The sequence below is a fragment of the Amblyomma mixtum genome, chromosome 1 (genome assembly GCF_055824585.1).
Source record: "Amblyomma mixtum isolate Tamu chromosome 1, ASM5582458v1, whole genome shotgun sequence".
Lineage (NCBI taxonomy): Eukaryota > Metazoa > Arthropoda > Arachnida > Ixodida > Ixodidae > Amblyomma > Amblyomma mixtum.
Window position 1 is genome coordinate 195,549,830 of NC_143012.1, and position 144,179 is coordinate 195,694,008.

The following is a 144,179-nucleotide window of genomic DNA, read 5'->3' on the forward strand; positions in this document are numbered from 1 at the left end:
GCAATGCTTCAGCTGGAAAGCGTGATGTCATGACTTGAATAACACCATGAATCATGGGCGTCCGGAGGGGGGGGCAAGGGGGGGCGGCTGCACCCCCCTGGAAAATCACTCACTCGAACCGTGAGTGATGGCCGCACGCCAGGGGCGGTGGTGCGCTCAGCCAAAAGGGTAAAAGCAGCCCCGACATCTGCGAAATGCCGCGTCCGGGCACGCGTCGTTCCGCCGTTTTCAAACCACGCCATCGTTAGCTCTACTAAAGGGCGACCTGTTGCACACATACAGCGGCACCGGCGAGCATGTGTTTCGAGCCGTCTTGAGATGGGTGTCTGTTTCTTTGATCTCTAGAGAGATAGCGACACGGAGGCAGACAGTGCATAGGGCATCTTGTTTTCGCCTTCATACGCTGGCCACCGATGAATTCTTCAGGAGGGAAGGACAAATCAGCCGTGTCCACCCCCGCTTTGTCGGGGTGCTCAGTGGCAAGCGGGCGATCAGCCGGTGCCGCCGCCGCTCGCTGTCTCCTCCGATCCTCGGGAGAGCGCAGTTCGGTAGAAGCGCCGCTTTCAGAATCTTCGGCAAAGGGGATTAGCTGCTTTTGTTCACGGCGACGCAGTCTCCAGAGGCGCCCCACACCAGCGTTCCTTAAGTCTTCTCCGAAAACCAGCGCCTTTGGTCAACTCAGCCCGATGGCGCCTGCCTGGCTCGCCTGTCCCCTTTGGCTGGGCCTCAAATCACAACAGCGCCCATGTACTGTGCGATGTCAGTGCGTGGTAAAACGACCCAGGTGGTCGACATTATCCGGAACTCTGTACTACTCCGTCCCTCATAGCTGGGGCTCTGAACCCCATAAAAACACAAAAACAAATTTTCCGACCGGAGTGGCGAGTCACGAGTGTCCCTTCCCCTCGGAAGTCGCGCGGCGTTCCTTTCACCCCCAGAGTGCGCATTCGGGGATATTGCGGCAAGTAAGTCCTTGCACGTGTGCGCGCCTCTGTGTTTGTGCTTCGGTGTTTTTAGTGGCCGGTTGTCAACGAAGCTGAGAACAACCAAGACAGCGGACGAGAAAACGACGAGCGGCGAGCAGTGTGTGTGCGGTTGCTCGGCTGTGCGGATGCGCGAGCAAGATGGAGCGAGGTGTATGAAGCTGCGAGCGTGCATTTATCTTGTAAATAAGTTTTCGTTGTATATATAGTCATCTTTTGTTTTCGACGTACGCGTTCAACCGTTTTTCCAATCAATATGTATGATGAGTGTGCACCGAGAGCGTGTAATGAAGCACTGAAATGAATTTATCACCCGCGTAATTACGCATTTCGCCCAGAAAACTCCGAGGCGCCTACAGTTGCTGTTCAAGGAAGACTGACTGAGTGAGTGAGTGACTGTAGTTGCGTGTTTGTGAACATATTGTGCTGTGTGCTGGTCATCAATCCGGGTGAGTCGAGAACCCGTATGCAGCAAGGCTGAGCACACTTCTCCACGAAGTGATAGTATCTTTTTGCATTTTTTTATTAGTTTTAATGGTTTCTTCGTTGATAAGCTCCAATGTATCTCTCCTAGCCGCGCTTTAATTTGCTGTTTGTAATTTTTCTTTCATGTGTGTATTTTACTTATTTTTTATATATATATATAAATAAATAAATTCACTCCGCAAATAGTGCCTTTTTGCTACGAATATACCCCCCCCCCCCCCTCCGGCGCCAACAACCAATGGGGCCCCCCCCTGCAAAAAATTCTGCGGACGCCCTTGTCATGAATGAACGGTCCTGCAAGAGCAATCTTACAATGAGATGCATGTACAGCTAAGAACCATTCAAAGTGTTACGTTAATACAAGATTTAGGTAAACAACAAAGTGGCAGTGGTTTAATCATGGTTCAACCGAGATAGATGAGCGATAGCTCGGTTTTGCGTGGTTTATCATTTGTTTTATGATTCTACTCGTTGAGACCTTTTAAACGATATGAGTTGCCGCTGTATCGCGAATTTGTTTTAGTCATAATTAACTAACGGAACTTAATTAGGACCTGCAATTAGCGTACTCGAAATAAGCTATCCATCGATATATGTCTTGAAACTGCAGCATGAAGTTCAATATCGAATCACAAGTAACTTTTTATTGGCAGCTAATTAAGACTTAAATTTACCAAATGAAATGATACTCAACCGAAGCTATCCGACATATATTGGTGCGGCAAACAACGATGCTTTTGGCGAGCCCGGATAGCCGGTGCGACAGCCTGGCGAAAAACAGTGGGAATCAGTTCTTCTTATCGCCATAGCTCCGTCAAATTTCCTTTCATTGGTGCAACAAAGTTCCTGCTCACTGCTATCACTACTTAACAGCAAGATACGAACGCTGAAGTGAAATTATCTGCGTAACAGCGCGCGCCCAAAGCGAGCTAAACCACACACCGCATTGCCATGTCCTGCTAACGCGCGCGCCGGAGGCTAGGAAAAGGCGCAGCAGCGCCCCTGCCGGCCGTCAGTGTCAATTCGCTTCACCCGAGCTGGCCCCAGCAGCCGCCGGTCGCGCCACTAGAAAGTATTCTAGTTCACTATAGTTTGGTGCCTTGGTGCACTTTTCCGCGCGAATGTTTGCACGATTTCTTTTTGCAGTTTATTAAGGCGAAAGCCTTTAATGTCTCATCGTTGTAAGCAGCAGTTGTCGACAGAGAATGTCACGCTTTTCAGTTGGTCGAAACGGTCGTGACGTCACAGTGCGCCAATTTCAAACGGGGCCAATTGTACTTTGGCTAGTAACCATGCAACCAATTGAAGGGACCATATAGTGATGCTCCAAGTAAGTGGGACTGAGCTTAGTTAATTGCTTAATTACCCAATTAGCCAAATTAACTTCTCTAGTCAGGCCATATAAATAAATAAAACCTAGTAAGAAATTGGTCGAGCTCGGGAATCGAACCCCGGTCTTCGGAGTGCGAGAAGAGCATGCTATCCACTCCGCCACGCCAGCTCGATGGTTTGGAATGAACAAAGGCACGTCTAGTGAATACGGTGTCTTCGCTCACTGCCATCCTCCTCCCTTCCCTTCCATCGAGGTTTAGGTGTCCACCGAGATATGAGAGAGAAATACATTTCCTTTCCTCAAAAACCAATTTACCGACGAGCAAGGCGTAGAACCGAATGGGCGATGGCGTTCTATGGACTCCCTGGCAGCGTTGTAAGACGCTCTCGCGTTCCACTCTTAGAGGCGAAGCTTAACATCTTAACCACACATCAGTGACCACACTTTAGGTCAAAAAAGTGCACCCCCCCCCCCCCCCCGAATTTTGACGGGAGTCCACCGAGATATGTGAGAGTTACTGCGTAATTTTCTTTCCTTAAATTCAATTTGCATTTTCTTCATTACGGGCCATCTTCGTCTTTCTTCTTTCACTCCCACTTCCTCCGTTCCTCTACGGTGCGGTTCAGGTGTCCACCGACATGACAGAGATTTACTGCGCCCTTTCCTTTCCTCAAAAACCGTTGCGTTGAAACGACAAGGCATCGCGCCGAACGGGTGGTGGCGTTCCGTGGACTCCCTGGCAGCGCTACAACACGCTGTCGCGTTCCACTCCTAAAGGCGAAACTTAAGCTTAATTAGCAGTTAATTAGTATTCAGGCATTAATCAGTAATTAAGCATTAATTAGTGATTTGTCATCACTTAGTAATTAGTACTCAATTACATGTGACGCCACTAGTGCCACAGAAGCACTGAAAGTGGTGCGGAAAACGCTTTCGCCTCTACGCACTTTAGACAGTCAAAGTGCCCCCTGAATTTTTTCCACTGCCCAGACCTATGTGCCCCGACACACTTATGCGCTTCGCTTTGCGCGATAGTGATGCATCGCACATTTCTCTAGCTCTGGTTCTGACGTTAGTTTCAGGGTTAACCACGTGACTGACTTTACTAGGGTCATTTTGCCGGCGACGCTGGCGCTTCCGATGGTGGAAACCCGTTTTCGCGCGTTTGCCCTTTCTCTCTTTTCGGCGGCGCCTGTCTTTCTTATGCCTGCCTTTCATCTTTCGGCGGCACCACTCTTTCTTTTGCCTACCTTTCATCGTCTTTCGGTGACAGCTCTCTCTTGCCTTTACTGTCCTTTCGACGGCAGCACTGTTTCTCTTGTTTCGCTATCACCTTGTGGCGATAGCTCACGTTCCTGAACTGGCGGTGCCTTTCCTTCCGGTTGCAGCTTTTTATCGTGAGCTTTCCTTTCACTTTCGCCTGTGAAAGCACATTCTGCTTCCGTCGCCTAAGTTTCTGCTCTCTGACAACGTCGCTTTGATTGTCAGCTGATTCATATGTGCTACCTAGATCAGGCCTGTCTTTAGCGCCTTTACTAGCCTCCTCCAAACTGCGTTCTTCCTTGTCAGCGTCTCTGAGTGCGCATTCGTCCTCATCTTTCTCGGACGGGCTGACGTCTACCGCCCCTATGTCGTCTGGAACGTTCTGTTCTCCACTGTCGTCCAGCACCTTAGTTTCTCCAGGCGTAGACGAACCAGTGTTTTCTACTGACATTACTGCTGACACGCAGCTCTCGTCATGCTCCTGACGCGTTTCAGCCGATTGCGGATGAGGGTCGGCTCTGCACTCAGTCGCGGTGTTCCCGCTACTGCAGCTGCTTTCTGGAAAGTCGCAAAGCTCAGAGCAGTGCGAAAGCACGGGACTCGTTTCGCATTCCTCGCCAGAGACACTAACGCACAACTCAGCGTCCGCAAACTCTCCATGCGCCTGCTTCCGTTGATCGTAAGTGTCGGGTTTCTGCATCTCTGCCGAACGCGCTGCACAACACGGTGTGCCGACCTCATCTACTTTGCTTGCGTCGGCGCAAGCGTTTTCATTAATGTCCAGATGGACGCCCTCTCTGCCCTGTTCGGCAACTTCTCCTGCTTTCGACACGCTAGGAGATCCGCTTTCCGGTAACTCCGCCACAATTTCAATGGGCGAGACCTCTGTAAGTGCATCGTCCGATGCTCTGACTACCTTATCCGATGGTATAGAGGCTTTCTCAGTTGGTGAATGCGGGGCAATTCCCACTGTTACAGCAGCAGTTACATCTGCCACGTACGGACTACGTTCCTCTGTGCCGCACTGGCAGGGCTGCTCTACAGCGACGCATTCTACCTCTGTGTCACGATCATCCGACCCTTCAGCATTTTCGAGCCACTCTAAAATGTCGGCTTTAAACTGGTACGGAAAATCGTTAAACGATGGGGTGCTATTCTCTCGCAGGTACCTTTGGCGAAGGTCTAGCGGTGACACGTTATATCTCGCCAGTAAGAAGCTTTTCAGCTCATCGTAGTCCGCCAAGCCGTCGTCCAACAGGCGCTTGACAACATCATACGCTTCGCTGGAAAGCAGGGCCACCAACTTCTGTGCCCAACCATTCCGCTCAACGCGCTTTCTCTCGCAGACGCGCTCGAACTCCGCCAAATATTTCGCCATATCTTCGGCGATCACGAAGGGCTGCGGCCTGTCTCTCAGCTGCTGACCGTTGGTCTCATGCAGAGCGGACAATGTTCTATGTCTCTCGAAATCGATCTCATGCGCTTCAAGTTCCAGGTCCATCAGTTTCTTTGCGCGAGCACGCCGTTTTTCTGCCTCTTCGCGCTCACGGCGTCTTTTGGCCTCCTCGCGTTCACGGCGTTCTTTGATCTCATCCAAGGCCTCATTGGCTTCCTCAGCCGTTACTTCCTCTGCCCGCATGATCTCAAGAATCGCATGCTTTCGTTTTGCGGGGCCCAAATCAATGCCCAACTCTTCACAAATTTCGATGAGTTCCTTCACTTTGAAGTTCTCCATCGCACACAAAAGCCTCTTGTAGCTTGCCCTTTTAGAATTCCCTTGCGGTTCACTACTATAGCGCTACTAGCATGACCCGCGCAAGTAATTCTTTCCAAAAACGCCTCGTTAACTCCCTCTGCACCAGCTTTCGTTTCAAAGCGCTCCGACTTGGTTCGAAACAGCAAAGCTCTCTCCAGTGCAACACACAGCCCTACTCTAAACTACAATCACGTGTGCTAGAGCAGTCTGGCGAATTGAGGGGAAAACATCAGGCACTCACCGCGCCGAGGTAGTTGACGCCGGTCGATCCCGCAGCTGCCATCCACTGTTGGGACTGGGTGTCCGAGCCAGGAAACGGTTGAGGCGACGGTGAGTAAAATGACTTTTATGTACAGTATGTACAAGGGCTTTTACATGATACAAGGGCCAAGAGCACCACGGGCTAGCACAAAGAAGAAGAGCGGCCCCGGCGGCGAGCGTAGCTCCGGCGTGATGGCTCTTCTGCTGCCCGTCTGCTGCTCGGGTTGTTGTTGTTGTTGTTGTTGTTGTGACTGAGAGAAGGATGAAAAGGAAATTGCACGGGCCTGCTACTGGCTCTAGACAAGCCACCACCGCTGCAGCGCGGCTCCGTTTTTATAGCCGCTGGTAACGGCTACGGCAGCCAGCCGTTCAAACCCTCCAATCACTGGCCACCGTTCAAATTAGACCAATGGTCGAGAGCCGGCGAGCGTCGGAGGAATTCGCACCGACGGAGAGGAGGAGAGGAGGAAGGGTCCGTGCCGGCGCTGCGGCGTCGGGGTGAGTCACGCTGCATGTCGCGACTTGTCCGAGAAAGTCTGGGCCTGCTTTGAGCGTCGGCGAGCGCGCAGCGCTTGTTTCCAGGGGGGCCAGCCAGCGAAATGGGAGCTCCGGCACTACACTGCCCTGTGTGGCCGATTTCCCTAATTAAATCGAATTAACGTCCGGCTCCCGCCTTTATTTTTTGAATTCTGCCTCGTACGGTGGGCGGAGTCGACCAACGCGTGAAGTGCCTTTCAGCCAGCTCCGTGGAGGCTTTGCTTTCGCTTTATTTTTTTTTAGGTTTCCATGAATAAATAGTTTCATTCGCAGATAATATAGCCGCAAAATAAGCCCGCAGAAATAAAAATCGGCGCGGACTATTTCCTACTACGGACTACTACGTATTACTCCGCCGATGGTAGAGCGGCAAGCCGCCACGGGACTGGGTGAAAGGCGCTCCACGCGTCGGTCGACTCCGCCCACCGTACGAGGCAGAACTAAAAAAAAAGGCGGGAGCCGGACGTTAATTCGATTTAATTAGGAAAATCGGCCACAGAGGGCAATAAATCGCGGTTTCTAAGAAAGCTCGGAACGTGTAGATCGAGTTCCCGCGGCAAAAAGACAAGTTCAGATTCCTCTTCAGTGCACCTTTAAGGCTTTCGCGTCACCGCACATTAGGTCAACAAAGTGCCCCCCTCAATTTGTGTGTGCGTGCGTGCGTGCGTGTGTGCGGTGTGTGTGTGCGTGTGTGTGCGTGTGTGCGTGTGCGTGTGCGTGTGTGCGTGCGTGCGTGTGTGTGTGTGTGTGTGTGTGTGTGTGTGTGTGTGTGTGTGTGTGTGTGTGTGTGTGTGTGTGTGTGTGTGTGTGTGTGTGTGTGTGTGTGTGTGTGTGTGTGTGTGTGTGTGTGTGTGTGTGTGTGTGCGTGTGTGTGTGTGGTCGTTTTCTTCGAGGTTTTGAATCATCTCGTTCGCTGCGAGGAGTGAACGGAGCGCGTGACGACCTATCCTGTCATGCATGTCATTCCGGCCGACTATTTTGAGGATCCATGAATATAGTTAGCGAACGCCCTGTTCTATAGCCACCCGCCACCGCTAGAGCAACGGCTACTTTCTCAGCCTCTGGCGCAGCGCAGTCTCGCATAGACGCGCTGGTCATTTCGCGTAGAGATGCATCGACCACCGCGGCCAGTGCGATTTTGACGTATCCTGCTCTATTCCAGAGCTTTGGTCAGGGCGGTAAAGTAGAAGGTTGTTGGCGCCCCGAAGAAGGTTCGTAAGTGGTGCGATGATAGAGGCAAATTTTCGGACGAAACGTCGGAAATAAGAACAGAGGCGGTGAAAGCTGCGAAGTTCCTTCTGAGTCGACGGCTTAGGGAACTCAGCGACGGCACGAAGTTTGGCTGGGTCAGGAAGCGCGCCATCCTGAGAGACGACGTGACCTAAAATTGTCAGTTGGCGGGCGCCAAAGCGACACTTTTTGAGATTAAGTTGGAGCCCCGCGGCACTTAAACATGCCAACACGTGCTCGAAGCTGTGAAGGTGCGTCTCAAAATCAGGCGCGAAGACGACAATGTCGTCTAAGTAGCACAGGCACGTGGTCCACTTCAGGCCGCGTAAAATGGAGTCCATCATTCGCTCGAAAGTCGCTGGGGCATTACAAAGGCCGAAAGGCATGACGGTAAATTCGTGCAGGCCTTCTGGTGTAACAAAAGCCGTCTTGGCACGGTCAGCCTCCGCCACAGGGACCTGCCAATACCCCGAACGCAGGTATAAAGAAGAAGAACTCCGCGCCTTGGAGGCAGTCAAGGGCGTCATCGATTCGCGGCAGCGGATAAACGTCTTTGCGGGTGATCTTGTTAAGCCACTGATAATCGACGCAAAACCGTATTGTGCCATCTTTTTTCTTCACTAGAACGACAGGAGAGGCCCATGGACTACTGGATGGTTGAATGACGCTTCGCTGAAGCATGTCGTCCACCTGAGTGTTGATAATCTGGCGTTCGGCTGCCGAAACTCGGTACGGGCGCTGACGAAGCGGTAAGTGGGCTCCGGTGTCGATCTCATGGGTCACGGTAGACGTGCGGCCGAGTCGGTTTTGAGCCACGTCGAAAGAAGAGCGAAACTGGTTCAGTGCGTGAAGAAGTCGGGCGCGTTGCGGTGTGGCAAGACTAGCGTCGACGGAATCGGCAAAGGCATCGTCTGTGGCCACAACGGGAGATGCGGGCAAAGTAAGAGAACTAGTAGCAAGAGAACATGATTCGGCGCACCGTTCGGGATCGAGCAAAGAGTCGACGGGCTGAATTTGGCCAAGGCATTCGCCACGGATAAATGTGCAGGGGCTCAAAAAAGGGTTCGAGATCGGGATGAGGCTGCAGCCGTCTTGAACAGTGAGCACAGCAAATGGCAAAGGCAGACCGTGTCGAGAGATGAAGACGTCGGATGGTTTAAAGACGATGGCGCCGTCAGATGCGGTGAGGCAGGAGACAGTGACAGGAACAGATGAGCACGGAGGAATCTCAATGTCGTCAGCCACAGACAGTTTGCCCCACGAAGATGACGTATCAGGCGGGGTAGCACTGCACGGACGAAGTTCGAGCTCGGCACGAGAGCAGTCTATGAGGGCCTCATGTTGGGAAAGGAAGTCCCAACCTAAAATAATGTCATGCGAGCACGATGTGAGAACGACGAATTCAACAGTATATAAAGAACCGTGAATGATGACCCTGGCAGTGCAGGCGGCTAAAGGCGAGATTCGCTGCGCATTAGCTGTATGAAGCGAAAATCCGGATAACGGCGTCGTCACTTTGCGAAGTTTGCGGCACATTTTCTCATTCATCCCAGAAACAGCAGTGCCAGTATCGACAAGCGCCGAGGCAGTGTGGCCCTCCACAGAAACGTCGAGCACATTCGCTGGGGACAAACGAGGCCTTGAACTTGTCGCCGAATACGCAGTTCTTGCCTCGGGAACTGCGGCAACTAGTTTTCCTGGTGCATAGGGGAATGAGGACGCAGTGGCGAAACAGAACGGCGCCGCGGGGATGGCGAACGGCGGCGAGAATACGGGCGGCGATCGGAGGCATCAAGCTGTTCGGCAGCCGACGGACGTGGCGGGGGCTGTAGTGCCGCGTAGACGTAGACGTCGTAGGCGTAGACGTCGGCACAGGCGTGCAACGTGACCAGGGACACCACATGCATAGCAAATGGGAAGGTTGTCACTGGTGCGCCAAGGGCTGATACGAGCAGGTGGAGGTCGGGTTGGAAAGGCAGGCGGCGGCGTCGGAGGATAGAACGGGACGAACGGCTCGGCTCTTGGTTTTCGGACGGCGTCGGCGTATGTGAGCGGCGCTGCAGCAAGAACCGGCGGACGAACAGCTGGTAGCGCTTCGGTCACTTGCTCGCGAATCACAGTTTGTAGGGTCGGATCCAGGTTGGAGGGAGGCCCCTGCACACCGTGAAGAAGTGACAGCTGTCGAGCCACCTCCTCACGTACAAAGTCTTTTATCTGGTCAAGCAGCGAGCTGTGAGAGGTTGTCACAGCGAGGCTGGAAAGCGAGTCAGGCTGCACGGAAGGTGGTGGCACCAGAATGCGCTGCTTGCGGAGCTCATCGTAGCTCTGACACAGGTTGAATACTTCGGCAACGGTGGTATGGATCCGGGCGATAAGCATCTGAAATGCTTCAGTTTCGATGCCTTTTAGGACATGCTTAATCCGGTCCGCCTCGGACATAGACGAGTCTACCCTTGAACAGAGGTTGATGACATCCTCGATATAACTCGTGAACGATTCTCCCTGCAGCTGGGCTCTCACTCGCAGGCGCTGTTCAGAGCGCAGCTTGCGTACTGATGGGCGCCCAAAGATGTCAGAAAAGGCTCTTTTGAAGGCAGACCAGGTGGTAAAGTCTGCTTCATGGTTCCTGTGCCATAGGCTGGTCACGTCCTAGAGGCAAAAAACCACGTTGTTCAATTTCATGGCGTCGTCCGACCGGTTGTGGCCGCTTACCCGCTCGTAGGAGACAAGCCAATCCTCCATGTCGTGATCATCGGACCCGCTAAAAATGGCTGGGTCCCGCTGTCGGAGAGCGCCAGGGCAAACGACGGGCGTAGGCGAAAGGGAAGATGACTGGCTTGCGTCGGTGGACATAGCTGAAGCGATGGTTCTGCTGCGAAGCTCCAGGATGTTGACCAAAGGCTGTACCCCGCACCTCCACCAAATTGTAGCAGGATTTCCGGGGAAATAACTTAACGACAGCTAGCCAAAACGCCGGTCCTAGCTTCGGTCATCCAGCCAGCGATCTCGCGCCGCGCGCTAGCGGAGCGGCGGCCGCCGCTGCTCATCTTCCTCTTTACAGGTTAAAAATTCTCACATGAATTTCCAAAAAAATTGCAGCCCGAAAATGCGGTGGTGGTGAAAATATTTTAATGAAATAGTTTAGGAGGTTGTAGCGGAGGTTGGAGCTCTCAGTCCGGAACCCCATTGGCGTAGGCTGCTGTCCGGGATCTTTCGATGAGTTGCTTTTGACTCGTTTCGTTTCCTCCCACCCCTCCTGCGTTTGCTGGTTATTTAACAGTGATTGCCTGATTTCGTTGGCAGGCCCATACCATACTGTACAGGTCCGCCTTCTCCCCGCAGAATTTGCACTGTGAGTCAAATGACTCCGGTTCTATGGCGTGTAGTCTTCGTGGGTTGTTGTAAGTGTTGGTCTGTAGCTTTCGGAGGTGTTGTTCCTCCCCTTTGTCTAGTGTCTTGGCCGGTGGAGGGTAGACCCGACGGGATAATCTTAAGTGCTGAAGTATGTCGTTGTAAGTTAGTAGTGGGATAGGAGGTTCCACGGCATCCGTACTGGGTGCCCGGGGGAGAAATGCTCGGGCAGAGGCATGAGCGCTCTCGTTCCCTGGGATGCCCTGATAACCTGGTACCCATATTAAGTGTTTTTGTTTGGGTTGGTAGCCACGGGTGCAGCTATCTTGCAGGATTTTAGATGCTAGCGGAGCGACCCTGCCCCTGAGGTAATTGCGATACGCTGTCTGTGAATCTGTAAGAATGTGTATTGAGCTAGTGTGTGTTGCAGCTAGAGCAATCGCCACTTCTTCCGCAGCCAGTATGTCCTGGCTAGCCAGTACTAGTCCGTCGACAGTTGTATTCTGGTGCACTACCGCGACGGCCGTCATTCCCTGCTCGGGACCCGCAGCATCGACATAGAACACGCCCTCGCGCCCGCCGTAGTGTCTTTTCATGGCTTCGGCTCGTGCTTGTCTTCTTGACTGGTGAAAATCGGGGCGCATATTCCTGGGTAGTGGAGCTGCCATGAGTTCGAGATTTCCTCTATAGTTCAGGGAAGAACAAGTCGTAATAGAAGTTCTTTTCCAGGTATGGATTATTTTCTTATTTTACTAAACCACTGCTCCTCTCTCAGTCACGAGGTAGGAATGAAATGCTCTAAGCTGTCGTTGCAATACTGCCGCTTTTCCGAAAAGGTATAACAAATGCAAGCATCAGAGATAGAGATAGATAGAGAGAGTGGGAAAGGCAGGGATGTTAACCAGAAAGGATTCCGGTTGGCTACCCTGCACAGGGGAAGGGAATGAAGGGAATTAAAGAGGAGAGAAGGAATGGGAAATAATCACAGTCTGTCAATCAAGGCAGTCTCTCTCAAAAAACAAAAGAGTGAAGGGCATGAGATGTAGCGGTAATTCACGAAACTTGCGCTCAAGCGTTGACGAAAGAATGCAAAAAATTACTACATTTCTTTAAAATTTCAGTGCACTTTTAACCGTTCTCTATTGTAGCACCGCATAGTCGCCCGGACTGTCGCTCTCCTATGCGCAGTCAGACGGCGCATGTCTCATGGAAAGGATGAAAATGAAATTGCCGGGCATGCCCACTGCCTCAAGCAGAGTAGAAAGATGTGGGAGAAAGGATGGAAAGAGCAGACGCGTGTCGCGACAACCGCGGCTGTCGAAGTGACGACGCCGGCTGTGAGATATACTCTCTATCCACATATTTTAAAGCGAAAGCCTTTAATGGCTAATACTGGCGGTGCCCGTCCGTGCGTTAGAATCGTGCCAACTGCCACGTGGTCACGTCACGGTCACGTGGTGGGTACACTAATAATGGCAAGGTTTCGGGTTCGGTTCAGCTACGGTTTCGGGTGAAAATTCGGGTTCTGTTCCTGTTTCGGGTTCAGGTTCGGTTCCGGTTCGACACCATGCTTTAGACAGTCAAAGTGCCCCTGATTTTTTTGCTGCTCTTTTCGCCAAAGGTAGCTTCATATTCGCTACTGAGAGCGTAACTAGCATTTGATTCGAAGAAATTTTTCTACTGCTAATTGCAACGAAACAGTTAGCGGCAACAAGCGCGGCACATAAGAGAGCGCGAAGACCGAAAGAACATCTGGCTTTCATGCTCATTGATGGCGAAATCACCGAGGTCCTTATCTGTGGGAGTGAATGAACACCGTCCTGACGTACTTCCATCCCTTGAGGACACAGATGGAGCACCTTGGTTACTCTACTGTTGACTCCGTAAATGCATCCCTCAGTCAGACCGCTATCTCATATGCGGATCTGTCACGCAAATAATGTCACAACTTCGGCTCCAGTGCCCATGGGGATTCTAGAGCACGTCAGAATTAAGTGCTCACCGTCAAAAACGTGACCGCTTTCCACAAACCAGCGCTAATTTCACCGCAAGCCAGGAACAGCAATACATTTTCAAAGCTGCCAGTCATATGCATGGACACATCCACAGACCACGTACGGACCTTTGCAAATACGTTATCTTGCCCAGTGTAGCAATATATTTATGATGATGATCACGTCTACGTTCGCGCCCCTTTTCAACGGGCTGTCACGTTGTTGTGAGCTGTCAGACATCACAGTGCCCGCTGACGCTGAGTTTGCTCGCGAATAAAGGGCAGCGCGAGATGAGCGAAGAGGACAGCAGTTCCTAGAATTTTCCTGCCCTCGGTGTGTTGTCGCGCTCGGCACATCACTCACGTGGCCTTTTCGTCCGTGCTCTGGTCCGCCGTGGGGACAGTGACGTTCTAGAAGACCGTGGTTACCCCTCCAAACAGTACACATCTCGGAGATACGGTCACGTGGTGGGTACACCAATAGTGGCAAGGTTTCACCGTTCTCAGGTGTTTTTCAATGCCAAATCAAAATTATATATTTCTGTTTCCTCCGATATCGCACTGCTCCATTCTTACATTATAGTACTTTCTTTTCGAGTATAATCTCATGACACGTGTTTCAGTCAGTAATTAATATACTGTCCCTTTAATGAGCGCAGACCTCGATGTTTCATAAAAGCTGCACTTACCTCCCAGTAACCAGCGACCTTGCACCAAGCACCCATTGCCAGTAACCCTGCGTTCATCCCAACACTGCTTCGTTATCAGATATGGCACCTGGTGACTCAGTTCCAGTTGCTCTGGGAATGGGTATACTAGCCAATATCGACGAGCAGTGCCAGAAAGAAGACAAATGCAAAACAAAACTGTTCATATTGACGAAAATGGTAGAGCAAATCCTGACACCGTGCAAAAGGCACATTCACACAAAGCGCAACGCTGACACAGTGCAAATGGTGAGAACTTTGTAGCCCTGCGATCGCCGTGGGTTAGACATGAAGGCAGGCTGATGTACTGCTGCATCCCAGTCTCCATGGGTCACACATGAAGTATTGCTGATGTCCTGCTCCATATGGTCGGTGGTCATGTCTTGATGCAGATGATGTTAAATTAGTCGCGAAACCTATGCTTGGTGTTCTATCAGTGACCTCCCCACGTTGCGTACCTTGAGAGCCATCCCTAAGCTTATGCCCATGACATTTATCAGGTAGTCCTCAGTAAGCAAAACAAACCTTCCCTGTCAGTTAGCTGTGCAGTGAATTCTTCGACACATCCTGTGCAGCTTCGAATTTCCGCGATATAGGGAATAACCTCCGGGACCATCCAGCCACGAGGGCTCTCAGCAGCCAGCAACGCCAGATGCTCCAGCAGGTTTTCCACTTTCTCCTCGTCAACCATGTTCCACTGAGGATCATAGTCAGCAGTCGTATTCTCCGGGATCCAGGCAGCAGGCGGGGTAGGGGTCCTGAAGCCAGTGTACTCCTGCGTAGAGTAAATATGCCGACTCTAGATCGAGAGCTCCACATTCTTGGAACAGCTGTGGCAGCCTTTATGGCAACACATCTTAGTAGCCAAATTTTAGTGGCAATGTATTCTAGATGTTAGCGCTCTGCCCAGACTGCCGGCGCGCGTCCCGCTCGGCTCGCCCAGAACGCCGGCGCGCGTCCCACTCGGCTGGCCGAGAACGTAACAGCACGAAGCGACGAATGCTTCGAGCGAGGCCCAGGAGAGGACCGAGAGACGCCGACGAAACGAGACGCGTCGGAAAAGCCCTCCCAACTCCGCAGATCCGCCGAACCTCCTACGTATCAAGGACCGTTATCTTAGTGTAGTATCCGTAACCTCTTGTATTCTTATATCCTTAAATAAACCAGTTTGCTTTATTCGAGAAGAATCCGACCACTTCCTGCTAACATGGCGCAGCCGACAGGATCTGCAGAGGAACTTTTCGTGCACGAAGAAAGAGTGGACATCGCTGAGCGTAGCAGAACGCTGTCGGTGAGCTCTGAGTCCACATTCATCGGGTCTCCTGCGAAATCGACTGACCGCCACGTTCTCAATTCCTTACGGGTTCTCAATGCCGACGGTAGTGCTCAACGAAACGCAAAGACTTGGATCTCGCACGTGGAGCGCGTTGCTGCGTTGGCCCACTGGTCCCCATCACTGACGCTCGCGACGGCGGCAACTCGGCTGCAAGGAGCTGTGAAGGACTGGCACATATCTTACGGTATGACTTGCGAAACGTGGGACTCCTGGAAGCATACCTTCGCCACGCATTTCGATCGGAGGCTCACAATGCAAGAGTTTCTGGACTTGCAGGCTGCTCGAAGACTGCGCAGTTCGGAGACCGTCGTCGAGTATATGTACTCCAAAAATTCTCTTCTTGACAAGTCCCCCTACCCGCTTGTGAGTGAAGAAAGAATTCCGCTGATGCTCAGCGGAATCAACGAGGACACCTGGGCTAATCCCCTCGCTGCACATCCTGCAGCAGCGGCATCGAACTGATCGACCGCGCATGCGCTGCTCGACACCAGGCGGCGTAAGACAGTAACGGCGCAATTCCGACAAACTGCACTGGGGCAGCGGAACCAGGGGAGGAGCAGCGACGAGTCCAGAGCGGCGGCGCACGACGGACGCAGTGATCCAGGCGAGCAGTCAAGGCGGCGGGACCAACGAGAACCAGGTAGAGCCATGCGAGCACGAGCCTGCTTCAACTGCGGCAACATTGGGCACCTGTCAAGAGATTGCACAAGGCCGAAAACAGTAGTCACGATCCGTGCAGAACGACGCCGAGGATCCATAACTAACGAAGCACTCAATATCGGGCCGACAAACAGGCAAGCGAACTGTTTCCCGCAATCGACAGGCGGCACCTTACCTATCGTGAAAGGCTTCATCGAAAACCGACCGGTGAGAGACTGCATAGACAGCGGTTCGAACGTGTCCGTCCTCAACGAGAGCTCCGTTGGATCCGACGTTCGACCCCGACCCTGGACGTCTCCCGAAAAGATAGAAGTGCTTGACCAATGCATCAGTCCAGCGCGCGTGGCCACCTTGGAAGTGACCGTCGGATCATCGACCGTGCGTCTCGAAGAGGTCGTGATCGCTCCCTTGCCAAGTGCCATAGACCTGATTCTGGGTTCGGATTGGCGCCGTGCAGCGAACGTCGACATCACGTTCCACCCCTCGAACGACGTCACCCTGGTCCCCGTACAGCCATCGGTGAGTGAGTCACCATTTCACGCGCCAGGTGCACACGATACGAGTGACAGCACGGAGCAGCAGCCACTGTCGACATGGGCCGGCAACGAAACGGGCTCCCAACGACACGACGGACCCCGCGCCCCTGCCACGGACACTACGGTGCAGCAGCCGGTGTCTCCGAGAGCGAGCCACGAAATGGGCTCAAAACTACACTATGTACCCCGCGTCCATTCCACGGACACTGCGGTGCAGAGACCGCTGCCAACACGAGCTGGTCCATCCATGAAGGCAACGCCGCGACGAAAGCGCTGCAGGATGCGGAACGATCCAACTAGCCCGACGCCCTGGACCAAGAAACGTTACGAACGAGACAAACACGGCAGTGCGCATAAGTCGTATGAGGTCCCCACGTGGATACGACGACGCAGTCGTATCGGTGAGCATCACGGTGCAAGCCCGACGCGCTGGACCAAGAAACGAAACGAACGAGACAAACACGGCGCTTCGCACAAGTCCCATCGTCTCCCTAGATGGGAGCGAAGGCGTATTCGAACGAGCTGAACGCAAGCCACAAGGTACGCGGCGAAGAACGCCCAGCACGGCAAAGAATTGCTGTCTACAACGTGCGCCTGAGGACAGGCGCAATTTTTGGAAGGGCCGTGTTAGCGCTCTGCCCAGAACGCTGGCGCGCGTCCCGCTCGGCTCGCCCAGAACGTAACAGCACGGAGCGACGAATGCTTCGAGCGAGGCCCAGGAGAGGACCGAGAGACGCCGACGAAACGAGACGCGTCCGCAAAACCCTCCAAACTCCGCAGATCCGCCGAACCTCCTACGTATCAAGGACCGTTATCTTAGTGTAGTATCCGTAACCTCTTGTATTCTTGTATCCTTAAATAAACCAGTTTGCTTTATTCTAGAAGAATCCGGCCACTTCCTGCTAACATAGACACAATGCCCAAATATTACTATGCAGACCAAATACAGGGCGTACTCAATAGTGTTCTCCAAATTATAGTGCCAGTATAATGTAAGCACTATGAACACATTTTACTGCACACAAAATGCTGAGCGTACTCAGCAGCGTCCTGCCCCACCACGGTGGCTCCGTGGTTATGGCGCTAGGCTGCTGGCCCGAATGACGCCGGTTCGATCCCGGCCGCGGGGGCTGAATTTCGGTGGAGGCGAAATTCTAGAGGCCCGTGTACTGTGCGATGTCAGTGCACGTTAAAGAACCCCAGGTGGTCGAATTTTTCGGAGCCCTTCACTACGGCATCCCACATAGCCTGAGTCGCTTTGGGACGTTAAACCCCCATAAACCAAACCATAAACCAATCAGCAGCGTCCTGCTCCGTTGACATGATCACGTTATCTAACTATTTCGCGTAATTCGGAGGTCGCGTAATTCGGAGGTCGTGTAATTCGCGTAATTCGGAGGTCGTGGGTTCGGATCCCACCGGCGGCATGTGGTTGTTTTTCTTCTGCTTTTCTAATCAATTAGCATTAAGCGATAACATATTCAGTAATGTTCTAAATTGATCAACACCACAAATTAAATAAATAATTTAAAAAAAATCCCCTGTGCCCCTTGGTTTCTGTGGCTGTTGGCTTCTGTCATATTTATAACGAGCCCCTCATTCCCCTTCCCTTGTTTGCTTAATTTCTGTGATAGCAGGACTACGACGCTTTTGAGTCCTCAAATGGGTAAAAAATATTCTCCGTAGGGAACGGGGGCAGATAATGTTTTACTGGGGAGGCGCGGAGAATTAATTTTTGCGCAGGCATGGTGCCTGCGTGACTATATTTGCCGCTGCCCGCCGCGTACCCTTGACGCCGTCACTGATATTAAACGCTTGTTGAGCCTCGTTTTGAGCAAGCATCGCAGGAGTTAACTAACACAACTTCCCCTCAGCGCTTTGCCACCCTTCTTCCTGGAGCACACTGGGAGCGACCGTAACGCCCCCCCCCCCCCCCCCCCCCCCCCCGTCCAAAAGTACCGACTCCAGTGTAGAGCTCACCGGCCCGGTCTGCGCCCATGGAGCAGCTGCTTCAAAATTGGGAGGATGGGAAACGTAGTCTGGGTCTTGAACTGCATAAGTAGTGTCAGAAAATTCCACGGTATCCAGGCTCTCCACTTCGAGGCGAGGATCCCCTCGGAAGCTTGAGGAATGCGCTTCTGAGCCTTCTGGGGTTGTGTGCCCGTCGAGAACAGACACCGCAACTCGAGATGGGACCTGCTGATCGGGTAGTTCAAGAAAAAATGCGTACAAATCAGATGTCTCTTGTTGCTGCTGATCGTCCTGTGCAGTGTCCTCGACAGTTCGATCCGCGTCCATGGCACGGTGATGTACAGTCTTTGTCAAAAGTAACCAGGCTGCATGGTTTTGCTTCTCAGTGACATATTTAAACTACTATGCCAGCCCTCAAGCTCTAAATCTCTGTATGGTAAGGAGAACCCCTGTGCTCACCTTCAAAGAACTTTTGGTCCTTAGGGAAAGCCGTAAAGGCTCTACTATACAAGTGAGAAGCAAACCATGCAGCCTGGTTACTTTTGACAAAAATTGTACCGTTCTGTTGCTACTCGCCAGCGCTGCCCTTGATAGTGACCTCTTGGATCACTGGTAGGATAGCATGATGTTTGACTGGCAACCGTTCACGATCGGCCCTTAAAGCGGAACGAATTAAACCGTCACCAGGGTACGTGTCTACTGCATGGCATGCGCAATGTGTGCAGTTTTCGTCTTCCTCTTCGTAGCCAGGGCCAAACGTTCTGTTAACAACAATGACACAGATATGACAGCTCATCGCAATAAATCCGATGATGAACCTGTCATCGTTTCTTCAGTAGGTACGGCGAATCCAAGCAATCGGACCAAATCAGACATCACAACTGGGTCAGAAGTGTCCTTTTAGCACTTTAGGTGCAGGTGCTTAGCGGTAGTCTTTCCACGCTACTGGTAAACGAAGCGGCGTCAAAAACAGCTGTACTTTCCCACTCTTCAACGTGTTGCCAAGTTCGTCTGCAATTAGAATTGTGTTTGCGTCGTGTAGCTGGTGCATCAAAAGACTACAATTTATACTTTTTTTTGTTCGCACTACAAGTGATGACTGTGTTGAAAAAAAATTTACCAGTAATTTTTACCAGTATGAGACCTTTGACATGATTGGTTATCAGGAAATGATAGGCGCGGCAAGCGTATCACTTCATGGTGGACACCTCAACCGCGCCGTAAGCGAAGGATGGAAGGTGAGCGTGAAAGAAGAGGGAAAGAGGTGCCATAATGCAGGGCTCCGGAATAATTTTGACCACCTGGAATCTTCAACATGCACTGACACCGCACAGCACACGGGCGCCTTTTGCATTTTACCTCCATCGAAACGCGGGAGCCGTGGCTAGCTTCGAACCCGGGTACTCCGGCTCGGTTGTCGAGATTAACGTGCAGTGCCACTGCACACAATCCACCAACCCTTGCGTTTCACCTGCATTGAAACGCGGCTGGGATCGAACCCGCGCCCCCGAGATCCGTAGCCGCGCGATATAAGCACAGGTTCACTGCATGCGGATAATTCTTCTACGCCAAGACTCACAAACAACTTCACTGAAGCTCTAATTTCATTGTCGGAAAATTTCCCAGAAGCATCGTCTGAACTGGATGGAGTCCGGAGTTGGCATCTTTGGATAAAACGCGACCTCCCCGTCATTTGCTTCCGAGAGATGGTGGCAGTGAAATCTTATTACCAGCGCTTTTCTGAACATGTACAGCCCACCGAGACAAGTAAAAGCCAAATTCTTCGAACCGTTTCATGGAGTGCAGAAGCTGGGCAAAGAAAATGCACTCATCATGGCAGGAGATTTCAACGACATGGACAGGAGTTAGGGATACCAGAAACAAGACATCAAGGGACGAATGTTAGCGCAGGTAGCGGAATACTTTGGCTGCAGTCTAATCACAGAACCCGTAACCCCCCCCCCCACAGAGAATCGCCAATAGTGTAAACACGGACACTTGCCCGAACCTCACCTTCCTAAGGAAGAGCAAGGAGTCACAGTGAGAAAATATGATGGACAACCTAGGCAGCGACCACTTTACCCTGCGGACGCGAATAGAATCGGACAGGGTAATACGTCAGATTGGACAAGCGAAAATGACAGACTGAAACGTGTTTCGCGTTGCTTGCAACGAATCTGAAGGGGCAATCAATCGCTCGACGTATAGAGTGGCATGGTGAGAGAAACGCGAGAAATATGAACGAAAATATAAGGACAAGAATGACAATGCCGGAAGTAGACGGCCACCTCCTCAGACTAAGGGAAGCCAGACGCAGTCTCTCCTTAAGATGGGAGCAGCAAAAACACAACAGGAAACTAAAAATAAATATAGCGGAAATTACGACAAAAGCTGAAGAACACGCGACGCAGCTTGTGAAACAAAAAAAATTGAGAACATCTCAGCGACTGGCCTAGGGCAACTCTAGGCACGGCCAGAACCTGGAATCTCCTAAGAGCACTAATCGGTCCGACCAAAATCAAATCAGAAAACAATAAAATTGCCAGTGGTTTAGCTCTGGTTAAACCTGGAGGGTTGCGAAAGCAAAGAGGAGAGAGAGAGAGAGAGGCGATGGAGAGCGTGCGGCAGCGGCGGCAGCCCCGGCACGCTAGCTATGCGCCGCTACTACGCATGCGCAACTGGCGAGCGCGGCGGCGGCACCTCTGAGTCACCCGCGCAGCGACGGCGGCGGCGCGCCAGCTGTTCGCTGTTCTCGCGCATGCGCAGTATGGTCTGCTGACCCGAAAGAAGCGGGTTCAATCCCGGCCGCAGCGGTCGAATTTCGATGGAGGCGGAATGTAGAGGCCCGTGTCCTCTACATTATCCGGAGCCCTGCCCTGCGGTGTGCCTCAGAGCCCGAGTCGCTTCGGGACATTAAATCCCACAAAGCAAACTGAATCTTAAGATGGCATGATGCAGAACGATGCTAAAATGCACTTTACCGCAGTGAATGAAAAGCAGATGTTGTTAAGAAAGGGAAACCGCAGTAAATTTCTCACTGCTTGGTGAACGCTCCAACCACATCGTGAGGGAAGGGTTTCAATTGAGAGTTAAACATGGAAGGCATACAGAGGGCTGCAGTGGAGGGCTTAGGAATAATCTCAACCACCTGGAGATGTTTAACACGCCCTGACATCACGCAACCCACTGGCATCACTACGAATTGACGAAACCAGTGCTGCAAGAGATGGTATTTCGTGGCAGCTCTGTCGTACTGCGAAACATCAGCTCCCCGGATACGGATAGCAGCGGTATTTGGTAAGATTTGTCGTTGTGTAAAAAGTTACGAAGCATAAAATTGTCGGGACTTGCTGCGTTCCACAGAAGAAAAGGCAATAATTCTCTTATTCTTCGCAATTCTCGAATGAGCGGATATACGTCAGTTTTGAAACGGCCGGTTCTTTAGCGGCGACCACTGTGTGAGTGATAAACAAGCAGGTTGCTACGAAAATGCGAGGAGGATAATGCTGGTTTCTCTCACGGACATGTAAAAAATATGCTGGCCGCTAATGCGACATCTCAATGACCACCCAAATAAAGATGCCTTATAAGCAAAGTCGCAAGTAGCATATAACACGAAACAGTGGGAAGGTGCGCGCTATCGCGCCTCGCCACCTAAGTGGCCATGTCAGCGCTGAATTAATATAAAGCGAAAAAGAAATAAATGAGAAGAAATGTGCACATTTGTAAACAAATAGGTAACACAGGGGGTTTTTTCGCACTTGTACCGTATCTCACCGTTTTCGCACTCTTTGTAACGTGAACCAAGCTGACAACCTTCCACTGATTCTTGATGTTTTCGCATATATAAATTGCAATTTTAAACCTATATCATAATCCGAGCCTCTCCGTCAATTGTCCTTCGTGACGCTAATAGAGCTATCACATACGCCATTTTTACAGCAGAGCTCACCGGGTTCAAGGACTCAGATGACTCAGATGCACAACAATAGCTCGCGCATACAGCCAACGCTGTAAAAATAACAGTATTTCAAATTTCTCCGAAGTTCATTACAAGGCCCATCAAGATTAAGGAGATAAGTAGGCTCCCTGAAAGCATGCAAATCTTTCCCGTGCCGTCATAAATTCTACATCTGATATAAACAAAAGAACTCCTGTGAAATACAAAAACTTGCTGAGTTTGTTTCAGAATCAAGTTCGGAGGGTACAAGCTGATGTTATTCGTTTTATTCCCTGAAACGGTAAGAATATCGTACAACAATCGACAGTCCCCTCGTGCATGCTATTGGCTTTCTACGGCAGTCTTATCTACTCGGTGCTAGCGCAGGATCAACTTTGAGAGAAATATTTTGATACGCATCGGAATCTTGGACTATTTTTTCACTAATATGTTCATAAAAATATCTTACAATATTCCAGAGTAGCTTCGCAATCAAAAGTGTTGCTCACCGCTTCGATGGCTCAGTGGTTGTGGCGCTCTGCTGCTGACCCGAAATACGCGGGTTCGATCCCGGGCGCGGCGGCCAAATTTCGATGAAGGCGAAATTCTAGGGGCCCGTGTGCTGCATGTTGCCAGGGCACGGTTAAGAACCCCAGGTGGTCGAAATTCCCGGAGCCCTTCCCTCATAGCCGGAGTCGCTCTGTGAAGTTAAACCCGCATAAACCAAAATTAAAAATTTTTAACTACTTTGTATGGGAAGGGTTTTTACTGTTATGCATTATTCCTATTTTCTGCAACTCGCTTTGAACTTTATACCGAATGAAGCCTAAATAAATACTGATTGCGACGCACACAACTTTGTAGTGTTCGCGACGCCTTTTACGGTAATTTTCATTACGAACCTCATGCCGAAAGTGAGAAGTGCTGAGAATTTCTTTTGAAAAGTTTCATACTCAGTCAACAACGTTCGTTTTCACATTTATCTCGTTTGGTCCGTGCAAAACAAGAACATCATCACAACGAGAATATCTGCACAATTTTCATAACACATTTCTTACGAATACAACGAGTTGCTCCTTTAGGTATACTGGCTGGTGTTTGGTATCGGAAGGAAATTTACCTTTGAGGAATGTTCAAAGATATCTTCTACACTCCTAACACAGTTATCTGTAAGGTCAATATCGGTACACTAGTACATTTGTCAAAGGTGCCTTTCAAGAAGTTTTAAACGTGAATTTCCTTAATTGGGCGAATTCTTAAATTTTTCCGTTGCTTTTTTTTTCTTTTCTTTCAAGCAAGAGCAGGTACACCCGTTGCCATATTAGGTGGACTTTCTGGCGCGCTTGTCTTAGCGTTGGTGGCTGCCTTGGTTCTAATTCATCACAACACACGTCGAAAAGGCAAGTTCCTAATGTATACACGCCTGTTCAACTTTCGTGTTTCATTTTCACTAGACTGCAGCAGAGTACTGCTCTGAATTCCCAGTCGGAGAGGTTCAACTGTGTCTCTGATCAAAACGGCGCACCAGAAGTGTTTTTCCTGAAGGGCCTCCCCGACCAGTGAACAAAAATAATGTGATAACTGGAATGTATGCAAGGAGGTAAAGCACGAATTACATAACTAGAAGAGTAAGGGTGGTTTGAAACAGGCGTTGCCGGTTCTCTATGACCACCAATGGCAGTTTAACGACACCCCTCAAAAGAAATGTATATGACAGCTGCATATTATAGCTGCTCAACTATGGACAGAGACGTGAAGGCTAACAAAAATGTTTTCACTTAGATTGAGAACAACGCAGCGATGCAATGAAGAAAGCGATAGGCACGGCGTTGAGACAGGAAAAGGGCATAGTAGGTGCGGGAAGAAACGCGGGTTGAAGACATCTGTATTTCAAATCAAGGAGAACATTTGGGCTTGGGCAGGGCATGTAAAGAGCAGAAAGATAACCGGTGGTCATTAAGGGTAATGCAGTGAATACCAAAAGAAGGCAATTGTAGCTGAAGGCTGCAGAACGTTAGGTGAGCGCACGATAATACGAAGTTCGCGGGAATAGGTTGGCAGCAGCGGAAACAGTAAAGCATTAATTGGTGACATATGGGAGAGGCCTTCTTCCTGCAGTGGGCGTAGTCAGGCTGTTGTTGCAGATACTGATGAACTCGTCCTTACTATCAGTCAGATATGTGGTCGTTCTTGCCTCCATCTTTCAAGATGGCTTCTTGGTAATGCCCTTTAAGCTCCTACATTCTTGATGTCAGTGCTCTATTAAATAATCTTCTCCGGCGGTAGCTTGCGAAGAGATATCCCTAAACACTCTTGCTTTTGTAGAATTATGTCTAGGGCACTGCACTAAGGAAACGTTAGCACCACTTACGAGGCTTTTCTTCATGCAAGGAATAAAACGTACTTCAGCCCTGTTTCTGGACAGTAAATTCTTACCACTTATGCAGTTCTGACAAGCAGTCATTCCATAACCTTAAGGAATCACTTAAACACTGTAGTAAGCACGCTTTTTTAAAATACTGAATGCACATTTCTGAAGAAAACCCTGCTAAGTATCTAGAAATTTGCCTACAGATTTGCGCATGAGTATACTGAAAAATTGCTTAAATAAGGTGAGGCTAAAAGGGGGTCCATGGCCACGTTTGCGCGACATTGCAATGAGAATTTTTGTGCAGTCATTCTCATATACCTTCACTTTCCAAGCATCCCTCTAAACATGTGTTCGTTAAGTAACTTTTAATGTTTGCACTGGTGTTCGAGACTAGTGCAATCCAAAAAGGCATCGAAAATCAAAAACTTGCGCCTTCCGTCGAAGTTGACCAATTAAAAGCGAGCTTTTTCCTGAACAATGTCGATTATTTATTCATTATGTCAGAATGTGTATTTTCTCGCTCATGCCGCTTTTCGAAGTAGCCATGAGATTACAAATAAAAAGAGTACTGAGGCTGCACATATCCCGCGGTGGTCGGGTTCCTTTATGTTATAGAGCAATTTCGCTCAATTTAGTACAATTTAAAGTAATTGAACCTTTTGAACCTAGTAATAGTTAACTTCATTGCCACTGAAATCTGAGCACGCAAAATTAGTAAAAAATTTTAAAGCATTTTTGTTGTAAAACTCTGCTTCTTGCATTTAACATTGATTTTCACTAGTATATCATGACACTCATTTCACAGGCAGCAAGATATTTTAGTCACAGAATGGTTTATCACAAACTATTTATATCTCTATTTTTGGAAGAACTGAACATAATACGTAAATACAGAGCTGATGTGCTTAACTGTACGCTCAGGTTTCCTCAACGCTGCGTTCACCTTGAGCGGAGCAACAAATCAGTCACCCTTAGTCGCTGTGGATTCTGGAGTTCCTGAAGCATAACTTTTGGGCGAAGGCTGCTTTTGATATACAAGGAGGATATACGTATTAATCGGATTACTTGCAGATGGCTGTGCTTTTTTTTCTGGAACTTAAAATTTTGTTGATTTCTCAAAAACCTAATAAAACCCAACCAAATTTCTATCAGCAGATACGTATTCTAAGAACGCGAATTCCCAGTGCTCAGATATGAAGAGCGCTGGATAATGATGGAACTTCTTTTTATAATTTCTCTTGGGATATTTTGGTTTCCAGTTCGCGTTGTACCTATTTCAGTGGTTCTTATTCTTGACGCGACGTAAATGAAGGTAAGTTTGAAAATAGGTTTTAAAATTAATGGGCCTTTCTCAAGTGCGCACCAGACGTTTTATCGGCATCATTGCTTAAAGCGCTAACCATGCTAACGGCATTCTGCATTATGGCTCTTACGCGTCAAAATGGCTACCATGAGCTAGACTGAATGCTTCCGCAATTTCCTAACAAAGGCAGTTAGGGTTCTATGCGCACATGAATAATTTGCTGGAGATGTAGGGTAGCGGTGAAGTTATAGAAAGAATATACAAGAAGAGAATTGCCTACACTGAGAAAATGTTTTTATTGCAGCTCCCATTTCCACACTCTTATTGAAAATAATAATAATAATAGGCCATTTTATGTCGGGCACAAAAACGAGCGCTAGCCGTAAATTGAATTTCGCTGCAAAAAGCTCACCGAAATATCCAAAATACGGAAAATTTTGCCAAATAATCTACTTTTTACTGTAATTTCAACCCAAGAACATTCCCCCAAATCATGTGTGATCAGAAAATGCACTGTGCGTAAAATAACAAACGCCATCAGAAATATATAGAATCTAGCATTTTCTTCCATTGTTCTCATAAAAATTCATTCTTACAACACTCCGCCTGATAGAATTATGTATGCAGTACTTTAGTTGGGCTTGTACATATTCAGGAAAAATCATCATCATCAGCCAAACTACGTCCACTGCAGGAAACAGGCCTCTCCCATATCTCTCATATTAACCCTGCCCTCTGCCAGCAGTGGCCAACCTACACAGGAAAAATACAGAAGCGCAAAGGACGAACATGGACGAAGCGAGGGAATGAGATGAATGCTGTTTTCTCACATCGTCCGTGGTCTTACTTAGCGCTGCTGAGCCTTTTCTGAACGCCTATCTATGATCAACTATTCCATAACTTCTCTGGAGTCCCCACGCGGATACCTCTGGTGTAAGGCTCTAGATCGTATTTCACGAGGAAATTTTACTTGCGCTCTTATGGCTATTGCAATTACCACAGTACAATTCCGTTGTTGTTCTTAAACGTTCTACGTGCCTTCCCTCTTCCAATAAGGAGATGGAAGGGAAGTAGAGGAGCTGTCGAAGGAGGTCGGGATGGCACCTAGTTCACGACGCCACTGGTTCGCTCTGGCTCACTCACTAGCCGGACTAGCTAAACATGTTTGTCCGGCTCTTCATTGGACAGGGCCGACTTCCACTGCTCGTATGACTGCTTTGTGACTGCTAAGTGTTTGCGTTTATCTACCCTCCCCCCCCCTTCACCCTCTGTTATATGGAAGAGGGTAGAGCAAGCACTACAAGAAAGCGGGGTACTGTGTTGGGCTTATCTCTTTGAAGATAGATTCAGGCAGGTATTAGCTTGTATCTGTTTTTAGTCCATTGCTTCGGATGTATGTAGATTTGCTTGTGGAGGTGGGCATTCTCTTTATTCCAGCCTGATATGTACCTGTCTCTCCCCGCATATGGCCGGTATAGGGGTGAGGAAGGTGTGTGGACCCGCCCCGGTTGGTGAGAGATTGGACTAGAGCATTCGGTACCTAATGCCATTTTAAGCATTTGCGACAGGGGGTGCATATTCTTCAGTCCCTTAGGGTGTGTTCGTTTGCTTCATAGCTTTTCTATGCTTCATTTATTGGGCCACCAGTAGTAGAAAGCGAATCGATACCGCAGAGCAAGTAGAAAACCTTTTATCCGTATATGTTTCAAACAATCAGACGATGTCCGCAATACCACGGTATGATAGGCAGCATTTTTTTTATCGGCCTCAAATTTTGAATAAAGAAAAACTTCTATATTTCATTGAAAGTGTCGTTTTGTGTACAGATGGCGAATTCATATTTTTCCAGCTAATAAAGGACAGTCTGTGTCAGAAGGCCGTCTTACAAATTTATCTCTACTGCTGCTTGCAAGTAATAGATTATTGAATACGTTAAACCATGTATCTTTGCAGAGAAACTAAGGAAACCTGAAAATATTGCGACACTCTACGAGCAGTGGGTGAGTGTGGTGTTTCTGTGTGTCAAAGTACTGCAAATAGCGGGCTATAAAATGCCTTTGGTTCCAAAAGGAAATGCTCATTACTGCAATAAGTCCACCACTGCCCTTATCGCACATCTGCTGCGTTCACTGCAATACAGTTGCAAAGGCGTCGTACCTTAATAATGTGGAATATGTGTAGAGAATATGTGTGTACAATATGTGTTAGCCATCGAAAGTCGGTGATGGCTGCGCATTGTGCATTTTATAACCTATATTTGTAGATACCCTTTTAAATAAGAAATATATCGTATGAATGAATCAGTTATGTATTCACGTGTTAATAACACGTGAATACATACACAATACAATACAATTTATTCACCACTTTTTCATACACATAACTCTGCTGGTCAGCCTAAGCACAAAGCGCTTTTGGCTGACAGGGCAGTTGGTGGATGCAACTTCAGTAAATTTTCTATCTAGAGAAGTGATCAGAAAGCAAGATTCTGTCCTACTCGTTGGTTCTGCAGCATTTAAAAATAATAAAATAAGTGGACGCATTTGAGGGGAATGTTTTGTGCGATGTCAGCGTCGTTACAAAGAGCGCCGTTCACCCAATACCTCTGGGTACTCCGCCAAGAGAACGGCACTAGCTGTCCTCACACAAGTAACTAAAGCACATAGAGTCACCACATCCTTAAATATCCTCCATCGCTTGCTCGAATGAGTACGAATGCCAATACCAAGGCAGAAAGAGAAACTCTGGGTTGGTTGAAATAAAAAGAAAACTATGCATGTCACCCTTGTGCACTGCAATGTGGCGCTTATGCGAGAATGGTGATCCCCAGCGAATCCCTCAAACTCACTTCCATGTATATACCAAATAAAACAAAGCATGCCCATATTTTTTTCTCAGACTCTCTGGCCCTAGTCATAATGTGGCAGGCAGGCATCGAAAGATATATGTCTGCGTATTTTAGCGATAGATTTCGTTTCCACAGTTTTGTCCCTTTCAGGCACGCAATAAGCTTTAGTGCTGGGGAAAAAAAAGAAATTTGTGTGTGTATTTAGTAACCACTATCTTGCAAAAACAACATGCATTGCGTAAAAACGCGAACTGCTCATTGAGCAGAAAAAGGTTTTTATTCTGCCTCTGCTCCAGGCCACAACTTCCTGCCACGCCAAACCCTAAAGCCCATCGTTTCAAACACTTCCGATATTAAGGTTTTGGTTGTTTATTAGCTGGTACAAGTTTGCTACGGTCACGCTGCAGTTTTTGGGATTTCGCGGTTTTTTTTTCTTTTTTTGAAGCCTGCACCAAGAGGCAGGTGAAGTGTAACGTGGTGAAAACAGTCCACCTGTTTATTTTTCAAGAAGCACATCTACAACTTTCAACTGACATTTCATTCCGAAAAACGAGAAATTAATAAACGACCCTTCAGACATCACCAATTATCATAATTATCATAATGTAAGGGCTGCGAAAATTCCGGGAGCAAGCTAACTAGCCCTCAAGAACGTTCAGCTGGTTTCACTTCCATAGGACGCTGTGTATTTTGGGGAACCGAGTTTACATTTAGCAAGACCGCTCGCCATCAATGCTCACGCATACGTGTGCGTCCCTGTTTCGTTAAGCGTGAATGAAATCAGTACTGCAGCACCTCACGATGACAGAAGTGTGATTAGCCCTTCAGGTGCTTTGTACAGAATTGTGTATAAATCAATCAACCGAACTCACAGCTTTTCTCTCTGTGTCCTACCCCTTGCAGTGATTGTATTGTTCGAGCGCAGTAAATATTTTCGAAACAGTGGGTGACGTAGCACGTCGTCCGCCATAATGGTGCAGACAGGTTTTTGCTCGCAGTTATAATATCTAATATTTTTTTCTCGATTTTAAGTGTATTATGCATCCTTGAAATACAAATTGTTGCCGTCATCCTGCTGGTGTTTACATGACAGTTCCTGGCCTTTAGATCTTGCTATTTTAATCAATTATCACACTGCGCGAAATTTTGCCTATCCTTGCAAATACCATCTCCTGAAATGCCGCTCGGGAAAACTAATGATTTATCTTTCCTGAAGTCCCAGTTTATTTTTATGCTAAAAATTCTCTCTTTTTTGGATGAAAAGCAAAAATGGCTCTTGAAAGGGTTAGAGATGGTGCATTAAAAGCCTTCTCCTTTCTCTTTTAGATGCACCGGACAAAGAAAACTACAGACACCGAAATATTCCATGAAGCGAAGCAGGACACGGCAGTCCAGATGAAGTGGAAATAGTTACAAGATCGTACTACAAATTCTTGGATCCGAACCTCTCTAGAAAATGAGCAAACGGTCATGCTGAGGACAAATCACTCAGCCGCACATAAATACGCTTTAACTGCTTCTTTAGGCTATTAAGTTCTCTTCTGTTCATTATTCAACCAGCCATCGTGTGTTGATTTTTTTCGCCTTTCGAAACATTGCCAAACGATCGCGTTTTCTCACTGCTGGTGAGACCATGGCAATTAGCGACTCGTTCTGAGTGTCACAATGGACTGTACCATTTGCAAATAACTCAAGTGCTTTTCTATTGTAAGGTATTTAGCATCTTCGCAGACAGCAAAAAAATCACGAACCAAATTTTTGAAAGTGTGGCCAGCAGAAGAAAGAAAGTCCATTGTGTGAGCTGCTCTGGCTGTACTCAGATATAATGAGCTGCTCAAAACTGCATAGGCCGTGTGGCCTATAGTTGCATCACTTGAAATTGACCAATTTCCTGCAGACAGCTGGAATTAAAATATTGAAGCCGACATGAGGACCTATCTTGTCCTGCTTCAAACGCTAAAACAATGGTTGTTGCTTGGGAAGAGACGTATATGTTCCGCTTGTAGTAACGAAATAGACTTGTTAATTTCAGCTCAATCCCTTGAATTTAGTTTCAAAAGGAATGTGACGTCATCGCACCACTTTTTTCTTACCTTCACAAACATTCTTTTTTCCGGAATGCTGCATACAACCCAGAACCTTCGGTTACTGTCTTCCCAGTCTTCAGTACTCCTTCAATGGCCCTATTCAACAAATGACTCCTTTTTAAAGCGCATATGTAGTAAAGGTAGTCATCGTACGTTTAAGACGAGTGCCAGTTTTAACCGTTTTTCTGGCAAATGAAGTGGCCACGCATTAATTGCACAGATTCGCAAATTGAGGAATTCGGGACGAAGCGGAAATCAGTGCGCTGTTCACAAAAGAGTAAACGTAGCATATGCGTTTGGCAACAAGGAAGGCGATATTTAGAGGTGCGGCAAGTGTGATTATTCTCCAGTGTTGCAAGTGTTGCAGTCTCCTGGTCACATTTTCGCAAATTACAGTAAAAGAGTCCAAAAACCCGGCATTGCATTTTTACAGCTTCACGCAAAATTTTGCACGCATGCTTGCACGCAACACGACGCCTGAAGTTTGCCATCTTTGTTAATAAATGCTTCCTGGAGGAGCCGGCGCTATGTGATGGAAAGGTGCACGGGGCGTTGCCCACTGACGTGTAGCATAGCGCATGTGTGCCGAGGTGCTGGTGTGTAACCTTTGCAAGCTTTAGCGTGTACATGGCAGCCATTTCCAAAGCCTCTACGGCGTCTGTCACAACGCCGCTACACAGAGAAGCGCCACATAGGGCAAGAGGCAGTGCAAAGGGCGAGATGCGGGCGGTCTTTGCTGAGAGGTAGAGCAAACGCGTAAGATGTGTGGAGAGCAAAGCAGGCGAAGGCAACAGGAAAACCAGATTTAAGTTCGGCGCACCCTTGCCCACAACAAGGGATCAGAAACACATTAGAGCATGCGTACGATTACCTCACTTAGCGTTGATTGGTTACGATTACCTCACTTAGCGTGCATTTGTGCTAAGTATAAGACGATGATGAGTGCTTGGCAATCAAAGTTAAACCACTAGCTTGGCATCAATGTACCTTCTTTTGGCTCTCCTCACTGAACCCTAGCCTGTCCCCCTTCGTGGGTATGTGCCATGCCACTATGGCAACAACAACAACAAGACGCAGAATGTGCGAGAGTGTGGTGCTGTTTAAAACCAGACGTGTTCGGTTGCGGTGATAGCTTAGTGGCCTCGAGCAGTGGACTTCGAAGCTGATGTGTTCGCGTCGCTGCGGGTTCGACTCCCGGTCGTCGGTATTAGGGTGACATCCTTTTTCCTAGGCTATGAACCTCCGGACATGCATCGGCAAGAGACGATTTTGCTAGGCTCTGAACATCCGGATTAGTGCTTCCGCACTAAAATAACGCGCGACGAAGCTTAGTGAAAGCTTACCGCAATGCTGAGAAGGTATACTTCCTCCGAAATATATAAGTCAATTGCACTATAGGCATACAGTGAACGGGCAAGGTCGTTGCCACTGATTCAGCAGGCTAATTGTCCGCGCGATCCTGAAAGGACCATGCCTGCGGCTCTTCATGCGCCGTATTAACAGCTCAACAACGGACACAAAAAACACGGCGCCCCGGGAAGCCAGGGCAGCAGCCCTCACTTTCTGGTTGCAAATTTCCGCCATTTAGAGGAACAACCGGTGAGAGCAGCCAATTCCTGGACTGAATTAACGGCGCCCGCTACAAGAAACAAAAATACCGTACGAAGAAAACATTTCAAGCATCCGTTCGGCCGCCGTGTTCTATCAAAAAACAGCAAGCTCATGCTTTGAGCTGCTGAAAGCGGCGTCGCAGGTGTATCCACCCTTTCAGGAAAGTCAATCCGCCTGGAGTGTTGGAATGAGAAGTAAAGTGCCGAAAGCCCATTCTGTTAGCTTCACGACGTGACAGAAGGCGGTGAACAACGCCGCATGCATGAAGTGTGCTCTGTCAACCCGTGCATCACTTCTCCAGTGTTTGATTGGTTATATAAAATCTTAAAACAAGTGCTGAGCCTGAGGACACTTAGACCTTGAGCAAGAGAGTCAATCCGCCTCTTCGGAATAAACTTCTAGCTCTTCGCTCCTCTCTTTATCGCCGTGTAACCAAGTTATCGTAAGTACGGAGTATTAGACTTTTGTTGTTTCGTTTTCCCAAATCAAGCTTCAGTTTTTACTCAACACAGACTCACTACTACCAACGAGACCCAGGTTCGAGCTAGCCTCAGCTTCGGCGCACTACTCATGTCGCGACAGGGGGCCCACAGTTGTGTTCCGGTGCAGCAGTATCGTGATACTGGTAACGAAAACATGGTGAGCTAGGATGTTGGGCTAAAGCTCTAGAATCTGACGGTGTCCTTAACATATACGCGGCATCAGCTACGACCCGCTGCCTGGCCCTGTACAAGGCCAAGGCCACCTGCTCGCCTTACGTCTGGCGTCCAGGTTCGAATAGGCCTTATATCCTCCTGCACGCTGAAAGACAATGAGGCAACAAATTACCTACCTTTCACGAGACTTTCGCAAACAGCGCAATTTGAAAATGGTGTGTTCCCCCCGCCTGATACTTCTGTGCCTCTGACAGCGGTGCCAGAGCCTTGCACGTGTCAGTAACAGAATTCCACCTCTCTTCGATATTTTCCAGTCAAAACTGACATGAAGCCCTGAGAAAGATCAGATATATCAAAGAAAAACTTCGAGACCAAGTTTCACGTAACACCACGTGTGTAAGCTAGCCATCACTCTGCGCGCAAGCAAAGAATGCATATTTCGCCTTTATTTGTGACCAACGAGGTGAAGATGTCGTGTGACCTTTATTGCAGTGCCTTTATGACCCCGTAGTGCCTCGTCACTTCGAAGTGAGTCAAGGAGAACAGCATTTTAGAGTGGCGCAATTTCATTAAAATTTACTTATATGCCGCTGTGCCCATTGTGTCATAGCCGATGGTTTTGTTTACTTATTTCTGCAAACCTCTGAACGTGTGTGCAGCATAGCAAGGGAGAACCTTAAAAAAAAGTGAACTAGTAAAAAAATTCATTTCATAACACCTGACACAGTTGCGTGTAATATTTATTTATTCTTCTTAGGATCAACTACACACAAAAAAGGACATATATTGATAGGATAATATCCATTGAGAGTAAAGTAATGGCTTGTTCGGTTTGTGGAATATTTGCACAAGACATAAATGTGAGTGTTATACATATTGTTTCAGCGCGCAGATATGAACATAAAGCTCCTTTGAAAAGTATACTTTCTCCGGCATGTCGGAAACCGCAGACATGCACCTACTACAACAGAGATGCCGATATGCCGGGACCATATTTCGCGACTCTTTTTCCCTGCTGCTCTTTTTCTCTTATACCATCGGTAGTCACGGCAAGCAGTGTCATTCGTCAACTGAACGCGGTGCTGACTAATGGCAGGAGAGCTAAACCACGAAACGAACCGCAAAAAACTAAAGCGCCCGAAAGTATGAACATGTCAGAACAACATTGTCCAAGTTTCCGGTGAGTTAGATAGAACATTTAACAGCTCAGTGGTGAACAACATATTTGTGTACATGCATGCGTGTATGTGCGAGTATGTGTGTTTCTCTATGTCTTTTTAGGAGTGAATTAAAGTAGCATCAGATGTCTTCATTAGTTTCAAGCAGATGTCCTGCTAAATAGACATAATTTGAGTCCCCTTTTCTTCTCTCTGGTTATGGCATTCTTAACAGACCTAGCACTACGCGGTGCCAAGAATCTGCCCTTACAAAAAAAGTTTTAGACAGTCTAAGGAGTGTCTATAGACTGTCTATAGACAAAAGTCTATAGGCAATACAAATGCCATAAACAGTCTATAGATAATCTATAGATTTATGGCCATACACTTTTAGTAAACTTTTGTCTATAGACAGTCTATAGACTATGAATAGAAAAAAGCAATATGTATAGGAAGTCAATAGAGTTAATAAGAAGTCTATAGATCGTCTATAGACCATTTTTATAAGAGTGGCAGTGTTGTATAGCCTATTTGTCTGCGCTAGAAAGTCTCAAAAGAGATCCGCTACACTCCCTACTTCCTAAAAGTTGTAATATAAGGTTCTGGTTACGCGCATGGACTCCCCTCTAGCTAAAGAATGGCATGCATGCCCAGATAATGACGCAAAGGTAGTGACTGTTGCAATATGCTACAGAAGCTCTGCTGCAACAGCAGTGACATGACGTGTGCTTTTCAAATGGAATTAGAGCCACGAACCCTTTTCATAAACCAAGACGTCCTAACTGGGCATATCAAGGTGCTATGTCAATCTGCAATCATTGCGCAACATATTTGTCGTTATGCGCGCTCAGACCCTGCAAGAGGTCAATTTCCCCACCACGCTGACTCTTACGGCCATGATAAAAAATGAGGTTAGGGTAACGCACGCTGATGCACGCGACCGCAAGAAAGATGACGCTGAGTTGAATTCCCAGCCTCGCAAGCACTTCCTGATAATATCTAAAAATTCAGGGGGGCGCTTTGTTGACCTAAAGCGCGGTGAGGCGGAAGCCTTGAGAGCAGTGTTGCTGCTTGTGACACTGATGTGTGGTTAAGGTGTTAAGCTTCGCCTGCAAGAGTGGAACGCGACAGCGTCTTGCAAAGCTGCCAGGGAGTCCACAGAACGTCATAGCCCGTTCGGCTCTAGTCCTTGCTCGTCGGTAAATTGGTTTTTGAGGAAAGGAAATGTATCCATCTCGCATATCTCGGTGGGCCCCTGAACCTCGCCGTAAGGAAAGGGAGGAAGATGGGAGTGAACGAAGACACCGTATTCACTAGACGCGTCTTTGTTCATTCCGAACCATCGCCCTGGCATGTCAGAGTGGTTAGCGTGCTCGTCTCGCATTCCGGAGACCGCGTTTCGACTCCCCAACTCGACCAATTTCCTACTCGGTTTTATCTAATTATATATTCATTTTACATGGAGCATTACTATACCATCCCTTTAATTGGTTGCATGGTTTCTAGCCAAAGTACAATTGGCCCCGTTTGAAATTCGCGCACTGTGACGCCACGACCATTTAGACCAAATGAAAAGCGTGACATTTCTGTCGACAACTCCTACTTACAACAATGAGGCATTAAAAGCTTCCGCCTTAATATAGCTTGCAAAGTTATACATTTGCTGTTACGCCAGCGCAGGCTATGTCATTCTCGTCCGATCCGTACAGTAAACTTTTCGTGTCTCATCCCCGCGCTCTAGTGGCGCACTGCAATTGCGCTTTTGAATCTGGTCGTTTAGTGGCGACCTCTAGCGGCCCTCGCGGTAGCGGCGGCGACGGCTTCGATGAGCGCTGCCCGGAAGCCAGCTTTCTCGAGGGCCCACAGCCCTTCACAGGTGGTCCCAGCCGGAGAGCTGACGTCATCTTTTAGCGCACCAGGATGCCGACCCGTTGACAGCACCATCTTGGCCCCACCCTGCAACCGCGAAGATGTGTCCGTCCATTCGATTAATAATATCAACGGCAGAGCTGGAAGGGAAATCATCCATGAAAGTGCGTCTCCACTCATTCGAGCAGGCGCTCTCAGGCTATGCAAAAAATGGGACCTATTGCTCCTGTTCTCTTCTACAGTTTTCTACGTGCTTTTATCATGTTCCCCGTTTCTAATTCAGCGTCGGTAGACACTGGTCCAGCCGCAATTCGTAGGCTGTGCCAGGCACCCACAACTTGGAGTTGTTGATAAATTCGTTCTCGCCCTACCATGCTCTAGCCGTCCTGGTTAGCTCAGTTGGTAGAGCAACTGCTCCGGCGAGTCGGTGGTCCTGGGTTCGAACCCCTCGACAAAGACGAATTTTTTTTCAACTACGAAGTTTATCGGCCAGCTGTATAGCTTTCCTCCGTATATAAAGAATAAACAGCGCTAAAGACGAGGACGAAGAGCAAACAGGACGAGCGCTGTGTGTACAAGGAATATACTGCAAATGAAGAGACATCTGGGCTAGCTGGTACGGTGACATAATGAGTGAGTGAGTGAAGAAACTTTATTTCCGCCAGAAGAAGACCCGTGCCCCTCCGGGTCCGCACGCAGGCGTCCGGGGAGGGGCAGCGTCGCAGCTGGAAGACTAGCAACGGTAGAGTCGCGCAGCTTCTGCTGCCAGGCGGGTAGCGTATCGTTGTATGCTAAGGTCGGCACTTCTGAGTATGGTCTCCCATTCCTCTGCATTATTGATTCTGCCATATCCTGGGGCACTGGGGCATCTCCATAGTATGTGTTCGAGTGTAGCGGTATGCCCGCAGAACTCGCACACCTCCGCATCCTCCCTCGTGTCACCTCCTGTCCAGCTCCTCCAGAGCGGGGATGCGAAGTTTATAGCTTGGAGTCTTCTCCAGTCATAGGCCTCAGCCGAGCTAAGCGATCTATCCGGAGGAGGATAGATCCTTTTGTTCTTTTTCTGAATGTCTGTGATGCTATTAAAGGTATTGGTGACATAATCAATAAACAGCGCTAAGGAAGAGGACGAAGAGCAAACTGGACGAGCACTGCGTACAAGAAATGTACTGCAAAAGAAGAGACATCTTCTTTTGCAGTCTATTTATAGAGCAAACAGCGCCCGTCCTGTTTGCTCTTCGTCCTCGTCTTTAGCGCTGTTTATTCATTATGTCACCGTACCAACAAGCCCAGATGGCTCTTCGTTTGCAGTATATGTCTTCTTTCCTTTGTAGCCATGTGACTGCGTTTGGGTGGATGGTATTGAGTAATTTCCCCTCTATTACAAATCTATTCCACCTTCGAGTATCCCCTTAAACACCGGACTAACAATTATGTTGGGGCCCCCCTTGAAGCTCAGGCTTCTCATTCGACGTCGCAAATGTTTCGACACCTGTACAGCCGAGACACTGGCGTCATTTCGAAATAGCTATGCCATTTTTGTCGTTTACGTTATGCCTCCTACGTACTTTATTCTAACGAGGTTCCAGCGCTGTCAAAGTGTCATAATTCAGTGTGTTTTTTTATGCCACCCGGAGCACACTTCGCGCGTAATCTGTGCTGCTCAGACTAAGGGAACATATACAAAAACTCTGCATGGTAAATTAGAGCAGCCACCCCTGAACCCCTTTTCGCTGCTTCATGAAACATTTCTCTCTTCATCTTCGTACCTCTTAATAAAGATGTATTAACGGCAGTGAAGAATTTGCGACAACAAAAGCGAAAGTGCACCAATAAGTTTTGAACGCACATCATAACAAAGTTCTTTTTTTTTAACTAATGTGTTAAGCTTCTTGATGTCGCACGCATCCTGTTTATCTCGTTATTGTGAACGTCAGTTAGGTGATTAAAAAGATTTTACTTTTTTTTAGTGTGCTCACCATGACAGTGTTGGCAGCCAGCCGGTATGCCAGGTCTCTTGGCATGCCTTGCCTCACTCCGCCATCAGCTAGGGCTTCGATCATGACGAAGACCTGGAACAAGTAGTAGTAGCAATGGTTTTATTATGCATTGAATATGGAAGGTAAAAGAATTTTGCATCTGCAAGACGGCGTTTTCGTCCTTTTGAGCTTCTATGAAAAAAGCACCGTATAATTTTGCCACAACGTCTATGAAAAGTCCTGCTAGCTTTCATCAATAAATATAGCTTAAGCCCGTAATATTCTACGCAAATTCTTGAGAGCAATGCATGCCTTTCATACGACATAGTATTTAATACTGGATAGAAGCGCCACCCAAAGAGATTCACTTGCGACGCTTGAAGCGTATGCTTATCATCATTGGAGAAAAAGAATCTTTGAGGCCGTTCGCCCAACTATTTTTGCGCAAATTCTTCCCACTGATTTTAAAAATCGCATACTTCGTTAATGAAACCACCTAAGCGCTATAGTGTGATTTCTTGCACTAACAAGCAATAAGACTTGGTCCTGTACCTTTGGAACAGCGTAAAGGTTAGTGGTTTATATCAGTCTTTGTAATTTCTGTCATGACCGCTCTTGCAAGCCTCCCGGCCAACGTGTTTTTGCGAGCATTCCATGGCTTCTTACGTGCTCTCTTTCGCGTCTTTTGAGCGCTCCCTACGTCAACCTTGTGTGCAGCACTTGAGCGACACACTTCCCTCCCTATAAATAGATGCCTCGCCGCAGAATTTACAGGCAGCTCTAGAGCACATGCCCTGCAAGCAAACTAGGTGCAAGCAACTTTGACCGGAAACCATGAGCTGATTTCTAACTTCAGTTTTTACTGCGCAGTGAACGCTGCTTGAGCGCTTTACACAGGGGTGACACAGACTGTGCATACCCATTCAAGCTAAACTCTAAAGGTAGTGAAAAAGTGCAAAGAACCACAGCGTTCAGGAGACAATGTGTATTTGCATCCGGGTTCCCTGCTCACAGCTTCCCAAGAAACACACGGAACGGTCGCCATGTCTGACGCTCAACCGTAGCAGGCACGCGCAGGCAGAACGGAAGCGAGATGGACACAGCATTTCGCACGCGGCCACCACATTTCAAGTAACAGTGTGTCTTTGTGACACATAATACGCGTGTTTAATCTTTATAACTATAAGTTAAGCCTGGCGTTCAAGCGGGAGGTGAAAGAAAATTCAGTTTTTTTTTTCAGGAATTATCGGATCTCGATAAAAACACACACTCCTACACCACTCGTTACTCAGAACCGTGGAAGCACTGCGCGGGCAAATTATTCTATGCAAAAAGTGTCATAGACACTGCCGACCCTTTTAAATTCATTCCACAAATCAGGTATAGATTTGCATACAACTTCTGTGCGAACCCTAGGCAACCATTTCATTAACAATCCTTGCTTACAATAACAACTAAAAGTGTTATCTTGCATTTTTTTTATGTTTACCTCTTGTGACTATCAAGTGCGCGTGCATTAATTTTGAATGTTGTGCTTTCTGCAAGTTTTTGTTGCTGTTGTTGCTATTATATAGCTGCCTGCATTGTAGGGAGGCTGCGGGCTTCAGTCAAGTCGCTTGGTTGTCAAGCGGCTTTTATCCACAGTCTCCCCCATCATTGATGGAAATAAGCAAGCTATTACATGCGGTGGCCTGAAAAACACTCGCATCACAAGCAGATGAACTAAAGCAACTGCTCACGTATGCCGGCCCGCTGCCGCTGAGTCCTGTGGCGGCGTCCATGAGCGACTCGGGCACCTCCTCGCAGTGTCCCACGCTGGCCAGCAGACTGCACACGAGGCTAGCGTCCTCTGCGGTGGCGGTGCTGCCACGCGAGAACACGCTGGCACCCTGGCGCACCAGGCACGGTGTGTTGGGCATCACGCGAATCACGCGCGTGCTCGAGGGGAGCCTCTGCACGGAATGGATGGGTAGGTGTGGGTTGGAGGGGCCAGTGTGCCTGGAAACTTTGGCCGTTAGACATTCGCCGCCTGTCGAACCTGACGAAACATGGAGACATGCTCCATCTCACTCCTTGCAGTGGTGTAGAACCTACCTTATAAAAATGGTCTATAGACAGTCTATGGACTTCTTATTGACTCTATTGACTTCCTATAGATATTGCTTTTTGTCTATTCACAGTCTATTGACAGTCTATAGACAAAAGTCTACTAAAAGTGTATGGCCATAAACCTATAGATTGTCTATAGACTGTCTATGGCATTTGTATTGCCTATAGACTTTTGTCTATAGATAGTCTATAGACTATACACAGAAGTCTATAGACACTCTATAGACTGTCGAAAACTTTTTTTTGTAAGGGCTAGGAGCGCGAGGCGATGGTTGTGAGTCAATCACACACGTCTGCAAACTGTCGCCCTGCCTCCTTACGGTCCGACTCAAGGCGTGAGCAAGTGAGATGGAATAACCACTGCGACGCCGCCGCTGACATGAGCGGTAACGCAAACCCTGATAACTAACTTTGTCTCCACATGTGCGTGGAAATAAAAATAAAGGGATAAAATAATTCTCCCTAGTTTATATTTGCAAAGCAATCAAAGAAGTCATCAAAACAAACGCCCTGTAAAGCCACTACACTCCACCTGGTTATTCGCATGCGGTAGAATACCTAAATAAAAAAACCCTTTTTCAACATAAAGGAGACCAAGGCGCTCTCAAAGATTTCATGTGTGCATCGATACGTCACCTCCAGGGATTGTAGACTTTGCGGTCCTAATTTAGGTCGCTGGATTTACACAAAGCCTAGTAACCATCTCTCTCGGTGCTTCTTTCATAACATACTGCGCTGGATACTAAGGGCGATGATCCTATATAACTGTGTCTGTAATGCAGCATATATCAATTTCGTATGTCCAATCTTAATTGTAAGCTTAACTAAGCTACGAAGCTACGAATTACGCAACCTATTACGTCTCAAGCATATTTAATAAAGTACCAACAGTATTCCCCAAAAGTACCCCCCCCCCCCCCCCAAAGAAAAAAAAAGGTTAGTAGCTCAAGTTGTCTGCTACAGATACGTATGACTTGCAGTCTCGTACTGATCCCACCATAAAGGTGATAGCTTCAGCTGTCGGAAAGAATCAGTTTTCCTGGAACAAGAAAGAGTGTATTTCACCGAAGATTTACTTGCTTGCATACGCTTTTATTCATACACCCAGGTGTACAGGAGGATAAGGGAGAAGCCGTTTTACGACGGCTTCAGGAGTGCCAGGTCCCCAAAATGCAGTGGCACAGGAAAGCACGAGGACATGCTAAAAAATAGGTACATCATTAGGATATCAAAGAAATCAGTTTCATCAATTTATTAGCATGCCAGCATACGTAAACATAGGACTTCATACACACCGTTCTAAACACACACCTATGCACACAAACAAGAAAAATCATCCAAGAATGTACATCAGATTTTGGGCAGCTATTTAAACTTATAACTGGGTAATTTCGCAAGACTGATGCCTAACCTACTGTAGTCATTTATAAGGCTTGGTAAAGTATTTCGGAGCATTTGTCGACCGTAGTTGTCACGGCATTTTCGGATTTTCCAGTGTTCGGTACTTCTTATGGGATACGACGGATCACTGTTTTGCAGTGCTTAAAAATCCATTCCTGAGATGAAACGGAGCTGCCTTCGGCTAAGTATTGTCACTCAATAACTGTGTAAGAACAACTGTACAAACTAGCAAGCTGGCTACCCAGAAAGTAATCATTAACTTTGATTATTACAGGTAGACGCCTCATTATAATCAGAGATTTGTAGCACCCTATTAGTAATAGTCGCGTCAGTTTTAATGTTTAAAAAAATAAGATGCTTGTAGACGCTGGAAAGCGAGGAATTCCTGCCCGTATACACTCCAAACCGAGAGCCAGCGCATGCAGCGAAGCCTACCTGCAGAAGCCTGTCAAATATTCCCTCCCTTCTCTCCATTCCCTCCCGGGCACTGAAAAACAGTCTTTCTGTAGGACTTAATGTTGTGAAGAATACCACATTCCTGTCTTCCCCCCACCGGGTAGGACCCACTATAGTAGGATACAACTTTAAAAAACAGCAGCTGATAACACTGGGCCGCGGTCCGCGGCCTCCTGTATTACTCCGCTGGCCAGTCGCAAAAGTAAACGAAGTCAACTTTTGAATGTTTGACTATATCAAACAATCCACCTATCAAAAGTCTAGAGCTCATAATTTTTTTTCTTGTGATGAGCTTCTTGTTTAGGAAACAAGAAACGTTTAAACAGCGGACTACTTTTTCGTCGAGGAGGAATTCTGTGCGCGGCGGCTGAATGTGGGAGGAGCTTCACTGCAGACTTAAGTTGAAAGAACACGAGACGCGTTCGCTTCCTTCCTGTCGTGGGGCGTCGTACCTCCTGGATGTCGGCAAGCGTGACGCCCATCGCCAGGGAGACGACCAGGTGTCGCTTCTGCATCGAGGGCCCCACTTCGTCGAGCACGCGGGCCACCACGTTGGGCTTGAGCGCCACCAGAAGCGTGTCACACTGTTCCACCACCGCGAGGTTATCGTGGGTAGTCTGGCAGCCCAGCGCCTGGGAAGCGAATCGTGGCACGAGTTTTCAGAGGCGAACACAACGCAGAGACAAATGGAAGCTTTGAGACGTTATGTATAGCACGAAAACTCGTGTTTCTTTCTTTATTTATTTAATTTCCTTTTCTCACAACAGAGAATGGAGCAGGAGCTAAAGGCTCTTAGCCTGACAGAGGCTCCTGCCCCAGGTAGCACAATTCGGCATTTCAGTGCATACTTACTAAAAATCAAAGATAAACAGAGAACAGCTCTCAGTTACATTAACCCATTTGAACATCTAGATATAAATATTTGGTCAAATGTTTAGGGGAATCCCCCAAGGTGGAGTAGATTTGTAATCAGGAAGTAATTACTCATTGACGTCCACCAGAGCGCAGCCATACGGCTACAAAGGAAAGCTACACAGCTCTCTCAGAAACTTCGTAATTAAAGAAAAATTCGTCCTGGTCCGGGGTTCGAACCCGGAACCACCGCTTCACTGGAGCAGTCGCTCTACCAACTGTTGAAATATAAATATTTGAACACATAAAAGTGAACATATAAATATGAAATTAGACAACACTGTTTATTTGTGTTTATTTGTCAAAGCTGTTTATTTGTCCTTTTTTTCTCCTTCCCGTGCAAGTATCAGCGCGCAAGCATTTTTCGGTACTCTAGATCGCACAAATTTACCCAGCAGGGCCCCTTATTGAAAACATGGCCTAAAATTTCGCTTTGTGAAACTTTAGCTACACCGCTACCTCCGTCGCGTGAGCCCTTTATCTCTACATGGAGGATCTGAACTTCAGTGCTTAAAACCACTCACGTTAATAAAAAGCAGCAACATTGGGCTCCCTCTCAAGAGCAGTCAGGACCCAAAGGCAAAATTGTTTTTATTTTTTATTTATGGTACGCACGATGCCAACAGCCAATAAAGGCATGAACAGGGCCTGTGGAACCAAGGAAGCATCGCGAAACGTTACTTTTTTCTTGGAGTGTTCCTTAGAAAAATACTTTCTGCGAGTAATTATTTTCGTACGATCTAAACACTTTAACGCAACTAATGGCGCCAATGAGAGCCTTGTTAATCGATGATCTCGGCCTTTCAAGCGAAGTGCTCTAAAAACTGAGCTACTGTGGCAAACTGCCTTGTCTTCTCTTGTAGGTGCTTAAGTTGACTGCAGCCTAACCTTGAGTGTGCTCAGCGCCACACAAAGCCACAGCGGCGGGCGTGGTACGTCCTGTTATACCATTAGGGCTTCGTGAGATGTGATGCAAGGTGTAAACCGGCTGCTGCATGAAAACCATTTCCTGTGACATGAAGATTGTCAGTACCAAAACACCGTTCCATCCAGCCCCTTAGCTCATGATGCAAAAGATTTTCATGAGACGAGACCATTTTTATTTTATGTATTCATCCGGTCATATCTATGCGATCATTGTGCTGCCAATGTTATCGTTTTACCTGTTATGATTTTGTATTCTGAACTTTCTCATCTCTTTTATTACTTAATGTGGCATTCGTCTGAAATTGTGTCTAAATGTCTACGTCTGTCACAAAATTCGGCCCAACGCCGCGAAGGAGCAATCTCGCCAGCGCGCGCCACTACAACAGGGAGGGAAGAAACGCGCGTCTTTACTCTCTCTCTTTTTAAGGCGAAAGCCTTTAATGCCTCATACTCTCGTTAGCAGACGCGTCGGCAGCCGTGTCGACAGACGCGTCGGCAGATTCGTCCGCCTTTCGGCGTCACTGCTTAAAAGGCTCAAGGTCCAGCATGAATAAAGGTGCATCTAGTGAATGCATGGGCTTCATAAATAAAATATAAGGAGTGAAGTCAAGAAAAGGAAAATAAAAATAAGAAAATAAACAAAAATAAAAACAAAATAAAAATAAGATGGGAGAAGAAAAATAAAAACAATAAAATTAAGAAAAGGAGCAAAAAAAATAAATAGAAAACAAAATTTGAAAAATAAAAAGTAAATGAAAACAAACAGTGGCCAGGAAACGCTTTCGCCTTGCAGCACTTTAGAGAGACAAAGTGCCCCCTGAATTTTTCATCCTTCTCTCAGTCGCAACGAACCTAGAACAGGCGCATGCTGCCGCGCGCTATGCGTCATCGTTTGACGTTGTTCAGCGCGGAGGCCCGCCGTATAACCGCTTGCCAGAGAATAGGCGTGCGAGGTTGTGGCCTCTGGGGCCACGGCCGTGTATCTGTTTTTTCAGCCAGCGTCCGCTCCGGCGGACGCGGTTGTTGCGGCGCGCGTCTTTACTCTTTCTCTTTTTCTCTTTCCTCTTGTCTTTCAACTCTCTTCTATCTGCACGTGGCAGCGGTGGTGGCTCGTCTTGAGCCAGTCCGCAGGCCCGTGCACTTTTCCTTTTCATCCTTCTCTCAGTCGCAACCAACCAAACTGTCTGTCAGCCTGAGCCGCCGTTCAAGCTTCAGAGAAGCGCGCCCGCTCGACTCCCGGGACGGACAATACCCCTCGCGCAGCCACGAACCAACGAGGCAGCGTGCGCCAGGCTATGGGACGGCTCCTTCGTGAACCTCTGGTCGTCGGACTGTGGCAGTGCTCGGTGCACAAACTGTGTTTTGTTTGTCTGCCTCTCTCTTGTATTAGTGCACTTTAGGTGCAATATTTCTTTGTAATGTATTCTCTCTCGAGTGTTACTTTGCACGAGTTACATAGTATTGTAAATCACTTTGTATGTTCTCGTACGAGTGGTTGTGAAATCCTCTGTATCGTGTCTTTGCTGTATAAACTTTGTTTTGTTTGTGAACCTTTTTCTCCGACCCATTCTCTGGCTTGCGACCAGAGAAAGCTGGGCCCCAAACAAACAGCCCCCTTGACACTTGGTATCTGGTCTCTGGCTGAGCTTGCCATGCTGATTCGAGGGCATCTCCTTTGTGACCAAGACCGCTACCCCCACACGCTCTAAGGGTGTCTGGGAGTGCACGCACAAGTGCACGAAGTGGTGACAACGTCCATAAGCATCATCTCTTAGATGTACAGCTTACCAACCTTTCTTGAGAAAAAAAAACTATAAACGTACTCGCGACGTCGCATCTACATTCGGTGTTAGACCACGCATAGATGTTATTCAGTTACGTCGAAGGAAACTGACACCCACAAACTTTATTTCCGTCAACCATATTTTCAGAACACATATGCAAATGATGCGGAATGACTTTTAAACTAAATCGGTTCAACTCCGCTGAACTACGCCTATATTTTTTTTTTCATGTACTTACTCAGCGTTCCGCGAAAAACAGCTGCTGGAAGTAGCAGCAAACAAAATCTATTAATTCCATTTGTTCGTTGGGCAAAGCTGAATTTTCTTTGGTTGGTCCCAGGCTAGGCATACTTTGTACCCCTATCAAAAGGTACGTCGCATGGATGTATGGATTGGAGGTAGGTATTTTATTTGGAGGGTTATGCACACAAATTGACAGCTACTACCTGAGCTCATTAAAACCGCACTAACTTCGGTTTTAAATTAGCAGAGCAGTGTAGATGAACCTAGTCGACGCTGTAGCACACATAATGAATGAAAAGTAACAAAATTAATTCATAGAAATTTTCTCATCAAGTCTACCACTAGCTATCATGAGGAAATTCTGCCTAGGGGTGCATAAATATATGTGAATGTGATTTGCTAGAATCAAGTGAGTCGAGAGATGTGTGAAATGTTTGCGTTATATAATATATCTAGTATTGCAGTGCTCTTGAAAGATGTTACGCTCTAATATGGCATGATGGCGAGTTGTGCACGCATGTATATTCGTTACGATTCAGCTTGCGACCCGCCGTTCGACTAGGCGACGACCCCAAAGAAGGATGCCGCGATGAGAACGCTCCTGCGGGATTTTCGCACGCTTCGCGGGTTGGGGATGAGATTCCCGGCGAAGAACGCCTTAGGACAGCGACCGACGACGGACGGGACCAAGGTCGCCCGTTCGGAGGCAGTAAATGAACGGAGCCCTCAAGTAATTACCCATTTTCGCCAGGAGCCGGCCCCACCGTATACAGAGCTCGCCGCAGTTTAGGCCCGCGGCGTCGCAAGGACCACATGTGTTTTCGGTGACAAGGAGCCCCTTGCAACCCTGTTGCTGCTCTACGGGGATTAGCAGCGGACTCGCGATTTCTCCTCTCTCGTTCCCACGGGTTGACTCTGCACCCAGTGACTCCGCTTGCTACAGTGCTGTGCAAGTTTGTTTGGTTCCCATCTTGGGGCTGTGAACTTCTAATTCTTGATTCTTTGCTCTTCCGACTTCGGTCTGTAATTAAGTTTCGTAGAAGTGTCATTAAACCCACTTGTTTTCGTTATCCCAAACTTCGAATCTTCAATTTTTCCTCCGCCTGATGATTCAGACACGCTACCAACGGAGCCCGGGTTCGAGATAGCCGGTGCTCCACGATAATTTGAAGATTGGTTCAAATTAACCGAAAAAAAATTAAGGGGACACTTAATCTCCGCCTTAAAGGGCCACTGCCCAGGGTCCGGACATTTTTGAAAAACAAGCCCACTGCATAGATGAGGCATCGAAGATAACCTCTGCAAAATACTAGAGCCATGCGCGCCCCGAAAAGCTGCGAAAATTCAAATCAAAGCCCGCTCGTTTTTTCCTTCCTTCAAAAACGGGCCCGGCCCACTACTCTGCACCCCGCTGACGTCAAGGGGGGCTACTTTCGCTAAAGGCACTCCATTGGTGCATCGTTCTGACTGACGGGAGAAGGTTGGGCGTAGCCTTGGCGTCGCGTCGTCTGCACAAGGCTTTCCGCAGCGCCTTCTGTTCTGGCTCATGCCTACAAACCCGCATGAAGGAACAAAAAAAAAAAACTGCGGAGGGAGCGTGCGGCGACAGCCTTGAACCCTAGCCATAAAAAGTAAAAAAAATAGTAAAACTGAGGGAGTTGGTTCGCCCCCCCCCCCCTCCCCCCCCGCCGTGATCACGTCACGAGACGCTCTGCGTGCGCGCTCCCTTCTCAGTTTCTTTTCTTCTATGCGAGCCCCCCAAAACAAGGTTCTAATTAGTAGTGCAGCAGAGCCTTTCCCTCGCTCGTCCACTTGAGCGCTCCGCACAGACACCGCTTATCCTCCATGCATCTTGCGTACGCCTTGACTCCAATGAACGACATGGGCTTCGGAGCGGAGAAAAGACACAAACACACAGAACACAAACACGCATGGAGAAAAGCAAACGGGCGGTTGCCGGGTCCGCGCTTCGCCAACACAACCGACTTCCGCCCCTCCGCTCGTGAAACGGTGGGGAGGCCTAAAAGAAAATGAAAAGGTGGCTCGTTAACTGGTCAAGTAAAACTCTAGTTTGGGCGAGTTGGTTCATGATGAAATAAAAACTGGTATGGCGCAAGAAACGGGGACACAGAAGGCACACAAAACACAGGACTGACGCCAACTCCAGACTGGCACGTTGAGACAGCAATCAGGTTGAGACACGTAATGGCAGGTTCGGTGCGGAAGCTTCGAAAGAGGAAAGGGCCCATTGTAGGAGAAATATGGTCAAGTAAAACTCTAGTTTGGGAGAGTTGGTTCATGATGAAATAAAAACTGGTATGGCGCAAGAAACGGGGACACAGAAGGCACACAAAACACAGGACTGACGCCAACTCGAGACTGGCACGTTGAGACAGCAATCAGGTTGAGACACGTAATGGCAGGTTCGTAATGGCGGGCTGTCTCAACGTGCCAGTCTCGAGTTGGCGTCAGTCCTGTGTTTTGTGTGCCTTCTGTGTCCCCGTTTCTTGCGCCATACCAGTTTTTATTTCGTTAACTGGGAATGACAAACAGATGTATGAAAGGATGCGCTCGCTAACAAGTCTAGGTGGTCGAGCCGATCGCGCCTCTCGATCGTTCAGTGTGCGGAGAAAATGCAAAAACCAAGAAAAGAATTCTATTGAAGGCGGGGCCATGACGTCGCCCTGTGACGCACTCCACAGACACCACGCCTCCGGCTTACACCGGAGAAGGATGGGGTGATTTTGCCTTGCCGAGCCTACTCGACGAGGAGCGGGAGAGAAGAATTTCGAGGAGGGAATGGAAGGAGAGGAGGCTCGCTCAAAGAGAGGTAGAGAGTGTCTGCTGAGCTGGGGTGGTCAGTTGCCCTTTAAGGATATGACGTTATAGCGTAATGGGTTAATTCCTGTATCTACAGAAGGTCATTCTCTGATTTACATTAATAGTTCCTTTAATAGTCTTCATACTCCTCCTAGCGCAGTAGTGCAGCGGTTAAGGGATGTGCCACTGCCCTCCGATGGCTGGTTCTCCCAGCGATGGGCCTTGTGCGGACCAGGTTGATCTTCCCGACCGAACAATCATTAATATAACTGCCAGCTTCCACGATGGGCAGTTAGCTCACTATCCAGTAGGCAGGTTGCAATGACGCCGCAGGGTCACGTGACCTAGGTGGCCCACCTGCCTCCCAGGTTGCTCTCTGGGTACCACCTGCCAGAGCCATGCTCGTGATTTTTCGCTACGCCGACACCGGATTTTCTGGAGAACGGGGCCGTTAATGAGCTGTCGCGTTAATGTAACCGAAATATTCGTTCATGATAGATTCTCTGCAGGTTGGTGTGCTTTCTGCAACCCTGATGTCATAAATGCCGAACTGTATGAAACTTCAAATTAATCTTTTGGTATCACTTAGAATCGAACACTTTTAATTCATACAGATCTTGCAGACGTCCAGCTGAAATATCTACAGGATGTACTATATGTACACTAACTTTAGTGCTCTAGGCACGTAGATTCTTCGAAAACAAGACTAAAATTGACGTCTGCTGGAGGTGTCAATTATTGAGTGTAAATACCTCACGGACGTCGATGTAATGTTTTGCGGTTTGCTGAGTAGTGTGCTTATTATAAGTTCTCGTCGACAACCGTCCACCATATTTACAGAAGCTAGACCCACAGCTGCTAAGCACAGTGGCAAGCGTCTAAAGTACGCCAACGGCAAGCGTAGACGCCGTAGAGCGCTTGAGCTAGTACAGGTCTTATAGTCATTAAAGATAGGTGCCCTCCATTTGTTTGCTACAGTGCTGTCTGCAGAACATGATCCCAGCCAACCCCAAAATTCAGTGTACAGACCAGTAAAATCCAAACGTCTGCGTCCACATGTTGCCACCTAGTATTGCCAGGTGGCGCATACGAAGTAGGGCGACGACGACGAAGTAGGGCTCGCGCCGTGAGGAATCTGTCGCCTTTGCTGCCCCAGCTTGCCTGGCCTTCTCTGTCTTCATGCCTGCTATTAAAGCCCCCTTCGTCAACAAGTACGCTACTATATATATATAATATCCAAGCGACGTTACGTGGACAATAATAATTATTTGCAGGGCAAAGATATTTAAAAATATGTATTTTATATCATTTGCACGGACATTTCCCGGACGTCAGCCCGCACGCACTAGGAACCTTGATTTCAGGAAACTACCCATTTAGACGCGATACCTCAAAAGCCCATATGTGCCGCCCAGTTGAAATGAGATCTATTCAACGCCTGATGTGCCAGGGGTAAGCTTAACATGGCAGCCATTACCACGAGCTCGAAATTCCATGCATAGCCAATACTTTTTCTCACAAGACATACACTTTAAGTACAGTCGACGGCAAAAGTTTACGGGACGCAATTTTTAGGAAAACAGTCATTTCTGCGCGGTAACGCTACCCAATCTCAAAACGAGGCAAATGGATCGTGAGAGAGCGTGTAAGTTTTTTCCCGACCATACGCATTCTGTCAGTGCTGGCGACTGTATATTCCGACTTTTAGCATTTACTTGCATGCCTTTTAGGCTAACTGTGACATATTCTCGGACGCGTAGAAGACCACATTTCTGCGTAATTTCGTTACAGAACTTAAAGAGAAGCTCCTCGGTTAAGAGGTTAAAAAAATAATTATCTGACAAATTTTAATGCGTGTGAGAAATCTTGAGCACATCATTCTTGAGCTATAGCTTTGGCCTAACACACAGGGTACGTGCAGACTGTTGCATCATTATTAATATGAAATACGTTCAGTAGGCATTCTAGCGTGGATATTTGATAGCATAAGAATGAACGGGCCTCCGAGCAGAAGAACAGCTGGTACTCTTCGGCTTATATTTATTTTCATTCAGCAGTAATCACGGCTTTCACTTAAAAGAACAATGTAAATGAAACTAATGAACTGTTAGCACACAGACTGAATAAATGGCGCGTGCATTCAGATAACTTTCCTAAACAGCAATTCTAAACCAGCCCACATATTATCGCCACCATTCTGGAGTGGTATACCTAACGGCATGAGTGAAGATTAGTTCTTTTAATCAAGTAGGTGGAAAGTTTCCTGCACTGCCTGTAGTATGGTGCCATGGGCGTCCGGAGGGGGGGGCAAGGGGGGGCGGCTGCACCCCCTTGGAAAATCACTCACTCGAACCGTGAGTGATGGCCGCACGCCAGGGGCGGTGGTGCGCTCAGCCAAAAGGGTAAAAGCAGCCCCGCTTCGACGCTTGGTCACATCTGCGAAATGCCGCGTCCGGGCGCGCGTCGTTCCGCCGTTTTCAAACCACGCCACCGCCAGCTCTGCTGAAGGACGACCTGTTGCAGACATGCAGCGGCACCGGCGAGCATGTGCTTCGAGCCGTCTTGAGATGGCTGTCTGTTTCTTTGATCTCTAGAGAGATAGCGACACGGAGGCAGACAGTGCACAGGGCACAGGTCGCTCGCTATAATCATGATACGTTCGTACGCCGGCCACCGATGAATTCTTGAGGGGGGAAGGACAAATCAGCCGTGTCCACCCCCGCTTTGTCGGGCTGCTCAGGGGCAAGCGGGCGACGAGTTGGCGCCGCCGCCGCGCGCTGTCTCCTCCGATCCACGGGAGAGCTCGGTGCGGTAGAAGCGCCGCTTTCAGAACCTTCGGCAAAGGGGATTAGCTGCTTTTGTTCACGGCGACGCAGTCTCCAGAGGCGCCCCCACACCAGCGTTCCTTGCGTCTTCTCCGAAAACCAGCGCCTTTGGTCAACGCAGCCCGATGGCGCCTGCCTGGCTCGCCTGTCACCTCTGGCTGGGCCTCAAATCACAACAGCGCCCATGTACTGTGCGTGTCAGTGCATGGTAAAGAGACCCAGGTGGTCGACATTATCCGAAACTCTGTACTACTCCGTCCCTCATAGCCTGAGTCGTTTTGGGGCTCTGAACCCCATAAAAGCACAAAAACAAATTTTCCGGCCGAATTAGTTGCGGGTGTCCCTTCCCCTCGGAAGTCGCGCGGCGTTCCTTACACCCCAAAAGTGCGCATTCGTGGATATTGTGGCAAGTAAGCCCTTGCACGTGTGCGCGCCTCTGTGTTTGTGCTTCGGTGTTTTCAGTGGCGGGTTGTCAACGAAGGTGAGAACAACCAAGACAGCGGACGAGAAAACGACGAGCGGCGAGCAGTGTGTGTGCGGTTGCTCGACTGTGCGGATGCGCGAGCAAGATGGAGCGAGGTGTATGAAGCTGCGAGCGTGCATTTATCTTGTAAATAAGTTTTCGTTGTATATATAGTCATCTTTTGTTTTCAACGTACTCGTTCAACCATTTTTCCAATCAATATATATGATGACTGTGCACTGAGAGCGTGTAATGAAGCACAGAAATGAATTTATCACCCGTGTAACTACGCAATTCGCCCAGAAAAATCCGAGGCGCCTACAGTTGCTGTTCAAGGAAGACTGACTGAGTGACTGTAGTTGCGTGTTTGTGAACATATTGCGCTGTGTGCTGGTCATCAATTCGGGTGAGTCGAGAACCCGTATGCAGTAAGACTGAGCACTTCGAGTATTGATGGTATCTTTTTGCATTTTTATTAATTTTAATTGTTTCTTTGTTGATAAACTCCAATGTATCTCTACAATCCGCGCTTTAATTTGCTGCTTGTAATTTTCTTTCATGTGTGTATTTTACTTATTTTTTATTTATATATAAATAAATAAATTTACTCCGCAAATAGTGCCTTTTCGCTACGAATATACCCCCCCCCCCCCTCCGGCGCCAACAACCAATGGGCCCCCCCCTGCAAAAAATTCTGCGGACGCCCTTGTATGGTGCTATGGTGGGCTTCGACGTTGTATATGTTAAACGCGTCGTGTCGGTATGCTCGCAATGCTATCTTTACATCACGGTATTCGTGAAGTCCATGGTAAACACAACACCCAATCGCTGAATTTTTAGCTTACGCAGAATGTTGTCACTACAGCAGCATAATAAGGAAAACCAAGCTTAGAATACCGTTTAAAAACAAAGAGAAATGCGCCTAGGTTAAATTAGTTAGATATATACACAATATATACACGATATGTTTATAACCCAGAACTATTAACAAAGCTTTTATCGCGTGTCTTTCGATGTTTGTAGAGCAGTTTTGTGATAGACGTGGGACTTATCGGCGATAGAAGCGCATACGCTGCGAAAGCCGTGCGTGGATAATCCCCCGCGCCCGTTTTCAAGCGACGACCCAGGCAGCATCGAAACGTTAAAACAGCACTACTTCTGTGTTTTGGTCAAACGTTGATCCATTCTCTTTAACGCCATTTTTTTAACGTTTATGAAATGTTACAGATAAACATTGGAATAAAATTTCCCTACCCAAATGAAGAGCGGAAAAACATTAATTCTTCATAATCTAGGTAAAGTAACCCTGCAAGAATACGCAGGCCAGCCAGTTGTGAAGGTGTACAATTTTGTCAACACTTTGCAGGAACCAACAAAGAGGGCGACACTTGAGTACAGCACAACGTGCAACTCATGCAGTCACCACCGAACGGATATTTTAAAGAAGGTTAGTCGCGAATCGCCAATAAGCAGAGTTTTCTAGCAAAATATCTGGGTTGCGTATGCAGTCCATTGCAGCAGGCAAAATCTAAGAGATTGAGTTTCAAAGTATTGCTAGTTGAAGGAAATGGCTACTGTAAAAACAGTGAACAAATTTCCGGGACACCACGCTTAAAATATATTTTCAATGTTGTTTTATAGTTATTATTCAAACATTGCATTTAAAGCACAGCAATAGCACAGTGTTTAGTAGGAATTCTAAACCAATGTTTACGTACTACACATTAATTTCATATGTTAATTTTTTAACGATATAATAACATTTAGAACACAGCATTAGCACATTGTTTACTTGGAGTTTTAGGCTAACGTTTGGATACAATATATGAAATTATATGTAAATTTTAACATTGCTGCTACGTTCTAATGTATATACAATGTTACTGCCACTTATATAATAATTTTAAAACATTATTCTAACGGCCAGTGCTACCTGGGGTGTTATGAGCTTCAGGCAATTGAGACGCAGCCCACGTATTCTGTATTATTATTAACACTTATAATAAGGTCCATACTTTCACACCGACTATGCTCGCGCCTGACGGAGTGCAATCGGTGTAACCGTCTACCAAACATGGTTCAAATATATCGCATGCTGCACGACACACACAGAGAGCGAACTTGCCTTGATCTCCTCCAAAAGCTGCTTGTCGGCGACCGGACAGCTGGCCATGATTTTCGACGCACTCGCCACACCTTCAGAAGAAAGAGAACACATTGCTCAAAGCCCCAAAGTTCTAAAGCTCAATGGATAGCATGCTGCGCAAGCGAGTTTGCACTGACTTTGTTGGCTTACATCTGCAGGCATCTAAGCTTAATTTATGTAAGCAGAAGTGTTCTCATTTCGTGTTAATTATTCAATCTCAATTAACGATTACCTTACCAAGAAGGAATTGCGAAAAATATTTATTAGAAAGTTAAGCAACGTACCTATTGAACATTATGTCATCTTTCAGACAAGTAATTTTGGCAAGAAGTCCAACCCGTCTTGAATACGCCTTAATTGAATCTTCATACAGTTTGCTAACGCTTGCGAAGTGTCTTGGCAACACATCTAATAAATGGCTAGCAAGATGTTCCCAGGTACCTTCCAAATGTTCTGTAAATGTCCTTTAGCTCTGCTAGTGCTCCGCCTATTGAAGCTACAAGATGTTTTTAGGGAGCGTTTCGTAGCTGAATTAAAGATAACTTCTAAACACCTACAAAAGTTATTCAGACGTCTTGTAGTCGCCAAGATAAACAAACCCTCTTATATAGACATCTCAACTGGCCTCTGAGAAAATTGCAAAATGTTTATGAGATGTCTTCACAACATATCTTGTAGAGTGCTTGCACGAAATTTCCATACATTTTGATACATCGCTATCTTCTAGCTCAGCTAATGTTCCCACTGTTTTCAGCTACAACGCGTTTCGCAAAACATCTTGTACACGTCTCAAAGACGAATTCTCTACTCCTACAAAGGCCTTTCCATGGAACACCTACTTGTCTTCTGGACGACTGTAAGGCACCTCGCCAAGATAGGCATGTCATCTCAACTGGACAAGATTTCTTGAGGACGTACTGCTTAACAAAGGCTGTCATTGAGTAATCCGTGCAAGCACAAGAAAACTCAAGAAATACAAACCATGCAATCATCTTAGTCTACCAGAAAACCTTTGCTCATCCGTACATTCCTCCCCCCATTAGCATCTGCAATGTCCACGAGGAGAACTGTCGATCTACATAGTTATTGGCCCCGCCGCGGTGGCCCAGTGGTTACGGCGCTCGGCTGCTGGCCCGGAAGACGCGGGTTCGGTCCCGGCCGCGGCGGCTGAATTTATTGAAGGCGAAATTCTAGAGGCCCGTGTGCTGCGCGATGTCAGTGCACGTTAAAGAACCCCAGGTGGTCGAAATTTCCGGAGCCCTTCACTACGGCGTCTCTCATAGCCTCAGTCGCTTTGGGACGTTAAACCCCAATAAACCAAACCAAACATAGTTATTGAAGGTAAAATCGTGGTTGTTAATTTATTCGTGAAGCATTGGAGCTGGTCTGGTTTAAATGCGATGTTCTGGTATTTGAAAGCCTTGATTCCTACCACAGCACAACTAATAAACTCAAAAGTGAAAGCTATTTCATAGTGGTGGTGGTGAAGAACTTTTATTGCATTAAATTCATGGAATTGATGTCACGGAAAATGACGTCACGAAATTGCATCAATTCCGTGACGTCACTGAACGATACTGCCTCCCGTGCCTTCATGACCGAGGCTTTTTTTGCCTGAAGGTCGGAGCAGCCGATCAGGGCTGACTTCCAGCACGCACACGCATTCTACAGAAAAGGTCTAATAGAAACGTGTTGAAGACGTGTGGGATATATGTCTTATTTTTTACTAAAAAATCTGGCTTGAGCGCGTATTGTACGTATGACTTTAAATATTTTATATCTGTTTAGCTTTTTCTCTTTCTGAGACGTACTGTGCTCAGTGCGCAGCCAAGCGACACTTCGTGTACAGCCAAAAATAAAGTGTTCGGACTTCTGACTGTCATGCATGTTTTCTGTCGTAGACTGTCATGCATGCCCTTTGCCAATATCTAGAATTTGTCTTTCATATAAACAAGAAGTCTTGCCAAGCGTCTTACTGTTTTAAAAAATTGAAGGGTTAGCTGAGCTAGAAGATTTCAAGATGTCTACAATCGTCTCGGAAGAAGTCTGCAAGATGTTATGCACATCTTCTCAGCACGTTTTATAAACATTCAGTAACTGTCAGTGAGTCGGTTAAGACGTCTTCGAGACGGCCTGCTCGTTTTGGCAACACATCTTATCTCTGTCCAGTAGATGGGTCCGCCGCGGTGGCTCAGTTATGGTGCTCGGCTGCTGACCCGAAAGACGCGGGTTCGATCCCGGCCGCGGCGGTCGAATTTCGGTGGAGGCGAAATTCTAGAGGCTCGTGTTCTGTGCGATGTCAGTGCCCGTTGAAGAACCCCAGGTGGTCGAAATTTCCGGAACCCTTTACTGCGGCGTCTGTCATAGCCTGAGTTGCTTTGGGACGTTAAACCCCATAAACCAAACCAAACCAGACCAGTAGATGGATTGGTTCCCAACGGGTAGGAACTTTTGTCACGCATGGGGCACAGGAATCGTAATAGCATATCCGGGGTTAGCTTAAAAAATTAGAAGGGTTAGCTGAGCTAGAAGATTTCAAGATGTCTACAAACATCTCGCAAACAGTCTGCAAGATGCCATGCACATCTCAATACGTTTTATAAACGTTCAGTAACTGTCTCAGGGGTCAGTTGAGACGTCTTCGAGATGGCTTGTTCATTTTGGCAACACGTCTTATGACTGTCCAGTAGATGGATTGGTGCCCAGTTGGTAGGAACTTTTGTCACGCATGGGGCGCAGGAACCGTAACAGCATATCCAGGTAATAAAATATTACTGCCGTATGCAGTTATGCATGCATGTACGTTTTGGTCGCATGTTAATAGGTTTCGGTCATATTTATAATGGTCACGTTAATCTGCATTTTTCCTATTTGCCGCATTTATATTGCACTGCAGCTGCAGACATTGGTTGATTCGTTTTACATTTACAGATTATTATTTTAAAATGTGAGAGATACATCGGTGCGTTCTGCGCAGGTGGACTGTACAGCAAGACAGACATTAAGCGCATGACAGCAATAAACTAAAATGCAATTAACTAAAATTAACTAATACACTTTTGATTTTTGATTTTAGGAGGCAAGGTTATATTGCGAGACTGAAGCCCGTCTACTTCGAAGGTGAAGCAAGTTAATGAACTTTCTTTATCGGCAATGTGGTTCAAAACATCAAAAGTCAAAATTACGCGTTTCAAAGCTCGTTGAGTTGGCTTTCCCACACCGCATACTTATCAAATGGTGTCATTGGGCGTTCAATAGAAGCCAAAATCACGTTAACTGCTTCTGCGTCATAAAATACAGAAATGGCGTGAGTATTTGCTGCATTACAAATACGAATGAGACCATTTTATAAATATTTGACGTGGTAAAGCCATCCAAACGAGCTGGGAAATGTGTATTTTTAACACACGATATTTCGAACCAAATTGCCGATAAAGAAGATTTAAAAACTGTGCTCACCTTCACGGACGACCTTTACTTTCGTGTATAACCTTACCTCCGAAAGTCAATAATTATAGAGTGTATTAGTTAGTATTATTTAACAAGAGTTGTAGTCGGACTAGTTGGTGATCGTCTGTAGAAGAAAATTACGCTAAAAAAAATACGACACACAAAGGAAGGACACACACAGAACAGGACGAGCGCAAACTATCAACAGTTGATAGTTTGCGCTCGTCCTATTCTGTGCGTCCTTCCTGTGTGTGTCGTGTTTATTTAGCGCAGTTTTCCCATGGCTAGTTAATATTAGTTAATTGTATTTTAATTGAGTACTATCACGTACTTAGTGTCCGTCGTGCTGTAAAATCTACCTACTCAGAACGCACCGACGTATCTCACAGTTTTAGAGCGCAGCTCGGCTCGGACTTAAGCTGAAAAATAAAAGTTATCTCTCTCTCTCTCTTGAGCGTCTATTAGTGGATTGAGCCGCGTCGCCGTCGGAGGTGTAACCGAGCGCGAGGAGAGCGAGGGGAAGAAAGGAGAGAGAGGCGAGCGCGCTCCCCTCGAGTTCGGCCGCGCCCAGCGAACGAAAGCCCCACCGCTCGCTCACAGATCGCGCTAGAGTGGTATAGCTGCTGCTAAACAAGCTGCTTGAGCAGAGCCTCATCGCCGCCGCCGAGAGGACCCTGCCGTTCGCGGCGCCATGACAGAGCTGCGCTAGGTGCGCTTAAATTGTACGCCGAAGCATAACTCATCGCCGCCGAAAACAGAAAGATTACTAGGCCTGGGCCTCCACAACACGATCGGGGAACTGGTGGGGGCCCACCGACAAGTCCAATACATCAGGCTCACACAAACTTCCACAGGTCGGTATATCCTGGACTCCCTCGGCATCAGAATACCGGCCAACGACCCAACCCTCCTCGCCATCCCACGACCCCTTCACCAGGAGCTTCTCATTACGCTGCTCCCGAGGAATATGCACCCGTCCCACCATGAGCAGCGCCGCAGAGCCCGTGCGAAGGCACTCCATCGAGCGTACGGCCCCGAGCCGGACGCCGTATGGGTGGACGCTGCCTGCACGGGTGATGAAGCGACAGCAGCTGTGGTGGACTCCTCTTTATCCGCCCTCCTCACACTACCTCTCTCTCCAGACACGTCCCCAGAGGCTGCAGAGGAAGCCGCCATTGCGCTAGCTATCACTCGCACGGAAGCCCGGTATATATTAAGTGACTCCAAAACAGCGATTTTAAATTTTGCTCGAGGCCGAGTTCATGTCCCTGCTTTTGGAATACTGGACTCGCCCGATGCACCCCCGCCCCGCCATGTGGAGCTGATATGGGTGCCTGCGCACTCCGGGAATCCCGGAAACGAGGCTCCCAACCTTTTAGCTCGAGGTTCTTTAAACCGGGCTCAGGTGGCCTCGGATCGGGGATTTACGAAGGAGCGCATGCACACATTCAGTGAGCTGACCCAGGCATACAGAGCCTCACGCCAGCTCTACCCCCCGCCCCACCCCTCCCTAGATAACAAACACGCAACACTCTGGCGCAGACTACAGACACACACTCTCCCCTCACCCCTTAACCTAGCCCACTATCATCCATCCTTTCCCACTCCCGCATGCGCCCTATGCCCAGAACCCTTCGCCCCTTCCCTCCACATCATTTCCCTCTGCCCGGCGGACCCTCCCCCGCGGGACCTAGAGAACCTCAAGACCTGGGAGGACTGGGAGACCCTGCTGCGCTCGGAGGACCCGGCCGTGCAGACCATCGCCACCGGCCGTGCTGCCAGTGTTATGGACCGTAGGAACATAAACACTTGAGTGCAGTGTGGTCGTGCGGGGACCCTGGGGCGTGCCCCGAATTCCTGTGTAAATAAAGTTTTTTCTCTCTCTCTCTCTCGAGGTGCCAAAGTAGAGCACATAGGCGGCGCCTTCGAGAGCACCCTGCGAGTAAATTGCAGAAGCAACGGCGAGGCAAGCGCGTTGTCAACGCCAACCCCTAACATAATGAACGCCGACGACCTACTGCTTCTGCGCCGCGTTTCTGGCGGCAAACGTTGTCAATGCCTGCAGCCCACATCTATCTCTCATCGCCCCACGTACACATAAGCACGATCCAGGTGTCCATTGACCCAAAGCAAAGGAAAGGCGCATATGACTTCCCTCGGAACAGTGGACACCTCAATCGTGCCTTAACTATAGGTGGCGGTAGTGACACATGTGTGGGCTTTAGACCATGCCGCATGGAGGAAAAAAAACTTAGGAGAGAGCTTGACGTCACGCGGCCAGCGTTCGCAAGCCGAGTGTTTGTGAAGCCGTTTTCTCCTTCAGTTCTTCGCTCTCCCAGTCAGTCCTTTATGTTTTGATTCTGGTATGTTCTAGCGCGCGCTTATGCGCGAGCCGCGGCGCGGGCGTCTGCAGCAAGGAGGTTGATCTAGTCAGTTTGCTGCGCTAATCCGCGCCAATCCGCGCATGCGCGCGCGCAGCGGGGCTAGATTTTACCGCACGCTATCACGTGGTGTAATCAGGGGGGGGGGGGGACAAACTCTCTTGTTTTTACTAAATCTTTACTTGTTAAGACTAGGCTTGAAGGTTGTCGCCGGACGCTCCCTCCTCGGTTTTTTTTTTCCTCCATGCCCTGCCGTTCACGCCGCAGAAGCAGACAGGGCTGCACTCAAATTTCACATTATGCCATATTTTCGGTAGGTTTGATGCCTCTCATACAGATTTTAAATAAGGCTAAAAATTAAAGGCAAAATTATTAATATGCAGCGGCAACAGCTTTAAATACTAGCAAAGACGCCTGCATTTTCAGGATGTCGTCATGGTCTGAAGGAAGCAGTCGGAAAAAATTTACCGTTAAGTGGCAAATCAATCGGGAAACTCCGTGCCTCCCTGTGGCACCGTTATGCTTTGGTTATGACTGTATTCCATATCTGATGACGTTTGATGTTGATGCTTGAGAGACAAACATCAGAAGGCCTTGAAACCAGACATTTTTTCTGTAGTGTTATTATGACAGTATAACCACCAACACTAAAAGCGGAGTTCTGAACACAAAAAAAGGACCAGTACCTGATAACATTCCTAATACATTTCTCAAAAGATATGCCAATGGTTTACTAAGTATTTAATAAACTTTGATAAATTATTAAAAACATGTACACTTCCAAAACATGTACACTACCAAAAGAAGAGCAAAAAGCTAAAATAATCTCAATACACTAGTCAGGAAGCAGGACTGGTGTTACTAACTATAAACCAATCTCAATTACCTGCTCAGTGCCCACAATACTGGAACACATTTTCCTTAAACACCTAAATTTTTCTCGAAGATAAACATATGTTATCACCATTTCAAAGTGGCTTCCACCAAGGGCTTTCAACAGCAACACAACTAATAGAATTGGTGCACAACTTATCCCAGAGCATAGACAGCCAGAAACAGAGACCTAATACTACTTGATTTTTCAAAGGCACCTGATCGGGTTGCATATACTGAACTAATTAATAAGCTATAAATGACATTAGGCCATGGATTTACAGTTAACTGGATTAGAAATTACTTTTCAGACCAAAAACAGTTTCTAGAAATTAAGCAAGGAGCTTCCCATATAGTTCAAGTTGTATCTCGTGCTCCCCAAGGTTGTGTCTTGGCCCCTGTCCTCTTTCTAATTTTCATCAATGATTTAGCAGCTAATCTCAACATCATACGACTCTTCGCAGATGACTGCATCATTTATCGGGAAATCAACAGATTTCATGACCATGAAACTCATAACAGCGCACTAAAAACTATAACAAAATAGTGCACCGAGTGGCAGATGGCTCTCAGCACTAATAAAACAGCTTATATGACAATAGAAAGGAGGGAGCATAAATCGGAATTTCCATACACTATTAATTACATGCCAGTACTCACTGCAGTCACTGAACATGTATATCTCGGCCTACTAATAACACATCACCTGAGATGGAATGCACACGTAGATGGCATTACGTCAACACCTCTAAAACAACGCTTTTATATTAGACAACATCTGTGACTAGCCCTTCCTGAAACTAAACTGTTAGCTTACAAGACTGGTTAGACCTGGTCTCGAATATGCTAACGACGTTTGGTTCCTTTACACTATTCAAAATATAACTAAGCTCAAAGCAATACAAAGGAAAGCAGTCAGGTTTATATATAACAAAAATGTAATAACTGATTCACCACTCACATTTATATTTAACAAATACAAAATAACTGATTCACCAACTGAAATAACGAAACAAGAGGGAATACCAGCACTGCAAACTCCTGCGAAACTTATGAGGCTTGAGCTCATGTACAGCCTCCGTCAAAAGTATATAACCCAAGGTGTTTGCTTCTAAGCTCTTCAGCGGCACTCCCTAGAACATCTAGCAGTCCAAAGGTCCAAGAGTGAGGACTCGGAGCCATTCTTCTTTCGAGAGATTACGGCCACTGAGGACGCACAACAAGGCATACTACAGACCTCACAAGCAAACCCCTTGGGCTGTATACTTTTTACAGGAAGTCCACCAACTAGGGTAATTCATCGCCACTTAAACCTAAACACTGCAATGTATATTTCATTCTCTGACGCGAGATCAATACGTCAAACATTGACATGCATTTAGCAAGTATCATTTCCATACTGCCTGCTTTAAACACCCATTTTTCCCGTCAGCAAAATGTTTACAGCTGCAGTCTTGAGAGCGTAATACAAAGCAAATGATTTTGCACTTTTGTTGGTGTATGGTTATTTGTGTTTTAACTTATTTCAACTGTGCGGCTGTACACTAACTAACAACATTGCTTTCATATCTCTTGTGGTGCATCTTATTGCATTCGGTTTTATTGTAGAGTTTTAAGAAGCTTCACATCTCTTCTGTAGCTGTTCTTTACAAAAACAAAAACCAGCCCTATGTTTCGTCCTTTTTTTTAGTCACGATAGAGATTTGTTGTACTACATTAGTTAATTCTTGTAGTTCTGCTTTATCCTTACCAATTGTTGCTTTTCATTTAAAGTGCTCACCAACTGAATGTATTCTTTTCAGTCTCTCTTACTGACCGTGTATTGCCCTCATGCAACAATCCCAGATGGGATTAGCATTGTGTAAAATAAAATAAGTAAGAAATGTTTTGAAAAACAGAGTAACGCTCTGTTGGCTAGCAGTATTTTTCTTGGATATTTTAAGCAAGTCTGATGGAAGCACTGTTAGTAGTGCATCAACGTCCAACAAGGAACGGCAGCGAAATCTGTCTTTTGATTGGAGGTATTTATTAGGACAAACTTCATTTACAGTTGCTATGATGATTTGGCTGGCATGGAGCCCTTTTATGCAATAAATATTCAGACATGCACTGGAGCGAGCAAAATACATCACTGTGTTAAAACCTGAGTCACAATAAAATGCTGTTGGCCATGTAAACTGACTGCTAAAACAATTTAAAGCTACACTTTGAAAATTTTTTTACTTTTTTATCACCCCGATAAGGTGAAAGCCTCACGTCATATGAACAAAGCCCTACTCTCGCTTTTTTTTGTATGCCCTCCAGATAAATCAATTGAACTGATTCCTTCTTTTCACATGGTACAAACCTGTTAGTTATTAATCTGACCTATAAATTAATTTCTAAGTCCAACAGCCAAACAGCAAAAAGCAAACAGCTTACCTAATGACAATGTCTGCCTTGTCCTAACGTTCATTCCATCATACGGGGCAATAGCAACATCACGCAACTACCATGATAAACACCGCCTTGGCACATACAACTTTATGCTCTACGAAATCTGCACATCATGAGACTAAGCCCAATGAAAAATTAATAGAAGCATGCAATGTAATGCTGCTTGCAGAAAAGTCTCTCACAGTCTAGCAGGTTTCACTAATCCAACATTCATTATACATATGACACGAGCACACTGTAATGACACAAAAGCATGCAAAAATTTTAAAATCCTCATTTCTTTGATCCACAAGCATTGAAAAATAAAACGAACAGCACCAGTAATTCTTATGCGTACCCCTGCAATGCAACTACCATATAAAGACAACCATGTAAGCAAAAAAAAAAACTGAATATACATTGTGAACCAATTCTTGGTGCTGAAGATTAACTATGCATCATTCCTACTATCAAGCTATTTTAAGCAACACTAACAACTTACTATGTGCAATACAGCTATCCTGCCAATTACACAGAGTAATTGCGTGCAAGGTACAGTGGATTGCAAAAGTTCCCAGGCCTAAGGAGTTGTAGCTCAATTAGGGCTGCACGTGCTTCTCGGCGAAACAGCAGTGTTAATTTATTTACATGAACACCTGACCAACACCGGCATTCTACCACCACATCAGCAATGAAAAAATCACCGTACAGCTTTATGCCCATAGAAATCACAAGTACGCAGGCCTAGAAACTTTTGCAACAGACTGTACAAGAAGGCTCAAAAATTAGTTCAGAAAGTTGAAAAATCCCCAAACGAATAGGAGAATATTTTGTGAATTTAAGAAGCCATCACAGGAAGCAGCACAAAATATTGCGTTGGAATGAAAAAATATAGACTCTTGGGCCGGCAGTAAAGACCAAAAAAAAATGTTTAAATGCCCCCATTATAAATCACTCTGAAATGGTGATCATTAAGTGTAAGTTCCCTTCAAAATTTGCACCTTCAAATGAAAGCGATTTGGCACAGGTATCACAAGTGCCAAATATGAAAAACATGTTTAAACATGTCAAAAGTCTACAATACTAAAACCATTCATAACACAGCCAGCATAGATAACGACACACCCAACAATACTGGAGAAAAATCCACCTATGCTGCTCTATGCCCAGTAATGATTTTGTTCATATTATACCAATAATGTCATATTGTTCCAAATGCCACAGAGAGAAAAGGTAATGCATTGGATAGAGATTGGAAAACCCACAGAAGAACCATCCCCGACAGCTGTAAGCCAATTTGTGCAATCTGCAAGAACATGTTTCATGAAACCAACATTACTGCATGCTACCAACAGCACAATTCAATGGGTGAAGTACTGTGAAAAGCACAGTGCTAAGGGCAAGGTACACAGGTCTACCTCTACGGTTCACAGTGGCAACACATTGAAGAAGTGAAAGAACGATGGTTTCAGCGTTCAGTTTTGTGCTTGTTGACACCACAGATTAACGACGCTCAAGCGTGGAGAAGCCGGCATCCTCACTTTTACACTTCAACTATACTGTCCAGCCTTCAAGTGAAACACACGTTTACCTCTATACTAAATCATGTGTTTGTACCATTTTTACACAACATGACCTTTGCTGCAGTCCCAAAACAGAACACAATGGAAAGAAACACAGCAAAGTGTGGTGGCAAGATTGATGCAAATATGACAGCAACACCGTCCATATAATAGGAACTTCACAACACGGTTATGGACGACAGAACTTGCACTTAACAACACACTTATGTTCCAGATAGACTGCTCAGGTCGGGTAAATATGCAGCGAAGCGCTTATTTTTCGAGAGTTTAATATTTCACAAATTCAGCCAGAGGCGCAGTTTAAGAATATTTCACAAGCACTAAACTTCACGAAGCACGGGTTGCAGGCCCCTGAAAACTCCCGTCTTACCTCATCAGTCTGCAAGCTTTCATCTGTTGCTTGCAAAGACAACACGATTATCTGGCCTGCCCCTAAGCTCAGGGCACCAACAGGGGCGGAACTCGGCAGCAGATAAAAATAAAAATTGGGGGGGCCACTTAAGCTCGGCCTTTATGGTATGACGGGATAACGTTAATGGGTCAATGCCCATGTGTGCGGGACTGGTAATTCTCGACTTTACATACATAGGTCCCTGATAGTCCTCATACCGCTCCTGGCGCAGTGGTGTAGCGGTTAAGCGATGCACCTCTGCCCTGCGATGACAGGTGCTGCCACCTATGGGGCTTATATGCGACTGAGGTTGCTCTTCCCGCGCAACCTCTCGCAATCATTCATTAATTTAACTGCTACGTGCCACAGCGGTCAGTTTGTTCACAATCGGGTGGGCAGGTTGTGATGACGCCACAAGGTTACGCGACCTAGACGGCCCATCTAGGTTGCTTCTTCAGGGATTTCTCGCTCACAACGACGTTGACGACACCAGATTTCCTGCAGAACGACAGCCCTAACGCTATCACTCTAGTACTGGCTGTCCCTAAAAGAGGGCATTTTTGGCAGTTCTTCAAATGTCTGTCAAATTCTACAGCCTCAACCAGAATGTAAACATCCCACTGTTCACAAACTTTTCCCATTCATGCGGCAAATATAGAATCTGACCTGCAGAAGCCGTGAAAAACTATGGCGGCTTTTGTACCCTTCCTCAGCTCCAAGCATTTCAGAGAGGGCAGAAGCTCAACATAAAGATACAAAGGAAGAAAATGAACAAACTAGAGCTACGGGTAAGAGATAAGCCTAACAATGCTTAACTGTCGGCGCCAACAAGTTATCTGCTCCTGCAAGAAACGACGACAGGACATTCACTTTGGGAACAGAAATCACCCACGAGAGGTTGCTGCCCCATTTCTCATCAGAAGCAGATAAGGAAAATGTGCTGACCTCAGACATATATTTTGCGCAATTGTACATTTTGGCCAAATTACTCACGAGAGCAAATTGTCTCAAACTGTATGCAATTCGCATTTTACTATTTCCTACAATCTAAAAATGATCCAAGCCCTATACACTCGAGGTGAATGACCAATTACTCTGAATGAAGAATTGTCAACAAGCTATGAAACATGCGCACATTACTTGTCTATGCTGATGCTCAGAGATACAGCCCAGTCCCACACTGCCTCAACACACCATACACCTAAAATCATGATGTGAACCCGCAACACTAAACCACACCTGAAAAATAGCAGATACACACTTCTGCCTCGCAAGTGCTCTGTGCCTGCCCAGTTACCTCTTTGTTTATTGCTGTGTGTTCAGATCATGCTACACAAACTTGTCCACACATACACGCAGAAGTGGGGTACAAATGACGCCTGCAGATATCAAGTCTGGCTGATGCCTTTAGTTTCGAACTCAATATCAGATGGGTACAAAAGGGGCCCTCATAGCATCTACTGGGTTGCCGCAATTTGAAAGCTATAGCACATGCTGATGTAAATGCAGGCAGGACAGCTAAGCAAGAACATTAGGTACTGTGGGTAAATGACACACTGATGTAAATGTAACAACACAGCAGCAAGGACAATACCAAGATCCAGTGAGTGGGCATCACTAACTGCTCACGAAGTACTTGAATAACAAATTGAAGCCACATTCCAGAATGATTACTTTCAGCTTGTGTTAACTAGTCGGTGCAGAGGAACTCAATCGACAAGCTTACTGAAACAGTCCAACAAATATCCTGGTCATAAACAAGTGTGATGAGGCCCCGAAGTACGTTTTGCCATTGTTACAAAATATGTGCAGAATGAACAGCCTGCCCTTGTAGACTTTAACCACAAGAAATTTTGTAACCTGATCTATACTATTAAAGCAGTTACCAGCAACCAAACCCCCCCCCCCAGTGCTTGTAAGGCTTTCCTCTTCTCTCACCATTTCTACTGAATTAGAGCATTCCTACTGAATTTATGCATTGTTGTTTGCAGTGCTGACGATACTGTTCTGGTCAATGGCTTTGTTTTGTACCTTTTTACTAGCATTCCTGAATACACTACCCTTAGTTTAGGGACCAAATTCACTTTACCTGCCACTCCAACCCCATTACATACAGCTTACGTCAAAAGTATAGAGAACAAGGTTGGCTCGCAACTGCGTGGCTCACAATGTATCCCCAGTATTCCGTGTCTTTTGAAAGCAACAAGAACTCTCATTCTCATCTGTCCATAACTTGAGACTTTGACAAATGTGACAAGAACACCACTTCAAGACTTAAAAACTAACCTCTGGGAACTCTACTTTTGACAAAGGCTGTACCAGCCATTAGTCACAAAGAGCAAAACTGCACAGCTACCAGTTCTCCATTCAGACACCACTGGGAATGGCATTATAGCAGGACAAAACGAAGGCAGATTTGACGTGCAGAAATTAAAAGGCAATTTTAAGAGCAGGATTGTACTTCTTTTGCTGTATGTCCAACTATTTTAATTGTCTCAGACAATCATGGGCACTTAATAATTAGGAGGGTTTTCGTACTACGCTCAAAAACAGTGCTTTGCTGTCCAATTAAACACAATAGGCCCCCACTCGAAACGGTGACACCTTTGGTAATGCAGACCACTGGCAGCACTAAAGAAACTATTCCCTTTTTAAGTACTGAGCCAATCACCGCTCACAGAAATCTGATAGGCAGACCAAATGAATGAAATTTGACGACAGCTGGCATGCCATGGCATCAGTAACTGTTTCTCGCGGCACAAATGAAAGGCGCCAAAAGTGTAGCACTATAATATATCATAAAAGTGGACAACAGAAGAGAGTCGTCACCTGTGAGCCAATAGTGAATGCCACTATGAAGAGAGACGGCAAAGAAATCTAAACCTCCAGCAAGTAGTAGCAATAAATGTCAGGGAGTTGCTAGCCAGTGGCTGTGTTATCTGTAAACTGCCCTTCCCATGAGGTTGGGGGTGAGGGCTAACAAAGGGTGAGACTGTAGTAACAGCCCCGGCACTGCCAGACCATGTGAAGATAGGTAGGATGATTGCCGTAGTGCGGGCACTGAGGCGGACTGGACTAAGGTAAGAGTTCATGCCACACAGCGGACTGTCAGTAAAGGAGGGCAATGATGGAACGTTGCTGAGCAGGGCACAAGATGTTATTACATTATGTACCACTTTTGTCAATGTAACCGCATGTGGAAAACATTTGAAGCTGATGCAGCTTTTCAAGAGTTCGACATTTTCCCAAGTGCTACCTAAAACCACAAATTTGAAAAGAACAGATCTGCAAGGTGTGTTCATACTGATACATGATGGCAAGCCGAGAACGCAACGACATAACGGATGGCGACAATATGATTTAATGGCTGATGGGTTTATGGTTGTTTAACGTCCCAAAGCGACTCAGGCTGTGAGGGACGCCGGAAATTTTAGACCCCCTGGGGTTTTTAACGTGCACTGACATCACACAGTACACACCAGTGTGAGTGTTCTGTCCCGTGTGACTACCCGCTTCGTCGTCTAGTCCGCGACACCACCATTTCACAAGAAGCATGTGGCTGAGCAGCCACAACCTCATCCAAGGCTGCTGCTTCAACGCTACACAGACAAGCCATATAATTGATAGCATGCACCCACTGCAGAACAAATCAACATCAAAAGCAATGCTATAACAGGATACGTTAAGCTACACAAAGAACAGACTGCAAAAACTTGCTTTCTGCGGGGTGCAAGATGAACTTATTCATCCTGTAAACCTTGACATGAATGCTGCTAAGCCAATTTGAACACAAGAATGCAACAAAAGCGGTCGTCGTAAAATCTCCCAAATTGAAAAAAGCCAAGCAGCAGTTCTCTCACAGTCTATGCATTTTCCAGTGCCAAGTGTCACGTGTCAACGTGTAGCCAATTCCCACTGACCTGGAGAACAATGAGTGCACATCTCGAAGCACTCTACAATACGAACCAGCTTCAGCATGATGTACGCCGAGTATGTTCACACACACAGCCGCGGTTGTGCCTATATATTACATTTAGGCCAAACCTGACCTAGGGTCATTACAGTGAAGTGATGGCAGCACATGAAAAAAAAAAAAACATCATTTAAGAGGTAAAGGAAGCCCACACTTCATCCAGTGACCACCTCATCTGAAATTCATGATAACAGAGAAACAACATCAACAGCAAACATCACACAACACGGCCTGTGAAGGTCGGGAGCGAAAACTCGCGCAGCAGCAGGGCACAGGTCGCATCCCGTTTCTTCTTCAGATGAGCGCCTCGGGCTGCACCTTGAGCAGCGTGTCGGCGTACTGCAGCTCGCAGCTGTTCTCGTACTCGCACATGTCCAGCGCCACGGCGCAGCTCTCTCGCACCAGCGGCTCCTCGTCGCCCTCGAAGCGGCGCAGCATGTCGAAGCAGTCGCCCGTCGCAATAGAGCCCAGGGCCTCGGCGCACTCGTGGCGAACCATGCCGCACTCCCTTTGGTCGGCCAGCACCTCGCCGAGTCTCTCGACGGCCGCCTCGTGCCTCGCCTGGCCCAGCACGTAGGCGACCTCGTGGCGGAACAGAGCGCTGCTCGGGCAGCGAAGCCCCTCGGCCAGCGCCCGGATCGCCGGCTCGGTCCCCTCGTTACGCAGCGAGAACATGGCACGGTAGCGCTCGAACAGCGGTGCCGACTTGTCCATCAGGAGACGTGCCTGCTCCTCCACGCCGCCCCCGTCTTCAAGCAGCGGCGGCGCTGGGTCGACTGAGCTGTACGGGCTGTCGGCGAACGCCTCGAGCCGGCTCTCTGCGCTCGCGAGCCAAGCGATGCGGGCCAGGGCCAACTGACACGTCTCGGCCACGACGGCGGTCGGGTCGGCGGCGAATTCGCGCAGCACTTGGACGCTCTCCGGCTCGGCGATGGCACCCAGGGCCTCGGCGGCCTCATGCCTCACGATTGCTTCTTCCTTCTCGTCTCGCAGGAGCCTCTCGAGCGTCGGGATGGCGCGAGGATCACGCATCTGGCCCAAACAGTACGCGCACTCGTGCTTGAGCAGCGCCGAAGGGTCCGTAAAGCAGCTGGCGATGCAGTCGATCGCGCACTCACCGCCCAGGTTGCGAAGGGTGAAGAGAGCTCGAAAGCGCTCTTTCAACGGCCGGTCTTTGTCATTAAGGACCTTACCGACGGCCCGGATGGCCGCCTCTTCCACGTGCTTCATACTTGCAGCCTTTTTCGATAACGACAGCGACCGCACGTCGCACCGGCAGACGTGTGCGGTGTGTGAATCACCGCGGAGACCAAAATGGCGTCACGCGTCATGCCGTGCTGCCGCTTGCGATTGGAACGGGGCAACTGCATTGAGCCCCGTATTTTCGGTTTCGAATATTTGTACTTGTCCTCTCCGCTTTGCTCATGCCATCTCACTGCTGTAGAAACATCTGAAGTACGCGCACTATATTTGTACGCAACGAAAGCCTTCCTTGAAATAGTAATCGCACGTCATAATAGATAACATAATCGGAATTTCGGCATTTTCGCTTTTCTTCTTCTTGCTGAAACAATAGACCTATGATAGACATCCGAAAGACAACTCCTTATGAGCACACGTATTTCGCAACAGCACTCTGGTTTAGGACCACGGCGCAGTACGATGAACCAACAAGCCAGCCACTACGTATTCAACACTTTGATTTCTTACGCTTGCCCCCCATGGAGTCGGTTTGTCGAAAACATGGTAAAGATTAGTGACGAAAATTACGTCCAACTGTTAGCCACAGGGAGCACATATGTAACGACCAGCAAACGACTTTGGTTTCAAAACATTTATTTTGGCATGCGTTGCAAATATCCCTGCAGTGTTAGTGCGATCTACTGCTCTTGGTCTTTTCACACACTTCTGTGCCGACCTGCACTCTTCAACATGCAGAGATAATAATTATCAGGTATCTTAAAAAGAATATCGTAAACAGCCAGAAATGCATATACGAATGCGTACCTGTGGTGATATCCGATATGGCAGATGTTTGAATTTGTTGCGAGCGCCTTGGTTATCGAACACCCACATCCACAAAACACAACCTAGAGTACTTTATTAAACAACAGTATTGAGTATACATTCGAACCTCGTTATAACGAAACGGTTTATAACGAAATAATGGATAAAACGAAGTAATTATGACTCCTTTTGAAATCTCGGTCAACACGTACGGGCTATAACGAAACTACGCTAATAACGAAGCGAAGTAATCCCCGGGAACCTTCAACTTCGTTATACCGAGGTTATATCACTAATGATTCTGTTTACTTCGGCGCAACCCAGGCAGTGAGGAGTCCGAAATATTATAATCGGCATTTTTTTTTCATCTTGGATAATTAACAAGGGAAAGAAGGCGCACATGTCGCACATATATACACGCGTCATGTCTCGGTTTCAGAAACCTGCGCATTGCTTCAGCCTGGGGAAAAAAGAAAAGAACCCGCACTGTACCACTCCATCAACTGCAGATAACATTTACTCGACGGAAGCGCCCTAGTTACGAGACCTCTCTATTTTTGTTTGCACTTTACAAACATGAGCGCCCGAAGGAAGACCCGGACGCGCACTTTGAGCGAGAATGCGTATCGCATGCGCCTATCGCACGCTGAGAGCGTAGTACTGCCTGGAAAACGCCCCTATCAGTTGCGAGGACACCGAATCTCCTCCATCGAACTGCGCATGTATGCAAGTTTTTTTCTTCGCAGACTCTTCAGGCGCGCGCGCGAAAGAGTGAAAGGCGCGCCTCGAGTGGACGACGGCGATTGCGCTCTGGCCCCGTTTTCTGCGTGGTTCAAAGGGCTGAACTCTTAGTCGTTTTGTTCAAGTGTGCGTTTATCTCTATCGCGAAGGAGCTGTATACAGACACGGTGATCGCTGTCAAATTTCGCTCCGCTATGCGTTTATCCCCCCACAGGTGCGTCTATCGCGACGTACATCTCCCAGCCATGTCCAACATTCACAAACGGCAACTGCAGATTTTTCATTCATGAACGATTGAAGTAAGTCAAGTTTTCAACAGACTTCTAATTCTAAACAGACTTTAGGCATAATCACATCGAAAAGTAATTTTTTCTTTTCAGTTTACGATGATCATATATAAGAAACAACTCCAGCTCTGGCCCCGTTTTCTGCGTGGTTCAAAGGGCTGAACTCTTAGTCGTTTTGTTCAAGTGTGCGTTTATCTCTATCGCGAAGGAGCTGTATACAGACACGGTGATCGCTGTCAAATTTCGCTCCGCTATGCGTTTATCCCCCCACAGGTGCGTCTATCGCGACGTACATCTCCCAGCCATGTCCAACATTCACAAACGGCAACTGCAGATTTTTCATTCATGAACGATTGAAGTAAGTCAAGTTTTCAACAGACTTCTAATTCTAAACAGACTTTAGGCATAATCACATCGAAAAGTAATTTTTTTCTTTTTCATTTTACGATGATCATATATAAGAAACAACTCCCCACGTGGGAGACCTAAGGCCCCGTCGGCGAAAGCTCTGCAGGACTATGAATAAAGTTGTTACCAACCAACCAACTCCAGGAGTCACCCTCAACTTTTCGAAAATTACATCAGGCATTTCTTCTTTTCTACGTTCTGGTTAACTGGGAAGTTGCCTCAAAATGGGAAAGAACAACAGATCACATTTTTTTTAATCTATGCATATATATATATTGTACACGGCCATATTGAGACAATAAATTATATATTAAGCTTTTAGTTTGCATCACATTTTTGTCCCGAGATAATGAATTTGTTTTAATATGTATGCCACGTCCGTGGTGGTTAATTATCTAGTACCTACTCTAAAGTCTCCACCTAAAGATACTTACCTGTAGCAATTATAAAGCTTCGCGCAAGGAATTAGTATGCTTGTTTCTACGCGTGTCCAGCGACATATGCATTTTAAGAAGGATATGTTATACCTGGTAATATACAGCCCATCTCTCTGAATTACCTGTAATGCGCATGAGCAAATTTAGAATAGCTGTATTTATAAGATACTAATTAGCAAAGTTCACATACCTGATTCAATAAACCCTTTAGCCATGGCTTGCGCAATTCGTCCAGCGCCAAGAAAACCGATCGACATGTTCTTGTCTTGCGTTGACGCAACGTCTAACCGCTATGAGGGTCGGAAACACAATGGGAGATGGGCAGTAACTCGAAGAATTGTCAGCTCAGTTGGCGCAAACGGAGCGCTGTTATCTGAAACTGAAACTGCGACCAGGACAGCTGCATGGACAGCTGTGTCGACTGCAGCGCCCCTTGACGCCTGTGTTGGTTGCTATGACAACCATCATGGCGGACGCCTCGAAGCTGCGGGTAAGTTTTCGACCAAACGATGGGTAGCCGTGGTAGCTGCCAACTGCCGGCAGTTATCGGTTTTCGTCGTGGGGAAAACAACGACTCGGATGTCGCGTCGCGTTGTCTCTGGTGACCTTCGAGCGCCTTGTTGTTGTCGAGGAACTCGTCGCTTTCATGCGAGCATGGAAGAGGAACTTGCCACGCTGTCTCAGGAGTCTCTTCGTCAGCGTTACGCAGGCTCGCGTGATGCAAAACTTTGAATGAAAGTTACTTTTAAAAGGCTGTAAATTTCACCTGCTCAAGAGAGATGCGTTATAGCAGCGAGCTGTCTGTGATATGTCGAAATTAATGGGTGATCTGTACACGCACGCCGTAGGCAAATACCTTTACTTGGGATCAGTATGAGGCGAAATGAGAATGAAAATTTTATCGACTTCGAGAACGCGTACACAAACCCACAAGCCATGCAGCCATTCTGGACTCGACTGATATGCTCTTTCCGCCTCTGCGAGTACGGTACTTCGTAAAATCGTTTCTTGAAGGTATAACACTCCCCATACGTTGCAGCGGAAGTGCCATCGAGTAATTTGCACCTCTCCACAGTATGCCACGGATATAGTGTACAAGACTAATCTAGTACACTATAGCCACAGAGGTCAGCATTGGCGGCTGTATACGATGGCGAGTCAGTCGGCGTTCCGCTTTTCGCAAGAAAAAAAAAAAAAAAACACGTTAGTCGCTTGTTGCTGGGAACGTCGATCGCATTGAAGTTCTGCATCACCTACCCATTCCAAGAAATTCACGTAATTAAGGTTCGGGGATCTTAACTTCCATGATAACTATATGCCTGCCCACGCTAAACACGCCATTTAGGTGGGTCTAATCTGCCATGTAGCCCCACGCTGGTTGTGCCCGCAACAATGTCACATGGCACATGTTGGGAGTGGTTTTGCACGCACTTTTCGACTGTAGATCCTAATTGCAAAGACACCATGGAATCACCTTGGAACTGTGAATCGGGAGGTTATGACTCATGAGTGTTATCACCTTTCTGCCCAACATCACTCTTACAGCATTTCTCCAAAGCAATACTTCCAAAGGTAGGTGTACCTGCAGTGCGAAGCTTACGGACTGAAAACAAGCCTATCTGTTCAAAGCTAGCATACAGCTCTGGCTTGGGCTTTGCCGCCATACTTGCCTTATTGGCACTGCCATGACTGGTTCTACCTCCATCAAAATCTGAACGCCCCGCCGCGGTGACTCAGTGGTTACGGCGCTCGGCTGCTGACCTGAAAGACGCGGGTTCGATCCCGGCCGCGGCGGCCGAATTTCGATGGAGGCGAAATCCTAGAGGCCCGTGTACTGTGCGATGTCAGTGCACGTTAAAGAACCGCAGGTGGTCGAAATTTCCGGAGCCCTTCATTACGGCGTCCCTCATAGCCCGAGTCGCTTTGGGACGTTAAACCCTAATAAACCAAGCCAAACCAGAATTTGGACAACCAGGCAACAACAGACCCTGCAAACATTTGTTGTCACTTGTCGGATCGTACTGTGAGCACACTTTGACAACTCATTGTCACTTAAGTCACTTCTTCTATTTGCCATTCTAGCCACCCTGCTGACATCTCACTTTAAGGTCATCTTTTTGTGTGGCACTGGTAGATACACAGAAGTTGTTTTTTTTTCTCCAATCATCATTCTCCAAATTCCCCAAGCTTACACTGTGATTTGCTGTGCCATTCACACCATTTGTCAACTGAGACGTCTCATTTACAGCCCCAAGCTGTGCTGGAGTATTCATCATTTCGCAGCTCAGTTCACTCAGCGAGTTCAAGTTGAGTGGATTGTACATAACATTCTCAACCAACACGATTGCTCACTTTTGAAACCCTTGTGAGCTGTTGAAGTTTACTCGAGTTACACCTTGTGTCATATCTGTGATATAGAAGAGGAGGTCCATAACTTCCTTCGAGTTAACCCTGAACTACGACAACACCAAGGAGTCAGCACATAGCAGCAACAGATGCTTTGGATGCATGGATCTCTTCGCTGCTTTCTGTCTGACTTCATTCATTCGGCCAACCTATTCCCTTTTATGTAACTCTCTGTCACGCTATGCACCAAGGCAGCATTAATTCAACATGTAAAAAAGCGATTTTAATTGGACCACTCAAATGACCTCTACATTCTGCATCATGCTTACATCATTGTTTTTCTAGACGTCTGGCTCTTAAAAGCATTTGACGTGTGATGAGCGAAAAAAATTCATTCGAGTAAGGTACATCTTAAACTGTACTTTAAAAATAACTGCCAAAAAAAATATTCTTGTACCTGCAGTCCTAGGGCAGATTTAGAAGTGTAGAGGGGCAGCTAACCCCCTTCCTGGAAAAGAGGGAGATTTTCTGTGGGAAGACCACAGTGGTCCTTATTTTTTTTTTCAGCGGGAAAGTTTAAGAAATGCATTGTGCGAATGCATGTTTTGGACCTGCGTAATGCATGTTTGTTTTGTTCTTTTTATTTCAGGTTCTTTGCCTACATGGCTATCGGTGAGTCAGTACTGCCACGGGCCACTTTTTTTGGTTTCACACCTTGTGCTTTGCACCACATAAAAGCTACGGCTGTTTTCACTTCATACTCATTTACGACCCCAGTTCAGAATTAAAGAGTCAACTGTGCGAAAGGGTTAGGACACCAGGGAGACACATCACAACACTTAAAAGCGCAGTTAACTTAACTCTTTAATTCAGGAATGAACCAACCAGCCCGGCAGATCCTTTTGCCTCAGTTCAGTTTGCCCAACTTCACATGTGGTTTCGTAACAGCATGCTTCCTCCTCCTGCATGTTGAGCTGACATGTGGGAGGCGTATGTTTCTCAAAGGCAAAGTTTATTCATCGTACAGGTTTGCTTTAACGGAGGTCTTTTTTAGGATTAATCTAGTTACGGGTATCCATTATGTTTGTACTTTTACCTCTTATGTGGGTGGCTGATACAGAAAGGAGCCTTTGACTGTGAAGTCTTCAGTGCATTTCTTTAGCTAACCAGCAAGATACGAGTGAATCCTTGGCAGTATGTTCAGATCCCACCCAGATGTCTTGTTAGTGCTTATTCATTTACCTGCTTCGTTCCGAATGAGAATATGTAAAAAAAAATAAGGGCTTGCTTGCATGTAGAGAAAGGAATAGAAAATTTTTTTTAAAAATGGGCTATTGAGAAGTGCTTTGCTAAACTGTAGTGAAATCTGAGTTACTTCATCCAGCTTACCTGGATCGTAAAACTCGATTTCTTTACTTGGGGAATTGCAAGCTTGATAATGTATTGTACATTAATATTGGTACTCATTCTATGAGGTATAGTTTAGAAGAACTTCTATTTGGGCTATATGGTTCATCTCGAGTCATTCTATGAGTGTTCAGTGGTGATATGTGGTACTAAGCCAGAGGCTGGGATTTCATAAGCAAGAAATTATATCATGTAAATACCTAGGAATACAAGACAGAAAAAGAAAACTTTGGACAAAGTGGGTGATGTGTCTCTAATAAAGCTGAGCTTTGCTTTTCACAAAGAAAGGAGCGAGGCTTTCAGTGTCTGACATCTGAATTTTTTCTCTCAGCCAACTTTACTTGCGAATAGGCTTCTTGTACTAGAATTGCTCCGTGTAACATTATTATCAAATGGGAATTTTGAGTTCTCTGCCTTTAACCCTCTGCAACTTGCAAAGAATGTTATTGTTTGCGCAGAATGCCCTGATGCTTCTGAAGTCATTCTAGGCGTGGCCACGAAAATAGTTGAACAGGAATCCTTTTGCCTCTCTTTTCCTTCAACCCAAATCATCTCCCAAGAGCAGTTAAGCACAGGGTCCAATCATCAGTTTGGTACGGCTCATTACTGAACTTTTGTCTATAGTAAACATTATATCGGTACAAGCCACGTACGATTTCCTGGTCACCCTCACTTGTTGTAGTTTCCTCACGGTCTCTATACTGTAGTTTAATGTGAAAAACACTATACTCTAAACTGCAAGAGTCAAATTGATGTTTTTATGTGGCTCTTCGCTACTGTTGTGTCCTGACCTACATACTTAGTCGAAACATGCTGAGAAGTTGGCCATAAAGTATCCGCAAAACAAAGTTTTTTATGAAAGCTCATTATGGGTAAATTTTTCGTGGTTAAACCCTATTGTCCTTTGTTTTTTCTCATGAACAAAGAACAAGGAATCCGTTGGGCAAATAGGAACCCCCCCCCATTACTCACCCACCTTTTCTAAGAATTGGCCACAGGCCCAGCCATGAAGCTGACCTTCACTTTCTTACAGGCAGGATGCCACAGGATTCAAGTCCAAGCTTGGTGGGTTTCGGAAGAAAACAAAGTCCCTGCTTGATCTAGGTAAGCACAGACCTTATTTCTTGATGGGTGGTGTGGGAATAGCAGTTTGTATGCATGCAAAAAAAAACTGGCATGGTTTTACTGGGCAAGGGCTTGGCTGGGGCAAGTTGTTAGTGGTATTTTAAATGTGAAAATGTTCATGCCAGCTCTGTGTGGCATGTTTCATTAAGTCACATACCCTGCACCTATGTTTTATTACTAGTTTTTCTGTTCAGGCCTTGGCCACAATTGAAGGACTCATTGTAATTATGAGGTCATGCTGCATGCAATGTCAGTTTAACCCTTTCAGGCGCCATTTTTTGTTTTGACTGAAATCAATTATTTTTTCACCTAAGTAGTATATTCAGGCCTCAAGAAAGGGAATTGGTTAGTTTTCGAGCGTGAAAGACCAGCAGGTCAGTTCTTACAACGATGTGGAGAATTCCATACAAGGTGTCAGATTTGTTAGAAATAGTACCATCGAAATGTTCTCATGTGTCAGGTAAACACCCTAGGGATCGTGGAATCACTTCGTGTTTTGAAGATGCACATTACGCTTGAAACTGAGCAAAAATCATCGATGTTTTCACTCGCGCCAAAATCTGTCTGCACAAAAACAGCGGACAAAGTGCTACCTACCTGACTGTTATGTGAAATATTACTTACTGCGTTTGCTACATGGTACCAAAAAACAACTTATTTGCAACAAGAAAGGCGCTCAATTTGACCTAAATAATGAAATCGCGATAATCTAACCTAAAATTTGGGAACACTTTTGCACGGTACAACAGTAGGTCAGTCAAGCCTCATTTCAGCCACCAGCCTTTCAATTCACGCTGTCTGTAATTAGTTCATTTTCAATGGGTCCGGCTTGAGAAAGTTCTCGGCTACCACCTATGTGATTTCGGGTGAATTCTCTAACTGCGCAATACACCATCACTTGTACGCTTTGGTCTCTGCTCTAGAGCTGTTTAAATGCTTATAACAACACATTTGATTCTCTCAGAAGCATAGAACATTTTTGTCATTAATTCTGTGACATACGCAACATATTAGGAGGCGTTGTAGCCCAAGTGAAATTTCATTGCAGTTGGCCCTTAAGTTGCCTGAATTTTTCGCATACAGCAAAATTTAAAATACCTAATTGTGCTGCCTGTCAGCCTCTGTCATTCCCATATATCCTCAGTTTATTTTTGTCTCTTGTGCATATGAAAAGCCTCAGCTATTAAAAATACTGTTTCAAGAGTCTCTCCCTCTTCTGCAGTGTGTATTTCCTAATTAAGTACCGAGGGGTGTGACTCCAAGCTTGGTACTTCTGGATGCTCATTTTCCTGCAAAAAGATCTCTTAGTAGAAGTCAGCAATAACTGAGTTCGTAATTAAAGAGAAAATGTTGGTTAAAAGGCTCACCCAGTGTTTCCTGTCATACTGGGCAGCTCACAGTCTTTGGAAAGCTTAAGGATGATGGGGTTAAATTGTGTATGCTACTATCACGCTATTTATGCATTTATTTTGTCATCTTTGCACATTATGATGTCTATAAGGCTGGTGTAAAGCGTACAGTGCTGCCCCGTGTCCCCTTCACCAGTGTTCCTTGTTCTGTGCACTGCACCCTACCTCACTGGGTGCCATGTCCTTGCTTGCTTGTTTCCAGTGTTCATCGATGCACCTCACCTCATAGAGAATGACGCCCTCTGTTTCGGGGACAATGAAGGTGAGAAAAGCAGGAAGCTGATCGTCATGTTACGGAGTTTTCTCATCGAGGGTGCACCCTCATTACGGACCAGGTGTCCGTTTTTGTGCTAGATTGAGTGAACGTCACATGAAGCTGCAACACTGAATTCTACTACAAATGGCTCACCTGTGCCACCTTGTTGCGCAGACAAATCGGTGCCTTCTAATGGAATCTTCCTTCAACTGCGAAGTTTCTGTGGAAGTTGTATAGCTTTCCTTTGTAGACATATGGCTATGCTGGGGTAGATGCTAATGAGTGACTACTGCCTTGTTATGTACATTCTTTGACCAAAAAGAACTGCCAGCCTAACAATGCTAATTTTATAACGTTCAACATTTTGGGTTTCATGTGTTAGTTATTCTTTCCTAACAGAATGCAGCATAATTTGCTTGCGTTTCAGTATTTGTTTAGGTGCTGTGGGATTGGCTCGTTACCCTAACATAGTTTGGCAGCCTATGCAGCAACAAGTACGCTTACGGTCCTGTCAAAAAAGATGCGTGCACACTGATCAGAGTGAACTGCACGCCCTGTGCACCAGGTGGCCGCGGCTGGTGGTTTTCGAGTGAGAAGTCATTCAGTGCCCGGGAGTACACGGACACATGCCGAGGTTTCGAGGAGTCCGTCAGGGTCATCGAGCAGGCATGCAAACTGCAGGTGAGGAGGCCTTTGCAACTGCTTTCATAGCAGTTGTGTGACGCAAACCTCTGCCAAAGGACCTTGTGGAGTTTCCCAAACTGTGGAGCTGAATCTCGGAGGAAACCATGCCAGTTCTGTCTGATACAATGAACAGTCCGGTCGTTTCCTCTGGAGCAGTGCGAATAGCTTCTTGCACGACGAGGTGTTCACATTTTGAACTAAAGCTTTATTTGAGGATATTGCATCATCCTAAGGCAAGATAACCGCTGGTCCGTAAGTGTAACGGAGTGGATACCAAGATAAGGCAAACGTAGCAGGGGTCAGCAGAAAGTTAGGTGGGCGAATGAGATCAACAAGTTTGCAGGGATACGGTGGTCGCAACTGACGAAGGACAGAGTTAATTGGAGAGACATGGGAGAGGCCTTTGCCCTGTAGTGGGCGTAGTCAGGCTGCTGATGATGATGATTGCATCATCCCTTGTCATCACTGTTGGGCCATTGCGAAAGCTGCCCATCGAAACAACTGCACCATATAAACCATATAGCATCTCTGCTGTATCAAAATTACCTCTGTGTATTTCGCTAGCAGGAATGTAATGATTGCAACAAGTGAGTCTGCCAGTACTGCGCCATTGGATTTTGATTTCGATGCAATGGAAGTAAAAAGAAAAAGAGCAGAAAAGTGCGTGGACTAGCGGTATGACAAAGAACACCAAGTTAGCATGTATCAAATGACTGTTCCCCAAACGTGAGTGAAAAACATGTATTTTTGTTTGTTACAGCAGTAGCTGTTAGGCAAACGATGTTGGCATCATTGGTGGCACTTTATTTTCTAACAAAAAGCTGCTGCGTTAATCTTTATTCCTTCGTACTGAGTTTTATGGACAACAAGCACTGTCAAGGCAAAAGTTGGCAGCAGTTAGAACCCAAACTTCCAACTGTTTATTTCACAAACGAGAAAGATCCCTAACAAAAAAAGAAGAAAAAATGTGTTCTCTCCACCACACATGACACATACATTCTTGGTTTATTTTCATGCCAACTCATTTGCCTTGTGTTATTCTGCATGATGTGTCAAGCACATGCAAGTTTTCTGAATGCTTCTGTTTTTTTTTTCTCTTGGTGTGAGTGATGGAATGCATACATATGACACGAGTCCGTGGCCCGTGTCATGATGCGAGAGGCCTGCCTTACATGTCAAGCTGTTTTTGTCGCGTGACTACTCTAGGATTGACGTGCCATGCAACCTGGGACCGCGTGCGCACCTGCCGCAGTGCGTGGCTAGATTCCTCATGCGTGGAGGCAACGTGCTTGTGCGTTCATGTTTTCAGCCTAGGCTTGCACACGTTGAAGAGGGACATTGCTCATTATCATTCCTGGCAACCAAGAAATTTTTGTCTGACCCCGCGAGTTCTCTTGTAGTGCTTACACCATGCTGCTTTTCGCCACATCAACCCTTTTGCACATTCCTTCCAGATTTAACAGCTCTGAAAACGCACTTTTATATCATTTCTTCAACCTATGTGACTCCACGTATATGCATGACTCTGCAACAGGCCTTGCATATCCCTTATGTTTTGTGCCACATTTACTGCTGGCCATCTACTTAAAGGGGGAAGAGGGTCTTAGAAATAAATTTTTATTAATGGAGTCACAACCATGAAATCTTCAGGGAACATGCATGTTTGCATGCTTTTTGCATGCAAATATTGTAATTTGCAAAAATGTAATTTAATTTTGGTGTACAACAAATACTTGCGCACTTATGTGATATGTTAGGTAACTTTTGCCGAGGGTTTGAAAGAAATTCTACTGCAGGAAACTTGTTAGACTGCATGCCATTGGTTTCTCTTGACATCAAGCTATGCAGTAAGGGTGAAATTATCATCCTGCCTTTTATAGAAGGTGAGTTATAGGATTTTGAAATCATCAGTTTCTTCCCGTTTGTGAAGTGACAAATTAAGAACCCTGTAACTCAACTTCTGTGATAGGCAGGATAATAATTTTGCCCTTATTGCGTACTTTGATATCAAGACAAGCCGATGGCATGTGTCCTAGCAGGTTTCCTGCAGCAGAATTTATTGAATGCTCTTGGCAAAAAGTTGCATAAGATACTATATGAGTGCACAAGTAGTTGTTTTACATAAAATTAAATTACATATTTTAAATCAGCATGCAATGCAAAAATACATGTTTCTTGCAGATTCCATTATTGTGACTTCATTAACAAAAATTTTTTTCTAAGACCAGCTTAAAAACATTCTTAAAAAACGGCACAACCAGGTTTCTTAAAAAAAACATGCACTTCTTCTCATGCTGAATAACACTTGGCAGATGCATTAGTGTACAAGTTGTGCTCTTAGCACTGGAAATATGTTGTCATACGCAGCACAAGGAATAGGCTTTTCTTTGTTTTCTTCTGGATCTTTCTTCCTTGTGAAGTAAACAGTTGCAAGTTTGTGCTTGTACTGTCGTGTCACATTTTGTCTTCATTGTCCTTGCTTTGATGGGAAATGAACTCAAAGAACCAACTAGGCCATTTCTCATTCTCTTCCCACATTTAGACTGGCCTGGTAGATGCATACCTGGGTTGGGTGCTCTTTTGGAGTGGGAGACGAATGATGAAAAGCATGAAGTCTTTGTTTTTGCTTTGTTTTTGCTCTCACTGGCGTGGAGGGAAAAGACAGAAACCTTGCCTGAGTTTCAGACAAAACTTCTTCCTACTTCCCGACTTATGTCCTCAACGTAGAAGTAGCCGTGGTCCACCGCAGTGGTTCAGTGGCTATGGCATCCGGCTACTGAGTCGAAGTACGCAGGATCAAATGCTGGCCACAGTGGCCTCGTTTCAGTAGAGGAAAAACACAAAAACGCCCATGTGCTGTGCAATGTTGGTGCGCATTAACCTTTTCAGGCGCTTTGTACACAATTGTGTAAGCAGCAGACTTACAGCTTCTTCTGAGAAACTGAAGCACTTAACAGTGATTTCATTATTTCAGTCAAATTGAGCACCCTTCTTGTTGCAAATAAGTTGCTTTTTTGTACCATGTAGCGAATGCAGTAAATAATATTTCACATAAGAGTGAGCTAGGTAGCACTTTGTCCGCCGTTTTTGTTGAGGCAGATTTTTCCGCAAGTGAAAACATCGATTGTTTTTGCTTAGTTTTGAGCGTAATGTGAATCTTCAATACACAAAACGATTCCACGATCCCTAGGGTGTTTACCTGACACACGAGAACATTTCGATGTTACTATTTCTAACAAATCTGACACTTTGTATAGAATTCTCCACATTGCTGTAAAAACTTACCTGCTGGTCTTTCACGTTTGAAAGCTAACAAATTTCCTTTCTTGAGGCCTGAATATACTACTTAGGTAAAAAAATAACTGATTTTAAGCCAAAACAAAAAATGGCGCCTTAAAGGGTTAAAGAAACCAAGTTGGACGATTTTTAACCCGGAGCCCTCCACTACAGCTTCTCTAACAGCCCGTATGCAGCTTTGATCACACGTTAAGCCTCACTGATCATACTGTCACTGAAGATGCTGCAAACACACTGAATTTTTTATTCTATTCTTTACTGAGGCTTTGAACTTCTTGTTTGCTTGCTTTCAAAACTGTTGATCTCCTTGGAACATTGTCACCTTTTCATCAGAATCTGTAAAGTTTGCATCTAAATTTTGTGATTACCAGGTTGTTACTCCGTACACGTTTTTCATCTTTCATTTCTTGGCCCTGTTCTTTCTAAGACCTTTCTCTTCCTTAATGACCTCTCGTTAGCATTGTAGCAAGCAGGCAGTTTTAAACACACCAACTTAAATTTACATTTAAATAAACATCTCTTTCTTTCTCTTTCACTAGCCGCCGCGGTGGCTCAGTGGTTATGGTGCTCGGCTGCTGACCAGAAAGACGCGGGTTTGATCCCGGCCGCGGCGGCTAGAATTTCTTTGGAGGAGAAATTCTAGAGGCCCGTGTACTGTGCGATGTCAGTGCACGTTAAAGAACCCCAGGTGGTCGAAATTTCTGGAGCCCTTCACTATGGCGTCTCTCATAGCCTGAGTCGCTTTGGGACGTTAGAACCCCACAAAATCAAAACCAAATCTCTTTCACTAGCAGTGTATTGCCTTTTGGACTGCACTCTTTTGCTAGCAAGAATAGTTTGCGCTGATGGGTCGGGCAGGTCTGGTTGCCAGAGAGAGCCATCAGTATGTTATGAAGTTAGCGGTCGTTAATTCTGGGCTTATTGCAAGCAGCTGCTCTGTGATGTCTAGTATACATACGGGGATATAAGTTTACTGAATGCTTCTTGTGTCTGGCATCCAGTGGACGCAAAAGCACAACCAAAAGTGTCATGCTCATAAGTTGTACCCAGCCACTTCTTACAGAGGCTCATCTTATGCGTGCAAAATGAAATGTTCGAATGGCTGAAGCTGCCCTGAGTGCATGTGGAATTGAAGCCTCTTGTTTTTCGTGCAGGGTCCTTTTGACGGAATCCTGGGCTTCAGCCAGGGTGCTGCCATGACTGCCATGATCCTTTCGTTGCAGTCCCTCAAGAGTACGGTCTTTTTTTCAGCCATTTGTGGTCGCACCTTTGCACCAGATTTATTTTGCATAATGAATGCAGTTTTTTGTCAAAAAGATTAGTATTAAAGGGGTCGTGACATGGCCTGCCAACAAATCGTGCTTTTGTGTTTTTATGCATAATAAAAAAAGAATTAGGGCTTTATGCGCACATTTGAGCTAGAAATTTTAATTTGAAATGTAGGCTCTAAGTCCTTCCCCTGGTAGCGACGGCCATTTTGAAGCAGCTACAAATTCAGTTACAAGTTACTCGCTGCACCAAATAAGCTCATATTTTGTCCATTTGTTCCGAGGTGGATAGTGAACAACATGCCATAAAGAGCTTGAGTCTGAAAAATGATGTCATGACTCCTTTAAAGGGAGTCTGCTGTCAGAGACGAGTGTAAAAATATTGCAGTGTAAAAGGTGCAGTCGACACCCTCCCTTAAATCTGCTTCTGTAGTTTGTTTTGTGAGTAAATATCGTAATCTGTAATCCTAATAATCTTTACTGCAATTTTCTTGCATCATGTGCTTATGGCTGACACAGCCATAAGCAACATGAGGAGTTTAAAGCATCACACAACAGCTGAAGCATTCTTAACTAGTTATTGATTGTTACAAAAGTGCTGTGAGAGTTGAAACAGAAGAAAGCAGAGCACAAAGAAATTCATGCTACCAACTATGTGGCATGACCAATGGTTTCATTCCATCCTTAAAGGGAAGCTGCATAGGGTTTAGAAATCAATGCGCTTAAGAGGGTCGAATGTGTGAAACTTGTAGGTAAGGCATGCTAAGTCTTTTTGGGCTAGCACTTGAAATAGTGAAGTAATCGCCGATTAAAATCCAGACGTCCTTCAAGCTTTTCCACAGCGCACAACGCCAAGTTGGGGGCGCATGATGACTTCATCGAGGGTATCGGTACATTTTCAAGGCACAAACGTCTGCTTTGAAGGAAAAAAACCAACGCCACCGAAGGCGAACCCTGCTGAGAGTTGTTTGGCAGCCTCTAACGAGTCAGGGCAGGGTGTGGCTGACGACAGCGTAAATTGAAATCATACTTTCCGTGATGTCACGCTGAGTTTCCCCGCACTCCTCCGGTGCATTGAGGAGAAGCGCAAAATTCAACCGTCGATTACGTCACTATTTTAAATGCTAGTACAAAAACATTTGGCATGCGTTATCTACAGCCTACATAGATTTGAATCCTTGAATATTGCGAGAGTCTCAAAAAAGTGCTGCAGTTGCCCTTTAAAGTCATCAGCTTAACTAAGGCAAAGCCAGGAATACAGCAGAGGGGCAGTTGTCAGCCAGATGTTTTATGAACAGTTGCCGACGGCTACGTGCCCAAGCTCGTGGCTGTCTCTTGGAGACCAGCAGGGCAGCAGAGGAAGCAAGCGTAGGGTTCAGTTAAGGCCACTTCCTGCACGAGGCTCTCTAAGAAAGATAAGCCTTTATCTTGCACTGATACACCGAGTATACTTTTGCACTTGACTTCTGGTTTCGCGATAAAAAACATCTCAGCAGTCTCTTCATGTACGTTCTAGCCAGCTTGTTTGAATAACCTTTCGTCTCGAAGACTGCCTTGCAGCCACTCACTGTCAGCCGCATACCGTGCTGTAATCAGCAGCATTCCACCGAAACTACTTTGCGTCCTCAGTGTGTACTGTCACGCTTGACGACTGTAACAACACGCACTTTGTTCGTGATAAGTGCTTCTAGAGTTTTGAAAAATCTTGTACTGTCAGTCACACGCAAGTGTGTGTTCATGCATTACTGGTGTTGAATGCAATTCCGTTTACGTCCGATGCATAGCTACTGTCTTGAGCTCCGAAAATTGGCCAGTGTGCTTTTGAGAATGCCGTTACTGCTTGGACCTGCTTGATTCTTAAAACAGTTTTTCATCAGTTCCGCTGAAATTTTCCCTCTGTACCTCCAGCAGGGCATTTTTCGTAAATTTCGCGGGTGGTAGAGCATCACAGTTATTGTGCGGAACAAGCACAGGACATCACAGGGACATCAACTCAACTCTTGATCACTACTTTGTCTGCAGTGTAGCCAAATAGCTGGGCCTTTCCTGTTTTCACATTTGATCTGTGCAAAACGATATTTTTTTTTCCCCTGTCCCCTGTGTCACCCTTCATACCTACAGGTGCAATAGCAAGTTTTTTGGTTATGACAGCATAATTAAGGGGGTTATTGAGGAAGGTAGTGGCAAAGGGCTGTGCTACATGACAAGATACTGGCTTGCTGGCTGCTAGCCAAAAAGTAAATCTGCTGTAGAAGATAGATTGCATGCAAATACCACCCCGCCTTGAGCGTGGGTTGAGCAGATTCAGCCATCAGGGCCAAGTAAAATTTTGTGGAGGCCAGGAATCTTGCTTGCAACATCAGTGGTTTAGTTCTCTTAGTGACTGCTTGGGACTCCGGGAGTTACTCGTTTGGGGACAGAATTGTTTGCCTTCAGATACGCTGAGTTGTTAGTTATTGCAAATAATTTGCAAGCCTCAGCCAATCTGCTGTCTGTGCCATCTCCCATTGTGTAGAAGTACTGCATTGTGCAATGTCACTGGTAAATGGAGTTTGTATTACTCTGTTACTTACCACAGAGTAGTTGTCGTTGTGTATAAGCAGGTATGGGCTGTCCCCAGGACAACACTCAGCAGCGCTGGATTCAACTCTATTTACCCGCTCACAGTCCCTTTCACATTCAGTCTCATGTTCATGAAGAACTGCCCATAGGACAAGTTGGCTTCTGTACATCCTCTTGTAGCTCATAACACTGAGTGTAGTGCAAATAACAAACACTAGTGGAAGCAGTGGGCCATGTAATAACGAATAATTTTCCATTACATGCCATTATCAGACCCTAGTAATTGTAGTTTTTGCCTAGCTTCATTATCGCTGTACTAAACTGTGCTGCTGCTGCTGCTGTGTTTTGTTGCAAGTGTACAATGCAACACTGCACAAGTAACAGCTCTTCACACTCACATACTGCAAACACAATGTGAACACCCCGGCCTGTTCAATGAATAAGCCTTGTTAGGAGTGTGTTGCAGTGAAGCTACAACTGACCTAGTTGTGGACAGTGCCACGAGAGGGTGCTAGTGTATACTTTGTAGTTTCAGTAATAAACACAGGAGGACACTAGGTGTAGGTCAGCGTATTGAGGGGCTTTAGTCGGCGTGGGAACCGCATGTGTTTGAATTGTGCGTTGTGTGGTGGCCAAAGTGTGACACTAAAGTCGTGCTTCTAGCTCTTTGTTCCAGTATTTTTTGTTGCCTAATTAAAGGTGCACTGAAGAGGATTCTGAACATGTCTTTTTGCCACGGGAACTGGATCCACACGTTCCTAGCATTCTTAGAAACAGTGACTTATTGCCCTGTTTGGCCGATTTCCCCAATTAAAACGAATTACCGTCCGGCTCCCGCCTTTTTTTTTAAATTCTGCCTCGTACGGTGGGTGGAGTCGACCAACGCGTGGAGCGCCTTTCACCCAGTCTTGTGGAGGCTTTGCTCTCGCTTTATTTTGTTTTTTAGGTTTCCATGAATAAATAGTTTCATTCGCAGATAATATAGCCGCAAAATAAGCCTGAAGAAATAAAAATACGCGCGGACTATTTGCTACTACGGACTACTACGTATTACTCCGCCGATGGCAGAGCGGCAAGCCGCCGCGGGACTGGGTGAAAGGCGCTCCACGCGTTGGTCGACTCCGCCCACCGTACGAGGCAGAATTAAAAAAAAAAAGGCGGGAGCCGGACGTTAATTCGATTTAATTGAGGAAATTGGCCACACAGGGCAGTAAGTCGCAGTTTCTAAGAATGCTAGGAACGTGTAGATCGAGTTCCTGCAGCAAAAAGACGAGTTCAGATTCCTCTTCAGTGCACCTTTAATGAATGTGGGTCACTTGTTACCTTGATTTGTGTTGCTTGCTCTCTTTAGCCGGGCATTTGGTCGCAAATCTTACTGCATCGTGGATTTTTTGCAGAGGTGGAGTGTAGCTTCAAGTTCGGCGTCCTAGTGGCGGGATTCCGTAGCCGGTCCAGTGCACATGATCACCTCTTTGCAAAAGAAGGCATGATAGATGTTCCCACCCTGCACGTTGTGGGAGAAACCGACAACATCATCCCAAAAGGTATGCCACTTCTGTTTTGTGTACTCTATTGCAGCTCATGTTTTCACTGGTTGCTTTTGTAGCACTTTGAAATGGCGTAGGTAGAGTGGCAGCAGCTTATATTACTGCATATGTCACCATATTTTTGCGCTTTTTCATGAATTGAGCATTGCGGAAAATTAAAGATGAAATGCTGTTTGGAGAGTGGTGGTGTAAATGTCAAACAAAACATTGCGTGAACTGAAAACACTGCAAGGTTCCAGAATGCCTTGAAGCATCTTCTTTTTTAACATTTTTTCGCTACTACCTTCTTTGGTTCTATTACAGTTCCTGTTTTTACTATTACTTTCTATTCCGCCACGGTGGCTCAGGGGTTATTGTGCTCGGCTGCTGACCCGAAAGACGCGGGTTCGATCCCGGCCGCGGCGGCTGAATTTCTTTGGGGGAGAAATTCTAGAGGCCCGTGTACTGTGCGATGTCAGTGCACGTTAAAGAACCCCAGGTGGTCGAAATTTCCGGAGCCCTCCACTAGGGCGTCTCTCATAGCCTTAGTCGCTTTGGGACGTTAAACCCCATAAACCAAACGAAACCAAACCTTGGTGTTTTATTTATTTATTTATACTGCAGTCTTGTTTTCAAGACCTTGGCAGGGTGGATACAGAAATAAATAAAAAACTAATTATACAAAATGCAGCGGTACATAACTGAATACGCATGGGGTCACTTGCTACGTGTAAACGCAAGCATCAGCTGAAATGCAACACAACACAAAAGGACAACCATGACAGTATTTATTGACAGTTACCTGACAGCTGTGACAACCATTACAGTTACCTCCAGCTCGCTTGCAATGTCTAAGTAAATGTGCCATGGTTTGCATTTTCTTTTTAGATTTCACTCCTTGTCTGGCGAACGTAGGCCCACCCCACTCACTCTGCCTTCCCTTACAGCTCAAGCGATAGAAATCCTTCCCTTCTTCGTGTCCCCGAGTGTGCTCTACCACCCGGGTGGCCACTTCCTACCAACAAGCGGCCAGTGCAAAACGGATTACATTGACTTCTTCAAGCAGATGGTCAGCACGCTCAATGGCACATGACGGACTGCTTGGTTAGGTTCTTAACAAAGCATTGCCAGACACTTGGCAGAAACAAAAAACAAGGAAAGTCAGACCAGGTCTGTTGTGTTTTGGCAAGTTTTTCCTGGTGAACCTTGCAAACATCGGAGCCCTTTTTTCATTTCTGTATATTTTAAAATCCATTTCTTTGGGATGGTAATGAATTGCACTGTAGAAACATTTGTAGAGCAATACTACTAGAAATAAAGGTAATTGAATATAAGATGCAGGGTCGATGGCTAACGCTGGAGTTAGACGTTGCTTTGTTCTCCTTCTATTTCTCATCTTTTTTTTTTTGCACTTTCACGTCATGCACTGCAAACCACAACATGCAGCAGACATCAGCATTTTTCAGTGAAAAATGGCGACGGCCACCATTTTCTTTATTTTCAGCTAAGAAAGTTCAAGAAATATACAAATACATGTGCATGCCCTTGCCCTCCATCCACACCTTGCAAAAGTTCATAAATCCAGCGCTGGCTGGAGCATGGAGATGGTGCCAGTTACAGCAAGTGTTTTTAAAGGGTCACAACGTTCAAATCACAAAACATGGCTACAAATTCTTTTTAAAAATCACAATACCCACTCGTATGACTCATTTTCTATGTTGTCTCAAAGTTTAATTACTGAAATCTAATGGGAAGCACCCCCAAAAAACTATTTTTTTAATTTAGGTATCTTTTCAGCACCGTGACCAAGTGGCGTTATCTTTGACTGCGCAAAAATTTAAACTTGTTTCTTCATCTTCAAAACTCGCGTCTCATCTGGATTCTACAGTGCAGGAGCAAACGCACAAAAAACAGCATTGTCCTCCTCATCGATTGCCCCTAGCAACCGGCGGAGTTAGCACAAGAGCCGATGGAACTGCATCAGCTCTTACTCTACGCTAGGTATGCTTTCTCGTCTCATGTTATATTGTCCTGGGTTTGCACTTCAGTGACTCTCAAAACTTCTGCAATAGACACCCCTTCGAAAAGGGGTACAGAACAGCGCTCTGTTACGGAAGCCTCAAGCAAGAGCTGCCAATGGCCAAAAATGGTAAGACATCTCCGCTTGTTGCTACAAGTGAATTTGTTACAGAGGGCATCAAAGACACGTATCTGAACACTTCAGGCTCCGCTGGTAGCGTGTCCGCAGAAAGTGGCATCGGAAAGTGCGTGGCGGACGTCATGGAAGTGTAGCCAAGCTCTTTGGGTGCCGTTGCTACCAGGTAAAAGGAAGTGTAGACACCAAATTTTTGCTTGTTCACTTTCTTCTTTCAAATTATGCTTTACACATAGGAATACATGAATCACCATGTGGTATTTGCTCACGACCAGCAATAATTTATAATTTGATTTCTTGTTAATGCTATTTTGGTGTCATCAACCGAACGATATGTCTGTGACATGCAAGAATTAAGTGTTTAGGTCCTGTGAGGCATATCTGTTGTCATTCAAGCTCATGAAGCAGGCTGGCTTAAGCAGTAGTGAATTGAAGCTGCGTATCAGCAATTATATTGCAGTTTCTTCGCGCTTCACGTAACATAAATAAAATATTGCTAACTTTGCGTGGAACCAAGAAATCAGGGTTAGCTAGGTGGGGCGCATTTTCAGAAAAAATGATGACCTTAACTACGTATGTGATTTAGTAACCACCAGGCCGTGGTTTCTGTCCGGTAAGCAAAGTAAACAGTGAGCCATATGGCCGCTCGCAGGATCGAGCTGCCGTCTCAAAACCTGACAACAACCATTGACCAGTATATTAGCTCCATCCTCTTGACTCCATCCTCCAGTGCCATCCTCCAGTGCCTGCCCTCTTGATTGAGGATAGATGCAAGGCAAGCCAAAAATCTTTGCGCCGCATCAATGGCAAAAAAAAAAAAATGGTATGGTTTAGCTCTGGTTAAACCTGGTTGTTTGCAAAAGCTTAGGTTGCTTAGCTGCTTCTGATTCTCATCGTTTTCGCAAATGTTCTTCTCGTTGTTCCTCTGTTTCCTGGGCATGTTTTTTCCGCTTGGCTTTATTCCATTTAGCTTGTCTAATCCCAGCTTCTGAACTCGATACAGCTCGTTTAGCTACTTCGGCTTCTCGTAATTTCCGCAGTCGTCCTTCTTCCATCTCTTGGGCACGTTGTAACCCCTTTCTTGCATTCTTCCTAGCTTGCTTGGCTTTCGCATTAGAGTTAAACTGTTCAGAAGCAGTAGAGCAACTAGATTCAGATATAGACTCTTCGTCGGTGACTTCCGTGGCGAGACTCCTCGAGGAGCGCGGCACGACGAAACTCCAGATGGAGTTTCGTTTGCTACTTGGACAAGCAGTTACGCCGACGACTACGACGCGAAAGCCAGGAACGGGCGCAGTCTTAGGGGCAGCGTTTAGTGGGTTAATGTCCATATAATGTGGAACTGTTCATTCACAGATCGCTGGAAGTCCACATACCTCTCTTGGCACAGACAGCGGTTGAGCGATGTCCCACTGCCCTGCAATGGCAGGTGCTGCGACAGTGGGGCTTGTGAGACCCGAACAATCCTCCTGCAACCACGCATTAGCGTAACTGCAACCTGCCACGGTGTGCAGTTAGCTCACAGTCCGGCGGGCTGGTGATGACGTCACAAGGTCACGTGATCTAGGTGGTTCACCTACCTTCTACACTGCATCTTTGCAAATTTTTCGCTCACGCCGCCGACGACGTCGCCGGGTTTTTCATTGAACAGGACACTTAACGCTATGGCGTTAAAACAAACCCTAAACTCGGACGCCGCCACACGCCTTACGCAATGCTATACGACGGCGGTGGTGGCTGACTGGAATAGTGAAACGGTCATTATACCTAGCCCTGGCCATGCGAACAAAGCCCCATCATCGCTGACTCTCAAATGGCGTGATGGAACTACGCACAGGGTCGCGTCTCTCCTGTCACATATCGAATCTTTCATCGCACCAATCGCATCCTGCAAGCCCGCCTCGTCTGGACCATGGGCATGTCTCCTTGGCAATGATCGAGCGCGTTCATGCAACAGCCAGAGGACTGCGGGCGCCAGTGGAAGGCCACCCAAACCCAGAAGAGGCGGATGCCATCTTACTCACCTATTCACACATACTTCAACGTTACCGATTATCCCGCAGAACATATGCCTCCTTACAAAAATCTCTGTCGAGAAGAAGCGCGGCCTTCTGGCGCCTTGTTCCCCCCACCGTGCGCTTAGGCTCAACTTTTATCCCACATGCTACCCTGAAAACTGCCCTTTTTCCGGCGCACATCTCACCCACTACCATTTCACACGGGCATGCTCCAGTCCTCCATCAATACTCCGCTATGGTGGCTAACTCCGCTATCCCACCTCTTTTTCGACCGACTGGACAGCCGCCATCTTTCACGGCTACGTGATCGCCCGGGCCAGTCGGAGAGCTGCGGCCAGTGGTGCTGCAAATGGGACCCGAAGGGCTCCATTCCTTAGGTGCCTTCCTCCAACTTCAGTTTATAATAAATATCTTCTCACTTGTCTAACCGATGGCGCTAATTCTGGTCTTTCAAAAAGTGCGCCATATTTAATGCCGCAGACGATGTTGATTGCGGAGCCGCCATTCATTTGCGGCTCAAGCTAGGCTTTGAAAAGTCATTTTTGAAGGTATTCTTATGATGTTTAAATTCAGTGACATGATAAACATTATTGGGACAAACAGAAGCATTTTCCGTTTTTGATTTCTACACATACCAGGCTTCGAAGCATGCGCACATGCCTGCGCAGGTCCATATCGTCATTGGTGAGATTTGGCACCTCTGGACGGTGAGCCCAGTAATTGTAGCGCTAAGAAAACCAATTTGAATGTTCTATTCTCGCGTGGACGTCACAGATAACCGCTATTAAGGTCGGAAATAATGAAAAATTGGCAATAACTCGCTGTTATCCGAAACTGAAACTGGAACCAACGTTGACAGTTGTGCCGACGACAACGCCGTGATGGTTGCTATGACAACCGTCATGGCGGACGCCTGCGACAGCTGTCCCGTCTCGAAGTTGCGGGTGAGTTTCTTAGCAAACAATAGGTAGTTGGTGACTGCTGGCGGTTATCGGGTTTCGATGTGGGGAAAGAAAGGACTCGGACGTCGCGTCGTGCGGTGACATTTGAACGCCTCGTTGTTAAGCGGCTTTCCGCTTTCTTACAAGTGGTAACAATCGAGGAACTTCCTACGCAGGCTCATTGTCAGCAGCCCACAGACTCTCCTCTTGATGCGCAACTTTGAATGAAATTTGCCTGTGGAACGCTATAGATTGGCTTTGAATGAGTGACCTGCTTGAAACGATAATTTTGCTAATAGACTTCTTCCTGGTGTCAACAATTAAACGTGACGTCAAAGGGGCGTGGCCTGATGGGCGATATCGCTCACTTTCGCTTATGAATCGGTTTTGCTTGTGCCGCGCTCCCCCTCCGCCTTTCTTCTCCCGAATATCTTCCAGTTTCGCTTGTTATTCGGCTTTGCTTGTGTCGAGCGCTCTTCTACCGCCCTCCTCCTCCCGATTAGAGCCTCGTCGGTATGCCGCATGTTTCGTGCGTCCGTCGGATCGGATACACGTGCGCTGATGAGGTCTATTCTAGGGAAGAAATCCGCATTGCAACGCCGAACCGTATTTTTTTTTGCATTTTTTTTTTAAACCTTTAGAGGGACTCTGCTCGTAGCTCCACGATCACAATGATTTCTAACTGTAACGGAAATGTTGGGGGAGTAATTAGTGCTGATGGGCTCCAACTTAACTTTTATGTACACAACTTCATAAATCATATTCTTTGAAAACAAAACATTTGCCATATGCTGCACTGAAAATGCCGAGAGGCATTTGTACCTTTTCGCGGTGTTTCGCAGATATCAATTGTTATGGCATTATTGGATATAGCGCGTGCATGATATGCCCGACACTTTTTGGTTCTGGTGACGTCACCATGTAGAGCACTCGCCGCAACTTGTTGCCTGTTAAGTGTACCGCCGTCACCGCGGCGCTTCGGCCTTCGATCTCATTGCATCATTAGATGATCATCAGTTGCCAACCATTGGGATTTCCTCACGTATTCGACCTAACTTGCTGGGAACTGAAGGCAACTGCCATGCAGCTGCCAAGACAGGTTGAGCCTGCTGCCATGTTGCATCGCAGATGGAGAGAGCAGTTTTGCAAGTGTACTTCAGTTATTGATCCAAATTCAGCGTTTGACAAAGGTGCAATGGGATCATCTTCGATCAGGAGGTTGTAAGAGATGTCAGTCATCTATCCTGCACCACTTTTGGACATCTCTACTAGAGCTTCCACTGCTGAGCATGTTAAGTGAATAAATATTTCATTCAAGGTGGGCACTCAATTAAGGCTTATGCTTTGTCACACGTGCACTGATGCAGCTGTAGTTGATTCTTCCTTTGTGGGGATTAATTTGTACAGGAGGGCAACAACAGGCCACTAATTTTTGCTCTGCATCTATCGGCACATCAGTAACTCATTTTTGAGCAGGATAGTCACATTCCTCTAAACTCTCGGATTCTGTATGTTGCTGTTAGTATCCAGGGTATTCAGGTCACAACTGCTATTTGCTGATCTAGCCAGCCTTCTAAAAGCAGGCTAAATGCTGCCAAAGCCGTCATTCACTTTGAGGCCGTAGGACCTCCCTCGTTTTTCTGTGAGGAACCGGTTGTTACAAAGAAGCTGTTTTCTTCTCTAGCCACCGTTCTCCTACTTTCCCAACCTCACATCGTGGTTCGCAATCTTTGCACCACTTGCCTACTGAGACATGTCACACACGGCCCCAAGCTATGCCAGTTCATTGTCTATCTTGCAGCATTATCAGTAAAGGTGATCACAGCAACATCTCTTGAAAGAAGTTCATAAAGATCAATTTGCTGTGATGTTCCGGCAGAAAGCTTAGCATATTATCACAGTTGAGCACTCACTTTGAAACTGTACAAAATAAAAATGTTTAAGTTGGATACATCTGTGAATGTAATTTTGAGGGCATAATTTTTAAAACAGGCACCATGACACAAACTCGTGGACATTTGGTGACAAACTGAAATAAGCGTGTGCTGGAAGTAGTAAGAGAATATGTCTATTTAGGGCATGTAGTGACAGCTGATCCGGATCATGAGAGGGACATAACTAGAAGAATAAGAATGGGGCAGAGCGCATAAGGCAGGTTCTCTCAGATCATGAATGGCAGTTTACCAATATCCCTCAAGAGAAAAATATACAACAGCTGTATCTTACCGGTACTCACTTATGGGGCAGAAACGTGAAGGCTAACAAAGAGGGTTCAGCTGAAGTTAAGGACAACGCAGCGAGCTATGAGAAGAAAATGATAGGTGTTATGCTAAGTGATCGGGAGTGGGTGAGAGAACAAACGCGCGTGAATGATACCCTAGTTGAAATCAAGAGGAAGAAGTGGGCTTGGGCAGGGCATGTAATTCGAAGGCAAGATAACCGCTGGTCCTTAAGGGTAACAGAGTGGATTCCAAGAGAAGGCAAGCGTAGCAGGGGGCGGCAAAAAGTTAGGTGGGCGGATGAGATTAAGAAGTTTGCAGGGATACGGTGGCCGCAAGTGGCGAAGGACAGGGTTAATTGGAGAGACATGGGAGAGGCCTTTGCCCTGCAGTGGGCGTAGTCAGGCTGATGAAAATGATGATGAAATAAGTGTCTGTTCTCTGCCAGAGAAATAATTTGATGGTGCATAGCAGAAACATAAATTGAAGGAAGTGGTTAATATCAATACAAGACCAGGTGTAATACATCTGCAGCATATTTCCATCTTGCATTGTTTCTGTGCAATACATGTTCTTATTTTTTTCCCTTTAGGTTCTTTGTCTACATGGCTATGGGTGAGTGAGTGCTGCCGGCATACCTCACACTGTTGCATAAAAATTGTGGTGTCATTCACCTCATACCTAGCCATGAAATGGGTTGCGCTTGCCTAAATCTGTATGTGGTTTCTCAAAAGCAAGTTTTAGTTACTAATACTCATTCTGTGAGAGCTGTTTTGTGATAGTTTCTTAGAAAGCGGTTTTAGACCAAAGATTGAGATTTCATGAGCGACGAATTATATCAGAAAAGTTATTTGTAATAGAAAACAGACAAAAATTAAAAGTTTAAAGAAAGGGAGTAATGACTCTCTAATTAAGCTCAGCTGTGCTTTCAATGGAGTCAATCAATAAAGCTTGCAATTCCTTATGTCACGCAGACAAAATTGTTCTCTCTCTCTGTACCAACTTTACCGTGAACCTGATTTTTTTTAACAGCATGCTCTGTATAAGATTATAAAAAGTTCAAGTTTTATGCTGTGTGTTTTCAACACTTCAATTTGACTATTAACAAGACTATTAACAGAGGACGTCACAGCACCTGAGGCTTCTAGGTTCATCCTAAACTTGGCCCTCAAATATAGTAACACACAAGTACTTTGCATCATCTTTCCTTGAAACTAAATCGCTTACTAAAATGGTTAAGCTCAAGGCCCAGGCATGTGTTTAGCAGAGCTTATTACTAAAGTGGTCTACACAGCTACAGAGATTGTATAAAAACATGGTAACAGCTTTTCAAACCGTGCTAGTTGGTATGGAATGTACGATATCAAGCCCCATGCGAAGCTGCTCATGGGCTATGAGTACACCATAGTAGAAGGCTTCAGGCTAATTTCAACCTTTGGGGCTCTTTAACCTGCATCGCACAGCACACAGGCAATTTTTCATTTTGCCTCCATGAAAGTGCAGCCACTACGACTGGGATTTGATCCCACGACTGTGGACTCGGTAGCTGAATGCTGTAGCCCCTGAGTCACAATGGTGGGTGCGCCAATTAGCAGAGTAGAATTGTTTCAAACTGGGCTAGTTTAGCCGGTTTATAGATCCTTGCATCATTGCCCTGTGCCACGTCTTACACTTGGGCCCTCTGAATGTCTGTTCATTAGCACAACCCTGAAACGGTATAGATCGATGCAGGTCACTTGTCAATTCCTTGCCACCTATGAGGGTGCATTAGTTTCTTCATCCTTTTTAAACCGTGTTTTTTTTTTGTGAACAATGTTGTATTATGAATTGCAACAGCCAATTTTATTTTTTTTAAGTTGTTCTTTATAACTGACCCGCTGCGGTGGCTCAGTGGTTATGGCGCTCGGCTGCTGACCCGAAAGACGCAGGTTCGATCCCAGCCGCGGTGGTCGAATTTCGATGGAAGCAGAATTCTAGAGGCCCGTGTACTGTGCGATGTCAGTACACGTTGAAGAACTCCAGGTGTTTGAAACTTCCGGAGCCCTTCACTACGGCGTCCCTCATAGCCTGAGTCGCTTTGGGACGTTGAACTCCAAAAATCAAATCATGTTCTTTATAACTACCACACTTTGGCCCACAGAGAGGCTGAGAGGATAGCCCAGTTGGCTTTTCATGAGAAACAGAATATCAGTAACAAAGCTTTGAATGAAAGCTTGCCCTCATTGTATTTTTCGTAGAAAGATCACATTGGCCACCATTTTTTCTGATGAAGAAAGTTGAAGGAATGCATTGGCCAAATAAGACTGCCACTCCTCTCAGCCCTCTCCTCCTAGAATTGCCGGCAGGTTCACCTGTGAAGCTCACCTTCCATTTCAGGCAGGATGCTGCATCATTCAGGTCCAAAATTGGAGACTTTTGGAGAGCAACAAAGTCCTTGTTGGATTTGGGTAAGAGCTGCCTTTATTTCCATTTTATTGTTGTAGCATTAACATTTTGTACACACACAAAGGGCATTAGCTAAATTTAGTGGGCAAGGACTTGCTTCCTTAGGCTGCATCTATTGCAGCTTAAAGGTTAACGTCTTCATGTGAGTTCTGTGTGTCGTGTCTGATTAAACCACGTGACCTGTACCTATATATTTTTTTTATCTAAGCCTGTGTTGCTATTTCAAGGACTTAATGCATTTATATGGTCATGCTGCAAGCAGTATGACTTGGTTTGCATAATTTTTCTCGTAGTTTCTAATATTCGATCCCAGCAGAATTCTAGTCCGCCGGCTGCATGTCAGAGGAGATGCTGTGATTAAAACTTTTGTTAGTTATGTACAAAATTTAACCAAATTTTGTGCAAATATGTAAATTTTTATCTTGATTTCCGAACCTTATTTTATTTGAAGCTAGCTGGTATACATCGTGAGCAATTACAATTAACACCCTTGTAAAGTCATCCCTTAGGCATTAAGTAGCTAAGAAGAAAGTGGACAGATTTTTAAGGCAGCATGTTTACAAAAGCCCTATTCTGTGTAATAAAGCCATTAGTCCTTTTTTTAGATGTCCAGTTAACTCCAGTGTGGATATTTACATGAAAACGTGTTTTACAAAAATAACTTTAAAAGCCCTATCGCGTTCTCCAACGTCTTAGGATTCATGTGGAAAGACGCAATCATTCTACTGTCATTCGTGTTTTGCAAAAATAACTTATAACTCATAAATAAGCTGTATAGCTTTCCTTTGTAGCCATATGGCTGTTCTTGGGTGGATGCCAATGAGTAATTACTCCCTTATTACAAATCTACTCCACCTAGGGGGATTCCCCTAAACATTTGACCGACTTTGCATTCCCCATTGTCTTAGGGTTCATGTGCAAAGAACAACCATTCTACTCTCATTCGTTATGATATACCAAAGGGATGAGTGATAGCAAATGCATAAAAAAATGAACGCTGAGAAAATCTACTCTAAAGCTTATGTCCTCTTCTGCCTCATTTATCGCCTCGTATGTCTTTGCTTTTGGTCAGAGAAACACGGCACAGCAACTAATGGAAATCTTGATTTTCTGATCTCCTCTGTACATGGTAATACTAAGATGGGGGAGCTTCGCTGTCAGAAACCCATGAAATTCGCAATGCTGGGACCATCACAAGTAGGATTCACTAAATCGGAGGACGCTTAAAGGGTCAGTCTACTCGCCGAGATGAGTGTATAAATAATGGCATATTCTGGTAGCTGGCACCCTATAACATCAATAACGAGGGGTCTGCGCCCGGTTTAGGCAGGAATTTATATTTTATTTCGGCGTTAAAAGTCGCGTAAAGAAGCATGGTGGCGACCTCAAACGTTCATTTTGTTCAAGAAAGTGGTAGTCTTTTTTTGTAGAAGCATAAGTGAATATACTATGTACCATTTGTATGCCCCAATGTCAGAGAAACGCACGTTTTGTTCTAGTAAACTGTAGAAGGCGTACCGCTCGCTTTTTCTGTAAATCACATGAATATTTATAGTTACACGTACGCAAAACGCAGGCACATTTCCACTTTTAGTTCAGCGTATGCTAGCAGAGACACAAAAATAAACTCAGCCTATAGTGGCGCCATCTGGTCGTCAGGACGGGAACCATTGCTGTAAACAAACCGACTCTCCACTTAAGCCTAGGAGCGGCAGAATCGTCACTCTAATTATTAAAATAAAGCAAATTTATCTCTTATATGTTTTCTTATAGGCGAAATGAGACGAAGCGAAAGACAGGCGCCCCATTTATGGCCAGTGAACGCACTGAAAAAGGCAGCAACAACGAGAATTCAGTCAGAAGCGAGAGGTCCGGCTTCCACGGGCGCTGCCATGTTTGACGCCGCTTGGCGGAAATCCAGATGGTTGCCAGATGAGACTACCATCTCATACAGATGTGTTCCCACATTAATAAATTCTATTTTAAAATGTTCTACCGCACTCCTTGGCACCACAGCTGGCTAAACGGTAATTTGAGTAAAGAGCTATCGGTTGCCGCAAAGAAAATATGGTCGATAAAATTCAGTAGACTGACCCTTTAAGCTTCGCCTTTAGGCGTGGAATGCGACAGTATGTTGCAGCACTGCCAGGGAGTCCACGGAATTCCATCGCCCGTACGGCGTGACACTTTGTCCGTTGGGCAAATTGTTCGGAGAGACCTCTCAACCATCACACCTGTTCAGAAACAAACGACACTACTCCGACACAGAAAGGTTGCTTTGGGTGCCACATGATGGCGCTATGACTGCTCGCCAAGCACGGAGGAAATTTACCGGAAACACGTGGTACTCGCTGTGGGGTTTAAATTGGGGAGATAAATCCGTTCTCCCCGTTTAACCGCGGCTGACATAGTTCAAAACCGCCCTGACCCCACCCCGTGGTCGCGAGTGCTACCGAGCACACGCCGACCACGGCGGGCCTTGCTCTGCGGGAACAAAAGAACGACACACTGGCTGACACAAACAACGCATTTATTGCTATAACAACAATAACGCCAGCTAGCAACAAAATGCACTGAGGAATCGAGGATGTCCGACTCACCAGCACGGCTACGAGCGAACGTTCGCCCACGCTAGGGCAAAGGGATAAGCTCCGAGGCCGGACGGGACGAGCTGAGGGGAACATGTTTCCACACGAGGTCGTCCGCCGGCGCCGACGAAGAGCAAAGCTGCGAGCGAAACGTCCGCTCACTTCCCGGTCCCAGGGAGAAGAGAGCTGGCTATCCCCCGCGCGCGCGCAGCAAAACGCCATTCGTGGGGCTGGTGTCGCTGCGACGCGAGCGCCCTCCCCTGTTAGTTAAAAGTAACCGAACCGAGAGGAGTGCTTTGCGGGGGAGCTAACCACAGGGAACTAGTGCGCTGCGGGAAAGCAAACGCAGGGGACGAAGGCGTCCCCACATCGCTTAATTCCGACATCTGCAATTTACATGGTCATAATTAACTCGTGTACACTTCACTACAGATGTTAAAGATACATTTCTAAGAAACCTGTGCATTCACTAGATGTGCCTTTATTCATGTTCAAGCATCGAGCCGTCGTGGCAAAATGGAAGCATCCTCGTCTTGAATGCCAAAGGCCCTCATTCGATTCCTGGCTTTCTCATTCATTGAGTGTGCGTGCCCTCTGATTTTTATGCAGCCCCCGATATTTCCGATGCGCGATGCCAACAACTACAACTACTGCTACTACATAAATTGGTCAATCGGTTTTTGAGGAAAGGAAATGGCGCAGTATCTGTCTCACATATCTCGGCGGACACCTGAACCGCGCCACAAGGGAAGGGAGGAAGGTGGGAGTGAAAGAAGAGAGAGAGAAAAAGAGCTACGGTAGTGTAGGTCTCCGGAATAATAATTTCGACTACCTGGGGATCTTTAACGTGCACTGACATCGCACAGCACGCGGGCGCCTCTTGCGTTTCGCCTCCATCGAAACGCGGCCGCCGTGGTCGGGTTCGAACCCGGGTACTCCAGTTCGTTAGACGAGCGCCTTACCACTGAGCCACCGTGGCGGGTAGCTACTACAACACTGACAGCTTTTCAACCGAACAAGCTGTATACACTTTTGCATCGTTTTATAAAGCTATACTGCACGCTTCGCTATAATTTTTTGTCACGAGACCGATGAAGACTCGAGGGGAAAAAAAAGTATGTTGACAAATTGAAAATTTTGACCATATTTTCTATTTTATTTGCCACGTTCTTCCTTGATTGATGTTGGGCAGTTTGAGGTAAGATCACTATTTCTATATGTCACTGCCCAATTACTGGAAGGAAGAGATCTGAAATTTTTTTCGTTGAGAAAAAATATTTCAACGCACAAAAAGTTCTTAATACACAGAAGTGGACTCCTGTGCAGTTCTGAACTGCAGTTTTTGTACCGTTGGTTGTGAATAACTTGATGTACATCACAAGATGCTTGGAAATCTATAAAGGAGATTTATGACAGCCGTAGCATGCACGCGCTTATTTCAATGGTATCTAACAATTCTTTTTTTCCGAACGTCTGAAACTTGGTGCCCAAAAATCTTTTTTGCAAACTTTGGAAGCTTTTTGTAAATTAAGCTGTTCATAAAGATTTAATGCATAATTCTATACAAACTTATCTACTACTGTAAAATCCACCAACATATTTTCCACAGACAAAACATTATAGTGCACACTACAGGAAAGCACAGAAAAACAAGTACTTTGAGTGGCGAATAAAAAGAAAAACAGTTTTTCTATTTTTTTATTGTGATGATTTTTATGTTGTATGCTACATGCATGTTCACAATTAAAAACGGATTGCTTAATATTGCAAGTGCAGTAGATGCAGCACCTCTAAAGAGACCCTTTTTAGCCATATTTTTTGTATTTGTCAAATTTTGTGGTTATGAATAACTTGCAGGAGCATTATAAATATCTTGCGAGGACATCCCTGTAATTTATAATTATTTTGGAATGCGTGCAGTTAATCTTGTTGGCTTGCATTTCGTTTTTTCTGAAATTTTGTGAGCTTGGCGCACAGGAGGTTTTTTTTTTTGCTAACTTTGGTGATCTTTACCTCAGAAAATAAATGGACCGTAATCATACCTAGTTTACATTGTGTTCTCTGTAAACTTATCCACTAGGTGATATAACATTCACTCATACGTGAAAAAAAACTGCAACGATTTTCGAATGGCAATGCAATTTTTTTTGTTATTTGTGTATTCTGTCAAGGTATTATTCACTAAATGAGCGTGGATCAACATTAAAAACATGTTGTTTTGTTACTGTAGTCGGAGCACAACACACCTGTTGCTACTAACAGAAGTGGCTACGTGAGCATAAAGTATATGTGGTCAGGAATTTGGTGCTACAGGCTTTCCGCCACCACAAGTATTGCATCATGAGGCACCTATTCAAGGTGTTAAAAACCTTACAGCTTGTCTTCGTGTGTGCATTGCCCTATGTTTTGCGCAACAGAAATGTATGTGTCCGCCCATGTATTATGCAAACTGAAGCTTTGGCTGTATGTCACAACAGTGCTATAAAAAATTGTGCCAGTTATGGAGGTTTGGCTTATTATATTGTTAAATTATTTCACTCTTAAATTCTACTCTAAAAGAAAATTGCTGGCTGATGTTTCTTACGTGTTGCAGAAAACAGGTTTGTTCATAGCTGAAAGGTGTGTTGAGCCGGGCAGACTGGGCTGTATCTTCCAGCAGTACTATACAACATAATGCTTATTAATACTAATATTGTGAAGAATACCAGGACAGACTATAAAAATAAACAAATATGCTTTTTTAAACTTCGGACAAAACCTTATTTGTTCTGCGTTTTATTGAATGTCAAGTAATAATATTTTCTTCTCTGCCAAAGACAGATCAATGAATTTTGTATCATTCAGCAGATAAGTTTGTATAGAATGCAGTTTTAATCTAATTGTAGTTATAGTTTATTTCCTTTCTGTCATGAAGATTTCCCAGATTAGCAAAGAAACTTTATTTGCATAGCAAGTTTGCAAAATCTTGTGCATTGCATCATTTGTCAAGGGGGATGAATCCAAGTTTGGTGCGTCACAATGCCCATTTTTTTTTTAAAGAAAGATCTCTTAGCACGTGTCACTCAGAAATAATTAAGACCAAATTAACGAGTGGTTGTTGGTTGAAGGCTAACCGAATTTCCGGTCATACTGGGCAGCACACATGGAATATGAGCATACGGATTACGCTGCCAGCTTCTGAATGCAGCCATTACACTCGGTGTCCAGATGCAGGTGACTTTTCCCATTTTTACACGTTACGGTGTTTGTCAAGCTGTTGTAAAGGGTCTTCATTGCTACAGATTTGCTCTGTTCACAAGCAAAGCATGCAATGCTGCTGCACGTCCCCTTCATTGAAGTGTCTTGTCATGTGCACTGCACTCCTTCTCAGTGGGGCATTGTTTCTCTGCTTGTTCTTTCAGTATTCATCGACGCACCTCATATCATAGAGAAGGATGTCCACTCTGAATGGGAGATTGTAGGTGAGAACTGCACAAAGCTTACCTCCATGCTGTGGAGTTTTCTCATTGGAATCTGCACTCGCATTATGAACCAAGTGCCTGTTTTTTGTTGCCAGGCTGAGTGAACACCACACGATGCTGCAACACGAAATCCTTGATGCACAAAGATAATCATTGTATTACGAAGTAATGTGATATTTGGTGTGCAAATGAAATGAACAGGTCTGTTAGTCTTGCTGGCCCACTTGAAAAGCACCGTGACTGGGTATTCATAAAATTGGTCACTGCGACTGACAAAAGAGTATGTTTAAGCTGTGACATAAATGGTGCATGAAAAAGGACAATAACAAGTGAGTGACGTGGAAGGAGTGTTGGCAAACTATTTTAACTGTGCCAGGCAGAGCGCACCTCCACTTATTGAGCTGCACATTTTCTGACAGCACAGTATTATGGCTTAGTATAGATCAAGAGCACCAAAACAACTGCCTCCGATCTTTCACGTCTGTTAGTGAAATGAGCAGGATTTGAGTTCTCACTGCAAACTGGGTACTTCATTCAGTACAGAAATCATGGCTGAAAGGGTCGCTCATGCACAACACACTAGTATAAGGCAGTGGACAAATGAGCACGTGAATGGGATGCAGCTGACGAAATAATTGAACCTTTCAACCCCTGGGCACAAGCTGCATGCATCATAAAAGCTTGTAGCAGCATCACTCAGTGGTTAGGACGCTCAGCTACTGAGCCATTCCTAGGTTGAAACCCGACCGCAGTGGCCGCGTTTTGACGGAGAAACGCAAAAGGCACACATGTACTGTGCGATGTCAGTGCACATTAAAGACCCCAGGAGGTCGAAATTATTCCTGAGACCTCCACTACAGCACCTCTTTCTCTCTTTTCTTTCACTCCCACCTTCCTCCCTTCCCTTATGGTGTTGTTCAGGTGTCCATCGAGATATGTGAGACAGATACTGCACCATTTCCTTTCCTCAAAAATCAATTTGGCAGTTTTCAGCATCACCAATGACTAGTCTGAGTAATCTGTGCTGAGTAGTGTCAGAATTTTTCATGAGCAGTATATAGGCATGTTCCTTGCCAAAATCTGAAAATCTGGACGTATATTCCTCTGCTGGATAGTATTTTGTGACTGAAAAATTTATGTTTGCAACACGCTCACAGTCACCTTACGTTGCTTTCTCTGTCAGCGAGAGACCTATGCACACAGTGATCCGTGTAAATTGTGTGCCCTGTGGACTAGGAGGACGTGGCTGGTGGATCTCGGGTAGCGACCGAGAGCTCGAGGAGTCGGTCAAGGCCATCGAGCAGGCATGCAAAACGGAGGTGAGGAGGCCGTATGTATGGTGGTGATGCAATAAATCTGTTCCCTGAGCTGATGACAAAGAAGCCTGGGATCTTTTTATTAACAGCGATTCCAATTAAGCTGGAGGTTGTTTTGTTAGTCATGCACAGCGGTGGCTATGTTCGCAGTAATGAGGTCACCCATGAACACCTGACGCCCTCTGTCGGAGCGGATGACAACTATTTTATTAGTTGTCGTCTGCTCCGACAGGGGGCGTCAGGCGTCTGTGGGTGTTACTGAAATAAACACTTGTACGTACTGATGACTGAGTGTTTGTTGGTCTTGGGGAGGGGGGCGGGTGTACTATAGACAACAAGAGATAGAAATGACGAGTGTAATCACTGTTAACTTAGTCGAACCAAACTCAAACAGCATTGATGTGTCATCAGTTTTACACGAGAGCGTAGTCCCTACAGTTTTTTTTGCTTCCTCGTAAACCATGAAGCTTTCTCATATTTTGTTCTCTCCACTAATGTAAAATCCAGAAGACGCTGCAAAGCAAGTTGCGCTTTTGGTTTTGTTGCCTTCGTTTTGTTGGTTTCCTTTAAACACTGTGGCATCTGTATGAGTACCTGGAAGATTTACTTTCAACTTTTGTAACCACCGTGTCCTTACTGTCTGTACATTTTTCCTCTTTCACTTCTTGGCGCTCTTCTTCTGTGTTCTTTCTCTTCTGTAATGCTCACCCATTAACTCATTATCACTGCAGCTGTTTTAAACATGCCGGCTGAGATCCCAGCTTTTTAATAACGATATCTTTCTCCATGTTACAACAATGTTACAACAATGCTACTTTTTTATTTTGGTCACACATTAATACAATCTTCTTAATGTCCTTTTTTTGTAATGTTTTAGAAGCATTACAAATAAACGTTGGAATAGCCTTTCCCTGACCTTAACTAAACATTTAAGTAATATATATGCAACTTTCACTAAAATGATTAAGTAACTCTGCAAGGCTAGACCTGCCAATTATGATCCACCACAACTTCAATCAACACCTTGCAATGTGCATGGAACAACATCAACTAGGGCGGCACGCGTTACAATACAGCACAACTAATACATGCAAGTGATACACATCTTCTAGCATAGCATTACCTCAAGTTTCTATTACCAGCCATAAAGGTGCCATAAGTGATAGTAGTAAATGGTACACACACGAAGTTTCCTTATATTAAATTTTGGAGTTGTGCATACATATTATGGTTATCATTTGAACATTATAGCATTAGTATTTGTATGGTTATATAGTGATGGTTTGAACATTATGATTTGTAGTGCTCTTTTGTAGTTATGAGCAGTAAAGTAGCATCTCGAATACAGCATCAGCATAATGTCGTCTTAACGTTACAGTAAAGTTCATCGCACAGCATAAACATTATTTGTTAATGTTTAACAATAGCATAACATTCTTATACAACTTTTAACGCTACTTTAATTTACACAACAATTTTACTACATTATTGTAATGTACAGTGCTGCCTATAGGGTGTTGGCTTCTGAGTTGCATCTTTTGCTGTCAGAAATCTTTGTTATTGATCGTAGCACCTGCTAACACTAAGTTGCTCATTAAAAGGCTTTCTCTGCCTCTCCATCTGCTGTTGATCTGGCAGGCAGGTATATTTGCTAGAAAGAGACATAAGTGCATTATGAAGTTAGCGGTTGCTAATTCTGCTTTGTATCGCTAGGAACTGCTTCATGTCTGACCTCAATGCAGGGTTATGAATTGGCTGAACACTGTGTCCAGCATTCGTTTAATGCAAAAACGGGGCCAGAAGTGTTGTGGTAGCGAGTTGCACTTATACGTCTCTTTTTTCTGCTTTCAGAATGAAAGATTCAAACGATGGAAGCTGTCCTGAGCTTACACAAAGATGAATACTGTCCTTTTCATGCAGGGCCCTTGTGATGGAATCCTGGGCTTCAGCCAGGGTGCTTGCATGACAGCCATGATCCTCTCGCTGCAGTGTCTCAAGAGTATGGTTTTTCCAGGCCTTCGTGATCTCAGCTTTGTGATGTGTAATCTTAATCATCTGTATTTTGCAACCCTTCATACCGGCAGGGAAGGCTGACACACCCAGAGGTCCAAAACAGATTCAGAACTTCGTGAAGATGCTGAAGTATTCTCAACTAGTTAATTCTTATAAAATGCCATGATTATTGGTTTTTAGTCCTATCAGTGTGAATTAAATTTCAGTATACAGCTACTATGTGATATAGTAAGTGTCCAACTGATTGCAGCCCTGTATGAGAAGGTGCACATTGCTCACAGATTTTTTTGATTTGAAACAGAAGGGTTGGCATTTCGGATAGAAAGAAATAATGTGTAGTGTGAACTAACATGGACTTGGTCTGAAGAAACGACAGGATGAACACTTCTGTTGTACATCATGTTGTTTCCTTGGTCATTGGTTAACCTTCAAAGATTAGGAATTTGGCTCATATGACTTAGTTTTGTGTGGCTGAGTTTTGTAAATGACTGTGTGGGATGTTGAGAAGAACCTGCTTGGATTGCAGCTTGACAAAAAAAAGCTTGCGACCTTAACCTAACTTGTGTCAGTTACCTACATAACATGGAGAAGCCTGTCTTATGTGATTTTGGCACTCTGGGCTGTAAGTTGCGTTCTGAAACCGGCACATTGTCAAACACTCTGAGTCAAGAGTGTTTCTGCTTTTGGATATGCCAAATTATATTTTTGTGCCAGTTGCATTTCTTACTAAATAATGGACAAGCCTTGGCCAGTCACCCCTCTGCGTCATCTTGCATTGTGCAGAAATGTGTCCCTAGAGTTTGTGTTGCTTAATCGCCTACTCCAAAATCCTTTTTCGTCTTCTGCAGGCATCTGTATCTGCTATCCCCGGACAATACTCAGTCTGGCTTCATTCACTGAACTTTTGCATTTCTGGCCCCTTTAGCAGACTGCATGCAAATGAATTACTGCCATTGGCTTTCCTCTGCATGAACTCAAAGCGCTGCTTCCAACTCTTATTGGTCCAGTATACATTGACTCACTGATGTATGTTTGATGTACTTTTGTATGTTTTGCTTAGTGATTCAGTTGGCTAGTTGATAATCTTTTTCTTCCTTGTACTAATGCAGAGCTGGAGTGCAGCTTTAAGTTTGGCGTCCTGGTGTCCGGTTTTCAAAGCCGCACCTGCCCCCAAGATCACCTCTTCGCAAAAGAGGGCTCGATAGACGTACCCACCCTGCACATCATCGGTGACAACGACACCATCATCCCGAAAGGTGTGTTACTTCTGTCTCATATATTCTGCTTTAGCTTGTGACTGCAGTGTCGGCCTACAGGTTCAAGCATTTGCCTCAAGTGCAGGAAGTGCGGAAGAAAAGGATTGGTTATCAGGAAATGAAACATGTAGTAACTGTCTCACTTCTTGGTGGACACCTCAACTGTGCCATGAGGGAAGGGAGGGAGGTGGGAGTGAAGAAAGAAACGGAAAGATGTGCCGTAGTGGATGGCTCTGGAATAATGTGAGTGAAGAAAGAAACGGAAAGATGCGCCGTAGTGGACGGCTCTGGAATAATTTCACCCACCTGAGTTGAGGGCTTTGATCCCCAGTGCTATAGGATGTACTCACTGGTGATACAATGGCTACAATCCTTCTACTGGCCTGGTGTTCGGTTTGTCTGGGGTGAAATGCTTGGGAAACGGGTCTTTGACCTCTTGTGCCATGGCACTTTGTGGCCAAAGCTATCCTTGTGCCATAAAAATACATCATGATCATCATCATCCTCTGTACCTTGCGTTTTTATAGATTGCTTTTGTTTAAAGGTGTACGAATGGTACTTATTAGGAACCAAATTGAGTGTGAATAGCCTAGCTTCATTACCGGGTTGTACGAATAATGTAGTTAAAAACTGAATCAAATCCGAATTGAATAGTGAAAGGACCAAATCAAATAAGAATCAAATATTTGTGTGATGATTCGCTACTTCGGCAAACAGTCATAGGAAACAAATATTCATGCGAAACAGCAGTGTGCTAGAGGTGGCAATGTGAGTCATGGAGTTAAAGCTGTGCCTATCGAAAGGTGCAACATGGCGCCTCAACTAGGCGACATACAGCATGTCAGTATAATAATAATAATAATAATAATAATAATAATAATAATAATAATAATAATAAACTTTATTAACGCAAGATTACCACAGCAACAATACATGATAGGCCTGCCAAAGCCGCAGTATATTAGCTCTATGACCGTCATGCCGTATGTGTAGGAAAATTACCTTTTGCTACTCGTGACAACAGCGAACAAACTAGTGCCAAATCACCTTTGATGAAAAGAATGAAAGTTTGAGCTATGGCCTCCGACATCAAGCATGCTAAGCAAGGCTGAATCCTCTCACTTTGCCCGGTTGTGAAGGCCATATTTGTGAGAATTATGAATGCCACCGCACAAATGGATTGTATTGTGCCATTGAATCCTCCCTCCCACACAGACCAATCACGGCAGCTTGTTGTGCCGCTTTGGAGGGGACCGGTTTTGGAAACAGTTGTCGAAAAAACCATCAGTGTGCCCTATTTGAACTTTGTGCCAATTATTCGATTGTGTATTGTGGGTTTGTAATGTCACAAAGCGGCTCAGGCTATGAGGATACCTTTGTGGAGGGCTGCAGATCAATTGAGGCTACCTCGGATTCCTTGACGTGCACTGACATTACAACGGGCTATATACAGGGTGTTTCACCTAAGATTTTCTGCAATTTTTAAAAATAAGCTATTTGAATTAGATGTGTGCTTTTTCTGGCATATCATTGTCAGTGGTGTAGTACATCATAATGCAGCTAAGACATGCTTACTAGCAGGCTTGTTAACCAATATTTAATAGTTAACTTTTAAACTATTACCATTGGGCTCCTTAATTATTGATAGGCATGTAGCCCACCGTAAGTAATGTCCATATCCGTTTTTAGAATTTCGAGAACGCGGTTATCCTCGGCGCTGTGGCCCAACAAATTTCGCCTACATCGCGCCAAAATACATGCGTTTTGAGAAGCTTGCAGGCAAAGCAACCTCTCCAGTGAACGTAACTCGTCGAGATAGCCAAAATTTGTTGGGCCACAGCGTCGAGGATAATCGCATTCTCGAAATTCTAAAAACGAATATGGACATTACTTACTGTGGGCTACATGCCTCTCAATAATTAAGGAGCCCAACGGTAATAGTTTAAAAGTTAACTATTAAATATTGGTTAACAAGCCTGCTAGTTAGCTCGTCTTAGCTGCATTATGATGTACTACACCACTGACAATGCTATGCCAGAAAAAGCGCACATCTAATTCAAATAGCTTATTTTTAAAAATTGCAGAAAGTCTTAGGTGAAACACCCTGAAGTACAGCTGCCATGGCCAGGATTGAAATCGCAATGCTGGTCTCAGCAGCCAAATACTAAAGCCACTCAGCCACTGTGGTGGGTCAGGGTCACTGTTGTTGCATTATCACAGAAGTATACAAGTACTATCCATTTTTTTTTTTTTGCAACAGTCAAAAAATCTACGTGCCTCATTCGAGCTTCGAGCCACTTATTCGAAAACTACTTGAAAACTGGAGAATAGATTCATTTCGCTGCGCATAATTTTGAACATGCACGACTATTTGATTCATTCAGCAAATCAAATAGGAGCATATTTGGTTTGGTGTTAGAAAATGTAGAATATTTGCACAACGCTACTTTAGTTGCACATTGCAGTTTCGCAGGTGGAGTGCCATTAGTTTATTATCATACACATCACCATATTTCTGCGCTTTGAGCACTGTATTTAGCTTCTCTATCCTTATAATTTACCTTTTTTTATTTTGACATGGAGGCAGATAAAAATTGAACACAGTTAGCAGAATGGTGACATAAATGCCATTCTGCAAATTGCGTGAGTTGAAAATTCTGCAGAAGTTTCTGAATGAATTGAAACATTTTCTGTTTAAGCAGTTCTTGCTGTTATTATTATTCTTATTACTTCCTCCTAGTTTTTCACTGCAGCACCATATACTACTATTTTTACAATTAATTAGTTCTTTTACTACTGTATTTACCCACATATAGGTCTACTTGCTTCTTCAAAACTGCATTTCCCAAACCCAGGGTCAACCAACATGTGGATCACTGCAATAGCAAGGCACAAACAGGGTTACAAATGCAAAAAAAGGAAGGATTGAAAACAACATAGTTAGACTACTACGTAAAAAAATGCATTCTGACCGCCTTTGAGCCTTCACAACAACAGAAATTATAACCACCGTGACTATACAAAGGTTTCACGTACCCCTTTTTGTTCAAGAGAGGTGTGCTGTCTCAATATGGCTGATAAGATATGCACGGAGCCCGACCGCCCAAGCACCACGCCAACCTTGCACAGTTAGAAGCCTTGTCATAAAAATTAAACTGCTCCCAGTCACTCAGCCACGTGACATGTCATGCCTCTTGAATGTCGATAACATCCTGAGGAGTATTTAAATGAGCTGCCACCTTACATGCGGAGGCATTGAAAAATTGAGCGGCTGCATGTGAATCCATTGTCGCAGGAAAGTTCTTCAAATACCAAGAAAAACAGCAAGACACCTTTCCAGGTCTTTCATGATGTTCTGGCGCCACTGCCATAGTTTCATTATATTGTGCACTGTGCCAGTTGGCTGAATTGCATGTTGCCAGCTGAGAGCTTTGATTTCTTGACATACACAATATTGCCACGTATCATTGTAGTGTTCGTTCGTTCGCCCTCAAGGCCGCAGGAACGGGTCGGCCGTTATCATTTTTGTTCGTGACACGAGAAGCGACCGGACTAATCTCGATTGATCAGAGCCATGAAGAGCTGCACCTATGGTTTTTCCAGATTACTGTAGATGATCTTGACCGGTTATCTCGAAGTTTTCTTGCCGGCTTTAAATTGACCGATGCAGCGAGCGGCGGGCATTCGTAGTTCGACGACTGATGAGCACATTTGTTGTTTACGCCGCTGCAGAGTGATTCAGTTCTTTTTCGGGTGCAAGTCAGCCCAAATAAAGAGCTTCGTTTCCAAGTCTTGTTGCTGTCTTCCTGACTGCTGGACTGCCGTCACTACAACGTGACAATACTCCAGCTTTTTTTTTTATTTTCCAATTTGTGGAGTTAAGAGGTCTACCTACATGTCGTATCAACTAATACGAGGAGTAAATTTCATTTTTCAACTATTACAGTCAATCTCAGATATATCGAACTCTAAGGGGATCGCGAAAAAGTTGGGCGTATCGTTTGTTTGATATATAAAACATGGCAGTAAATAAGCTCATGTGTAACCTAGAAGCTTGAGTACGATGCAGCCACGCTATTGGCGTGATTTTTGCACCAGCGTTCCACTCGCCAGTGAACATAGCCTCCAGATATGACGGAAACGTGTTGCTCGCTGTTATCACTAGGATTAGCGCTCGCATTGAAGCCACAGCGGACAGTCCCTGGAACTAGCTATCGCTTTTCATAACAGATCTAATCCTGTTACCGGCACACTATGAACTCAATAATATCTTGTTAAAATTGAGGTACGGTGGATTTCTGCAATCCCTTCAGTCAGCAGGCCATGCACGAGCCACTGCAAGCCTTTGGTCAGCTGGGTTGGCTTCACCACACGACAACTGCTGCTTGGAATGCTGGCTTCTCCGTATGACAGCAGTGTAGCGGTGAAAGTAATTACGCCAGACCAGAGGCTATCCTCGATCAGACCCCACATGCTCCTCATTATACAGTTTTAGGATGTATGCACATAGCTAACGCTACCAGCAGGTGTCCAAGGCTGTGGTGCCGACATGAGTCAGTGTGCAAAAAGTGATTACGAGAGCACTGCTAGGAGAAGCGCTACTTGCAGGGGCATGTCGCACTGTTCAGTATATCGGCTGAATGGGAGTTTGACAACCCCGAACAGCTGTGCTGTACTTTTGCGTGAAAATTTCAGGGGACTATTTTGACATTAATTCAATCAAATGTACTTGTTTTTTCTCTTTTCTATTGGCTTGTACTTGCTTTCGATATCTAAATAAATACCTTGTTTTGAATTCCATTTTGAGATTTCGTTTCCTGTCAGGAAAATATAACCACATACCCCATTTACTTTGTCTTCTCTTCCAGAGCGAGCTATAGAGCTCCTTCCCTTCTTCGTGTCCCCAAGTGTGCTCTACCATCCGGGTGGCCACTCCCTGCCAACAAGCAGCCAATGCAAAAAGGAATACGTCGACTTCTTCAAGCAAATGGCTAGCAGGCACAGTGGGACGTGATGGACACCTTGGTTAGACTGCTTTCATCACTGCTGCTTGACTTTTTTTTTTTTACGGCGAGAGCTGTTATTAGGAGCTCACCCTCAGCCATCTTGTGACTGAAGCCTGTTGCAGTTTTGGCCACCGATCCAAGCGGCCAATAGAGAAGAAGAGGAAGAAACAAGCAAGAGAAAGAAGTGGAAAAGGGAGAGAAAACGGAGGGGCACTATCGTGAAGAAAGAAATGGACATGACTGCTCTCGCCGAGTGTTTTAACTATGCCTTAGCGTAGTTTAGCCAGTAAGCTTTTCAACGTAGCACAAGCACTGCCGCACATTTGACAGAAGCAAAGTTCAGACAGGGGCCACGTTTCAGCACTTTTTTTCCGGTGAACCTTGCAAGCATTCACTTTCTGCAAGTTTTCTGCATGTTTCAGGAAACTTTTTGTTGATTGTGGCAATGAATTGAGCTTAAATAATGCTTGTAAAGCTGTAGTGGAAAAAAAAATAAAAATACGTGAAATGAAGAACAGTTCTAATGGGTAGTGCATTCAGTGAGACATTGCTTTGCTCTGCTCTCCTGTTTCTTTTTTTCACTTTCACATTTAGCACTGTAGAGCAAGAAATATTTCGTTGGAGAAATCATTGGGACTGTCTCTGCCCTCCAATGTTTATAAGCTGTACCAAGTGTTGCAATGTCACTTTTTACTTGGGAGGTGTCACAGTTGACTGAGCTCACAATCGGACCAGTAGTGGATCACATCTACAACCCCTTGAGTTCTGTGCTGTTCACAGTAGTATTGTTATTACATTACTAATCATTTTCACTTTGCGGAGGCTGTATATGACATCTTCTCATTCCACCCGTGAGAGTATATAATGTATTTACTGGAATGAAACGAGATTTTTTTACCAATAATAGAAGTGAAAAATCGCTCCTCATGTTATAATCGAATTTATATAGTGACAAAGGCACACTATCCCGTATTTACACACATAGTGGTCGATGCGTCATGCAAGTCGGCTCCAACGGAAGCTTCGAGCCACAGATATTTAACTAAGGTGGCCGCATTTTCAGCGGTATCGAACTCGCATAGTGGCGCGCAATTTTCTGATTGCTTTGCACGTAAGATGGACTTGTTCAAAACACTGTCGAGAACAGTCATCGATGTTCAGGAGCCATGACTGGCCACGGGGTTAAGCGAATGGAAGTTTCGTTTGTATAACGAGGCCTCTAAAGTGTACAACCGGCGCAGTGATAGCACAGTGGGAACAGTGTTGCCACGACACATAAAAAAATAGTAGTAAATTTTTTCGGGAAAAATCAGTAGATTTCTAATTTCAATTTTTGTACTCAGTTTATGAGCCCACGAATACAGCGCTTATATTAGTACTCTGCTGTTGTATTGTAGCTTCTAAGAAATAGTACAAAAATTGGCCACGAGATTCTTGGCGATACTTTTGAAAAACCCGGGGATCCAGAGAGCCATTGTCAAGCACGAAGTGAAAAACAGTGAAGCCCTCTGATGGCATATTCAAAGGCGTCAGATGGTAGTTAGTACCTGAAATCTTTAGATTATAGAATCTTCCAGACAGGGGTGATTGGGAGATCGCTGGGAGAGGCCTCCGTGCTGCAGTGGACATAAATATAGGTTGATCACGATGATGACGATCCAGAAATAAGAAAACATGAGTCCCTTATAGCTTACGCAAATAAACTTTATTGCGCATGAACAGGCAACTTCAAAATGGCCATGTATATTTTATTTATTCATTTTTTTTAGGCAATACAAGTATTGCCCACGAGGCAAGACAAAAGGAGACTATTGGTCTCCTGACTAGGTCTTGGCCTCGCCGGGCGCAGCAGAGGCAGTAGTACATAACATATCGCCATAATCATACATCCTAATCACGATCAGATCAGATGATTATATAATTCTACATGCAATATACATATGCACAAGCTGCGAGAAATAAATGGCACTTTGCTTAATAGCGACACGAAGAAACATAGGAATATTTAATAAAAACAACTAAAAGACAAACCAGAACATCAATGACATAATAAGGCACGTCCTCTTTGCCTAAACTGATGTACATATGTAACATTTTTTGCAGTAGCTATTATATCTGGATAGGAATTGCAGAACTTTGAAATTTGATGTTCGATAATTTGAGTACCATAATTTGTTCTTGGCCTTTCTGTCAGTAAGGTAGTATGGCGCAATGAATAACCGGTATCTCTATCAAGGTACTGACTACAAAACGCCGCAGAATTTGTTGTCATCTCTTTATATATATACAGACTCAGTTTCAGGTGATATGAATACATGAAAGACGGTAGATTGTGGCGGATCATAAGCTCAGAAGCACTAGCTTGTCCATTTGCTGGCTGAAATAAACGTGCAGCTTTCCGAATGAGCACACATAGTCTTTCGCGATCAGTTTTTGTGGCAGTTCCCCATACCAACAGGCAATAATTTATATGAGATTGAACAAGAGAAAAATACAGTCGCTTCTTGAGCCAAACGGGCAACAGATTACGAAGCCTGTATAGAATGCCAACTGATTTTGCAACCTTGATGCGGACATTATTAACATGATATGACCAACTAAGCTTCCTGTCAAAAGTAACTCCTAAAAACGAAAGATTTTCAACCTGTTCAATCTCAGAAGTTCGAAACGACAGTCGCATAACATGGGATATGGGCTTATTTTTTGCACAAAACAACATAAACTTCGTTTTATTTGTATTTAATTCAAGTTCATTTAGGAAAAGCCATGTGCTAAGTTCCAGTAGCCAAGTATTAGAAATAATTTCAAGTTGTTTAAGATTTTCACCATGAAAGAAAACGTTAGTATCATCGGCATATAAAATTATATCATTGGTTAAAGGAATGTTTACTATATCATTAATGTAAATAATGAAAAGTAAAGGCCCTAGTATAGATCCCTGTGGAACTCCATATTTTATAACACTCATTGCGGATGAAACACCGTGCACTGATGTATACTGCAGTCTCGACTGAAGATAACTACACATTAATTGGTGTGCAATACCTCTTATGCCATATAACTCAAGTTTTCGTAATAAAATGTTGTGTTTAATAGAATCAAATGCTTTTCTAAAGTCTAAAAAAATTCCTACAGTAAAAAGCTTGCTCTCTATATTGCTAAGAATTCTATTTTTAACTCGTAGTAATGCGGATTCAGTCGACTTGGCTTTTTGGAACCCATATTGACAGTTCGTAATTACATGCAGTGACGAAAGAAAGCTAGTCAAACGGACATATATAACACGTTCTGCGACTTTCGAAAAAAGCGGAAGAACTGAAATAGGCCTATAATTACTTAGATTATTATATGGTCCTTTTTTGTGAATTACAGCAACCCAAGCGATTTTCATTTTTTCTGGAAAACAACCGGTCTCGAACATACGATTGCAGATGTGTGTTAAAGGTCCTGCTATAAATTCAGCAACTGCTTTGATTGGTATCACTCTTATTTCATCTTCGCCAGCTGCCGAACTGTTGTTTAAGGAATTAATAATAGAAATAATCTCATCCTCTGACGTGGGTTGGAAGAATAAAGAGTCGCTGATTGTTTGCTTAATATACCGTTCACAGCTGAGTTGTGAAGAAACATGAAAAGTGGAAGTCGATGCCCCCGCGTCTAAGAAGTGGTTATTAAATGCATCCGCAAGCGCTGCACCTTTATAAGCCTTTCCATTAAGAATCAATTCAGCTGGTATGCCAGTCGCGTTGCTGGCGGTTAGTTCGCGAAATGTTTTCCATATTTTACTGCAGTCATGTTTGCAAGCTTCAAATTTACGAGCATAGAATTCTGATCTCGCCTTCTTTAGGTCACTGCTCAGTTTGTTTCTGATTTGTTTAAATTCCTGTAGTAGTACTGTATCACGTGTACGCAAAAACAAGTTAAATAATCTATCCTTGTGTTTAATACGCTTGTAAAGTTCGCCAGTCACCCATTCTTTTCGAGCCTTTTTGTGCTTAATCACAGGTTTATAAGGAAATGCATCATTATAGCATTTTTTCAGTCTAGTAATAAATACATCGTAGGCTTTAGAAGGATCCATAATATCGTATATATCTTCCCACTTCTCCTTCTCAACCACAGACATAAAGGCTTCAACCTTCTGCGCGTTTATGAACCGTATATGAACAGTTTCATGTACAACACTCTGTCGTATTGGAAAAGCCGCAAATATTGGTAAGTGGTCACTAATGCCAGAGCTTAAAACACCAGATCTAGTAGCATTCGTTGAAAAGGTACTAAAACATAGATCAATTAGTGTACTAGAACTTAGGGTTACTCTTGTGGGCGCATCAATTATATTCTCACAACCATTTGCTAGCATACATTCTAATAACTGGGTCTTCGCTGGTAAATTTGAAAGCAAGTCAATATTAAAGTCCCCCACAATTACCGCGTGCCTTTTTGAATTATTTGCAAATTCAAAAAGAGAGTCTAAAAACTTAAACAACGCTTGAGGAGCGCCTTGGGGTGGTCGGTAAATGGCAATGACAACAACATTGTACATCGTGATTGCTACCGATTCAAAGTCTTCACAGATATACGTGTAGTTTGAGAGTACATCAAAACGGTGTTGGTCTCGCACATATATGGAAACGCCCCCACCTCTTTTGTTTTCACGATATACAGAGATGTGCCTATAACTCTGAAAGCAGATGGCATCAGAATCATCAGCAAACCATGTTTCGGAAAAGGCCATAAGATCAAATGGGTACTGCAGCACAGATAGATATGCCTCGACATCATTTTGTTTGTTTCTTAAGCTCCTGGCATTTAAATGAAATAACGAAAGACATTGCGCTTTGAAGTGGTTGTCTGTGCGCATTAAATTATTGAATGACGTGGTAGTATGATAAGCCATCTTAGCATTAAAAAAAAATAAACAACAAAAAAGTCCTATCAAAAGATTATGCTATCTTGTCAAGGTCATCTTCGGCTGAGATCCTTAAGGCGCGTGTGCCGGTTTGCTTCCGCGCGAATATCTTGCCCTCGGTCACCCAAACAAACTGATAGCTCTGTTCTTTCGCCTTGTTTTTCGTCAGCCAGTGCAGTCGCCGATTTGTCGCGGTAAGGTTCTCCAGAAACCAAATTCCCGATACTGCGTCTTTCACGTCTCCGTTTTCCGAACCATTTGGATTTCATGTTTTTTGTTGCAAACCTGACCAGGACTGCCGGAATTTTCCCTTCTTTATGTGGCAAGCGATGCAGTGCCTCAATGTCATCGTCGGTTAGCTGTGGCAGGTCGAGTTTGGTAGCAATCTTATTAAGCTCATCCATCAGGTTTTCGTTGTCGGAAGGTTTTAGTCCATGGATTTCAATGTTGTGTTGACGCATACGCTGCTCTAAATCATTCATTTCTTGTTTCATTGCGCGAATGTCTGCTGTATCCGATGACTGCTCAAGTGTTTCCACCCGTTGGCGCAAGTCGTTGATGTCTTTATCCTGCTTTTCGAGCTTGACATTCAGATTATCATATGTATCAGACAGATGCTGAACCGATGTCTCAATACTCTTTACAGTGTCCTGTAAGCTGAGCAGTTTGTTGAGCTTAGACTCCAGCACCTGTATTTGGGACAGCTTTCTGTTTATCTGGGTTAACTGGTCTGTCAGATCACTGGGCTGTTTGGATAAATCACTACTTGTCGCAGTGTCTTTGCAGCTTGCACATTTTAGGGCTTTCTGCGTCACTTTCTTCATCTGCTTAAAAGATTTTGCACTTACACCGCAGCACTTTCCCAAGTGAAATTTTTCACAACACTCTGCGCATGTCATAAATTCATCAACAATCTGGAGGCTGCATGATGCGCAGGCAATCTCGTCATCTGAAGACATCACAAAACAGTACTAATACAATGCACTAGCAGAACGGAATTACAGCATTTAAGCTACAAGTGGGAGCATAGCAGTGGCGGTGACAATAAGGGACAGAAGCGTGCGTAACGCAAAGGTGCTGTAACCAACCTGAAACGATCGAAGAAATTTTTCAGGATACGCCCTGTTGTCTTGCCGCCGCCACTGCTGCAACCCGAATGTGACGGCGATGATCGGTGGCGGTCCTTTTGTAGCTGCCTTGATGATAACCGGGCCACGTGACAAGCAGGATAGCAAGGTCAGCAGCAGGCTTTACGTTGGTCGTCCTGGTGTCGGCTTTAGCGAGTAAGAATTTTCCACGGTGAAGCGGCTCTGAAACGATCGAAGAAATTTTTCAGGATACGCCCTGTTGTCTTGCCGCCGCCACTGCTGCAACCCGAATGCTGTGAAATTCCACAAGTGGCTGTGCCAGCAAAGCCGCATTAAATACACTCATGCCTATCCTTGTGCCAGTCGTCCATTCTCCTTATCAGTGGCCTGTCAATGTTGAAGCTGTGACATGCTGAAGACGTCATCAGGCGTTTCGTGTGCAGAAAGCCACAGATAGTCTCCGTGCTAAGCTTGTTCCGCAGCTTTGTCTTCAGGTTGTTTACAGCAGAAAATGCCCGCTCAACTGCTGCACTGGAATGCGGTAAGCACAGTATAGCCGTCACAAACTCGGTCAATGCAGGAAAAGCGGCGCTTCCATCATAATGTTTTTAAGAAAACACGACTGCCCAGAACTCGTGCAACGAGGTATCTTCGCTTGTAGGGATATCAGCGTTTCTTAAATATCGCCATTCGGTATCCAAAGATTGCAAGGCTTTGCCGGAGACTAAAAAAAAGTAGCAGCTTTTGCTTTTGTTTCAGTAGAAAAGCCAGAAAATCAGTAGATTCAAGTGCTTTATCACTGAATCAGCAGAAAATTTTAAAAATCAGTAGATCTACTGATAAATCAGCAGCCGTGGCATCACTGAGTGGGAATCAATTACCAACTGCAGTTTTTTTTTAAGTTGTATCCTACTATAGCTCTTTTGGAGGCTGCCATGGCATTACGTCTAAGTGTCGTGTTGTCGCTGGCATCTCTCTTTGGTGGTAACAGGAGATCACATTCCAGGATCATTTTGTCAGCGACGCTTATAACGTGCTTCACAGACACGTACCTCAAGCGGCTCCCTGGGCAACCCATCTTCATGTTAGTCACCTACGTTCCCTAGTAACATCTGTGTTGTTGTCTGTCTGTGCTTTCAACGAGCAGCCTTTGATGGCCACGTGATCGCGAACACGAAGTGCAGAGGCGGTCAGCATAAACCGGTCCACAGTCCTACAACAGCTATAGCTGTCAAAAAAACGTCTTAATCACGGGCGTTTAATTCAAAGTGAAAGAACTGCTTCCACTTGATACTTAGCGGGCTTGCATTCACCATGCAGGGAGTACATGTGTGGTACCAAATTTCGGTTGCGTGCTGTCTTGTTTGTAATGACCTGTGACACAGAATACATGGATCGATCGCTGCGTGGTATTTGTCTATGACCATTAAGTAATTTATAATTGAATTTATTCTGTTGTGCATATGCTGTGCTGTTTCGGTTTCACCAACTAAAGAATGGCGTTGACATCAACATTCAGTAATATATTGTGCGACATGAAAAAACTGTGATATAATCGGTACTTTATAATTCGTTCTCACTTCAGCTCTTGATACAGGGTGGCTTAAGTGCTAGCTGTACAGTATTGAAGTAGGTATACATTGCATATGTTTGCACGTGCAAACGTAGACAGTTCCTTTCCCGACCATTTCTGTGTATGCGTGGAGAGTTCTTGAATTTTCTCCTTCCAAAAGTCATCATTATCTCGATACTTGTCAAGAGGAACACCTAGGTATTTGGAAGGGACATGTGACCATTTTACACTTGCATGAAACAAAGGCACTGATGCCCAGTTCCCATGCCAAAGGCCCGCACATTTGTTCAGATTAACAACGCCATTGATTACATCCCTGCGAACAACCAACATCGCATGCTCTATTCTGCTGTGGTCGCTACATAAAATTGCCACATCATCGGCATAAGACAATAGTACTTCAATTTCACATGCTTCCAGTTCAAAACCACGAATACAGCTGTTATTTATTACATTCCGGCAAAGTGGCTCTAGGTACAGAGCGAAAAGTAGCGGTGACAATCAGATGCTCTAACGGCAGTTCTATCTGTGAGCTCTCAGTTAACAACCAGATTCGTGGTACAGTTACTATAAGCCATTTTAACCTCTTTTAAAATAACTTCTTCGACACAGACATGTTCGAGGATTTTAAAAAGAATGTCATGACATACACGGTCAAAGACCTTCTCTAAATCAATTTGCAACATTGCGACTTGCCTAAAGTCAGCGCCAGAGCATTCCAGTATACTCCGCGTGACATGAACATTTGTGAAGGTGGTCCGCCCTCGAATTCCACACGTCTGGTGAGGAGCAACCAAGATGTCCATAACTGAATGTAAATGTTTAGCTAATACTTTCCTAAAAATTTTATAATCAACATCAGTAAGCGTTATCAGCCGCTAACCAGTAACTTGCTTAAACGTAGCCGGATTGTCAGTTTTCAGTATAAGCACTCTATGTGCACGGGAAAAACGACGGTGGTAAAATACCCATTCTAAATGGCTCTTCATAAATGCGCTGTAAAATGAGAGAAGTTTGCGTTTCAAAGCCTTATAAAATTCCGCTGTTATCCCGGGGCCTGGCGATTTCCCCAAATGGAGCTCATCAATAGCGTATTCCAGTGCCGCCGTTGATAAGTCGGAAGCAGACAGTGTCTTCACTGGTCAGTCGGGGTAATAGACTTAAAATTCCATCCTGAAACGCCTGTACATCAGCCGATTTGGAAGTGAACAAATCACGGTAATGCTAACTGAAAGCCTTCCTTATCGCCTTCGGATCGTCCGTCAGAATGCCTTTGTTTTCAGTTTCTACGATATCTTTCCTTCTAGCGTATTTTTTTTCTGTTGTCAAATTCCGCCTACTGGGCATATCATCTGCCAGTAAGCGATCTGTTCGTGCACCGATTGCAGCTCCCTAAAATCTTGTCACATCGATAACCTCAAGCTTGGCTTTAACTTCACTGATAAGATCAGTGTGTAGTCCCGGAGCTCTTTTTTCCTCTATAATTAATTCTTTCAACATCTGTTTTAGGTTCTTTTGTTCAGCTTTTTCAGCGTGTTTAATTTCTACAGACCTTTTGATAGCCCTCATTTTGACATCAACTTTGAATTCCTCTTACTTCTCTGCCCAACTTTTCTCATGACTCAACCCAAACTTTTTCTGACACTTTTTTTGTTTCTAAAAGAGATGTGTCATCTTTTAATAATTTTGCATTGAGCTTCCACAAGTCCCAGCAGAATTTCGCTTGAGGTGTTGTGTTCTTTCCCATGGTAAGTATGACACAACAGGAATCACTAAATGTAACTGGTTTGACGATGTATAGTTATCGCAAATCAATCAATCAATCAATCAATCAATCAATCAATTTTATTTCCTTAAAGACCCCTTTTCAGGGGCATTACATAAGGGGTGGGTACAACGTTTGGTGCGACAAAGTAATCATGCATTATGATGATGACAAAAAGGTGTTAGCTCTGCGTGCGAAGTTCGCGGGACAGGTTATTGTTGCAATGTCAGCGGGAAGGCCATTCCAGTCCGCGGCGGAGCGTGAAAAAAATGAAGCTGCGAAGGTGACTGTGCGTGCACGTGGACGGCTGATCTGGAGTTGATGGAGAGTGCGGTGAGATATGCGTGCCGGAGGGACCATGTAGGGTGCAGTTCGTAGATGGCTGTAAAAGAACTTGTGAAATAATAAAAGACTGGCTGTGCGGCGGCGCAGCTCGAGTGGCTGTATGCCTGAAAGCGATTTCAGATATGTAACACTCGTGCTGTAATGATATGAAGAATGAATAAATCTGACTGTGCGGTTTTGCAAAATTTCTAATGCGTTGGTTAGATAAGCTTGATGTGGATGCCAAATGGGTGATGCGTATTCTAATTTCGATTTCACAAGTGTTTCGTAAGCTAATAACCTAACATGCATGGGCGCATCGTGTAGATGACGTTTTAGAAAACCAAGGGATTTGTTAGCTGAAGAAATGATGTTAGTTATATGCGTTTTCCAGGAGAGGTCAGCGCTAGTTCAAGGGAAAAGTAAGCTGTATCTAGCTTAGCATGGAAATGTGTATAATGATGTCTCATTCCTCCCATTGCAATCTGGGCTACGTCTTGAAGTGAATACTTTTCAGTGTTTTCTTTCAAGAAAACAGCACTTTCGCTTTTGGTAACCACTGGGCCTAATCGGTCATCTGCAGTGAGAACACAACTGAGAGCCCCCAAAAGAATGACAAGTCTATTTGATGTACGCACACAATTCCTGGAAAAACAAGATGTTCATGTGGTTTTGTAGGAGCATACACACAGATAACTCTCAAATTTTCTTCCCTGTACAACAGGTCACAGAGAACAAACCTTAATTTCCCCTCGTGCAACACACCACTGCTTGTTCCTTGATACCTAGACAGTTCTTAATTAACAGGACACAGCCTGCTGATGTCACTGCATGACTAGCACGCACATTATAATGCGGCTTGAACTGCGCAGCCATAGCGTCTATCGTGCTCTCACTCTCTACATTCTTACAGTACTCCGGCACGCTAGCTCGATGGTTTGGAATGAACAAAGACGTGTCTAGTGAATATGATGCTGTCTTAGAAGGGTGATTTAGAGAATGTACTGTGGTGTGTATTAGTAATAATGAGCATGGAAATTACAGAAGTCGCAGTTAGCGAGTAGCAAAGTACGTTTCCGCTACTTTTGCTCTTCGCTTGGCGCGCACGTAGCGCCATCAGGCGGCACTCATTAAAACGACTCCCTTCTTTCTTTTTTTTTTTTAATGCGATGTTGATTGCCTCGGCATAAATCGGCATGTAATGATAAATGAGGATGCCTAAATAAATGAGTAAAGGTTCGCTGATCTAATGAAATGGAGCAGTGAACGATGATGAGGTCCTTGTGTCCAAGCGGTGTATGAAGCACTCCCTTCTCCTTCTCGCAATGTACGGCACTAACAGATAACGCGCGACGGCAGCGCTGCCCGCTCATCTCGTTCGGGCGCAGTGGGTCGTAGGAATAAAGGTTCACCACGAAGCTTGCAGTCCGTTCGTTCGGCGCGGAAGCTATGCTGGCGTTCGTGGCATCGGGTTTGTCGAGAACGATCTGCCGACGAACGCTATCACGTCATACCCTCAAGGCAGAACTTGAGTGTCCCCTCCAATTCTTTTTTAGGCTCCTGCCCATTTCTTGCATCGGTGCATGCTTTAAAACAGGTTCGCCCTTGTGTAAAAGAGAGCACGTTCATCTAGTTTAAGCCATCTCGGAGAACCCAATTCACATACGCGTTGATCCTCGGACGCTTCTTGGCAGGAAAATAGCTGAAAGGCAAGCGTTCTGGACGCACAAGTAAAAATTGACAGCATATATTATTTCAGGCGCTGCTCGCCATTCCTTTGAGAAAAAAATGTTAATTTGTGGGCTACAGAAAGCTAATTGACACCTTTAGCATACCGTGTACCGTGTTAGCGTTACCGTTACCGGAGTACCGGGAGCCCGCCCACCACCGCTGAGCGCGCGCTGATTGGTCCCGATGCTGCTGGCACGCAGCTGCCAGCTGCCGGGTACGTGGCGCCATCTGGCGCTGTCAAGACGATTTGCGCATGCACATTGGCTGCACGCGGGCTCCCGGTACTCCGGTACCATACCGTGTATCCCGGTACGCGGTATGCTAAAGGTGTCTGTTAACTAATTTAGCAACGGGACACATCCACTGTTCATTTTCTAGATATGTTAAAGACAGCAAAAGTTTACGGGCCGCGTGTTCTCGAAAAAAAATTGCAGATGCCTAGCGACTTATTATCGGATACAAGGGAAAAAAGCGGTTTTTCCCCTTCAAAGGACCCCCGTCCAGCCAATAGCGTCGGCACACTTTCATGAACCTGTTAGCGTGAGTTGCATGACAATGCTGGGAGTGGCGTGACAATGCAGGGCGGGGACTGCCCCCACATTGCAGGAGGAGGACTATCCCCTTTAATTCGCGGCTACTCACCCAAAAGACATGGGTTCGATCCCGGCCGCGGCGGCTGAATTTCTTTGGAGGAAAATTCTAGAGGCCCGTGTACTGTGCGATGTCAGTGCACGTTAAAGAACCCCAGGTGGTCGAAATTTCCGGAGCCCTTCACTACGGCGTCTCTCATAGACTGAGTCGCTTTGGGACGTTAAACCCCATAAACCAACCAACCGAATCTGCCGCTTCCTGCATAGTCACCTGGCCGGCAAGGGCGTCCGCAGAATTTTTTGCAGGGGGGGGCCCCATTGGTTGTTGGCGCCGGAGGGGGGGGGGGCTATATTCGTAGCAAAAAGGCACTATTTGCGGAGTAAATTTATTTATTTATATATAAATAAAAAAAAATAAGTAAAATACGCACATGAAAGAAAAATTACAAACAGCAAATTAAAGCGCGGCTAGGAGAGATACATTAAAGTTTATCAACAAAAAAACAATTAAAATTAATAAAAAATACAAAAAGATTCTATCACTTCGTGGAGAAGAGCGCTCAGTCTTGCTGCATACGGGTTCTCGACTCACCCGGATTGATGACCAGCACACAGCACAATATGTTCACAAACACGCAACTACAGTCACTCAGTCAGTCTTCCTTGAACAGCAACTGTAGGCGCCTCGGATTTTTCTGGGCGAATTGTGTAATTACACGGGTGATAAATTCATTTCTGTGCTTCACTACACGCTCTCGGTGCATACTCATCATACACATTGAATGGAAAAACGGTTGAACGCGTACGTTGAAAACAAAAGACAACTATATATACAACAAAAACTTCTTTACAAGATAAATGCACGCTCGCCGCTTCATACACCTCGCTCCATCTTGCTCGCGCATCCGCACAGTCGAGCGACCGCACACACACTGCTCGCCGCTCGTCGTTTTCTCGTCCGCTGTCTTGGTTGTTCTGACCTTCGTTGACAACCGGCCACTAAAAACACCGAAGCACAAACACAGAGGCGCGCACACGTGCAAGGGCTTACTTGCCGCAATATCCCCGGATGCGCACTTTGGGGGGTGAAAGGAACGCCGCGCGACTTCCGAGGGGAAGGAACACTCGCCACTCCGGTCGGAAAATTTGTTGTCGTGTTTTTATGGGGTTCAGAGCCCCAAAACGCATCAGGCTATGAGGGACGGAGTAGTACAGAGTTCCGGATAATGTCGACCACCTGGGTCTGGGTCTTTTTACCGTGCACTGACACGCACAGTACATGGGCGCTGTTGTGATTTGAGACCCAGCCAGAGGTTACAGGCGAGCCAGGCAGGCGCCATCGGTCTGCGTTGACCAAAGGCGCTGGTTTTCAGAGAAGACGCAAGAAACGCTGGTATGGGGGCGCCTCTGGAGACTGCGTCGCCGTGAACAAAAGCAGCTAATCCCCTTTGCCGAAGATTCTGAAAGCGGCGCTTCTACCGAACTGCGCTCTCCCGTGGATCGGAGGAGACAGCGAGCGGCGGCTGCGGCGCCAACCCACCGCCCGCTTGACCCTGAGCAGCCCGACAAAGCGGGGGTGGATACGGCTGATTTGTCCTTCCCTCCTGAAGAATTCATCGGTGGCCGGCGTACGAACGTATCCTGATTATAGCGAGCGACGAAGGCGAAAACAAGATGCTCTGTGCACTGTCTGCCTCCGTGCCGCTATCTCTCTAGAGATCAAAGAAACAGACACCGATCGTTAAGAAGGCTCAAACACATGCTCGCCAGTGCCGCTGTATGTCTGCAACAGGTCGCCTTTTAGTAGAGCTAACGATGGCGTGGTTTGAAAACGGCGGAACGACGCCCGCCCGGACGCGGCATTTCGCAGATGTGACCCAAAGCGTGGAAGCGGGGCTGCTTTTACCCTTTTGGCTGAGCGCACCACCGCCCCTGGCGTGCGGCCATCACTCACGGTTCGAGTGAGTGATTTTCCAGGGGGGTGCAGCCGCCCCCCCCTTGCCCCCCCTTCCGGACGCCCATGCTGGCCGGGGCTATTGGCTGGAAAGGGATCCCTTGAAAGGGAAAAGCCGCTGCTTTCTTGACTTGTATCGGACTATATAGTGGACTGGTATTGTTGCCAGCGGGCGAGGAATAAAATTCTGTTATACAATGAGACATTTCAGGCGGTTGCCTTGCGTGAAGACGCCAAATTCAATGTTCTTCTGCATACCCACATCCCGTAAATTTCTGCTGCCGGTACTACACAGTACTATAGCTGTCACAGAATTTCGACGTGTGGCGGTGTAACATAGCGATTTTTCTGATTTTATTCTATTAATGCGATTAGCAGTAATGTTGCCGTCTTAAAACCACCGGGTTTCCCTGTAACGAAATTCTCTCATTGGTCGAGAAGGTCTTGACGCCATCAGCACCGCCAAATTGGAAAATCTCAGAAGTACAATGTTCCAGTACCTTCCATTGGATTATCATAGCTGTCCCCACTGTAGCACTTTAAACCATCCAATAACCCACGCTAATCCACCTTAACCCGGCCACTGATCCGCACTAATCCATCCTAATTCATCCGCTAATCCAAATTAATTAATTTTCTGGGGCGGGAGATCCAAATTCTGAGGGGTACTTTGTAATGTGTGGAGAGGGGCCAACTTCCAAATGCTTAGAATGCATTTTTCCAGCGCAAAAAAAGAAAAAAAGACGAGGAAAGGAGTACACGCAGGACGAACGCTGACTTTGTTCTCATCACATCCGCATCAGATGGCCGATCCGGGCGTTTCCGGGTGCGTGGTACAGGCCGTGAGCCAGTGAAGAAGGTCCAGACAGAATATTAAAACAAAAGAGTGGCGTTATATGCCTGCCATGCGCTTGATGACCGAAGGACCAGTAAACAGCTACCAAGTTTGTCAGACAGGGTAATCATGCAGAATACTCTGAATTCATTTCTAAAAAACTGGCCGCCGCGGTGGCTCAGTGGCTATGATGCTCGGCTGCTGTCCCGAAAGACGCGGGTTCGATCCCGGCCGCGGCGGCTGAATTTCTTTGGAGGAGAAATTCGAGGCCCGTGTACTGTGCGATGTCAGTGCACGTTAAAGAACCCCAGATGGTAGAAATTTCCGGAGCCCTCCACTACGGCGTCTCTCATAGCCTTAGTCGCTTTGGGACGTTAAACCCCATAAACCAAACCAAACCAATTTCTAAAAAACTATGAAACCTGCTTTGGTGCATTTAAGGTGCAGCGCTTGTAGTCTGTGTAATTTGATGTTTTGGTTCCCTGCGCCGCACGTGGCTTCCCCTCTGGATAAATTTTGTACCCTGGCAGAGGCTCCCTTAATGTAGGTCTCGTGGTGTGCTTATGTATGGCAGGTTGAGTCTGTATAACGCCTGTCTGTCCGTCCTACTGTTGGCTATAGGCGGCTTTTTTGCGATGTTAGGTGAACTTCAATTATTTAATCCAGCGTGTTGTAGATTACTAGCTTCGGCATCCTTTAAATTCCGTTGACGCGCTGATTGGAATTAATTGGATGACAGCGACTATTGGCATTAAATTTGTTGGGGCGCATGTTAAGCCGCATTCGTCAGCATACGCTTGTACTGTGCTTGTGGCCTCGTGCACTCAGTGTGGTATTTCTCCTTCGCTGCCGCTGTTCGTCCACATTGCAATGTCATCAGTGTAGAGGGCGTGTTTGGTGCCAACAGTCGCTTTTGCCTAGATTGTTTCTTCTTTCTCGATTGTTTTAATTTTTACGAAGAAAGAACAGCGTGGCCGACGGAAAAGTATGCCCAAAAGCTATTTTGTGTCACTTTGGGCCTATGGTGGCGAAAATTTTTTACTAGATTTTAATAATCAAGGTTTCTCGAACAGACACCGCGAGTATTTTGCAGTCCTGTAACATTTTTGTGAAGCTGCAGGTAACAAAGGAAACCTAAAATAAAATTATGAAATTAGCTCTCATGATTTTGCGGAAGAACACGCAGTTTTGGCAATTGACATGTTTAAAAAAAAATTACTGCGCTCACCACATGACATAATGAACATCTCATTTACAATGCGAATAGTGCTAACTTTGTGTGCAGCAAATAATTGAGGGTTGTTGTCGTGCTCTTCGCTGTTTATCAAAACTGGTTTTGAGAAGAGGAAATGCCCAGAATCTGTCTGGGTGGGCATCTCAGCCATGCCTTCAGGCAAGGCGTGAGAAGGGAGTTAAAAGAGCGAAGAGGTGCCGTAGTAAATAAATTGGTAAATTGGTTTTTGAAGAGGAAATCGCACTCTCTGTCTCACTACGCAATAATAATTTTGACCACCTGGGGATCTTTAACATGCACTGACATCGCACAGCGCACGGGCGCCTCTTGCGTCTTGCCTCCATCAAAACGCGGCCGCCGCGGTCGGGTTCGAACTCGGGTACTCCGGCCGGTTCGGTAGACGAGCGCCTTAAAGGGGCTGTGAAAGGGGGTCTCAACAAAGATGCGATATGCCTAGGATGCTAAAGGACTCAGCGTCACAAATATCCTCCAGCAAAAATTTTTGATGCGTTTTGGAGAAGCTGTTATTTGTAGTCAAAATTTGAATTCCCGCGTCTTTGCGCCTTTCCCTTTCCTCTCGTCACTTTTTGCACGCTGAAATGTCGGTCCGCAGGGCCCCTCCGCGATTCACACGACGGACCGTTCGCCCGCGGCCCGCGCACTACGTGTGCATACGCCAGCACTTTGAGGGGCGCGCTGTCGGCCGCCATCCATCCATGCATCCAGCGTGCCTCTCAAAGTGCTGACGTATGCACACGTAGAGCGCGGGCCGCGGGCGAACGGTCCGTCGTGTTAATCGGCCTTAACCGCCGATGCGCGTGGGAATTCCCCAGGGGGAGGAGCCAACGTCTCCTAAACTGGTTTGACGTCGACGGCGCTGGCCAGTTTGGGAGGCGTTGCGCTGGCGCGGTGAACCAATGATGCCATTCCGCTGTGACGTAAAGAGCGCCACATGACGCTATGCGCGCGGTTTCGGGCGAAAGCTCGGCACCGCTGGTCGCCCCGAAGCACGGAAGTGGGAGTTCTTATGTAAATTACCGGCTCGCTTCTGAGGTCTTCTACACGGTATGAGCACTCGGTTGCCTGTACTCTACATAATGCAAGCATTTTATAGCCAACCTCAAACACCCTTTTCAGGGACCCTTTAACCACTGCGCCACCGCGGCGGGTGTGCCGTAGTGGAGGGCTCCGGTCCTGAAGACCGTCCAGTTCTCTGGCGAGTGAAGAATTGAATCAACTTGAAATTGAATTTCGACCACTTGGGGACGTTCACATTGAGATTGCACTGCACACGGGCGCCTTTTGCGTTTCTCATGCTGCCGCCGACCAATCTCACTGCACGCCGTCTGTAATTTCAAAACTCGCGCCCTGTTTGATGCCGAAGGCGGTGCTAATAACAGATCGCTCCCGATGCTCCCATTCAATCTGCCCTAAACTTTATTTTGTTGCTCAGTGTTTTCTTTTCTCAAAATCTTCATATGACATTTAAATTCCTAGGTTTGGAGGAAGTATTTTCTTGTATTGCTTTCTTTTTATTTTTACAATCCAGGCTTTGAAGGCCATCCCTCTGGATCACTGACCGATGAAAAAAGTTGTTCTGTGCCCTCGAAAGGAATTACCCTACCGTCACTTTTGCACACGATTTCGACTAATGCGAGGTGAACGACTTCGATGAGGAATGCGTTTATCGAGCGGTCGTAGTTAAGATGGCAGTACGTAGATGGTTGTGGGTGCATCTCGAGGCGTTACATAGCCTCTTCAATATCAGGAGCATGAAAAAAAAAAGAAGCTACTGTGGTACCTGGTACTTCGGGGCTTCAAGCTGTGGTCTATGGGAAAGATGCTTTGAGTGGAGTAGAATAACGGTCAATTAAAGGTGTTTCTGATGACCTATGTGAAAGTGCTCGCTGTGGTCTGAAAAACAATTTTACTACACCACCGTAAATTCCACAAGGTCCCGCACCCAAAAATTTATTGGTTTAATGAGGCTACCGCCGCGCCACGCTGAAGGCTCAAAACCTAGCGTAGTATTGCTTTCTTAATAAAAATATAAATTCGTGTGTTTTAGAAGAATCCGAACATTCTTTGTCGCACGCTACGGAAATAAGCAAGGAAAGGCGAGAATGTAGGAGCCGCAGGATACTAAGAAAAAAATAGTCATTACATAAAGAGGAAAAGCGAAAATACAGGCGCTCGCTGGGGTGCGGTAATGACTACGCCCAAAAAGATGCAGCGCCAATGAAACGTAACTGGGAGGAATTTATTTTCTATTATGCCGTTGGGTTAAATTGTCCTCCTTATAAAAAATGACCGACGATTACGTTACTTCCTAATGCGAAATTTGAGCGCAGCAAATAAGCTGTTTCACCTTTTCGATAGATTGAGGCAAAGAAATCGAGCAACACATGTATGCGCTATCACAGAATTTTTTTTTTATTTTTCACACGCATTCCTTTAACAAAGACTCCACTAACAGTTCTTGACAGTCATGAAGGAAGCTTTGTGGTCGGAGAAATAGACTGATATATGTTCGACTTGGTACACCAATGCTTGATTCTCAAAGACGAGATCTATACAAGTGCCTCGCGAGGTTGTCACAGCCGTGGGACGCGTTACGAGCGAGAGGAACGGGATGTTCTCCCGCATAAGTGTTAGGAAATTGCTGTTTGTCTTTGTGTCAACATTAAAGTCCCCCACTACTAACATCGGTGTGGATCGATGGACGGTTAATGCGAGTTGCAGGAAGTGCACGACGTCTTTCGTGAGTGCGGTAGGGGCGAAGTAGGCAGGTACTACCAGCAAGCCGTTGGGCAACTTTGCGGCGCACAGTTCGCCAACTTCATGTGACGTGCCAAACATTTCGACTGGTATGCAGAGAGACCTGTGCGCAAGTAGATAGCGACTCCCGCCGCTCTGTTGTGGTCTCTGCGAGCACCACAGCAGTATAGGAAATCTATGATTTCGAGAGGCTCTTCGGGATCCATCCAGGTTTCAGCAAAGCAAAGTACAGAGGAATGGCGCAGAATGTGATCGTGGTGTACGTCCTTGGCATGTGCGGCAAGGGAGCGTACGTTAAGAATGTGGTTGTGAATGATGAATCAAGTGCTGCCAGCGAATGACGCGTCCATTGGCTGTCTGCGTGTGTTACTGATGTGTGGTTAACATGTTAAGCTTCGCCTGTAAGAGTGGAACGCGACAGCGTCTTGCAACGCTGCCAGGGAGTCCACAGAACGCCATCGCCAATTCGGCTGTACGCCTTGCTGGACGGTAAATTTATTTTTTGAGGAAAGGAAATGTATCTCTCTCGCATATCTGGGTGGACACCTGCACCTCGCCGTAAGGGAAAGGGAGAAGATGGGAGTGAACGTAGACGCCGTATTAGCTAGACGCGCCTTTGTTCATTCCAAACCATTCAGCTGGCATTACGGAGTGGCTAGCGTGCTCGTATCGCACTCCGGAGACCCTGGTTCGATTCCCCAACTCGACCAATTTCGTTCTCGGTTTTATTGATTTATGCGGTCTAACTAGAAAGGTTAATTAGGCTATTTCATATTTATATTATTGTATTTCTATCCATCGTGTTCTGTCATTAACCTGTCAATTGTTGGAACTGTCTAGGATGTTCGACACAACGTATATGAAACGAGCAACGTCTTACTGAGTGGGGAAGTGCGTGGTGGTGGAGGGAACGCGGCTTCGTACTTATCTGTTTTTTTCAGCAGCGTCTCCTTCCGCGGACGCTGTTGTCGCTGCGGCGCGCGTCTTTCTTTTCTTTTCTTCTGACCTCTTCATTCTCTTCTATATTAATTAGGGTAACTGATTAATTAAGCAATTAACTAAACTCAGTCCAACTTAGTTGCAGCATCACTATACGATCCCTTTGATTGGTTGCATGGTTACTAGCCAAAGTAAAATTGGCCCCATTTGAAATTCGCGCACTGTGACGTCACGAGCATTTCGACCAATTGAAAAGCGTGACATTGGGGGCGGAGCTGGTTACGACGCCGACGCCGACGACGACGCGAAACCCAGGAACGGACGCCAAAGAGCTGCGCTCTAAAAATAGGCAGTGGCTTAGCTCTGGTTAAGCCTGGATATACAAGCGAAAAGCTTCAGTTATGCTTGGTTTGACGGCCGTCCACACACTGCCTGCACGGAGGCGGAGGAGGAGACGGAAATCGGCCTCGCCCGCAGGAAAGCGGAGAGGAGGGTTGCCGGCTGCAACCTCAACGCGAACAACACGCGGCTGCAACGAAAGGTCGAACGGTGGGCGAGGAGAGGAGTGCGCGCAGTAGTAGCGACGGTGAGAAGGCGGCGCACATGCGCAGTAGCGCGCGGCTGCGCTGAACGCTGCGCGTGACGTCACTCGGTCGCGGCATACGGCATACGCGAAGCTCGGCTCCGACCCTCGTAGTGAAGCTTTTCGCTTCAAAAAAAAAAAAAAAACGTACGAGGGCACTGATGTCTGCTTCAGTGGAGAAATGCTGCTGCTGCGTTTGTCCTTTCAGCACATCAGAAATTTTCGGTTACGACATACTACGACACAAAGAACCGGTGCGTCACAGTCTTAAACGATTTTTTTTAGAAAAGGAAAGGGTGCAGTAACGCTCACATCTAGACATCTCGGTGGACACCTAAACCGCGCCCTAAGAGAAATGGTGGTCTCTCCAAGCCGCCGCGGCGGTGGTGGTGGTGAAAAACTTTTAATACTCAGAGAGTTTGGGGGTGAGAAAACACCGCTGCATGGTCGGTATCCTTAGTCCGGGACACCGCACGACGAGGCCCCGTCTCGCGCCCGCTTTACTAGAACCCTTTGGGACTCCAGTGTAGAGCATTTGAGGGGGGCAGTCTCCCATGCCTCTCGGGTGGGGGTGGGGGAAGGGGGAAGGTGAGGATTCTGAGTACATGCCCACACCATGTGAACGATGTCACAGATCTCTCCACAGTGCGGGCCGCGCCCATCTATGTTAGGATCAAAAAGCGACCCAAAACCTGGGCCTTTCTGTATTAAACAACCCGCAGGAATGCACGAGGCTAGGCAATAGTGTCAGTGTAGACACGTCACCGGACCTAACCCTCGCTAGGAGCATACTGGGAGCCGAATGGCTCAACACGGGATACACACTATGTAGTGATCATTACATTTTAGCCACGACCTTCAAAACGGCTAAGCACAAAAAAGCAAAGAAGAAGACAAAGATCACGGATTGGGATAAATTCAGGGACTTAAGAGAGCAGACAGCCGAAACAGAAATCACGAATCTCGATGATTGGATAGAATCATACGAAAACCACAGTGGAGGTGCCGATAGAAGAGGAGGGCCAAATCTCAGACTTTGTGGCTGCTCCATATGTGGGAAGCACACCGCAGCCTGCAAAACAAACTGAGGAAACACAAACACCTAAGACCGCTAAGGAAACGTATAGCGAAACTAGAAAGACATATAAAAGCCTACACCCTGGAGCTTCAGGACAAGCAGTGAGCTCACATATGTCACCGCATGAATGGACAGCTAGGATGCAAAAAGACTTGGCAAATGCTCAGACATCTACTTGATCCGACACAAAAAAAAAACGACGCAGAGAAGTCAGCTCGCTCGACTGATCCACAAATACGAAGGCACCACGGAGGATTTCTTGCTAGAACTACAGGACAGATATCTCAGCAAGGCGCCTTGCTCTGAACTTCCAGAATACACAGGGCTCCCAAATCCAGATCTAGATGCAGAAATCGCGGAGGCAGAGGTTCCCTTCGCCATGGGACAGCTACGTACCACGTCTTCGCCAGGCCCGGACGGGGTCACAAACAAAGCGTTAAGGAACTTAGACGCAAAATCGGTCACGGCAATCACGGGCCTCATGAATAAGTACTGGGACGAGGGCAAAATCCCGCAAGCCTGGAGACATGCAAACATTACTTCTATTCCGAAACCAGGGAAGAAACTAGACATAGCCAATCTGCGCCCCATCTCGCTCACCTCCTGCGTAGGCAAGCTCATGGAGCGTATAATCCTAAAAAGACTGCAGGAGTACACGGATGACAACGAGATCATGCCCCCAACCATGCTAGGCTTCAGAGGGAATTTATCCAAGCAGGATGTCATGCTGCAGTTGAAGGCAGACGTGATAGACCCTGGGAGGTCTATCCACCAAAGCAGTACTCGGCCTGGACCTCAACAAAGCCTTCGATAACGTGGCACACGACGCCATTCTGCAGAACCTATCAGACATTAACACTCGAGAAAAAACCTTCCGATACATCCACTCATTTCTCAGCCATAGGTCCGCGATAATAACGGCAGGCGAGATAGAGTCATTGCCTTTTCGGCTAGGGGGCAGAGGGACGCCGCAAGGATCGGTACTGTCCCCGTTTCTCTTCAATCTGTCTCTTATAAAACTTCAGCCCAGACTAGAAGCCATACACGGGCTGCGACACACATTCTACGCAGATGACATCACCCTCTGGACCACCAGCGGGAGCGACGGCCAGATAGAGGAAACGTTGCAACGCGTGGTAGATATTATCGGGAAGCTTGCAGGTCAGGCAGGTCTAACATGCTCACACTCAAAATCGGAGCTACTGGTCATCAGAGACAAACCCAGAGGTCCCGGTGCCATGCGACAAGCGCTCCCACCCCCGCTTAATAACGTGTGCGGGGGGGGGGGGGACTTCTCATTAAGGAAGTGCAGTCAATAAGGATCTTGGGGCTGTATCTACAAGCCAACAGGAAAAACAAAGAAATCCTGAAAAAGCTGAAAACATCAGTTAATATGTCAATTAGGTTAATCAGAAGGATCGCCAACCGCAAAAGGGGAGTCAAAGAAAGAGACCTCTGTAGGATAGTGCAGGCATTTGTTCTGAGCAGGATGGTGTATGCACTACCATATCTTAAGCTAGATGCCACGGAGAAAGGCAAAGCCGAGGCGATATTTAGGCAAGCGTACAAGGCAGCCTTGGGACTGCCGAACTTCACGTCGACAGAATGACTCTTGGGATTAGGAATACATAACACTCTGGAGGAGGCATAAGCGTGGAACCTCCACCCGCGGACACGAAAATACAGATACCCAAACTCATTAGGAAGGGACTGAGGATCAAACCACTACCAAAGAATATGCACCCTTCCCACCACGAAGGAAGGCGGAAAGCTAGGGCACTCGCTGCGCACAAAAAATACGATACGGACGCAGGAGCTACCTGTGTAGACGCGGCACAATACACATCAAGCAGAGCGTTCGCACTGGCGGTGGTGGACGCGCGCTGGCGGCTGCGGGCCTCGGGGTCGGTAGTTACAAAATCTTCGGAAACAGCGGAAGAGGCGGCTGTGGCGCTAGGCATAGCTAGCGCTGACGCGGAAACGATCTTCTCGGATTCCAAATTGGCCGTCCATAGTTTCGCGGGGGGCATAATCTCGAATGCGGCACAGCGAATACTGAAACTGACCAGGGAACCTTACAAAAAAATTGAGGTGATATGGGTACCGGCTCACTCGGGGAATCCGGGAAACGAGGCTGCCCACAACATGGCTCGAGGTTTCGTCAACCGAGTCGGTGGGTCGTCCGTATCCATGCATTACTCCAAGGAGGCGCTGGGGTCTTTTCATGATATTACAACTCATTACAAATTGGAAAGACACAAATTTCCACCACCTGACAAAACGTTGGATAAGGCACAAGAGACCACCTGTAGGAGACTCTAAACGAGGTCATTTCTTACCCCCTATCTATTATCAAAATGTGCCCGGATAACTATATCCCCGAGTGCAGGTTCTGTGGCGAAACAGCCACGTATGACCACATACTATGGCAGTGTAAAGAAGAACCTCCACCGGAGGATCTAGTACGAATTCCTTCTGTTGAGCGATGGGAAGCCGTGCTGGTCAGCTCGGACCCGGGCATTCAAGCCTTGGCCACCGAGTGGGCCGCTCAGGTCGCCGCCAGCCATGGTTTGGTGGCCATCTAGCGTGGACCGTCTGCATCTGCATTTTTGACGGAATAAATGTATTCCAGTCCAAATGCACGGGCCTGCCAACTGGCTCCAGCCGAGCCACCACCGCTGCCACGTGCAGATAGAGGAGAGTTAAAATATCAGTGGAAAGAGAAAAAGAAAAGACGCGCGTCACAGCAACAACCGCGTCCGCCGAAGCGGACACGCTGGCTGAAAAAACAGATAAGCGGCCATAGCCGCGATTTAGACTCACAAAGCATGCAACTGAAGGAGCATATGACAAAGCTCCGAAGTCGTGTCGCAAGCTAGCCTCGAACTTGACTGAAACATGTAAGTTATATGCAAACAGAAATGCTATAACACCACTCGGAACTCTATACGAGGAACTGTTGCTCAAAAATTTGGCGCCGGTGTAGTCAGGAATGCTGCCACCACATTGAGGTCAACAAGTGATGTCATCGCTGGAATTTTATCCTCCACTGGGGTGTTTAGCGTTCATCGGATCCACCGTCTATGCGGAGAAATACTCTTTGATCGAGAGCAACTAAACTTCTCATGTGACAAATGAATTTATAAACTGCGAGGTATTATGGCGGAAGCCTTTAATGCCTCATTGTTGCAAGCAGGAGGTGTCGACAGAAATGTCACGCTTTTAAGGAGGAAGCCTATAATGCCTCATCGTTGTAAGCAGGAGTTGTCCATCCATCCATCCATCCATCCAGACACACAAGCAGCAACACCGCGCTTAAGGCTTTCGCCTCACCGCACTTTAGGTCAACAAAGTGCCCTCCTGAATTTTTCAATTGGTCGAAATGGTCGTGACATCACAGTGGGCGAATTTCAACCTGGGCCAATTGTACTTTGGCTAGTAACCATGCAACCAATTAAAGGGATGGTATACTGATGCTCCGAGTAAGTTGGACTGAGTTTAATTAATTAGTTCATTTACCAATTAGCCTAATTAACCTTTCCAGTCTTACCAGATAAATAAATAAAACCGAGTAGGAAATTGGTCGAGTTGGGGAATCGAACCCCGGTCTCCGGAGTGCGAGACGAACATGCTAACCACTCCGCCATGCCAGCTCGATGGTTTGGAATGAACAAAGGCGCGCCTAATGAATACGGTGTCTTCGTTCACTCCCATCTTCCTCCCTTCCCGTTACGGCGAGGTTCAGGTGTGCAGCGATGCGAGGCATACATTTCCTTTCCTCAAAAACCAATTTACCCGACGAGCAAGGCGTAGAACCGAACGGGCGATGGCGTTCTGTGGGCTCCCTGGCAGCGTTGCAAGACGCTGTCACGTTTCACTGTTAGAGGCGAAGCTTAACATCTTAACCACACATCAGAGACAAAAACGTAACCGAAATTTGCAGATTCCCAGGCCGCGCGTACCGCCACTACCTAAAGGGCGTGGCGACGCCGGCAACACATCGTATTCTTGCCACAGTCACCTCTCTCGACCGAACGGTTACTCTGTCGTGGGTCCCTGGGCATGCCTCGATCCCCGGTAATGAGCGCGTTCATGCGCTGGCCCGAGAACTCTCCTCCCGGACCCCGGATGATCAGGCACCCAACACCGTCTCTCATGCTTTCACTCCACCTTTCCTCCCGATTGTACCACCTGTGGCGTGCCCAGATCCACACTTTTCCACTACCTTTGGGAATGTCCTTCCCCAAAGGCAGTACCCCTCATCCCCAATCCCACTCATTCTTCCTGGGAGGCTTCTTTACGGACCGCTCAGCCCGCCGGCCAGAAATGGCTGGTGGATCGGGATTTACGTGAAGCGCAAGCCCGTGGACTCCTGGACCAGTAGGGGACCACCCTGGAAGATTTTTTTTTGTGTGTAATAAAGTTGTTTCCATCCATCCATCCCTGCGAAAGAGGCTACATCGGTCCGGTATACATATCATCAAATTACAACATTCTACAAACTCAGCCGCATGACACTGCCACCACCCCACAGTACCTTGTCGCCCTCATCCAGCGCCACATGGTGACAATTACAGACAGGCTGTTTTATTTCCCCCCACCGTCTCTCATGCTTTCACCTCACCTTTCCTCCTGATTGTACCACCTGTGGCATGCCCAGATCCACACTTTTCCACTACCTTTGGGAATGTCCTTCCCCAAAATCAGTATCCCCCATACCCAATGCAAATTTTAGTCCTTTGCAAATTTTAGGAGGGGTCCCTAGTCCGGGACCCCTTCGATTCCGCGGCAGCTCGGGCCCCAGCCACGAGAGGTGGTGGTGAAAAACATTTATAATGCAATAAATATTTACAGAGAGGTGATTGGGGTAGGCCCTATTGGCCCTTTCCCCTAACAATACTAGGTGGAGCCCCTATTCCGGGGCCCCATTGGCAAGCAACGCCGCCCGCGTCCGGTGAACCAAGGCCTTTTGGGTCTTTAGGTCCTGACAGCCGAGCAGGGCCGCCTCCCAGTCCTCTCTGGTGGGGTTGGGGTTGGGGGGGATAGATGGGTTTGACTGACACGCCCAAACCATGTGGAAGGTGTCAGCCACCTCCCCACAGAACTGGCACGCGCCATCAAAGGATGTATTGAAATGTTTAAGCACCGCCGGGCACAGTACAGTGTTAGTAAGAATTTTGATGAGGAGGCGCTCGTCAGCGCGATCCAGACCCTTACAAGGGGCCGGGTAGCGCCGGTGCTCCTCCTTGTAGTAATCGGTGATTTGTTTGAATGTAATGGCAAGATTGTCTGATTGGGAGTACCCTTCCAAGGACAGGGAGATAGCCCGGGGAGAGAGTGCGCGGGCGGCCTGATCGGCCTGTTCGTTTCCCTGGAGTCCCTGGTGACCGGGGGCCCAAATCTGGTTGCGTGGAGTTGGATCTTCAGATCGACAGCTATATTCCAGTATGCGCCAGGCAAGCGGGGGAGCCCAGCCCAACTCGTAGTTCCGACAGGCCCCTCGCGAGTCGGTGATGATGTGTTTCGACTTGGGAGTAGTGAGAGCAAGAGCAATGGCAATCTCCTCCGCGTGTGTTGCGCTGTAGGCTTTGAAAGTGAGCCCGTTGACTGTGTTTGTGTTGTGTACGACTGCGGCCGTGTACCACACCCCGTGGTGTGGGCCGGCAACGTCCACGTAATACACATGTTGTTGGTTACCATATTATCGCGCCAACGCTTCCGCGCGCGCCTGGCGACGACCGCTATGGTCTTCTCTGGACATGTTGCGGGGAAGGGGTCGGACCCGGAGGGCGCGTCTCCAGGGTGCTGGCACTCTCTCCCTTTCCTCAATATGGTAGTCATGTTTGATGTGTAGCCGGTCCAAGAGGCGGCGACCGGACGTGGTCTGTGCAAGACGCGTACGTGTATTGGTTGACTAAGTGGGCCTCTCGAAGCTCCCGAAATGTGTTCACCACGCCCAAGGCCAGAAGTCGCTGGTTGGACGTGGTGACCGGGAGGTCGAGAGCCCGCTTGATGACTTTCCGGTGGATGACCTCCAGTTGGTCTTCATCATGTTTGCGCAGGTGCAAGTAGGGGGTTGAGTAGAGGATTCTACTCGTTACGAAAGCATGGGCAAGCCGCAGTGCATCCTTGCTTCGTAATCCGCCCCGCTTGTTGGAGACCCGGCGGACCATGCGGCCCACCTGGTCTCCCACCGTGCGAAGTTTGGCTAGGGTGGTGTCGACTCTGCGTTGGTGGTGTATGAAGAGACCAAGGACGCGGATCTCCTTGGACTCCCGGATCGGTCCCGAGGGGAGACTGATGCAAAGCGGTGTTGTGTCCCGAGGGGAGGGACGTATGTGCACAAATTCTGATTTAGACGGGGCGCACTGGAGTCCGCAGTAGGCCGCGTAGTCGTCGACTAGGGTCGCCGCTGCTTGCAGGCAGGATTCCATGTGGCCCAGGTTACCTTGCGTGGCCCAGATTGTAATGTCATCCGCATAAAGAGCGTGATGTATCCCGGGCAAAGAGGACAATTTGGAGGGAAGATGAAGCATTGCCAAATTGAAGAGCAGGGGAGACAGGACCGCGCCTTGAGGTGTTCCCCTCGAGCCGATGGTGTATGGCCCGTGTTCCGCATCTTGTATGCGTATGTAGGCTTGACGGTCTGTAAGAAATTGTTTTATGTAGTTGAATGTTTTGTGGCCACAGTTGGTGTTACTGAGGTGGTCCAAGATTACTTCGTGTTTGACGTTGTCGAATGCGCCTTTAAGATCCAAGGCCAGGACCACCTTGTCGTTGTGGGGACATTCGACAGGATCTAAGATGTCGTGGTGAAGCTGCAGAAGTATATCCTGTGCAGACTTGTGAGGGCGAAAACCGAACATGGTGTCCGCGAAAGTGTGCTGTGTTTCTAGAAAATCGGAGAGTCTGTCGCGCACCATCGTCTCCATCAGCTTGCCGACACAAGACGTGAGGGAGATGGGGCGAAGGTTCTCCACATCAATAGGTTTGCCGGCTTTCGGAATAAAGGTCACGAGAGCCGATTTCCAATCGAGAGGGAGAGGAGTCTCTCCGTCCCAAATGCTATTGATGTATTTGAGGAGCGCGGCGTAGGCTGCGTCGGGAAGGTTGGCCAAGAGCTTGACCGTAACCTTGTCGCGCCCGGTGCAGTGCCCCGCTTCATTTTGCTCAAGGCCGCCCGGAGGTCGTGGAGCTGGAACGGCTTGTCCAGCTCCGTGTTCTCTTCGCCTGCATACGAGTACGCCGCCTGCCGGGGGTCCTTAGTGGTGCACAGGTAGCGATCCCTGAGCGTGTGCGCTAGTTGTTTTGTCGTTCCTGTAAAGTTGTGCAAGGCCCTATGTAATTGGCGTTGGGTTTCCGTGCGTGTTTGTATTGGATCGATGAGAGCGCGGAACAGGCGCCACGTGTTGCGGCCAGACATCTGGCGAGCAGCCGCGTTGCACCGGTCCACCCAGTTAGTGTCGGCTAGCTGAGTAGCATATTCCGCTGCCTGTTGTGTGAGTTCGAGGATGCGGTTCTTTAGGCGTCTGTTATGTTTCTGTTTCTTCCATCGCTTCGTGAGGCTGCGACGGGCCTCCCAAAGGTGGAGAAGGTGGTTGTCCACGTCTGTTTGTGTTTCTGTAAGCTGTATCTGCTGTTCGTGTTGTGTGAGTGTAGAAGTGAGCGATCTGGACCAGGCGCCGTATCCCGACTGGAGGGGGTCTACAATAGGTAGAGAGGTGCGGAAAGTCGTACAGTCAGGGATACGAGCTTGTTTTAGTGGGCGTTTCAGGGGACGCATGTAAATGGTTGTGTTGATTATACAGTGATCACTACCTAGAGTGTCCTCTGTATTCAGCCAGTCGGCATGTCGTATGTTGCGTGTAAATGTGAGGTCCGGGCAAGTATCTCGTTGAATGGAATTGCCGACACGTGTTGGGTTGGCGGGTTCAGTGTGCAGGGTGAGTCCAAGTGTGGAAAGAAGTTCCGCAAGCTTCCTCCCACGCCTGTCCTCCCGGGGGTATCCCCATAGCCTGCTCGGGGCGTTGAAATCGCCGACGATTAGGAGGGGATCCCTACCCGCCACCTGCATAGCTTGAGTGAAAATTTCATTGAACGTGACGTTGTTAAGTTTCGGTGGGCAGTAAATATTTAGAATGTGTACAGGTGGGTCAGACCGCTTTAGGGGCAGCACTGAAACCATCGTGTATGGGAAAGACGGTGTTGTGGGAAGTGTGACCTCCTGCGCAGTGTATCGCT

General features: G+C 46.2%; 5 protein-coding genes across 5 annotated transcripts in view; 3 read left to right on the plus strand and 2 right to left on the minus strand.

Annotated features, from left to right (window-relative positions):
* The window catches only part of LOC149370477 (uncharacterized), a 77,073-nt gene extending 46,781 nt beyond the window's left edge, over positions 1-30,292 (plus strand). The window contains exons 4-5 of the mRNA XM_089583391.1: positions 27,971-28,017; positions 30,192-30,292. Coding sequence (XP_089439517.1) covers positions 27,971-28,017; positions 30,192-30,275 — 131 coding nt within the window. The 3' untranslated portion in view covers positions 30,276-30,292. The remainder of the gene's footprint in view (positions 1-27,970; positions 28,018-30,191) is intronic.
* Positions 30,293-34,557: 4,265 nt separating this feature from the next.
* On the minus strand, positions 34,558-73,644 carry LOC149370478 (pyrroline-5-carboxylate reductase 3-like). Its single transcript, XM_089561554.1, has 6 exons — positions 73,447-73,644; positions 54,290-54,360; positions 42,643-42,822; positions 39,964-40,176; positions 38,225-38,317; positions 34,558-36,332 (listed from the first exon to the last, which is right to left on the minus strand). Exons 1-6 carry the CDS (start codon positions 73,511-73,513, stop codon positions 36,153-36,155), a joined length of 804 nt encoding a protein of 267 aa, XP_089417680.1. The 5' UTR covers positions 73,514-73,644; the 3' UTR covers positions 34,558-36,152.
* On the minus strand, positions 68,836-71,073 carry nero (deoxyhypusine hydroxylase nero). The gene has a single exon (XM_089561545.1). It carries the CDS (start codon positions 70,604-70,606, stop codon positions 69,671-69,673), a length of 936 nt encoding a protein of 311 aa, XP_089417671.1. The 5' UTR covers positions 70,607-71,073; the 3' UTR covers positions 68,836-69,670.
* A 1-nt stretch (position 73,645) lies between the features above and the next one.
* Positions 73,646-90,478, plus strand: LOC149370480 (esterase OVCA2-like). The gene is made up of 8 exons (XM_089561577.1): positions 73,646-73,746; positions 76,252-76,274; positions 78,043-78,113; positions 79,746-79,805; positions 80,365-80,480; positions 84,935-85,013; positions 89,008-89,154; positions 90,084-90,478. The coding sequence occupies exons 1-8, from the start codon at positions 73,711-73,713 to the stop codon at positions 90,227-90,229; spliced, it is 678 nt and encodes a 225-aa protein (XP_089417703.1). The 5' UTR covers positions 73,646-73,710; the 3' UTR covers positions 90,230-90,478.
* A 3,144-nt stretch (positions 90,479-93,622) lies between these two features.
* On the plus strand, positions 93,623-115,069 carry LOC149370481 (esterase OVCA2-like). The gene is made up of 8 exons (XM_089561564.1): positions 93,623-94,253; positions 97,062-97,084; positions 98,846-98,916; positions 104,904-104,963; positions 106,200-106,282; positions 108,200-108,278; positions 109,402-109,548; positions 114,417-115,069. The coding sequence occupies exons 1-8, from the start codon at positions 94,191-94,193 to the stop codon at positions 114,560-114,562; spliced, it is 672 nt and encodes a 223-aa protein (XP_089417690.1). The 5' UTR covers positions 93,623-94,190; the 3' UTR covers positions 114,563-115,069.
* The last annotated feature ends 29,110 nt before the right edge of the window (positions 115,070-144,179 follow it).

Bases quoted from the DNA above. Each gene is read 5' to 3' on its own strand.
- LOC149370481 (XM_089561564.1), top strand. From the start codon at position 94,191: ATGGTTGCTATGACAACCGTCATGGCGGACGCCTGCGACAGCTGTCCC. The intron at 94,254-97,061 runs GTGAGTTTCTTA...TTTTCCCTTTAG, and splicing joins GTCCCGTCTCGAAGTTGCGG to GTTCTTTGTCTACATGGCTA. The intron at 97,085-98,845 runs GTGAGTGAGTGC...CTTCCATTTCAG, and splicing joins CTTTGTCTACATGGCTATGG to GCAGGATGCTGCATCATTCA.
- LOC149370478 (XM_089561554.1), bottom strand. From the start codon at position 73,513: ATGTCGATCGGTTTTCTTGGCGCTGGACGAATTGCGCAAGCCATGGCT. The intron at 54,361-73,446 runs GTATGTGAACTT...TTTCTTCTGAAG, and splicing joins TAAAGGGTTTATTGAATCAG to GTGTGGCGAGTGCGTCGAAA. The intron at 38,318-39,963 runs GTGAGCAGTTGC...TACTTGTTCCAG, and splicing joins GCGGCAGCGGGCCGGCATAC to GTCTTCGTCATGATCGAAGC.
- LOC149370480 (XM_089561577.1), top strand. From the start codon at position 73,711: ATGACAACCATCATGGCGGACGCCTCGAAGCTGCGG. The intron at 73,747-76,251 runs GTAAGTTTTCGA...TTTTTATTTCAG, and splicing joins CGGACGCCTCGAAGCTGCGG to GTTCTTTGCCTACATGGCTA. The intron at 85,014-89,007 runs GTACGGTCTTTT...GATTTTTTGCAG, and splicing joins TTCGTTGCAGTCCCTCAAGA to AGGTGGAGTGTAGCTTCAAG.
- nero (XM_089561545.1), bottom strand. From the start codon at position 70,606: ATGAAGCACGTGGAAGAGGCGGCCATCCGGGCCGTCGGTAAGGTCCTT.